This window comes from Phoca vitulina, unplaced genomic scaffold (genome assembly GCF_004348235.1).
Source record: "Phoca vitulina isolate PV1807 unplaced genomic scaffold, GSC_HSeal_1.0 scaffold40, whole genome shotgun sequence".
Classification (NCBI taxonomy): domain Eukaryota; kingdom Metazoa; phylum Chordata; class Mammalia; order Carnivora; family Phocidae; genus Phoca; species Phoca vitulina.
In genome coordinates, this window is record NW_022589743.1 from 19,398,245 (window position 1) to 19,520,371 (window position 122,127).

The 122,127-nt window shown below is 39.1% G+C and overlaps 3 protein-coding genes across 4 annotated transcripts; 2 read left to right on the forward strand and 1 right to left on the reverse strand.

Moving 5' to 3' along the window:
* The first annotated feature begins 4,833 nt into the window (after positions 1–4,833).
* CRLF3 (cytokine receptor like factor 3) lies at positions 4,834–41,231 on the forward strand. Its single transcript, XM_032428758.1, has 8 exons — positions 4,834–5,046; positions 17,578–17,785; positions 21,307–21,394; positions 21,868–22,045; positions 25,077–25,299; positions 25,999–26,131; positions 38,852–38,964; positions 40,048–41,231. The coding sequence occupies exons 1-8, from the start codon at positions 4,930–4,932 to the stop codon at positions 40,302–40,304; spliced, it is 1,317 nt and encodes a 438-aa protein (XP_032284649.1). The 5' UTR covers positions 4,834–4,929; the 3' UTR covers positions 40,305–41,231.
* A 2,602-nt stretch (positions 41,232–43,833) lies between these two features.
* On the forward strand, positions 43,834–44,432 carry LOC116647607 (ubiquitin-conjugating enzyme E2 N-like). Its single transcript, XM_032429111.1, has one exon. The coding sequence runs from the start codon at positions 43,919–43,921 to the stop codon at positions 44,372–44,374; it is 456 nt and encodes a 151-aa protein (XP_032285002.1). The 5' UTR covers positions 43,834–43,918; the 3' UTR covers positions 44,375–44,432.
* A 7,457-nt stretch (positions 44,433–51,889) lies between these two features.
* On the reverse strand, positions 51,890–96,170 carry SUZ12 (SUZ12 polycomb repressive complex 2 subunit). Of its 2 annotated transcripts, XM_032428680.1 has the most exons (16): positions 95,673–96,170; positions 93,368–93,414; positions 93,216–93,280; positions 88,897–88,965; positions 79,648–79,697; positions 76,157–76,242; positions 73,216–73,447; positions 72,189–72,282; positions 67,137–67,242; positions 63,152–63,329; positions 61,136–61,227; positions 60,774–60,917; positions 59,702–59,859; positions 59,109–59,307; positions 58,324–58,403; positions 51,890–55,597 (listed from the first exon to the last, which is right to left on the reverse strand). In XM_032428680.1, exons 1-16 carry the CDS (start codon positions 95,944–95,946, stop codon positions 55,252–55,254), a joined length of 2,220 nt encoding a protein of 739 aa, XP_032284571.1. In that variant the 5' UTR covers positions 95,947–96,170; the 3' UTR covers positions 51,890–55,251. The 2 variants fall into 2 exon arrangements, with proteins under 2 accessions (XP_032284571.1, XP_032284570.1); XM_032428679.1 differs by lacking the exon at positions 88,897–88,965.
* Positions 96,171–122,127: the final 25,957 nt, after the last annotated feature.

A 122,127-nucleotide genomic window follows, 5' to 3' on the forward strand; every position in this document is an offset into this window, starting at 1 on the left:
AAGACTGAGCCACCCAGGCGCCCCTAAATTCCTGTTTTTGATGGTACATTGTGTGTTCATAGAAGAATGTACTAAAGGAATCTGGCAACTTACTGTCAAATGGTTTATTGAGGGAAAAAAATTTTTGCATTTTATTTGCGATTTTTCTGTTGTCTGAGATTTCTGTAAATTTGAGTTCTCAAAATTAAAAATATACGGCATTAATTAAAATGTTACAAGTTACAGTCAAGATTAGAATTATCTCTTAGTTGGGGTGCCTGGGTGGCTCAGTCGTTAAGTGTCTGCCTTCAGCTCAGGTCATCCCAGCATCCTGGGATCGAGCCCCGCATCAGGCTCCCTGCTTGGTAGGAAGCCTGCTTCTCCCTCTCCCACTCCCCCTGCTTGTGTTCCCTCTCTTGCTGTGTCTCTCTCTGTCAAATAAATAAATAAAATCTTTAAAAAAAAAAAAAAAGAAAAAGAATTATCTCTTAATTGGGGTGCCTGGGTTGCTAAGTCGGTTAAGCATCTGCCTTTGGCTCAGGTCATGATTCCAGGGTCTTGGGATGGAGTCCTGCACTGGGCTCCCTGCTCAGTGGGGAGCCTGCTTCTCCCTCTGCCTGCCCTTCCCCCTGTTTGTGCTCGCTGTCTCTGAAAAATAAAATCTTTTAAAAATGTATATTAGAATTATCTCTTAATTATTTTTGATTGGGCAGTAGTATTTCTTTGTATGAGTCCCTATTCCAAAATGAGGTACTAAGACTTAGTTATAGCCAGTTGATTCTAAAGAATGTGTTAATAGCTTTAAGTGTACAAACAGGGGAGTGAAGAAACTAAAGAAAAAAAATTGTCAGTATGTGCCCAATATAGTTAGGAGCTTTCTGAGAAGAGGCTGGAGAGAGGGGAGAGGAAGCCTTGGCTGACCAGATAACCAAAGTATTCTGGACTGAATCCATGTTTGCCAAACAACTCTCTGGTTATGACCTGATTTTCCAGCTGTTGTAATCTTCGGAGCAATTATATCCTTATTGTAAATAAATAACTTAGCAAGTTGCTTTATTTGTTTCTTGTCTTATTAGCACGAGGAGCCTGACCCTGAATCTGCTCATCTCTGGGTAAACTTGAAAAGTCAATTCTAGACCAGTGTGATGCGAAGGAGATAAAAATGTGTAAAACTCTGCCTGCTGGCTTCTATCATTGCCACCTCTAGATCAATCCTCCGGTTACTGACCAGAGTATTTACTTTGCTCTAAAGTTGAAAATAAAACATTCCCAAATTTTAAGCCTGGGAGGGGCGGTTTCACAAGATCTTCTTCAGTTTTCTTTGTATTATTTTTCTGTATAATGTGGCTATATTAAATACATTATTTCCTGCCTCCCATCAGGTCAAGGAAATAAAGTTGAATGAGACCAAAATTAGTGTCTTGGTCTTATGGATGTTTTCCTTTTAATTTTTGTTTTTTCTAAGTTTATTTATTTGTTTATTATTATTTTTTAAAGATTTTATTTATTTATTTGACAGAGAGAGACACAGTGAGAGAGGGAACACAAGCTGGGGGAGTGGGAGAGGGAAAGGTAGGCTTCCCCCAGAGCAGGGAGCCCGATGCGGGGCTCGATCCCAGGACCCTGGGATCATGACCTGAGCCGAAGGCAGACGCTTAATGACTGAACCACCCAGGCGCCCCTAAAGTATATTTATTTTTAAAAAGATTTATTTATTTTTAGAGAGAGTGCAAGCCTGAGTGGGGAGGGGCAGTTGGGAGAGGAAGGGACAAAGGAAGAGAATCCTCAAGATTACCCACTGAGCAAGGAGCCTGATGTGGGGCTCAATCCCAGGACCCTGAGATCATGACCTGAGACAAAATCAGGAGCGGGAGGCTTAACCAACTGAGCCACTCAGGCACCTCAGTTTGTTTGTTTGTTTGTTTAAGTAATCTCTACACCCAACATGGGGCTCCAACTCATGACCCTGAGATCAAGTATCACGGGCTCCTCTGACTGAGCCAGCCAGGCGCCCCCAATTTTTCTTTCTCTCTTTTTTTTGAAGTTTCACATAGTAAAGTCTTCCGGGGTGGGATCCAATTCTATTCAATTAGCTTTAGAAAGCAAGAGAACATACTGTGTTCAAGAACATTTAGTAAATCCATGGGCGCCTGGGTGGCTCGGTTGGTTAAGCGACTGCCTTTGGCTCAGGTCATGATCCCGGCGTCCTGGGATCGAGTCCCACATCGGGCTCCCCCTGCTCTGTGGGGAGCCTGCTTCTCCCTCTGCCTCTGCTTGTCACTCCCCCTGCTTGTGCTCTCTCTGTCAAATAAATAAATAAAATCTTAAAAAAAAAAAAAAGAACATTTAGTAAATCCAGCGGCGCTTGGGTGGCTCAGTTGGTTAAAGGACTGCCTTCGACTCAGGTCATGATTCTGGAGCCCCAGGATCAAGTTCCACGTCCGGGCTCCCTGCTCAGCGCGGGGAGTCTGCTTCTCCCTCTGACCCTCTCCCCTCTCATGTGCTCTCTCTCTCTCATTCTCTCTCAAATAAATAAATAAATAAAATCTTAAAAAAAAAAAAAGAACATTTAGTAAATCATTTTTTTACTGACTCAATCTGTGCCTAAACCCTCCTATTTCCTTGGACCATTTGACTATCTTTTCCTCTGCTTTACTGTCAAAACCTCTGTAAAGGTCAACATCCTAATTCAAGCCTCTATCATATCATAGCTGGACTAATGCCCATGGTCGTTCCCTATTTACCACTCCATCCAGCTATCCTATGTATTTTCATTATCTCAATAAATATTGAGAACTTACTATTGCCAACCCCTACTTTATTTTTAAGATTTTATTTATTTATTTGAGAGAGAGAGTGTGTGTGTGGGTAGGGGGAGCAGCAGAGGGGGAGGGACAAGCAGACTCCGTGCTGGGCATGGAGCCCATGTGGGGCTTGATCTCAAGACCTGAGATCATGACCTGAGTGGAAACCAAGAGTCGGATGCTTAACCGACTGAGCCACCCAGGCACCCGTTTCCCTACTTTATCTTTAGACACACCAAAGTGTCATGCCTATCATTTATCTTCCTAAAACATTGCTTTGCAAATGTCACTGCACTTGCAAAAACCTTTAGTGTCTACTCATTAAAGTCAAAACTTCTTAACCTGAACTCCATGGCCCTTATTCTTTCTCAACTTCATCTCTCAGAATATTATTCAGTTCCACCTCTCCGAGTGGTTCTTTCTTAAAGAACCACTTACATTCCTACTTCCAAGACCTATCCCTTTCCTTAGTTTTGTCCTACCTAGGGTGCATTTCCACAGCCCTTTTGTTTAGCTAATACCTAGATTTATTCTAGAGGTATTTGTTGAGTATTTACTAAGTGCCCAGCTACCTTACCTTCAAGATAAAGCTAATTTCCCATTTTCTCCAGTAGGGCTTCCCTTTTCTAAATTTCTCCAGGTCCAAGTGTCATTTACTTAGCACAAAACAGGGTGGTCAAGATAGCTTTATTCCGGCCCAGGAAAACTGCAATCTAGCTTTTATTACAGACTGGTTGTGTAACCTTTAGCAAAACATGTTCCCTCTGTTTCCTGGCGGAGGCTACTTTCAGCTCTAATATCCTTGGCCAGGGGTCAGGAAACTACCACCCAAGCCAAATCTGACCCACCACCTATTTTTTTTTTTTTTTTTTTTAAGATTTTATTTATTAGAGAGAGAGCAAGAGGGACAGCACAAGTGGGGGGAGGGACAGAGGAAGTGAGAGAGGGAATCTCAAACGGAATCCCACTGAGCGCCCCTTGCAGGGCTCCATCTAATGATCATTACCTGAGCTGAAATCAAGAATCTGGCGCTTGCTTAGCCGACTAAGCCACCCAGGAGCCCCAGACTCACCACCTATTTCTGAATGGCCCTTCAGGGAAGAACGATTTTTATTTTCATTTTATTTCTTTTAGAGAGGGAGAGAGAGAGAGAGAGCGCGCAGAGGAGGGAAGGGGTAGAGGAAGAGGGAGAGAGAAAATCTTAAGCAGGCTCCACGCTCAGCCCAAGGCGGACACCGGCCTGGATCTCACCACCTTGAGATCTTGACCTGAGCAAAATCAAGAGTCAGCCGCTTAACTGACTGGGCCACCCAGGCACCCAGATTTTTTATTTTTAAATAGCTTTAAAAGGATGCAAAGAATATTTTGTAACAGGTGAAAATTATGTGAAGTTCAAATCTGTAAACATAAGGTTTTATTTGCACACGGTCACGCCCATTTACCTCCGACGTTGCAACTGAGACTTGATGGCCCACCAAGCTCCCAAGTTTTACTGCTTGCCCCTTACCCAGAAAGCTTGCTAACACCCATCTTGGACTTCTGCCTAGATTGCTGTACCTACCGCAGGTCATCGTCCTGGCTCCCTCATTAGACTGCGAGCTTCCGAGTGGTGTGCTCTCGTCTGACCCTCTGAGCGTGGTGCCTGCTTCACAGTAACCGTTTGAAACGCCTGCCGCAGCGGGGACTCTCCTTTGCTAGGGAGGTGGGACAGTGACGATTTAAGAGCCATCTGGGTTGAAATACCGACGGCTTGAGAAAGTTGATTCCCCTCTCTGCCCGTTTCCTCCTCCGTGAAATGGAGCCGCAAGGGAGGCTGGTAGTGAGGCCCGAATGAGCAAGATGGGGGAAGCACTCCGCAAGGTGTAGTTACTAATCTTTCCCCGACCCCACGCGTCTCTGGAAGAAGCACTAAGATCCGGCGCTGCGCGGAAACCGGGGCACGGCCGCGTGGACGTGGGGGCGGGCAGCGCTGGGATCCGGAGGCGGGTCGTACCGGGAGCTGGTGCGGCTGTCAATCAAGGCGGCGTGGGGCGGGGCGGGGCGGTGCTTCCGCCTGCGCGTGGTCGAGCCGGGCCGCTCACCGGCGCCCGGGACTGTGGGGAAACCGCGCCCGCAGCCGCCGGCCGTACGGCCGGACGAGGGGGCGATGGAGCTGGAGCCCGAGCTGCTGCTGCAGGAGGCCCGGGAGAACGTGGAGGCGGCGCAGAGCTACCGGCGGGAGCTGGGCCAGAGGCTGCAGGGGCTGCGGGAGGCGCGGAGGCAGGTCGGAGGGCCGCGCCCGCAGGGGCGCTGAGGGCCCCAGGGAGGGCGCGGGGTGCCCGGCGGGTGGGTGGAGGGCTCCGAGGGCTGCGAGAGGCGGAAGAAGGGAGGAGGCTCTGAAGGTGCAGGGAGACCCAGCAGGGTCTGGGAACTAAGGAGGTGGGTGCTGGCTGGAGGGAGTGGGGGTGGAGGGGTCTTAAGGCGAAGAGACAAGTTTGGGGGATCGAGGGAGAGTGTGAGGGGGCGTTCCCTAAACTGTGTGGGGCGGTGATGGGGATTGGGGTGGAGGTTGGGGAGAGCGAGCGAGCGAGCAGAGCAAAAACCGAGGGCGTCGTCACAGAGGGCACTGAGGACTGGGGAGAGTTGGGGGAGGTGGAGATTCTTTGGGAAAACCTGCCTTGGGGATGGAGACTGATTTTAGAGAGCCTGAATGGGATATTGGAAGGGGAGGACTAAAGAGACAGAGACAGGGTAATTGAGAAGCAATAGAGTTAACACTAAATAAATGGGATTAATGCCTGAGAGTAGTATTTAATATCTCATATAATCTTGAATGCATTAAAAAAAACCATTTAACATAACCCTATTCTAGATGGTTTAGAATTTTTAAGGTGGAGTTGTGTTGGAAGGGCAAAAGAAGGAAATTGAAATACTTGAGGGATAGGATACAAAAGTGTGAGGAAATGGAAAAAGATTTAAAGAAAGGAGTGCTGAAAGGAAAAGCTAACTATACTTTCAAATGACAGCATTATCTGTTCTATGGGGACATGGTTATCAAAGATATAGGAACACCCTGGAACATATACAGAAAAAAGATATAACCCACTGCCAGTGTGTAATGGGACAGATAATCCTCAAGCAGTTATTAACACAGGATCTTCATAAATGCTTTTTGAGTGAGTTTGGTTTCATCTGAGTGGAATCATTTGAGTGAGTGGGATTTTTCTATATCACACTTAATCTTTTTTTTTTTTTTTTAATTTTATTTTTATGTAATCTCTATACCCAGTGTAGGGTTGGAACTCATGACACCGAGATCAAGAGTTGCATGTTCTTCCAACTGAGCCAGCCAAGCACGCACACTTGATAGTAATCTATATTGTCATTCTAGTAACTCCCATGCAGCACAGAATCTGAAAATGTACAACTGGTAGAATAGTGCTGTGAAAACAGTACCTTTGGATATTTTCATCATTAAGAATACTTGGCGGGCGCCTGGGTGGCTCAGTTGGTTAAGCGACTGCCTTCGGCTCAGGTCATGATCCCGGAGTCCTGGGATTGAGTCCCACATGGGGCTCCCAGCTCAGCGGGGAGCCTGCTTCTCCCTCTGACCCTCTCCCCTCTCATGCTGTTTCTCTCTCTCTCTCTGTCTTTAATAAATAAATAAATAACATCTTTAAAAAAAAAAAAAAGAATACTTGGCATGCTCTGGGTTTTCTATATTTTGAAAACCTTGTAGAGCTCCTGTAGGCCAGGCATTATTCTGTAGTCTAGTAGCAAAACTGGGAGCAAAATCTAGATATGGTTATCCAGTTTGATGAATGCTTTTCATGGCCTTCCAGTGCATTCATCTTGATTTCCATTTGAAAACCTCTGCATTATTCCTTCTGCTGTTTTGAAATAGAGGTTCTAAATCTAGGACATTGTTTCGAAAGAGATTAAACTATCTCTTATTATATGATTAATGTTTCAGCCAGTTAAGATATCTTCCATATGAGCATGTTTATTTAACTGCATCTGCAACTAAGAAACAATAAAGTTGACACTAAATGAATGAGTTTAGCACCTGAGAGTAGTACTTACTAATTTCTTGTGTTAATTTTGAATTCACTTAACAAATTTAGTATGATTGCATTCTGAATGGCTTAGAATTCAGTTTCTAGACCTGTATTTTAAATTTTATATCCAATAATGTAAATACAGGACATACTTTCCTATAAGTTAGTGTAGTTCAGTATGGGTTTTTGTTTTGCTTTTGAGGCCCATTGTCTCAGGCTTGAGACAGAAAACGCCAAGAGAACATCCATCACAGTTAGGTCCCTGATGACATTGCCTTCTGATTAGACTAATAGTGTAGTTCTCTTTTGTGAACTGGATTGTGTTTTGTGCCAGTTACAAGGCGTCTCTCCTCAAAGCTAATTCTAGTGGATTTTATACATTTGGGTTTGTAGAATAAGTCCTCTGTCAGCTTGGATTCTAAGGAAGGTCCATGTTACAAGAATGTTATCAAAATAAGCAGCTGCTTTTGTTTGGTGGTTAGGATATTTTTAGGGTTCCAGTCATTTTCAGAATAACTACTATTTGGCTTTTTAGTCAAAGATTTTGCATGGGGGAAGGATGAGCGGAGAGGAGAGATGCTCCCCTTTGTGTATATTTTTTACTCGCTGAATTTATTTCCTTTTGGCATATGATTTTTTTATTGATATATAATTTACATACCATAAAATTCATGCCTTAAAATGTGCAATTCAGCATTTTTTAGTATATTCTTTTTTTCTTTTTTAAGATTTTATTTATTTATTTGACAGAGAGAGACACAGTGAGAGAGGGGACACAGAAGTGGGAGGGGGAGAGGGAGAAGCAGGCTTCCCACTGAGCAGGGAGCCCGATGCGGGGCTCGATCCCAGAACCCTGGGATCATCACCTGAGCCGAAGGCAGACGCTTAACGACTGAGCCACCCAGGTGCCCCATTTTTCAGTATATTCACAAAGTTGTGCAACCATCACTACTACCTAATTCCAGAACATTTTCATCACCCCAAAAAGAAATCCCATACCGACAACCACTAAACTACTTTCTCTATTTGGATTTGCCTATTCTGGACATTTTGTATAAATAGAATCATACAATATGTGGTCCCTTGTGACTGGCTTCTTTGACTTAGCATGTTTTCAAGGTTCATCCATGTGGTAGCATGTATCAGTACTTCAGTTCTTTTTATGGCTGAGTAATATTTGTTGCATGGATATACCACATTTAATTTATACATTCATCAATTGATAGACACTTGGATTACTTTCATTTTTTGGCTCTTATAAATAATGTTGCTGTGAACATTCATTTACAAGTTTTTATGTGGATATGTTGTCAGTTCTTTTAGGATATACTTAGGAATTGCTGGGTTGTATGGAAACTGTTTAACTCTTTCAAGCACTTGGCATCCTTTTGGTCTTTGCTTTTGTTTCTTACGCTTTAAAAGTCTCTCACGAAATTTGTCTCATGTTAAGAAACCATGCCTATGAAAATCTAGAAGGGAGAAGAGTAAAAATACTTTGTTATTCTGTCAAAAACAACTGCCATCATGTGGCAGTTTCTCTTCTTGTGGTTAAGTTTAAGCCCTACCCTCTGTCTTTACAGAAAAGGAAGTGCTGTGCAGGAATGCACGGGTAATCTCTAACTCTTACTGTTTAAATAAGTTAAAGGCTAGAGAGATATGTTCATTGTCTTCAGGAAATCAGATCATGTTTACAGCCAGCCTGGCCTAAATGTTGTTGAAATAATTAAGAATAACTCTCTCTAGTTCCCTGGAATCCTTGGTACTAAGATGTAAATACCAAAGAAATTAACACCCACTCTCCTTAAATACTCATTTATTCATTCACCCAGTAAATATTTATTGGGTGGGTCAGAGATGCTTCTAGGTCTTAGAAATACCATGGTGAGGGAAATAGACTAGTGCTCTCATGGATTTACTCTTCCCTTGTTGGTGGGTCATTGGAGTATTGCTCTTAAAAACAAAACAAATAGGAAAAACCTAAATTCTTGTGTCCTCATTTTTAGATTTCACTTCCATTGTGTTTTCATTACTTGTTTATTTGTACAGGGTTGGCTTTCCTGCTCATTGTAAGTAGAGATAGCTGATCGAGATGTCACATGGTGATGTCAGCTGGCCAGTCAGGTGCGCCTCACAGAGTGATACTGCCTGGATGATATTGCCATTGTCTGGGGCCTAATCCTTAAGCTTTGCAGGTCCAGAAACCCCATCTTTGTACATTATCAAAGGGGGATTAGTTTGAGGCACTGGAGGTGCCTACAATGAGAAATACCCATATTCTAGTCTGTATACAGTTATAATTCATGCTTGAAAATGAATGTGTTGGCCTTCATGTGCCTTTTAGTGTGATTCGGTGTGTCTCAGGGCATTGATGAGAGCAAGCAAGTCTCTGCTCTTTCAGAGTAAAGGGACAGATCCTGTTACCTAATTAAGATACTATTTGGTGAGGAGCCTGCCTAGCTCTGGCCAGTGGTGTCCCTTTGATCCTTGCTACCACAAATGTGATCCATCACCTGAGAGCTTGCGAAGAATGCAAGAATCAGGCCAGACCTACTAAATCATAATCTGCACTTGAATAGGATTGTCAGGTGTGATATGTATGCACATTAAAAATTGAGGCACACTGTCTTAGAGTATACCGTTACCAATTTGTCAGTTCTCTACTGATTTCTGTAGTTTAATCTAACCATAAGTGTGTTGTTATAAATTGCCGTTGTTTATCCTCAAGATTAAAACCTGGCTGGCTCAGTTGGTAGAGCTTGCAATCTTAATGTTGGGGTCATGAGTTTAAGCCCTGCGTTGGGCATAGAGCCTCCTTTATTTATTTATTTTTTTAGAGCCTCCTTTAAACAAAACAAAATGTCATTTGAAATATCATAGGTTTGTTAGATAATTATACAGTGATATACAAGTGAATAATTGACATAAGCTAGCACTTGTTCTAGCATGTCTTAACATCTGTAATATGACCCTTTGTCTTCATAGTATTTTTTCAATTTTTAATAGTTGATTTCAGACAATTTTTTGAAGATTCAACTAGCAGTCTTGATATTCTTAATATACAATACCATGTCTTCTATAGATCATTATTCCCACGGGGTTTGAAAACACATAGCGTACTAGTTAAAGACTGGGACAGATCTAGAAGTCAGCAGGGGAAAAAAAATTATTTCAGAAAACCAAGGCAGGAAGTCTTAGTAGCTCAGCAAAGAAAAGAACGCTATTATTGCTTCTTTTATCTCCCACTTCCCCTTCTGTTACCCATTTTCAAAACAGTCCAAAAATCTGTCTGAAAATGATGTTACTGTAATAGTACTTATCATAGTGTCCTAAGGAAAGGTTAAATCTAGAGCTGGGAAAAACCAAGAACAGATGAAATAATTTTAAAATAACCTATAATTCTACTACTTACTGACAACTACTGTTAACATTTTGGTGTATCCTTCTAGACATATTATTTTGCAAAATTAAGGGACTGCTATATGCGCAACTTCATATCCATTTTTTTTTTCTTTTGGTTAGTATTATATGGAGCATTTAGTAACTTATGGAGCATTTGTTGGTGGTAGGCTGAGATGTATTGACTTAGGTATTCCGAAATACTAGAAGCAACGCTCTAGAAGCAAAACTAAGTAATCAACAGCCACGGGTGGGGAGAAAAAGCTGAACACATATTTGTGTGCAGAAGACCAATGTTTACATTGGGTTTTCAGTCATCTTTTCTCAAATAAGTCTTTTCACAAACATCTTTAAACATGGCACTCTGAAAGCTGCTTATTGAGTCCAACACTCACTTGAAATAGAGAAGGATATAGATGAGAATTAAAACATGTATTCTGAATCAATAATGTTAAAATCTGTGATGTTAGTTAAAAAGTGTGTGAATGTGGGGCGCCTGGGTGGCTCAGTTGGTTAAGCGACTGCCTTCGGCTCAGGTCATGATCCTGGAGTCCCGGGATCGAGTCCCGCATCAGGCTCCCTGCTCGACAGGGAGTCTGCTTCTCCCTCTGATCCTCCCCCATCTCATGCTCTCTCTCTGTCTCATTCTCTCTCTCAAATAAATAAATAAAATCTTTAAAAAAAAAAAAAAAGTGTGTGAATGTCACAGAGGTGCCCAGGTTTTCTCTGTGTAGATATTTTTTTCAATGTAATTGTAGTATAGGTATGATTTTGATAGAGAAAGGGGCGCCTGGGTGGCTCAGTCGGTTAAGCCTCCAACTCTTGGTTTCGGCTCAGGTCATGATCTCAGGACTGTGAGATCCAGCCCCGTGTAGGGCTCTGTGCTCAGCACGGAGTCTGATAGAGATTCTATCCCTCTCCTTCCCCCTTGCTCCTCCTCTCTCTCTCCTCTCTCTCTCCCTCTCTCTCTCTCTTGCTCTCTCTAATAAAAATAAATAAAATCTTAAAAAAATTTTGGTGGAGAAAAACTATTATCACTATACATCTGATAAATACTGTGGCTAATTTATGATCTAAAAAGCCAAACGGACCACTTATGTTTTCAGTTATTTTACTTTGTTAGCATTTGCTCCTATTAGCCATGAGATCTTGAGAAACTTATCTTTTTTTGATCCTCACTTGCCTTATCTGTACAGTGAGGATAAGGATAGTACCTGCTTTGCTTGGCCAATGTGGGAATTAAGATGAGGAATATATTTAAAATGCTTAACACCATGCCTGGGACATACAAAGTGCTGAATAAATAGTACCCATAATAGTAATACCAATAAATATTGTTATTCAAGGTGACATCCCCTCCCCTACTTCTCCAAATGGTAACTTATTCTTTAAATGTCTTTCCCAGCAGAATGCCCTTTTTGAGCTCAGATGGCAGTTTGTGGCTCTCCCACTTAATGTAAGAACTTAATACATTTTATTGTAGTTACGTGTGCATGCAACTAGCTCCTTTACCAGAATGACAGTTTTTTTGAGGTCAGGCCCATGCTTTATTCATCTTTATATCCCCAGCTCCTGGCACATACTAGATCTCAATAAATATATTGAATAAGTGCCATTATGAATGTTGTGGGGTAATTTTGCAGACATTCTTTTTAGATTGTCCATGGTCTTGATTATATGTACCCTATTCATTAATGCAGATAATTAGGAATTAAACTTTTGTTTTATCATATGGTTTGGTTATTTGTTGCTACATAATAAACTGTACCAAAGCGTAACGGCTTAAAAAGCAATCTTATTTGCTTACTTTGCTGGGGATTGATTGGGGCTTGGTTGGGCAGTTCTTCTGATTTTGCTGGCAGCACTCATATAATTGCAGTCAGATGGCAGCCAAGGCTGGAATGTTCAAGAAAGAACATTCACTTATCTGTTTGGAGACTTAGTGGCTGCAGGACTCCATTGGAATGCTGGCATGGCTGGACCTGGATGCCAGTCTTCTTCCCTTCCTCCCACCCTTCCCACTCGTCTACTCCTTCCACTCTCCAGAAAGGTAGCCAGACGTCTTACATGGTGGATCAGGACCCTCAAAAGTGCAAGAGTGGCGGTTGCCAGGCTGCTAGACCTGGAGCTGGCACAGCCTCCATTCCACTCTGAGCGATGCACATAGGCCTGCAAGTGCTCATCATAGCCCCGCTGTTTTCTCGGGGAGAGGACTGCACAATAATAGAGTATTAGGATGTGTGCTTCGTGGTTCACTGGGGGCCACTAACGTAACAGACTGCCAAATCATATAATAAGGATTTTCTTTCTGAATGTTTTCAAATAGGCATTAAAAAAAAAAAAAAGGCAAGATGGAAATGTGGCAGCACTTATGAGTCCATAAGGGTGTCATACAATTCAAATTCTCTGTCACTTTACTAGCTTCTGATGTGGGCTTGTTTATCTCTCTGACTCCAGTATGTTACTCATCTACAGATGCTTTCTTCATAGGGTTGTGGTAGCATTTAAATGAGACCATGGGTGTAAGTAGCTGGCACACAGTAGGTGTTCAGTAGATGATAGCTGTTGCTGTGTTATTATTGCCATCGTCATCATTATCTATTATTTTTAGTGACTAATGTCTTGGTGTCAGTGTGAAGACAAGTAGCTAATGTAGTATATGTCACATGAACTGAGAAGAAACATTTTGGTTAGCTTTTTCAATTTCAGTTGACTATTTTATATGTTTACTTTGACTTTTATTTTTGATTATTATATTCTTGTTAGCTAAGTGTTTAAAGGCAGTGTCTAATTTTAAAATAGTTTTGGGGTGCCTGGCTGGCTCAGTGGGTGGAACATATGACTGTTGATCTCAGGATTGTGAGTTTGAGCCCCAAATGTTGGGTGTTGGGTGTAGAGATTACTTAAAAATAAAATCGTAAAAATAAAATGAAATTGTTTTAGTTTCCTATTACCAAGTGGGAAAATAAATTCTTAAACTTGAAGGATAAAAATTATTTTCTTCTATAAAGTCATAAAAATGCATGTTTTAGAGGAGATTCTGGTTACTTAATTTTCTAAAATACACTGTTATATTTATTGTATTATATTGATATAGCAACTGTATATTGCCACTGAAGACCACAGATGTTTTAAGTCAAATTCTGCATAGGTTTTATGACTTTGTTAGTAGCTAAACTCTGGAGGAAAATATGTCAGTCACTGTTGTCTTGGAGGGCTATGAAGTATATATTTACTAGGCTTTTGCAAGCCTTAATATTGATGTGTAAACTTGATGACTTTTTGGCATTTTGTGAACTCATCCTCATGTTAAAACTTCAAAATACAGTTGCTTAGGGATTAGATTAAACTGCAGTAAAGGTAACTTGTTTTTTTAAAAGATTTATTTATTAGAGTGTGCGTGCGTGCGAGCGAGTGTGCGTGCATGCATGCGCTCAGGGGGAGGGGCCAAGGGAGAGGGAGAGAGAGTCCCAAACAGACTGCACAAAGTGCGGAGCCTGATGCAGGACTTGATCCCATGACCCTGAGATCATGACCTGAGCCTAAATAAGAGTCAGACACTCAACCGACTGTGCCACTTGGGTGCCCCAGTAAGTAAGTTTTAATGGTCCATTACAGTAGAGGCTTTAGTGGAAAATTGGTTTGATTATTATTAATCAGCATGAACAGTGTATATGACAGTTTCCTCTTTAAGACCTTGAGTTGTGTATCATTTGTATTCTACTTAAATCTACTTTGTTACTATCTGTAGCAGTTGTTTTGCCCTAGAATGGCTAGATAGCATTTGGGGCTGTGTGGTTGTCTACCACATGATTCTTGATGCAAGGATAAGAAACATAAGTTACAGCAGGAAGTGTTTGCAGTCAGTACATAATTTCTAGGTTTTCCTGGGAACTCCTGAAAATTGGAAAAGTGGAAAGGCCATGATCCTTGGAGTCAGACTGTTTCTGGCACTGTGAAGCCTTGGGAAAGTAATTTGACTTCTTCAAGCTTCACCCTCTTCAATGTAGACAGTAGAGACCACCTCTCAGAGTCATTGTGAAGTTAATGAGCTGACAGGGCACACATGGACCGTGGTACCACATCAAATAAGAAGAAACCACTCAGCAGTGAAGTCCGAGGTTTAGTTTCATCAAGCAAAGCAAATGAAACAGCAATGGTTGGTATTCTATGAACGAAAGGGACTATGTTTATAATGGAAGTGTTGGAGGTACATTTGGAAATGGAGTCTCCCCTGCCCAGTCCTCTCACTGCTTTATGTGCACATACTTCCTCTTTTTCTTTCCTCTGAGGTTCTGAAACAAAAACAAAACATAGTTGAGCTCTGAAACTGTTGGAGCTTTTGAATTCTTTCTAAAGAGGAAATTGACTTTACCTAACCAATGCGCTTCCTGTGTGTGCCGTATCCGTTAAAGAGTGAGACAGGACTTCATTGGTATACTTCTCAACTGCAGAATTTCCTCTTGGTGGTGGGGGTGTGAACTGTATTACGGTGCTTCAACATGTCTTCATTTATTTTGGTATCTGTAAGGTCTATCGTGATTCACCTGGGGATCTTGTTTAAAATGTAGATTCTGATTCAGTAGTTCTGGGTGCGGCCTAACAGTCTGCATTTCTAACAATATCCCAGGTGATGTATCAAAATCATAAAGCATGTAGGGGCGCCTGGGTGGCTCAGTCGTTAAGTGTCTGCCTTCAGCTCAGGTAATGGTCCCAGGGTCCTGGGATAGAGCCCCGCATCGGGCTCCCTGCTCTGCGGGAAGCCTGCTTCTCCCTCTCCCACTCCCTCTGCTTGTGTTCCCTCTCTCACTGTGTCTGTCTCTGTCAAATAAATAAATAAAATCTTTAAAAAAAAATCATAAGGCATGCTCTCCCTGGTTCTTTAAAAAGGTCTTAAACATGTACATGGTTAACTTCATTTTTATTCAACATTTATTTGCCAGGTGCTATGTATGTTAGGGCCTGAGTCTTAAGGACCCCACAGGTAAGTAATGAACCTGAAAGTTTTGAGTAGGGCCCCCTCCCTTTTCTTTTTTAAATTTTGGTTTGGGTTTATTTCATAGAAGCTCCATAGTACAGAGACTAGTTAACAATTAAACTTATATTAGGGTCTCTCTGTTTCTTTCTTTCTTTTTTTTAAAGATTTTATTTATTTATTTGACAGAGAGAGACACAGCGAGAGAAGGAACACAAGCAGGGGGAGTGGGAGAGGGAGAAGCAGGCTTCCCGTGGAGCACCGAGCCCAATGCGGGGCTCGATCCTAGTACCCCAGGATCAGGACCTGAGCCAAAGGCAGATGCCCAACGACTGAGCCACCCAGACGCCCTGGGTCTCTCTGTTTCTTTATGATTTAAGGAATTCCTCCATTTACTGCACACACACTATTGTAAGTTACATTACTGTCAAAAGAAAAAATTATTTCCATGATCCATTTCAGCCAATCAAACTGTTCCTTTTTTTTTCCCCCTGTATTTTTTTGTACTCCTTGAGCATTGACATCTTTTGTTTTTACATGGTTGTGAACATCTCTGGATTCTGCTTTTTAAATTTAGTATTAGAGAATACATGGAAAACTTTCTAAATTTCTCTATTAACTGTGGAAATCCTGTGCTTTGTGGATTTTCTTGGACTTCAAACACTCTTGGAAAGATAAAGTTAGCAAAAGGGTTAGAGTAGTAAATGTAATAATGTAATAATGTCATTATGAAACTAATATGATAATATCTGCAAAGTAAAGTATGTGTTTGCTTTGATTCAGCTATTTGGCTTTTAGAATTTTCCTGTTAAGTGAGAGTGAATTGTGTGTTGTCTGTATCTTTAAAAAAAGTGTTGTATCTGTGTAGACAACTGGTTTGTTTTCAAAATAAGTGTGAGCTGTAAAGATTTCCCTGTCCTATCTCCCAGAACAGCAGCTCTTAATCTGAGCTCTGTGGACCTGACGGCAGCGTTTCTCAAAGTGTGGGCTGCAGAATCACAGGTGTGCTTGTGAAACTCGAGAACTCCATCCATACACTCCAGCCCTCCTTGAAGGTTCTGGATCAGTATGTCTAGGATGGAGCCCTGCAATCTAAATTATATCAGGCAGCCTACATGATTCTTCTGCAAACCAAGTTTCAGAATTACTGCTGCAGGCAAGCCATGGTTGAGATTTGAGGGAATTTGTAAGTTCTGAAATTGCATTAATTTCTTTAGGGTATGGATTATTCATTTTATTGGGAAGAGAGGGTCTGTAAACCTTTCATTGAGATTTGCAAAGAGGAACATGACTCAAAAAAGATTAAAGTATTGTCCCAGAGATGTGTTTTCATGAACACTTCTCTGCCTTCTATGAGCCTCTTTGAATTTTAAATAAATTCTTAGCTTTCTCTTAGTATAATGAGGGCATCTTATCCATTAGGTGATTTTTTTTTTTTTTTTAGTATCATGGCTTTCTTTTATTTATTATTTATTTATTTATTTTAGAGGGAAGCGTGGAGGAGTGGAGGGAGGAGGGGCAGGGGGAGAGGGAGAAGGAGAGACTCCACACTTAGCGTGTGACATGGGGATCAATCTCACAACCCTGAGATCATGACCCGATCTGAAACCAAGAGTCAGACGCTCAACTGACTGAGCCACCCAGTCGCCCCTATACTATGGCTTTCTTTCTTTTTTTTTTTTTTAAGATTTTATTTATTTATTTGACAGAGAGACACACAGCGAGAGAGGGAACACAAGCAGGGAGAGTGGGAGAGGGAGAAGCAGGCTCCCCGCTGAGCAGGGAGACCGATGCGGGACTCGATCCCAGGACCCTGGGATCATGACCTGAGCCAAAGGCAGACGCTGAACAACTGAGCCACCCAGGCGCCCCTATACTATGGCTTTCTGATTTACCATTTATTTACTACTTTTCAGTAAAATGAATTTTAATCCCCTCCTAATTTAAATTTTTTTGTACTGAAACATACTGTTGCCAAGAATAACTTTGTGCGGATAATGATACTTTCTAATATTTTTTTATTGGGAACTACAATGTGCCAGTTATTTTACCAAGTATAATACAGATTATTTAATCCTATTAACAGCAACTCCATGAAGTAAGCATTATGTTCATTTGACAAATAAGGAAATTGAGGTGTGGAGTGCTTAATTAACATGACCAAATTGACGTAGTTTGTGAATGGTGGAACCACGGTTTGAGCCCATTCTGTCTTCCCTGAAGGCCAGTACTATGCATTTCTGCAGGTTTGTGCAAATGAATCACATTCGATTTGTCAACAAATGGAAGATGACCATTGTGTAGTGCCTTGGGATTAGGAGTCATGCCTGTGGATTAGCCTTTTCTAGAGATTCTGATTCTGTGTTTTTATGTTCTTCCTTTTCAGATCAAAGAGAGTGCATCACAGACAAGAGATGTCCTCAAACAGCATTTTAATGATTTAAAGGGAACCCTTGGGAAGCTCCTGGATGAGCGATTGGTGACCCTTTTGCAAGAGGTGGACACGATTGAACAGGAAACCATTAAACCTCTAGATGACTGCCAGAAGCTCATAGAGCATGGAGTTAATACTGCAGAGGACTTAGTCCAAGAAGGTGGGAGTCCAGGGGGCCTGTGAAGTGGGGCACATTCAGATTGGCCCTTTGCTGATTTCTCAGGGTGCCAGCAGGCTTCTTACCATCTGTGGGGCACTTAGAATGTTCCTACTTCAGGATAGTTTGTAATATAGGATGACAGATACACAGTGAGGTATCCCAGGGTGAGTGCAGTTGAAGTGTTAATTATAATCATTTACAAAACGAGGCGTAAATGGTTTTTCTTAAATGGTTTTATGATAGTATCTTATTTACTGTTAACACTGTGACTTTAAAGTCCTTTTGAGTCTGTTCAGATATTTTTCAGAGTGTTCATAGAATTTAATTCCATTGTTAGTTTTAGAAGGTTAAAAATTATGATTGGTGTTTACTCCTGAAATCATAGTGATTATATACCTATGTGCAGCCAATTACTGTGCTTAAAGCATTTCCAGATCTTGCCTTGCTATCTTCCTGTCTTCACGTCCACCTTCCTCCTTTCACATAGATCTTTGTTAAGTACATTAAATCAAAAGGTAACGGTTCTGCCCTTTGGGGTTCACAGCGCAGAGAGGTGTATGTGCCGAGAGAGATCTAAGACTTACAGAGAAGGGAAAGCGCTTAGCTGTGGGAGAGTGTAGGATAGCTTTCTGTGGGAGGAGTTCCACAGAGGCTCGAAAGAATTCATTAAGCGGACAAAGGAAGAAAAGAGGTAACAGCACGATTGGAAGCAGAAGTAACATCATGAGTGAAGTGAATGGCATATCAGGGGTCTATTGAAGTATTTTAGGCAGTGGAGTTACACAATCGGATTTGCATTTTTAAAAAAATGATGCTGGGGCGCCTGGGTGGCTCAGTCATTAAGCATCTGCCTTCGGCTCAGGTCATGATCCCAGGATCCTGGGATCAAGCCCCATATCGGGCTCCCTGCTCAGCGGCAAGCCTGCTTCTCCCTCTCCCACTCCCCCTGCTTGTGTTCCTTCTCTCGCTGTGTCTGTCTCTGTCAAATAAATAAATAAAATCTTTAAAAAAAATAAAAATTAAAAATTAAAAAAATGATGCTGCCCACAGTTTGGAGACTGTAGTAGAGGTCCTAATACTGGAGGTCAGAGAGGCCAATTGGGAAGATGTAGCACTAATCCAGACAGGAAATGATGAAGGCAGTGAGCTTCATCGTGGTGGAGATGAAGTGGAGCTGATTTTCAGACTTTTCAGAGAGGGGCGCCTGGGTGGCTCAGTCGTTGGGCGTCTACCTTCAGCTCAGGTCATGATCCCAGGGTCCTGGGATCGAGCCCCGCGTTGGGCTCCCCGCTCAGCAGGAAGCCTGCTTCTCCCTGTCCCACTCCCCCTGCTTGTGTTCCTTCTCTCGCTGTGTCTCTCTTTGTCAAATAAATAAATAAAATCTTTTAAAAAAATAAAAATTAAAAAAATGATGCTGCCCACAGTTTGGAGACTGTAGTAGAGGTCCTAGTACTGGAAGTCAGAGAGGCCAATTGGGAAGATGTAGCACTAATCCAGACAGGAAATGATGAAGGCAGTGAGCTTCATCGTGGTGGAGATGAAGTGGAGCTGATTTTAAGACTTTTCAGAGAGGGGCGCCTGGGTGGCTCAGTCGTTAAGCGTCTGCCTTTGGCTAGGTCATGATCTCAGGGTCCTGGGATCGAGCCCCGCATCGGGCTCCCTGCTCTGGGGGAAGCCTGCTTCTCCCACTCCCACTCCCCTTGCTTGTGTTCCCTCTCTCGCTGTCTCTCTCTCTGTCAAATAAATAAATAAATAAATCTTTAAAAAAAAAAAAAGACTTTTCAGAGAGAAAATTATTGACGATTTTACCTATCAGTGAGTGTTGATTATTGGTGATTGCCTGGAGATAGGTTGGAGAATAAAGGGAAGGATTTAGGATGACCAAAACCAGCCAGATTTTGGATGACCAGGTTGAATTGTGCTGTTTACAGACATAGGAAATAAACGAGAAGGGTGGGCTTCAGTGGGTAATAAGGCATTCAGTTTGGGGCTTTTGAGTTTGAGGTGCTGCAGATGCCCAGAAGGTAGTTGGGCATGTGGCATGTGGCTTAGGAGAGAGATCAGTATGGCAAGATGGCAATTGATGGTGTGTACATCAAGTCTGGACCCATGGGAGTAAGTAAATCTTCCAAAGCTGGTGTATAATATGAGAAGAGAGAGTGGCAGAGGCTGCCAGCATTGAAAGGACGACTGAGGAAAAAGGAGCCAGAGACTGAATACCGCCCATCCCGCACTGAGTGCTGATGGTGGCATGGGGTGAAGAGGGTGCATGGCTCACAAGGCTGTCACTCTGACTGGAAATTCATCCCCTTTTAGTCCCATTTAGAATGTGGCACTGCTGTTAATCTTTACATGCTAATGACATTTTGTCTCATCTTTAGTGAGAACTGCTTATTTGCCACTAACCATAACAGTGCCTTCGAGAGAATTCTTTTTAGTGGGGCCACAGAGTGTCTTTCCCGGGAGACTTTGCATTTGGAAACAAACCCAGAAGCAGTTCACAGGGCAGAAGTGTACACCCATCACCCTGAGGACCGAGAAATGTTTTTATTTTAGAAAATAAATCCTTTGAGGCACAAACTTGTTTGTTACAGCATCTGATGCTTAAATGTTTTTATACTTCAGAAATATTTTGAATTTCAGTCTCTTTCCTCCCTCCCAAGGGATAAAAACTTATTTATGGAATTTTGAGGACTTTGAGGCAGTGTTCAATATGCCCTGTTTTCCTTTTGGTGATGGAGAATGTCATGTCATGTGGTCCCAAAAAACTTAAGTCACTCCATGGCACATTCAGATGGAAAAGAGTTCTGGTAGTGTTTCTTTGGGGCTGTGGAAGGACATAGAAGTTGGTCATTTTTTTTAATGTCTTTAGATAGCTTTTCCTTTTTATTTTTCTGTGGAATAATTTCTAATATGTGATATTCTTTTAGGAAAACAGCTGTATCATTTGACTTTATAAGACCCCTTGCCCATGGGGCGCCTGGGTGGCTCAGTCAGTTAAGTGTCTGCCTTAGGCTCAGGTCATGATCCCCGGGTCCTGGGATCGAGCCCTGCATCGGGCTCCCTGCTCAGCGGGGAGTCTGCCTCTCCCTCTCCCCCTCCCTCCTATTTTCTGTCTCTCTCAAAGAAATTAAAAAAAAAAAAAAGACCCCGTGCCCTATTTTTCTATCAGGGTAACTCCTGTTGGAGTTCTGTAAATGAAGATTCTGTAGGAGCGATGGAAAAAAGGACCTGGACCTTCTCTTTTGTATAAAACTGGTCGACAAACCAGATTTCTTTGTGTAGAGCAGAATCTTCCATCTCTGGTAAAATGTTACCATTATGTACCCCTTTTCTTTGTGAGCTTCACCTTAGAGTCACTTCTAAAATGGTTTCTACTTTTACTTTTTGGGAACTTGACTGTGGAATCACTTAAGAATTATTTGCAAGAAAACCAGAGACCCACCTAGACATGGGCTATAGTGATTACTTTATAATGTGACCATTTTTTGCTGTATTTATTCTCTCATTCTTGATTGTAGGGGAGATTGCCATTCTTGGTGGTGTAGGAGAACAGAATGAAAAACTGTGGAACTTTACCAAAAAGGCCTCACACATTCAGTTGGACAGGTAAAGGAGTTGGTGCCATTCAGGCTTAGTTTTATGCATTTAAACTGCCTGCTTTTTTTCCCCCCCTTATTAAAGATTCTGAGTAAATGAGATAGAGAATATATATTTCAAGGTTCACTGCCCAATACCAGTATTAGTGGTATGAAACAGTAGTGATTGTAATTTTTGGCATAGTATTACTGTAGATTTTCTTCAATTCTAATGTGTAAGAGAATTACTAAATTTTAGAAATTCTGAGCATACTGAAACTGATTTTTTGGTATAAACTTGACAGTGGTGATCCTACCAATTTTCTCTTTTCTTGCTTATATTTATTTGGGAAGAGAATCTGTCTTCCAAAGCCCCTACTGCCATTAGCATTATTTCCTGAGGGCTTCAGCATCTTTATGTCGTATGTGACTGATCTAAACTATGATTCATATTTTTAATCCTCAGTTAAGAGCCTCATAAACACATAAGCTTTGTTTCCTCAGCTTACCAGAAGTGCCTTTACTGGTTGATGTGCCTTGTTTGTCTGCTCAGTTGGATGATTCAGTTCTGAACATAGTGAAAGACCACATTTTCAAGCATGGAACGGTAGCATCTCGCCCACCAGTACAGATCGAAGAGCTAATAGAGAAACCGGGAGGCATCATTGTTCGGTGGTGTAAGGTGTGTAATTAAGACTTGTAGATGTGGCTTCAACGTTATGGATTTGAGGTCTGAGGGTCTTTTAGGTTTTTTTATTAACTACCTTTGAACGTTTTCTTCTCTTCACAAACAAAAGTCCCTTTTGCTTTACAATTAAAGTCACAGGGAACTTGAAAGCAGGTAGCTCTTCCAGTTTGAGGTAAATAGTTGTGAAGGTACCTTTAAGAATCTCTGTATCACAGCAGTGTTTTCCATCACAGATTTCCCAAACTTAACCCTTAGTAAGTTGAAGATCTCTCCCATTTCTGTTGATTACAAAAGCCAAAAGATGATAGCGAATATTGGGTGCCTGATATTTTCTGTTCCACACTGAACTAATGGCTTCTGAAGTAAAATCCTAGGGACGCGTGGATGGCTCAGTCAGTTGAGCGTCTGTCTTCGGCTCAGGTCATGATCCCAGGGTCCTGGGATGGAGCCCTGCATGGGGCTCCCTGCTCAGTGGGGAGCCTGCTTCTCCCTCTCCCTCTGCTCCTCCACCTGTTTGTGCTCTCTCTCTCTCACTCTCTCACTTTCTCTCTCAAATAAATAAATAAAATCTTTAAAAAAAAAAAATCCTAAAATGTGGTTTCGTCACATTCTCAGCATTGCTGGGAATTTTCTGTATTAAATCATATTATGTATATGAGTTACCATATTGTAGATAGAAACCATGTCCAAATGAATCATAAGTGTCTTGGCTGTTGACAAATACATCATTCAGAATGGGTGCTCAGCTTCTGGAAATGATTGATTTTTCTTAAATGGATTTTTTTTTAAAGATTGTATTTATTTATTTGAGAGAGAGCATGAGCAGGGAGAGGGGCAGAGGGAGAAGGACAAGCACTCCCCACTGAGCAGAGAGCCCGACACAGGACTCAATCCCAGGACCCTGAGATCATGACCTGAGCCTAAGGCGGACATTTAACCAACTGAGCCACCCAGCTGCCCCTAAATGGATTTCTTTTTAAAGATTTATTTATTTCCTTGAGAGAGAGAAAAGGGGAGAGGAGCAGAAGGAGAGGGAGAGAGAAACTCAAGCAGACTCCCTGCCAAGCCTGGAGCCCAACATGGGGCTGGATCTCACCACCTTGAGATCAGACGTGAGCCGAAACCGAGAGTCGGAAGCTTAACCAACTGAGCCACCCAGGCACCCCTTAAATGGATTTTTTTGCTGAGGCCTTGTTATAGAAAAAAAAAATAGAGATTTTTTTGTTGGTTTAAAACAAAGACTCTCATTCCATTTTTATTCTTTTCCCTGTCAATGGATCTAGAGTTTCCATTTTTTTTTGCTATAAACATTAGTATTCATGTTCCCTTGTGTACATGTGTAAGAATTTTTCCTCAAGTATATATCCAGTAAAATTATGAGGACCTAGAGAACTGGATCTATACTCTACTAGAAATACCAAATTTTGGGGGCGCCTGGGTGGCTCAGTCATTAAGCATCTGCCTTTGGCTCAGGTCATGATCCCAGAGTCCTGGGATCGAGCCCCGCATCAGGTTCCCTGCTCAGCGGAAAGCCTGCTTCTCCCTCTCCCACTCTCCCTGCTTGTGTTCCCTCTCTTGCTGTGTCTCTCTCTGTCAAATAAATAAATAAAATCTTAAAAAAAAAAAAATTCTCCACTCTAAAAAAAAAAAAGGAAAGAAATACCAAATTATTTTCTTTTTTTTTTTTTTTTAAGATTTTATTTATTTATTTTTTAGAGAGTGAGTGAGAGAGAAACAGCATGAGAGGGGAGAGGGTCAGAGGGAGAAGCAGGCTCCCCGCTGAGCCGGGAGCCCGATGTGGGACTCGATCCCAGGACCCTGGGATCATGACCTGAGCTGAAGGCAGACGCTTAACCATCTGAGCCACCCAGGCGCCCACCAAATTATTTTCAATGTGATTGTACGAGTGTTTCCTTCTACCAGCAGTGCTCCCGGCACTCTGCATCCTGACCAAAACTTGGTATTGTCACACTTTACATTTTTGCCAGTATGGTATCTCATTCTGGTTTCAGATTGCATTGTCCATATTACAAATTTGGTTAAATACTTTTATGTATTTTTGGTTACGTATATTTCTAATTCCATGCTTATTTGTGCCTTTTGTTCATTCTCTTATTGGGTGGTTTCTCCCCTATTAAGTTTTAAAGGAGTCCTATATATATTCTGGATATTAATTATCTTGGTTTTGTGAATGATATAGTTGTGGGATTCTTTTTTTTGTTTTTTAAAGATTTTATTTATTTATTTGACAGAGAGACAGCGAGAGAGGGAACACAAGCAGGGGAGCGGGAGAGGGAGAAGCAGGCTTTCTGCTGAGCAGGGAGCCCGATGCGGGGCTCGATCCTAGGACCCTGGCATCATGACCTGAGCTGAAGGCAGACGCTTAACAACTGAGCCACCCAGGCACCCCAGTTGTGGGATTCTTATCTTTGAGTGTCCAATATTTTATCTTCGGCATTATGGTATAGAAAACATGCCATTTCGGAGTGCTAGGGTGGCTCAGTCGGTTAAGTGGCCAGCTCTTGATTTTGGCTTAGGTTGTGATCTCAGGGTCCTGGGGTCGAGCCCTGCATCAGGCTCCACACTCAGTGGGGACTCTTTTTGGGGATTTTCTCTCTGTCCCTCGCCCTCCGCCCCTCCCTGCTTGTGCTCGCTCCTCTCTTTTAGAATGAATAAATAAATCTTTAAAAAAAAAGAAAGAAAGAAAAAGAGAACATGCCATTTCTTCAAAGGAAGCCAAGTTCTGCAAATCAGACTGGGAGGTATATAACACATGGTTCAATAAAGAAAAGGGCAGTAATGTTGACATATTTCCTATGACCTTCCTGAGAGTAGTCCAAATTCAGCACGTGGGCTTCTGTGCTCGGCCCCAGAATTCTTAAACCATGATGTTGAGAGAAACTGTTCCCTGATTTTTTTTTTAAAGATTTTATTTTTTGATAGAGAGAGAGAGACAGCAAGAGAGGGAACACAAGCAGGGGAGTTGTTCCCTGATTTTTATCTAACACAAAGCCTTTTTCCTTAGGTGGATGATGACTTTACAGCCCAGGATTACAGGCTCCAGTTCCGCAAATGCACTTCAAATCATTTTGAGGACGTATACGTAGGCTCTGAAACTGAGTTCATAGTGTTGCACATAGACCCCAACGTTGATTATCAGTTCAGAGTGTGCGCCCGAGGAGATGGCCGACAGGAGTGGAGTCCTTGGAGCGTCCCCCAAATGGGTCACTCCACGTTGGTGCCTCATGGTATGCTGTTGCTTTCTCACTCCGAAGCCTAACGATGTCTTGGGACGCTGGTGCCTGCGCTCAAGGTCGCACACTGACAGCCGGGTTTTCTCTCGGTAAAACCTGCGTCGGTGAGAACAACATGAAACATGTTCTGTTCAAATTACTTCACGTGAATCTTGAGACATTTTCATCGGTTCTTATCTCGAGTCCAAAAATAGTGCCAGGCAGGATTGTTAGCATCCTCTAAATCCAAAGATTTTAAGTGTTGCAACAGGATACTGATTTAAAAAAAAAAAAAAAATGGGTACTGATTTTCCAAACCTTCAATTACTTTCTGGATGGAGGTCTTATGATTTGAATTTGGTCTGTCCTGTATTACTATTTTAAAATATTCAGACTCATTTGTTAATTAGTTGTTAATCAGGTTGGAATAAGCTCAAACAATTATGCTTTACCCTGATTTCATTAGACAGGAGGTAATACTCATTGATCTTCCATCTTCTGATCTGCCAGAATTATGCAGGAATAGACTAACACATTTTTTGTGATTTTTAGGATTAACCAGGATACCCTGTCACTGAATCTCTTCTTTTATGGGACTTGTCCGTGACCCCTAAGAGTAGCCTCTTCTGCTTCCAAGTTTTATTTAATGTATCTGTGTTGAAGATATACCTCAAAAGGTTTTAATAATTTTCGATATCTTTGCTTCCTAAAAAGAGTGGACAGCTGGCTTTGAGGGGTACAGCCTGAGTAGTCGAAGAAATATAGCCCTCCGGAATGATTCTGAGTCCTCGGGTGTGCTCTACTCCAGCGCTCCAACTTACTTCTGTGGGCAGACATTGACATTCAGGCAAGTAGATCTTACAGTATGTTTGTCATGGCTTAGGCAGTAAAGTGACATGCATAGAACACATATGAGCTTTGGATTCAAAGTAGACCTGAGTTTATTTCATCATTTATAGGCAGTGTTACTTTGGGGAGTTCCTCATTTCTCTTTGCTTTGGTTTTCTCAGATGTGTTCATAGAGCTATTATGAAAATGAACTGAGATAAAGTATATAAGATGTCTTGCTTATGCCTGATACATAGCACGTACTTATTATGTTTATGTCTCTTTTCTTCTTGGGAGATAGAGGTAAGTAGACTACCTCTCAGAAGTCAGTCATAAAAAATCAGAGGCCAAGAATTTTTTTCCTTTGTGAATCAATATGAGCAGGTGTCTGTGAGAGACAACCTGTCAGTGTAAACGTACTGAGAATTACATACATAATGTATATAATTCTCTATAAAATATTACATACATATATATATGTATGTAATTCTCTGTAAAATAAAACTGAAAGCAAGCGCTCCTACCACCAATCAGTTTTCTATTTCTTTATCCATTTCTTCTTGTATTAGAATAATTTCCTTGTTTTCATGTTCTGAGATGGTCCTATTTCTGAATAGCTCTTCCTAGAAAGCAAAGCCCAGTTTTGTTTTTTCTGTTTTGTGTTGTTTTAAAGATTTTATTTATTTGAGAGAGAGAGGAAGAGCACAGAGGGAGAATGAGAGGGAGAAACAGACTCCCCACTGAGCAGGGAGCCTGATGTGGGACTCGATCCCAGGACCCCGAGATCATGACCTGAGCTGAAGGCAGATGCTTACCCTACTGAGTACTCAGGCACCCACAAAGCCCAGTTTTGATGTGGAAAATCAGGGAAGCAAACTGTCCTCTAATTTTTAGGTCTTGAGATCATGAGGTTTTATGGTGAATGCTTGCTCCAAGTTCCTGTTGTTGTTCTCATCTCAGTCCCTTGTCATATGAAACATGGAGAGTAACTGAAAGCTTTATGTAAGCTAATGTGGCCGTGTTCTCCACCAGCCAAGTCATTTGAACTGTCAACAGTTCTCAGAATGCACTAGTTTACACTTTGTCTCATTTTTGACATCTCCTCTCACCCCTTATGTTATGAAGAATGACTCAATGACCAGAAAAACACCAACAAAGAGAGGGAGAAATAGAGAGTCTAGTACCTGAAGTCCACTTAGTTATTCCCCAAAGGGGAATTCTTGAGTTTTGTATGCTGACAAACGCTTTTTCTGCTTATGTCCTTTGTTTATATACTGCCATTAGTGAGTCTCCTGAGAACAGTGTGCTCCCGTGTGATGGTAGGGCTTCCTGAGTTGATACATTCAGGTCAGATGTCTCAGACAATAAGAATAGTAATCATAGTAATAATAATTGCAGTTAATAATTAAATAGCATTTACCACGCATGAGGTACTGTTTTAAGCACTTTACTTATATCAACTCATTTGATTCTTACAGTAGCCCAATGAAATAACCCATTTTAGGGATGAGGATACTGAGGCGCACAGAAGTTAAGTCACTTACCCAAAGTCACATAACTGGTAAATGGCAAAGCTAGTCTATATCTTTTCATTTTGTCTTCTTCATGGGAGAGTAAATGTGATTCTGGTTGGTGTTGGAATCTACAGTTTCTCTACGTCAGTATCCTTAGCTCTTTTCCTTTTCCCTCCTCTATGACCTTCCCCCCCCGCTGGTGATGGCCTGATGCTCTCCTGCTTTTAAATCCTTCCTCTGTGAACATGGGAAGGTCTGATGGATGGCATACTTAGGTTTGTTTTTTTCTGTTATTCAATAAATATTTAAGACATTGGAAATTACCCAAATTGATGTAAATCCACTTACTATCCGTGGACCGTGGCGTGACATTTAGTAGGCCTCGGTAAACCTTTAGTTCTTCCTCTTTTCCCAGAGATGTCTGGCTGGGCCCCACTTGGCGGGGTGATTAACAGAAACTTCGTTCGACTCACTGTTATTGTAGCCAGACCTTTGCATTTTTGTCATTTTTCTTCTGAACGTGGAATGAAAACGTCTTCTGTCCCTGTTGGAAGGAATTGCAGGCGTCAGCAATGAGTTCAGAAGATTGGGGGGCGGGGGGCGGCCTGTATGGGGGAGGGAGCAGATGGGGCTACTTGAGTACATGTAAACTTCATTCAGTTTTTTGGGGTGTCTGAAGGCCTCACAGTTAGAAAGAAGATTATGCTTCTGAAGGCAGTGAGTCTATTCCTGCTGAAGTTGCTGGAATGGGTAGAGCTGTAGAAACCAAGTAACCTGTTACTGGCAGGCTCTGTCAGTCTCTAGAGCCCACTCTCATTTGGTAGCCAGGTCTGCTAAGCAACCCCCTCCTGCTAGGCCTCTCCTTGATTTTCTGTCTGAACATTCCTACTTTCCCTTTCCTTGCTTCCAAGATTTGCTGATCTTACCATTTTTTTTTTAAACCATACTTTTACTTTCTCTTCTCTACCACCTCCTTTCTTTAAAACAGCATCCTTTCAAACAGCCTGCTTTAATCCTCATAGCCTAGGAGGTTATTGTCTTCCTTTTACATGGGAAGAAAAAGAAGCATAGGGACCATGGGACTTGCCAGTATTCGAATCCTGCCAGTCTAGCCCTGAAAGTCTGTGCTCTTAACCCTGTGCTGCCTGCCTCCCACAGGTCACCTGAGGTGGTAAATCAAAGGCCAATAGGCTATTTTTTATTAATAAACTTTTTCTTTAAAAGAACATAAAAAATTAATGTTATAGTTAAACAGTTTGTTTTTTTTTTTAAGATTTTATTTATTTATTTGACAGAGACACAGCGAGAGAGGGAACACAAGGAGGGGGGAGTGGGAGAGGGAGAAGCAGGCTCCCTGCCGAGCAGGGCGCCCGATGCGGGGCTCGATCCCAGGACCCCGGGATCATGACCTGAGCCGAAGGCAGATGCTTAACGACTGAGCCACCCAGGCGCCACACAGTTAAACAGTTATTGATTGCTGTGTAACAAACCACCCCAAAACTTAGATGCTTAAAACAATAGTCATTTATTTTGCTCAAGAAACTGCAATTTGGGGCGCCTGGGTGGCTCAGTCGTTAAGCGTCTGCCTTCGGCTCAGGTCATGATCCCAGGGTCCTGGGATCGAGCCCCGCATCAGGCTCCCTGCTCCGTGGGAAGCCTGCTTCTCCCTCTCCCACTCCCCCTGCTTGTGTTCCCACTCTCCCTGTCTCTCTCTGTCAAATAAATAAATAAAATCTTTAAGAAAAAAAAAAAGGAAACTGTAGTTTGCAGAGCTTGGCAAGGACAGCTCATCTCTTATTCTGTGTTAGTAGCTGGAGTGGATCTACTTTCAAGATGGCCCACTCACATGGCTGGCAAATGGATTCTGGTTCTGGGTGTCTCTCGGTGTAGGCATCTCTGGGCTGCTTGGGCTTCCTCACAGCATGGTGGCTGGGTTCCAAGATTGAGCATCCGAAGAGATAGGAAGTGGAAGCTGCAGAAGCCGCTAGTTTTTTAAGGCCTGGGCCTAGAAAATGACATAATATCACTTCTACCACATTTTACCCTTCATTCAGAGCCTAGATCCCAGAGAAGGGACATAGACCCCACTTTTTGATGGCAGAAGTGTCAAAGAATTGGGGGGCTTTATTTTAGAAATGCTATGATTGATAGCTGTTAGAAAGGGGTCACTTGGTTTAATGCTCACCTTTGGTTAAGTGTTAGCATGACCTTTTCTGAATACGTTTAAGCTTGAGGAGATCTTTCTTTTTCTGTATAAGACTGGTCTCTGTCATTACCAGGTATATCTTCAATTCTGTTAGCTCCTCATATTAAAAAAAAAAAATCTTACTAATTAATCATTCCTGGGAAGATTAGGAATAGGGCATAGTCCCTACTAGGATTAAGAAGTTAATTTGTTTTGGGGTACCTGTCTGGCTCAGTCAAAGGAGCATGCAACTCTTGATCCCAGGATCATGAGTTCGAGCCCCACATTGGGTATAGAGATTACATCAATAAATAAACTTAAAAAAAAAAAGTTAACTTAGGGTCTTTGAAATCTTGTTGGTTTCTCCTTATATTAAGACAGAATGCATTGTCCTGGGGAGAATCCAGCTTTGCTGGGTTTTACTTTTTGCCAAAGTGGTCCCCTCTAGAAATAGGATATTAGTCCTTTAGGTTAGAGTTTGGCTCTTGTGACAGACATGGGAATGCCAGACAGCAGAGTTTTCCCCACAGACTCTTGATTATATAGACTTGGGTGAGGTAAGACAGCTGGTTTCCTAAGTAGATCTCCTTTCAGATTCTATACCCTAGCTTTTAGTTTGTCTGTGGATGGGGGGTTCCATGGTATCATGAAGGTGTATCTGCTTTGAAGTGGTCACATATAACAGTTCTTCCAAATAATCTAAGGAATGTTTCTTAGGCCTTTTTCCCATCCATACTCTATCTGTCTTAAACTACTTATTTTTAAATGTAAGGACAGATCTGATCAACTCCAGTCTCATTACGCTAATCATTTCATTCAACCTTTACTCCGTTCAGATGGTATCTATAGTATTTGGTATTGCCAGGAATGTGAAGTTTAAGAAAAAGAAAAAAAAAAACAAAAACAGAATCTTTGACTCAATATAGAGTAGGACATTTATAAATTAGTATAAGAAAGATCCAGGGGCAGTGCCTGGGTGGCTCAGTGGATTGACTGCTGATTTCAGCTCAGGTCATGATCTCAGGGTCATGAGATTGAGCCCCGAGTCAGGCTCGGAGCTCAGCGTAGAATCTGCTTGTCCCTCTCCCTCTGTTCCTTCCCCTACTCACATGTTCTCTCTCTCTCTCTCTCTCACAAATAAGTGAATAAATGAAATCTTAAAAAAAAAAGAAACATCCAGATGCTCTGCAATACGGAGGAAGGAAAAGTTACTTCTATTTTTTTTTAAAGATTTTATTTGAGAGAGAGAGAGCATGAGAGGGGGGTAGAGGGAGAAGTAGACTCCCTGCTGAGCAGGGAGCCCAGTGCGGGGCTTGATCCCAGGACTCTGGGATCATGACCTGAGCCGAAGGCAGATGCTTAACCAACTGAGCCATCCAGGCGTCCCTGAATCTGGATATATTTTAAAGGAAGGACTGACAGGATTTACTGGTGGATTGTCTGTGGTAAGTGAGTCAAGTGTGACTGCAGGGTTTTTGGTGTAAGTAACAGTTGGGACAGAATTGTCATTTACTGAGGTCTATAAGACTGTAGGAGGAGCATATTTCTGGGTGAATAATCAGTTTGTTCATTCACAAATTAAATTTGAGTCCCTTGTTAGACCTACAAATGAAGATGTGGAGTAGACAGTTGGATACACAAATCTGGAGTTCAGTGGAGAGAGCCAGGCTGGAGATATTAATTTGAGAGTTTTTAGATGAAAACATTTAGATTAAATGAATATCTAGGATTGTGATTTCTGGGTCATACTGTGTTTGTTTATCTAAGGAACTGTCAAACTGTGTTCCAGAGTGACTGTGCCATTTTACATTCCCCCCAGCATGTATGAGATTTTCAGTTGTTCTTCATCCCTGCTCACATCTAGTATTGTCAGTTGTTTAGTTTTCACTTTTTTAAAAATATATTTTATTTTATTTTTATAAGTAGTCTTTGCACCCAACGCAGGGCTTGAACTCATGAGCCAGCCAGGCCCCCTTGTTTTTGCTTTTTTTTTAAAAAGATTTTATTTATTTATTTGACAGAGAGAGACACAGTGAGAGAGGGAACACAAGCAGGGGGAGTGGGAGAGGGAGAAGCAGGCTTCCCGCTGAGCAGGGAGCCCGATGTGGGGCTCGATCCCAGGGCCCTGGGATCATGACCTGAGCCGAAGGCAGACGCTTAACGACTGAGCCACCCAGGCGCCCCTTGTTTTTGCTTTTAATTTCAGCTATTCTATATACATGTAATTGTACCTTATCGTGGTTTTAATTTTCTTTTTAATAGCCAAAGATAGTATCTTTTCCTGTGCTCACTTATGGGCCATTTGTATGTCTTCGTTGGTGAAGTGTCTTTTCAAATCTATTGCCTATTTAAAGCAATTTTTTATTATTGAAATTTGATTAATATAAGTCTGTTGTTAAGTATGTGTTTTGAAAGTGTTTTGTTTTGTTTTGTTTTTTTACCAGTCTGAGGCTTGTCTTTTCATTTTCTTAGCAATGTTTTTTGTAGAGTAGAGTTGTTAATTTTGACGAAATACAATTTATCCATTCATCCAGTGCTTTTGGTGTTGTATCTGAGAAATCTTTGCCCTAATGCAGGGTCACGAGATTTTTTCCTATGTTTTCTTCTAGATGCTTTATGTTTTTAAATTTTACATTCAGATCTATAAGCCGTTTTGAGTTACTTTTATTTTATTTATTTATTTTTTTAAAGATTTTATTTATTTATTTAACTGACAGAGGGAGACAGACAGCTAGAGAAAGAACATAAGCAGGGGGAGTGGGAGAGGGAGAAGCAGGCTTCCCGCCAAGCAGAGAGCCCGATGTGGGGCTCGATCCCAGGACCCTGGGATCATGACCTGAGCTGAAGGCAGCCGCTTAACCAACTGAGGCACCCAGGTGCCCCTTGACTTACTTTTAGTATAACGTGAAATATGGGTTGAATAGGGTTTCGGTTAGGATCTGGTCCAATAGGCCTGCACTATTTGTTGAAAAGACTGTCTTCTCTCCATTGAATTGCCTTTTCACCTTTGTCAAAAATCAATTGACCATATCTGTGGGGATCTGTTTCTGGACTCTGTTTCATTGATCTATGTGTTTCTCCTTTCCCAGAACTATAATCTTGATTGTAGCTTTATAGTAAATCTTGATATCAAGTAGTAGGATTCTTCCAACTTATTCTCTTTTTGTTTTAGTTATCCTAGTTCCTCTTTCTTTCTATTTAACTTGAGATTCAGCTTGTCCATTTCTTTTTTTTTTTTTTTTTTAAAGATTTTATTTATTTATTTGAGAGAGAGAGAATGAGAGAGAGCACATGAGAGTGGGGAGGGTCAGAGGGAGAAGCAGACTCCCTGCCGAGCAGGGAGCCTGATGCGGGACTCGATCCAGGGACTCCAGGATCATGACCTGAGCCGAAGGCAGTCGCTTAACCAACTGAGCCACCCAGGCGCCCTCAGCTTGTCCATTTCTAAGAAAAGTTTTTTTACTGGGATTTTGATTGAGATTGACTTGAAGCTATAGATCAATTTGGGAATAATTGGTATTTTAATATTTTGATTGTTCCAATCTGTGGATATGGTATATTTCTTAATTTAGTTTTTAAAAAAATGTCTCTCATCATTGTTTTGTCATTTCTCTTTTTCTTGTCTCATTACACTGGCTAAAGAAGTATGATTCTGAATAACAGTGTTGAAAGCTGACATGCTTATTCCACATTTTAGCAGGAAAGCATTCAGTCTTTCACATTAAGTATGATGCTAGCTGTAGGGTTTTTTTGTTCTATTTTCTTAAGGGTTTTACTTTTAAGTAATCTCTGCACCCAGTGTGGGGCTCGAACTTATAACCCTGAGATCAGACATCACATTCTCTACTGACTGAGCCAACCAGGTGCCCTAGCTGTAGGTTTTTTGTAGATACCTTCTATCAGGTTAAGAAAGTGCCCTTCTAGGGGCGCTTGGGTGGCTCAGTGGTTGGGCGTCTGCCTTCGGCTCAGGTCATGATCCTGGAGTCCCTGGATCAAGTCCCACATCAGGCTCCCTGCTCAATGGGGAGTCTGTTTCTCCCTCTCCCTCTGCTCCTCCCCTGACTGTGCACTCTCTCACTCACTCTCTCTCTCAAATAAATAAAATTTAAAAAGAAAGAAAGGAAGTTCCCTTCTAATTGTGCTTTGCTGAGAGTTTTATCCATAAGTGAATGTTTAATTTTGTCTCATTATTTTTATACATCTGTTAACATAATCAAACTATTTTTCTTCTGTTAATATGGTGAATTACAATGATAGATTTTTGAACATTGAACCAGCTTTGCATTCCCGAGAGAACCTCCACTTTGTCATATATTATCTTTATATATATTGCTAAATTTGGTTTTTAATATTTTGTTGGGGATTTTTATATCTCTTCATGAGAGAGATTTATCTTTTTTCTTATGATGTTTTCGGTTTTGGTTTTGACCAGCCTTACAAAGTGAGGCAGGAAATGTTTCTTCCTCTTTTGTTTCCAGAACTGTTGGTGTAAATTTAGTATTATTTCTTCCTTAAACATTTGGTAGAATTCACCAATCAATTTGCCATCCTAGAATTTTCTTTGTTGGAAGATTTCCAATTTCTGTAGTAGATCGAGGACTATTCAAGTTATCAGGTTTGTTTTGAGAGAGGGTAACAGCTGTTTTGGGATTTGTATAGTAAGCAATATATTTCTGTTTCAGATATATTTCAGAAATCCTCCTTTCCAATGACTTGACAAGGCAGCCCTTCTTTTTCTTATTCCTGACATGTCAAGATGTCCCATGACCTCTTTGTTGATATATGGCTCATTCTCTATTCTTTGGGCTAGTGTTCCTATTAGTGACACACAGACTAACTGGCTGTGTTCCTGGAAGCACTTTGCAATCTTTCCAGCAGTGTGAGGGTACTGATGTCACTGCATCCTTGTCAGTATTAAGTATTGCTGTTTTTAATCAATCTGTGGCTGCTAGGCTAAAATAAAAATTTCATTTTATTTCTTATATTTATCATAAAGTTGGATATTTTTCATATATTTATTAGCTAAGCAACTGAATTTTTGAATTTTGCTCCAAGCATTCACTGCGAAGAAAAACATTACAGATTGTGTAAGAAAGAGGATGTGTCACTTAAATATAATCAAAGTTAGCCAAAGTGCAGAGTAATAGGGATAACAGATTAGCCCTCTTGTTGTCATCGAAATTGCTCCTGTTTTGGGCCATGTTCTCTCTCATAACAGTTCACCTTTGAGAAAAATTATTACCCAGGACGTTCTACTCCTTTACTCTGTGCAGTGTATGTATTTCTAGTAACTTGTCCATAAATTAATTTTTTATTAATTGTATTTCAGTTGTACATGGATTAGAGGAAGTCACTGTACCCTACCATAAATTATCTTGTATAGCATTTTTCTTTTTTATATAGTTTCTTAAAAACTGGTTTTATGTGAGAGAACAACTACAGTAGTGTCTGAGTATATACTGTCCTGACTACTTGTCTTACAACTTAAAAATTCAGTGATTTTAAACCTCCATTCTAGGGCGCCTGGGTGGCTCAGTTGGTTAAGCGACTGCCTTCGGCTCAGGTCATGATCCCAGGGTCCTGGGATCGAGTCCCACATCGGGCTCCCGGCTCAGCGGGGAGCCTGCTTCTCCCTCTGACCCTCTCCTCTCTCATGCTGTTTCTCTCTCGCTCGCTCTCCAATAAATAAATAAATAAAATCTTTAAAAAAAAAAAAAAACCTCCATTCTATTTCTTAGTGAACTATGAAAATAATTCTATGTCTCATTTATTAGCGCTTTAGTTTCCTGGTTCATTCCATGTTCAGAGCAACTTTTGTAAACTTTTTATGTCGTGCTTATCTTTATTACATGCTGTTTTGGTGAAAGATGCTTTTAGGAATTACTTTGTAATTTATTCAGATTAGGAGTTTTTTTCTTTTTTCTCACTGCATTGAGGGCCTTTTCTATTTTACTGCTATTTATTTATTTATTTGAGAGATAGCAGGGGGAGGGACAGAGGGGAAGGGAGAGGGACAAGCAGACTCCCCACTGAGTGCAGAGCAGAGCCCAACACGGGGCTTGATCTTACGACCCTGAGATCATGAGCTGAGCTGAAATCAATCAAAAGTCTGACACTTAACCGACTGAACCACCCAGATGCCCCCACTGATAGTCTTATGTGAACTTCCTTGTACATGATGAGTCACTTTTCTAGTGCTGCTTTAAAAAGTCTCGGTCTTTGAGTTTGGACAATTTGATTATAATATGTTTCAGTGTGATTTCTTGGGTTTATCCTAGTTGGTGTCCATTAGGCTTCTTGAATCTAGATGTCCATTCCCTGCTCCATATTTGGGAAGTTTTCAGCCATTATTTGCTTAAATGAACATTCTGCCCCTTTCTCTCTTCTCCATAAGTCTCTTAGACTTTCTTCATTCTTTTTTCTTTTGTCCCTGCTGTTGGATAATTTCAAATGACCTCTCTTCTAATTTGATGTTTCTTTCTTCTGCTTGATTGTGTGATGTTGCACTTCTCTTGTGAATTTTTCAGTTATTATTGTATTCTTCAGCTCCAAAATACTGTCTAGGTTGTTTTTTTTTTTTTTTTTTCGTCTCTTTGTTGGTGTTCTTTTTACTCATGTCTTATATTTTTGACCTTGTAGAGCATCTTTATGATGCTTGTTTTGAATTGTTTGTCAGATAATTCATGTCTCCATTTCATTAGGATAATTTTTAAAAAGATTTAATTATTTATTTGAGAGAGAGAGCGCACGTGAGCTTGAGTTGGGAAAGGGAGAGGGAAGAATCGCCAGTAGACTCTGTGGTGAGTGTAGAGCCCAACGTGGGGCTTGATCTCACGACCCCGAGATCATGACCTGAACTGAAATCAAGAGTTGGACGCTCAACCAGCTGAGCCACCCAGGTGCCCCCATTAGGGTAATTTTTTGAGATCTATTTTAGTTTTTTGTTTGTCCCATGTTTTCCTGTTTCTCCAAATGTGTTATAATTTTGTGTTGGGATCTATACATATGAGAAAACAGCCACCTCTCCCAGTTTTTATGACCTGGTTTTGTGCAGGAAAAGACCCTCATAAATGAACTCAGCTAGAGATGCTGGGAGCCTCTGAAACCTTTTTTGGGAGGATGAGACTTCCCTGGGCTTGTGTGTACAATTTCTCAACTAGAGAGCTTTGTGGGTCTTTCAGGAGGTCCTAATCTCTTGCTCCCTCTGGTGCCTGTTTGTGGCACTGCCTGTTTTCTGATGTTAACAGCAGCAAATAGCCCTGTTCTCTCTTGTACTCAGTGGCCACCAGGCATCCAGAGTTTGCCAGCTCCCCATCAGTGCCCACATCAAGTGAGACAGGTACCGTTCCCTTGAGCAGCCCTGTAAAAAGCTGGTGCAGAAGCACATTCCGTTCTTCTCTCTTCCTCTGAGAGAGAGAAGCCTCAAGTTATGCACCTGCTCCCAGTCACACCCAGTTGTACTGGCTCTTGGATGCCACCCCTCCCATTTCTTTGGTCTTAGCAGCATTCAGGCAACCATACTATGGTTGTTCTGTCAGTGCTGTAAAGGAGGCACAACAGATACCAGTCCTTCAGGCAACCTTCCAAAGAGTTGGAATGTTGGATGCACGCTCCACTCCTCTCTTTCCCCGTCCCAAGGGAAGAGTCCGAAGCCGGGGTGTTCTTACCAGGCACTGATCTGTGGAGCTTGGGAGAGGCCCTGACTTGGGGAAGTGAAATTTCTCTTCTCACCCATTTCAGTGCAGCTGTTTTCAGCTTGTACTCCCTGGAGGTACTGCAGCTTCTTAACTGGATTCTGGAAACCTCATAAAGGTATTTTGGTCTGTATATCATTGTTAAAGTAGTGTTTCTGTGGTAGAAGCAGGACTGGGGCTTATGAATCTGCCATCTTGCTGACATCACTCTCCTCTTCCCCTTACTTCTTAAGACCACTGGTTTAGGGGCGCCTGGATGGCTCAGCCGGTTAAGCGTCTGTCTCACTTTGGCTCAGGTCATGATCCCGGGGTCCTGGGATCGAGTCCCGCATCAGGCTCCCTGCTCCTCCGGGAGCCTGCTTCTCCCTCTGCCGCTCCCCCTGCTTGTGCTCTCTCTCTCTCTGATCAATAAATAAAAAATCTTAAAAAAAAAAAATACTGCTGGTTTAGAAGTGAAAGGACTTCAGAAACCCGCCCACATATTTATTTTGATCCTGCCTGTTTGGCACTTTGTAACAAAAGACATTTTGAGGCCATACCAAGTATAAATACATCTTCACTTGGTACAGCTACATTCTGTTGCTTACTAATTTTTCTTTTTCTGTCCTTCGAAGTCTGGCTTTCTGGAACGGAGGGAAAGATGCATCTGGTGGTAGAAATATAGGTTGACTTTATATGTAAGTTTCCTATTTCTAGAGTGCATGATGATGTATTTTGAGACTAAAACACAAAAAGACCTTCCACATATGAAGTTCTCCAAGCAAAATATGTTAATAACTATATTATCTATTTTTTTAAAGATTATAATGTCTATTTTTAAAGGCTTTAAATACTTGATAAACAGTAAGCAAACCATTGCATAGACTCTCACGTTGAAGCTTTAGGTGATGGCAGGAACAGTCACATTTCTTATAATGGCAAGTATGACAAGTTTCCTCTGTGTCTAGAACCAGAACATAAAATGGGAATGCATTGTCATAGCTGTAAATAGTTCATATAGAGCCTACAGTCAGAATGCCTGAATTCCTATCATGGGTCCAGCACTCAGCCAGGCGATCAGGGTCAGGTTATTTAGCCTCTTTTTAATCTTGTTTTTTCTCATGTATAAAATGGGTACAGTAATCATAGCACCTACCTTATGGGTTGTTAGGTGAATTCAATGAGATGATTGATATAGATAGATATAAAATTTTTAGATCAGTGCCTGGAATTTAGGAAGTGCGGAATCATTTTTAGCTATTATTAAGAGCAGCTATGATGAGATTGCTCTTTTTAACCTTAGTAACTGTTAGATATCATGTTAAAAAAAAAAAAAAAGATTAATGACCTTTCTACCTCATTTACAGAGTTGAAACTGTGGGACAGCCAGACAGAAGAGACAGTATAGGAGTGTGTGCAGAAAAACAGAATGGATACGACTCTCTGCAGCGCGATCAAGCAGTGTGCATCAGTACAAACGGTAAGAGATACATAACTGCTATTTCTTTGAAATATGTGAATTAGTGTAGTAAGATACAAATCTGCCCCAACATCACACATGTGTAGCAGGAGATGAGAAAGTTTAAGTCTTTATGACATATCTGTATGGCTACTATGTACCAGGCATTATTCTATTCCCTTTACAAATAATAAATCATTTAATCCTTTTAACAGCTTGTTGAGGTGGGAAGTAGTATTACACCCATTTTATAGATGATGAAAACCGAGCCACAGGGAGGTTGAGTGACTGGCTTAAACTCCCATAGCTTAGAGGTGATTGAGTTGGGATTGGCACCAGGCAGTCTATCCCTGGATTCCGTGTGCGTAGGTCATCTAAATTCAACATCGGTTGGTGAACCGAGGAGAGAGTTTACTTAATTTTTTATATCTCCCTAGTGTTCTTTGGCCCCTTACTCTGCAGTAATCACACTTTTATATATATTTTTAAATTTTATTTTTAATTTTATTTTTTTAAAGATTTTATTTATTTATTTGAGAGAGAGAGAACGAGAAGGGAGGGGGGAGAGGCAGAGGAAGAGGGAGAAGCAGACTCCTTTCTGAGTAGGATCCCAGCATGGGGCTTGATCCCAGGACCCAGAGATCATGACCTGAGCCGAAGGCAGACGCTTAACCAACAGAGCCACCCAGGCGCCCCTATAGTAATCACACTTTTAAAATCCCCTCTCAAGATGTGTTAATATGTTGTGGTATGGGTCAAGCAGTAGATAGAACAACATTCTTGTTTATTTCATGTGCAACAATGTTGCTGTTCCACAGGATGTAATCTTGTAATGGAGTCAAGTTTCTTTTGATGCCATCCCTGTGGGAAACTCAGTCTCCATTCTAAAAGAGTAGAACCCTGGACCAGAACTCTAAAATGTGATTAAAGCTTTAACTCTTTCTCCTGCCTTAATATTGGAATGCATTCTCTTTGACTAGTTGGCATAACATAATGTTTTCTTGATGTGAGTTGGGAAATTACCTGTGTTACCAGTAATCTAGAATCCGTTTCAGTTCTTCATTGTTGCTCACATGTAAATGACTCTTTACCTTAACATTTTAGGTGCGGTTTTTGTAAATGGAAAAGAAATGACTAATCAGTTGCCAGCAGTTACTTCTGGGTCCACTGTCACATTTGACGTTGAAGCTGTGACTCTAGGATCCACCAATAATAACGAAGGAGGAAACTTCAAGCTTCGAGTAACTATTAGCTCAAATAACAGAGAAGTGGTTTTTGATTGGTTACTTGAGCAGTCTTGTGGTTCTCTTTATTTTGGTTGCTCATTTTTCTATCCTGGATGGAAAGTGTTGGTATTCTAGATCTTTGGATGATTGGCTTTGGTTTTGCGGGGTTTTAAACGTAGCTGTCCTCAGCTCAGTTTAGTTGTAATTGGTTAAAAAAAATTGTTAGATTCATCTCTCAGTTAAGCCATTGGAAATGGAAATTGTTTACTGGATTTATTTTGGAATATTTTAGCAATAAGAGATTTGACTGTTGTGGACAAAACTGTAGTGCAGTCAGTCTTACTTGTAGCGTAGTGTTAATTGAAATATCAGCATCACGATAAAAATGAAATTGGCTTTTAACGTATGAGGAGATACAGAAAGCCCTATACCCTTCCACTGTGTACTTCTTGAAAAGTTGATTATTAGAACAGAAAAACTTAATGTAACATTATCTTATTAAATTTCTATCTTTTAAGGATCCCAGGCCATGTAAAACTTTAGGATCAAACAGTAGGAATAGACCAGCTAGAAGACGGAGTTCTGTAACATACATTCAGTTGTGTGCTCTCCGCATGAGTGGTGAATATGCTCTCCATATTCAGGTATTTGTAAGCAGTATTGAATTTTATCTCATGTTCAGTAATCTTTAATGTCCCAAAAACGTGATAATATTTGCGTTGTTAAAAATTACTGAGCAAATGTCTACACTAGGCAGAGTATTTTCTTTTTTTTTTTCTGTGCAGTTCGATTCATGATAGACTAGAGGATTTTTACAGGGTAAAACTACTCATGAAAGTAGTATGTACGGCAGTAGCTGTTCACATATATGTAATATGCACACGTGCATAGCCAGCCTCAGCAGTGTGTATGTTAACTGCTCATAGGGTATGAGCTATGGTCCAGTTTAATGTCAGTTTTATAAACGGTCTTTTAGTGGACCAAACAAATATAAGGTAAATACTTGACCTATTTTTTGAAAAACTTAAATTTGTTTAAGATATTTATTTGAAGGACTTACTTAGTGTGTAAAAATGATTATCTTAACTTGCTATACCAGCCTACAGATTTTTTTTTAATGTGAATTTTTTTCCTTCATTTTTAACAGTAGAAATGTGGAAAAGCAAGTTTGATATTTTTGTAAGATAATTTATTTGGGGATTCAAATTCCCTGTTAGACAATCATGACCTTTTCCCCTTGCGTTTTTATATATAAGTAAGCCGTCTTTCATTTGTTTAGTGATTGTTAAGATGTGCTAGAATGTAGATGCCTCGTCCAGCTGTCTGAAACAAAATAAAAAACTAAAAGTTAAATGTGTGTATTTTTTCTTCTGTGAGATTTGATGAATCCAATTTTAATTTTTTAAGTAGAGGGAAAAAAGGATTTCTTGTGTCTTTGGTTTGTTTTTGTTTTTTTTCTTTAAAGATTTTATTCTTTGGGGCGCCTGGGTGGCTCAGTTGGTTAAGCGACTGCCTTCGGCTCAGGTCATGATCCTGGAGTCCCGGGATCGAGTCCCGCATCGGGCTCCCTGCTCGGCAGGGAGTCTGCTTCTCCCTCTGACCCTCCTCCCTCTCATGCTCTCTGTCTCTCATTCTCTCTCTCGCAAATAAATAAAATCTTAAAAAAAAAAAAAAAAAATTTATAAAGATTTTATTCTTTTATTTGAGAGAGAACACAAACTGGGGGAGGGGCAGAGGGAGAGGGAGAAGCAGACTCCCCGCTGAGCGCAGGACCTGACATGGGGCTCGATCCCAGGACCCTGAGATCATGACCTTAAGTCAGACGCTTAACCAACTGAGCCACCCAGGCGCCCTTTTGTGTCCGGTCATTTTAATACAAATAACGTTGTAACTTGTGACAAGTTACTTACACTTTCTTATATTCTGTGCATCTGACACTGAGCATAGTGCCTGACACATAACATGTGTACAGTAAATGTTGGGTTGAATGAATGTGGATGGGTTATTTTCTCTAGAACATCTTCATCTTGTTCCCTTCATTTGTCAAATATTTATTGAACATCTTTTTTTCTTATCCTCCATAGGAGAGTCACATCTTAAATTTATACCTATAGAATCTGCCTTTTCACAGAAATGACTAAAACCTAACCTAATTCTAGATCGGCATGGATTGTAATATTTTGACCTCTGAAGCTAATTTAAATATTGCTTTCTTTTCTTTTTTCTTCTTTTCTTTTTAAAGATTTTATTTTTAAGCAATCTCTACACCCAACGTGGGGCTCGAACCCACAACCCCCGAGATCAAGAGTCTCATGCTCCACTGACTGAGCCAGCCAGCACCCCTGCTTTTTTTCCCCTTAAACTGTGAATTTAACATTTTATTCAAACCCAACTCATTCTGTTTAAACAGATGAAGGAGCCCAGTGGGGCACCTGGGTGGCTCATTCGTTAAGCGTCTGCCTTCGGCTCAGGACATGATCCCAGGGCTCGATTCCAGGACCCTGGGACCACGACCTGAGTCGAAGGCAGATGCTTAACGACTGAGCCACCCAGGCACCCCTTTTATCTGCATTTTGTAGTCTCCAGCATACAAGTTCTACAAGTTTTGTTACAGTAACACCTAAGTGTTTTGTCTTAGTGATTGTAAATGGTCTTGTATTTTTAATTTTGGTTTCCACATGCTCATTCATAATCTATAGAATGTCTTTGTATGTTTGTCTTGTATCCTGCAGAATTGATGAACTCTTGTCTTTTCCCCCCTCAAGATTTCCCATTCAACTCATGGATTTCCTAGAAATGTGTTATTTAGTTTCTGAGTGTTGGGAGATTTTCCTGTTATCTTTCTGTTACTGACTTCTGGTTTGATTATATTGTGTTTGGAGAACAGTCTGTATGATTTCCATTCTTTTACATTTGTTGATTTATATCCCAGGATATGGTCAATTTTGGTATATGTTCTATGGACACTTAAAAAGACGCGTTTTCTACTGTTAATGGGTAGAATGTTTTGATCTTGTAGAGTTCTGTATCTTTGCTGATTTTCTGTCTAGTTGCTCTATCAGTTCTTGAGAGGGGAGTATCAAAGTCACCAATTGTAATTGTAGATTTGTCTGTTTCTCCTTTTCTATCATTTTTTGACTTACATCCTTTGTAGCTCTTTTGTCTTATGAATACACACTTAGGATTGCTGTATCTTTTTGGTGGATTGACCATTTTATCATAATGTCCCTCTCTGCCTCTGGTAATTTTCTTTCCTCCAAAGTCCACTTCATCTGATATAAATCTAGCCTCTCCTTTCCTCTGATTAATGTTTGCATGATATGTATTTTCCCTCCTGTGCTTTCAACTTTTCTATATTAATATATTTGGAGTTAGTTTCTTGTAGATAGCATACAGCTGAATCATGTTTTTTTGGTTTGTTTTTAATTTACTCTGTCAATCTCTGAGTTTTATTTGGTCTATTTAGACCATTTCCATTTACTTTTATTATTGATATGTTAGGGCTTAAGTTTGCCATTTTTCTTTCTTTTTTTTTTTTGTTTTCTCTGGTTTTCTTTTTTCTGCATTCTTGTGGGTTGCCTCAACATATTTTAGAATTCCATTTTGATTTATTTATAGTGTTTTTGAGTGTCTCTTTGTGTAGCTTCTTTAGTAATTGTTCTAGGTATTAAAAATATAGGACTTCCACTTGTGTGTGAGGTAAGCGGAGCCGGAGTCGAGACCAGAGGCCGAACTCGGGATCTGACAATATGGCTGGGCTGCCCCGCAGGATTATCAAGGAAACCCAGCGTTTGCTGGCAGAACCAGTTCCTGGCATTAAAGCAGAACCAGATGAGAGCAATGCCCATTATTTTCATGTGGTCATTGCTGGCCCCCAGGATTCCCCCTTTGAGGGAGGGACTTTTAAGCTTGAACTATTCCTACCAGAAGAATACCCGATGGCAGCCCCTAAAGTACGTTTCATGACCAAAATTTATCATCCTAATGTAGACAAGTTGGGAAGAATATGTTTAGATATTTTGAAAGATAAGTGGTCCCCAGCACTGCAGATCCACACAGTTCTGCTGTCGATCCAGGCTTTGTTAAGTGCTCCCAATCCAGATGATCCATTAGCAAATGATGTAGCGGAGCAGTGGAAGACCAATGAAGCCCAAGCCATAGAAACAGCTAGAGCATGGACTAGGCTATATGCCATGAATATTTAAAATCAATCTGATCATCAAGTGTGCATCACTTCTCCTGTTCTGCCAAGACTTCTTCCTTTTTTGTTTGCATTTAATAGACACAGTCTTAGAAACATTACAGAAGGGGCGCCTGGGTGGCTCAGTTGGTTAAGCGACTGCCTTCGGCTCGGGTCATGATCCTGGAGTCCCTGGATCGAGTCCCGCATCGGGCTCCCTGCTCGGCGGGGAGTCTGCTTCTCCCTCTGATCCTCCCCCTCTCATGTGCTCTCTCTCTCTCTCAAATAAATAAATAAAATCTTAAAAAAAAAAAAAAACATTACAGAATAAAAGCCCAGACATCTTCAGTCCTTTGGTGATTAAATGCACATTAGCAAATCTATGTCTTGTCCTGATTCACTGTTGTAAAGCATGAGCAGAGGCTAGAAGTACCATCTGGATTGTTGTGAAACGTTTAAAAGCAGTGGCCCTTCTCGGCTTTTATTCATTTCCCCCTCGTGGTTTGAGTATAAAGCACTGTGCATGAAGGTAGTTGTCAGGTTAGCTGCAGGGCTGTGCGTGTTTTTCTTTATTACTTTTTTTGAGGGGGAGAGGTAGTTTTATTTTAATTTTATGGGCTCCTTTCCCCCTTTTTATGGTGATCTAATTGCATTAGTTAAAAGCAGCTAACCAGTTCTTTAAAATATGCTCTCTAGCCAAGTCTAACTTTATTTATATGCTATAGATGGACAAGCTTGATTGTTTGAACCAAAATGGGAACATTAAACAAACATCACAGCCCTCACTAATAACATTGTGACTTTGCTGTCAAGTGTAGAATCCTTCCTTCAAGAAAAAGCTTGTGACCATTTTGTATGGCTTGTCTGGAAACTTCTGTAAATCTTACCATTTAGTAAAATATTTTTTGTTATTCTAAAAAAAATACATATATATGTATATAACACACATATATACATAAAATACACGTATGTATATTCATTAGTGTATGTACACACATGTAAGTGTATTATGTCTATTACATGTATATGTTGTGTATGTGTGTGGGTACAGATCCATATGTAGGTATACCTACATCTACATTAGTATGGTAATGGCTTTTTAATAATTGTGAAAGTCCTCTGGATTTCTTGGGTACTACAGGTACTAATGTAGGTCTTTCATAAAGTGAAGTGGTGTAATGTGAACTTTCAGAAAGCAGGGGATGTTGTTCACTTTATGCCACTTCAGCTTATGAAAAGTTTCATAGGAACACTCCACTTCCAGATAGCGGGGGAGATAATAAATCTTATCAGTTAATTGGTGTCATCTTTTTTTTTTTAAAGATTTATTTATTTGACAGAGAGAGACACAGTGAGAAAGGGAACACAAGCAGGGGGAGTGGGAGAGGGAGAAGCAGGCTTCCCGTGGAGCAGGGAGCAGGGAGCCCGATGCGGGGCTCGATCCCAGGACCCTGGGATCAGGACCTGAGCCGAAGGCAGACGCTTAACGACTGAGCCACCCAGGTGCCCCTGGTGTCATCATTTTATCAGTTCAAGTGAAATAATCCTTGTATCTCTTTATCCTTCCCCATTTACAGCATAATTTTGTTTCTTAAATATTTTCTCTATATACATTTAGAACTATCAGTGTTGCCTTAACCATAAAAAAATATTTCAGAAAACTCGAGAAGAAATGCCTACTGTATTTATCTGTATTTCTGTGTTATGTTCCCTGTACATTTGTGTTCTTTTTTCCTTCATGATGTTCCAAGTTTCCTTCTGTTACCATTTCCTTTCGGTTTCAAGAACTTCCTTTAGCCATTCTTTTATGATAAGTCTGCTGGTGAAAAATTTTCTTTGATTTCTTCTGTATAAGAATATTTTGATTTGGGGCGCCTGGGTGGCTCAGTCGTTGGGCTTCTGCCTTCGGCTCGGGTCATGATCCCAGGGTCCTGGGATCGAGCCCCGCATTGGACTCCCTGCTCCACGGGAAGCCTGCTTCTCCCTCTCCCACTCCCCCTGCTTGTGTTCCCTCTCTTGCTGTCTCTCTATCAAATAAATAAATAAAATCTTTAAAAAAAAAAAAGAATGTTTTGATTTTCCCTTTATTCCTGGAGGATATTTCACTGAGTATAGGATTCAAAATTCTTTGCGGTGGGGGGCGGCGGGGCTTGAACTCATGACCCTGAGATCCCGACCTGAGCTGATAGCAAGAGTCGGATGCTTAACTGATGGAGCCACCCAGCTGCCCCAACAATTCTTTTCTTTCAATACTTGAAAAATATTATGCCACCCCGCATGGCCTCTGATGAAAAATCTGCTGTCATTTCATTGTTTTTCCTTGTAGATAAAGTGTCACTTTTCTGTAGTTGCTTTCAATATATATATTTTTGTCTTTAGTTTTTAGAAGTTTAATTATGATGTGTCCTTGCATGGGTTTCTTTGGGGTTATCCTGTTTGGGTTCCTCAGCTTCTTGAATTGTTAGGTTTATGTAACATGCCACCTTTGGAAAGTTTTCAGCCATTATTTGAAGTACTTTTTTCAGCCTTGTCCTCTTTCTCCTTTCCTTCTAGGACTCCAGTGACACATATTTTACATCTTTTATGTATTCCCACTGATTCCTGAGGTTTTGTTTGTTTGAAGTTGGTTTTCTCTCTGTTGTTCAGATTAGCTAATTCCTGTCATTCCACTTCCAGTCTACCAAGTCTGGCCTCTGTCACGTCCCTTCTACTGTTGGGCCCATCCACTGAGCTTTTCATTATTTATCTTGGTTATTGTATTTTTCAGTTCTAAAATGTCCATTTGGATCATCTTCATACCTTCTGTTTCTGGGCCAGACTCTCTATATTCTTTGCTGAGGCCGTTCATTTTTCATCTGTTTCAAGTGTGTTCGTAAGTGCTTGTTGAAACATTTTATTTATTTATTTATTTATTTATTCATTCATTCATTCATTCATTCGTTTTTAAGATTTTATTTATTTATTTGATAGAGACATAATGAGAGCAGGAACACAAGCATGGGGAGTGGGGGAGGGAGAAGCAGGCTTCCCACTGAGCAGGGAGCCTGATGCAGGGCTTGATCCCAGGACCCTGGGACCATGACCTGAGCCAAGGGCAGACACTTAACGACTGAGCCACCCAGGAGCCCCTTATTGAAACATTTTAATCATGGCTTTGGTGATGGGGAATCTTTTGTGTCCGTTCCACTGGGCCAAGGGATGTTCAGATAGCTCATTAAAACATTATTCTGGTTGTTCGGTGAGGATGTTTCTGGAAAAGATTAGCATCTGAATTGATGGACTGAGGAGAGCAGGTGGCTCTTCCCAATGTGTTGGGCCTCATCCAATCTGTTGATGGCTTAAATAGAACAAAAAGGCGGAAGAAGGTTGAATTTGCTCTCTGTCTATTGAGCTAGGACATGGATCACCTGCCCTCAGTGCTCCTGGTTCTGGGGCCTTCATATCTGGACTGGAATCTACACCTTTGGCTCTCAGACCTTTGAACTATATCACCTGCTCTCCTGGGTCCCCAGCGTGCAGACAGCAGATCTTGGGACTTCTCGGCTTCTATAATCATCTACTGGTTCTGTTTTTCTGGAGAATTCTAATACAGTGCTTTTAAATCTTTGTCAGATAATTCAGATATCTTGATCAGCCTGGTGTCAGCATCTGTTGTCTTTCTTTATTCAGTTTGAGATCTTTCTGGTTCTTGGGATGACAAGTGATTTTCTACTGAAACATGGGCATTTTGTGTTATGTTCTGAGACTTGGGATCTTATTTAAACCTTCTCTTTCAGCTGGCTTTTTGATGCCGGTCCAACAGGAAAAGATTGAGGGGCATTGCCTCATTACCCCCACTTGGAGATGGAAGGGTAGCTTCCCCTTGACCTGCATTGACAGCCAAGTGGAGAGCCCTTGTTATTGGTTGCGTGGGCATGGGAGTTCCAGTTCCTTGTGTGATCTCCATGGACGCTGCGGTGGGGGTGGCCTCGTTACTCTAGGCAGCGGTAGAAGTCTGGAGTCTCCACTGGTTTCCTCTGAGCCTTCATATCATAGAGAGGGAGAGCGATCCTGTTACTGCTGGTGGGGGTGGAGGTCCAGGCTCCTCTCTCACCATGGAGGTGGGTGGCTTCATCGCTGCCCCGTGGGTGACACCATTTCGCAGTGCTGTTGGGGTGTCTCGTTACAGCCTGATGAGTGTGGAAGTCTGGGCTCCCCACCTGGCCTTTGCCGGCATGGGCCAGGGGCAGGACACAGTCTTTTCTGTAGTTGTAGTTTCCTAGGGCTTCCATCACAAATTTCCACACTCTGGGTGGCTTAAAGAGACAAATTGATTCTCACAGTTCTGGAGACCAGAGGTCTGAAATCCCGGTGTTGGCAAGACCGGGCTCCCTCCCAGGGGTCTAGGGAGAAGACTTCCCTGCCTCTGCTGGCTTCTGGAGGCTTCAGGGCCTCCTTCACTTGCCGCCACCTAACTGCAGTCTCTGCCTCTGACTTCTCATGGCCCCCTCTGCTTCTTACAAGGAAACCTGTCTGTATTTAGGACCCGCCCAGGTAATCCACAATGATCTTATCTCAAGATCCTTAGCTTATTTATATCTGCAAAGATTCTTTTTCCAAATGAGGCCACATCACAGGTTCCAAGATGTGGACATGTCCTTTTGTGGGCTACCATTCAACCCTGTACAGTGGTGTTTGGTTTGAAGAGAGCCGTGGTGGGTGACAAGTTTTCTGTTTTACAAGCTGCCCCTTTTGTGGTCCTTTGGCAAGAGAGACCAGGCGTGGAGCCCAATGTGGGGCTCGAACCCAGGACCCCGAGATCATGACCTGAGCTGAAACCAAGAGTCAGATGCTCAACCGACTGAGCCACCCAGGCTCTCCATTTTCTCAGAGAAGCTATACATTTTAATATCAAAACATAAAAATGGAATAGTAAGTAGAGACAAACAGTAAAGACAGCCTTTATGAGGGATTTCCCTGTAGAGAGGTAAAAAGTAAGCATCTGAGGGCCTCTGTTATATATGAAGGATTAGGGCAAGAACAAGAAGTGAAACATAGGGGCGCCTGGGAGGCTCAGTAGTTAAGCGACTGCTTTCAGTTCGGGTCATGATCCCAGAGTCCTGGGATCGAGCCCCGCATCCGACTCCCTGCTCAGTGGGAAGCCTTCTTCTCCCTCTGCCTCTGTCTCTCCGCCCTGCTCGTGCTCTCTCCATTTCCTGGAGAGCTTTTATTTTTTTTATTTATTTATTTTTATCAAAGATTTTTATTTATTTGACAGAGAGAGACACAGCAAGAGAGGGAACACAAGCAGGGGGAGTGGGAGAGGGAGAAGCAGGCTCCCCGCTGAGTAAGGAGCCCGATGCGGGGCTCGATCCCAGGACCCAGCCTGGGACCATGACCTGAGCCGAAGGCAGACGCTTAACGACTGAGCCACCCAGGCGCCCTGGTGACTCATAAATTTTAGTGTCAAAATATAAAAAGTTTTTCTTCTGATACCTTTATAACTTCACCCTTTCTCTGCAGTTACAAGCAATGAATCTACTAAAGAAATAGATGCTTATTCAGGGACAGAAGGAAGAAGAAAAGTGACTCTGGTTTTGACCCATGAGGCCCGGGAGAATCCTTGAAACAGGTTCTGAGTCTCATTCAACATTTCATTCCCTGCTTGGGACAAGCGTTGGCATACATTTAATAGATGAATGAAAGAATGGCTGCTAGTGGCCGCATGCTAGAAAGGCAGGTAGAAGCTCTTTGGGTTCTGAAAAAGGATGGAGTAGCTTGGACACAAATATGATGGTGCACCTGCACGTGGCCCCTGGTTGAAGCTTTGCCATGTGGATAGCTATGATAGTAGTCAAAAACAGGAAAATAGATAAAATACAGTAGTCCAGGAGGTATCAACCCTGCTGTCTGGAACCAGCTTTATAGAGTGATCCCATGTGACGTTAAAGTAACAATCTTACCATTTGTCTCAGAATGTACTTGAGTGAATTTTTATTCCTATGTAAAAATGGACCATACCCTCATAGGAACTAGTACATAGGAACAGAAGATGGTCCAGGAATTGGATCACAGACTACATACTGAGAACACCAGAGTGCATGTATGTACTTAAATTCTGCTGTGCCCTGGGACTCCACTTGGTTGGAGGGGGGACTGCATACCTGAGATAAGACTGGAGAGATAAATGCAGTCAGGTCAGAAAGAGTATGATTTTTATTGACAACAACCCAGGAACCATTAATGGTAAGATCTCTGCTTTAATATGGTACTTGGCATAATTAACAGAACCTCACGTATTTCCACTTTTCTAGGAGGGGCATACTATTTATGTTACTTTAACAAAATATAAATTGAATTTTTAGAAACTATTTTTGACAATGAACTTCCTGTTTTACTTACTAGAAGTTCTAAGCTGTGTACTAGACACTTACCCTTCTGCCTTTTTCCCAATGAGAACATCATCCTTCTTGAACTCCGTTTTCTATTTTCTGGATTAAAATTTTTTTAGAGGGGGGCGCCTGGGTGGCTCAGTTGGTTGGGCGACTGCCTTCGGCTCGGGTCGTGATCCCGGAGTCCTGGGATCGAGTCCCGCATCGGGCTCCTGGCTCGGCGGGGAGCCTGCTTCTCCCTCTGACCCTATCCGCTCTCATGCTGTTTCTCTCTCTCTGTCGAATAAATAAAAATAAGCAAAATCTTTAAAAAAACAAAATTAAAAAAAAAATTTTTTTAGAGGGGCGCCTGGGTGGCTCAGTTGGTTAAGCGGCTGCCTTCAGCTCTGGTCATGTTCCCAGGGTCCTGGGATCGAGCCCCGCATTGGGCTCCTTGCTCAGCAGGGAGTCTGCTTCTCCCTCTCCCTTTGCCCCTGCTTGTATGGTACGCTCACTCTCTCTCTCAAATAAATAAAATCTTTAAAAAAATTTTTAAAATTTTAAACTATAAAATTTTTAAAAAATGGGTAGTAAATTGAGATGTCTCAAAAATGGCAGAGTGAAAAGCCTGCCTCTCATCTGTTCTTTTCTCCAGATTATCTTCCCTAAAAGCAGCTGTTTCTATGTATCCTTTAGACATGCTATAACCCAAACAAAATGGGCACATTATTAACTTTTCAATTAAAAAATTTGGAGCACACTAGAAACTGTTCTGTACCTTTTATCTTGGCAGTTGTTTCACACACAAAAAACCCAGACCCTTCTTAACCCTTTTATTACTGCATAGTATTTCACTTACGTGGCTTGTATAATGTAGCCAGTTCCCTACTGATGACTTGTGTCTAATCGGTTTTCAACAGTGGTAACAATTTGTAATTTTACATGTGTTCTAGTTTACCTGTAGGGTAACTACCTAAAGATGGAATTGTTAGAGCAAAGGATGAATGCATTGTGATTTTTAGAAGATTTTTGAGAGTGAAAGTGAGAGATCACAGAGGGAGAGGGAAAAGCAGGCTCCCAGTGAGCAGGGAGCCTGATGTGGGGCTCAATCCCAGGACCCTGAGATCATGACCTGAGCCGAAGGCAGACGCTTAACCCTGCGCCACCCAGGCGTCCTGCATTGTGATTTTAATAAAGTACCAGATTGCTTGCTCTCTCTCGACATCGTACCTATTTTGCCACCAGAATGGTCTTGAGTGCTTGTTAATATGCCAGTAGTGAAACCACTTTCTATTGACAGCAAGCTGAATCCATCTGTGTTCTTGCTCTCATTCCTTCCTTTTTCTGATAACTTCTGTCTTTGGCTTCTGTATGAGTCTGCAATCCTGCTCAACCCTCCCATCCACTCTCCCCAGAATTCTTAATTTTGCGTCTGTATGGTATGGCCCCATTTTCACATACTCTTCATGTGTGAAGCCTCTCCATCTCATTTCCCATGTACTAGACACTTTAAACCTGTTTCCTATCATGTCACTACCCTGAAGTTGCCATCTTACTCATTTTCTGTGCTGCAGGACTGCTGCTTCCTCTGAAACCTTCCTGGCTTCATCGTCCCTCTGCCCTGCAACAGCACTGACCGAGGACTTCTCAGGCATTTACTTCAGGACAGGTAGTGTTCTAGTAGTTGAGTATTTCACCTGGGCTACTACTAAATAGCATCCTAGTGGTGGATTCTTCCTGTGCAGATCTTCTCCCTTCTCCAATTCTTAGAGCCACGGCTCACCAAAAACACAGGTTGATTTGTGTTGTGCTGTAAATCTCCAAATACTTCCTACTGCCCAAAATCCAAACTCAGCACAGCTTGTAAAACCCTCAGTTCAGGTCACCAAATAAGTATCTGAGCACCAACGAAAACCATTAGGCAGTACTAAGGTAAGTGAGGTGCACCTTGCAATGTAATGAGAAAACGAGTGTTTAGAAGAAACACCTAAAGCGAGCGTTGGAAGCACAGAGGGGCACTCAGCTCAAACACACAGCAGGTGTACAGGTGACATGCTATTACTAGTAAATAAAGTAAGAGCTCAAACTGTCAGCTCCTCTGTAAAGTTTCCCCTAACTCTTCCAGAGTTAGCTTCAACAACTAACCTCACAGAATGTTGTATATGACTTTATTATACAATATATTTTACTTTATAATTCTCATTTGTATCCCACTCTATGAACTTTCTGAAGGCCAAGATAAATTTTTTCATTAAAAAGAAAATCTACAACCAAAGATGGATAGCTGTTAGGTTAGCTAACATTGACATTACTCTGAACTTATTATAAAAAATTTTTTAAGTATTACCATAAATAACATGCCAGTTGCAACTGATGTTACTAGAACTGAACGTAGGATTTTGCACTGATTTTTTTTTTCTTAATTTCTTATTAACTGACCAATGGGTGTTACTTTTTCTGGATCCTTACTATCCTAGCCAAACGAAAATCTTAGTACACACATTAACAATGCATAATAATAAAAACCAAAACCAAAACAGAATACAGCTTTTATATTATTGAACTTTATGTACAAAATCATTTGATTTCAAATAAACATTTAATGTAAAAACAAACGTTCTTTTAAACTGAATTTTTTTTTTTACATCTACTGTACCATTCAAATGCTTTATCATCTTACATGATTTCTTCAAAATCTCTTATCAAGGGTACATATAGAAAAGCATTTTTTTTTATAAATAGAAACAAAGGGATTTTTTCAGCTTTTATTATAAGATGACATAAAAAGTTTACTCAACAGAAGTAATTTCATTACTATTTGGGGGAGGGAATCACCAACTTTTTGTGCAAACAATGCTAGCCTTCTTTTAAGCATTAAGAGCATAACTGCTTAAGAAATGACATAAGCAATAATTCTACACCTACATCTCCCCTAAAATAATCTATTTTTTTTACATATGTGCACAGCTTTAGCAAATTAAAGCCCGAGAGAAATGCTCGAGATTCACTATCCAGAGGCATGACCAGAGTTTACTGTAACTCATTTAGAGAGCTTACCAATCAAGGAGTCTGTAATGAAAGCTGCAGTTTCCCTCTTTCCTATTTTTCTTAACACAAAAATCAATGACTAAGAACTTAATACTGGATGACAAATCACATCCACACTATTAGTTAAATAGCCTCACAGTTAAACACATCTTAAAAGACCAATCAAATCAGTATTTACATTTTATAAATTTCTGAAGACACCATTAGAAAGCTTATATATCCCTTCATTAAACAAAATAGGGAACTGCATCTGATGGTGGTGGAATGAAATTAAAAAATTAAAAATACCTGTATTTACAGCAGCATTGATCCTTTATAAATAAAGAATATGAAAATGCAATTATCTTTAAGGATAATAAAAAATTGAGGTGATGTTACTCAACCACAGTGCTTGGAGTTGGAATAAAAATCTATTGGTGCTTGTTAATGTGCCAGTAGTGAAACCACTTTCTGTTGGAGAAAATCCAACTGCAAATATGTGCATAAAAACACATATATCACAGGGCAAAATTGCTCACAATGATTCAAGTCAGCTTATCTGTATTGGATATTCTAATCATGAAATACATTACAAAGACATCCTTGCAAAGAAAAAAACAAGTTATAACATTTTCTGGTTCATTTTTATAGAACATTTACTTCCTTGAAAGTGGCATCTTAAAAATCCCAAACTCATTCTTCCCTTGGTTTATAATGAAAAGATGTGGACAGCTGAATTTTCAATGTGATTACCATACTGGAAAAAAAAAACAAAAAAAACAACCCACAAATCCAAAACAGCAAATGTTCAAGTTTAAAAAAATATACTGGGTGAGCAATGCAGTAAAAGTATCCACATGAAAACAAAATGGTCAGTAACCTTGTAAGCCAACACGACATTTCACGGTCAACAATGTGAAAAATTGACATTTTCTCAAACAGGCATAAGATGAAGAAGTGCTATTTTAAAATTGTAAAATGAACTTCTGTAAAGAATCTTACGTTGTAATTTCTCATTCCCAATTGATAAATGATCTCAAAATCAAGGATCAAGGTTTGATTACAAATAATAATGCAACATAATTTCCAAAAATCTTCAATTTCTAAAAAGGAATCACACTCCAATTTTCCCTCCCCAAAAAAGGTTTCACAATTACAAAGTAGAAAAATGGCCAGTCACAAATGCAAAAAACATTGTAATTTAAATATATGAAATAATTTCTAGATATCAATTCATTTCATAAGACAATTGCTGAAGTTAAAAATACTTTCTTTGAACTATTGCTTTTCATGCTCAAACCAGATTGTTGTAATGACATCAATGAAAGGGACATACATGTAATGCTACATGACGAAGTGAAGTTGAGCCCTGACACAAATACCCTTGTTGAAATCATTTACTTCATCTAACAGTGCCTGTTTGAAACCTATGATTACAAACGAAAACAAAACTCTTCCTAGAGGCTGAATTCCCTAGAATGCAATTTCAGTGTTTGTCCATAACATGGGGTTAGGTTTCTTCTTTTCAGAGTTTTTGTTTTTTGCTCTGTTTTGAAACCCCTGAGACACCATCTGCTTCCAAAGCTTTCTCTTTTGAGTTAATTTCACTAAATCCATTTGCTGTCCCATTTTGTTCTTCAGTGATTTCTTCATTTGCAGGGGAAGCAGATTCTCCTTTTTCTAATTTTTGCTGCATTTCACGGAGCTTGGTAACAGCTTTATCTATTGACATTATGCTAATAAGATTAAAGTCATGCATGCTGACTAGATGAAGCATGAAGTTTCGACATAAATTCTTCTTAATTATTTTCTGTCCATAGTTTTCTACAAACAGCATACAGGCATGATTCATTTGATTGTCAGCAATAAACCTATTTAATAAAAATAACACAAACATCAATAGTGATATAAAGCATTTTTGTCAAATGCAACATGGTAACTACGATAGACCAGTAAGTGATTTAACAATCAGTAAAACTACAGTGAATCTGAGATTCAATGACCTGAATGGACTTACCATTTTAGAAATTTAAAGAGATTTAATTTAACCAGAACTTCAACAGATGTCATTTCTGTTTGTCCTAATGAAATGGCATACAGCAGTATTAAAAGTAGAGAGCATTTTCTCTTGCCAACACCACTTTCATTAACTCTCTACATACACACTAACTGTCCCCTTTAGTCTCTTTCTTGACTTTGACGTACTTTCCTAGTTCAGAAGCAGTGTTTCTCTGCATTTTCACTTCATGGAAAACCTTTAAAGAAACGAAGATGCCACATTTGTGACAATACGGATGTACCTTGAAAGCATCACGCTAAGCCAGACAGAAAGACAAACACCGTATGCTCTCACTTATATGTGGAATCTGGAAAAACAGAGGTGCCTGGCTGGCTCAGTTGGTGGAGCACGCGACTCTTGATGTCTGGGTCGTGAGTTTGAGCCCCATGATGGGTGTAGAGATTACTTAAAAAAATAAATTTGAAAACAATAACAAAACTCATAGAAAAAGAGATCAAACTTGTGGGTACCAGAGGCAGAAAGTGGGAGGAGGGCAGATTGGAGGAAGGTGTTCAAAAGGTACAAACTTCCAGTTACCAAATAAATAAAGTACTAGGATAAATAAATAAATAAAGTACTAGGAATATAACGTACAACATGATGACAACAGCTAACACTGTTGTATGATATACAGGAAAATCGTTAAAAGAGTAAACTAAGAGTTCTCAACACAAGGAGAAAAGAATTTTTTTCTTTATTCTTCTTTCTTTTCTTTTTATTGTATCTATATGAGAAGATGTTAGCTGAATCTATTGTTATCATTTCACAATAAATGTAAATCAAACCATCATACAGTATGTCTTCAACTTACAGTGATGTATGCCAATTATTTTTCGATATAACAGGGGAAAAAAGCCACATTAAAAAAAAATTTGAAGGTGTCACAACCAATGTGGTTACAGTGTGGCTGTATTGACAGAAAGGAAGTAGGGTGCCCCCACAATGAATAAAATTTGAAAAAATCAAATTAAACCAAACAGGAGAATGGCTGCTCAGTTACCCACCGAAACTGAGTGTCCAACAAAGTCTGTAAGGCCTGCCTGCAGGGGCACCTGGGTGGCTCAGCTGGTTAAGCGGCTGCCTTCAGCTCAGGTCATGTTCCCAGGGGTCCTGAGATCAAACCCACATCGGGCTCCCTGCTCAGTGGGGAGGCTGCTTCTCCCTCTCCTCCCTCTCCCTCTGCTACTCCCCTCCTTGTGCTCTCTCTCTCAAATAAATAAATAAAATCTTCAAAAAAAAAAAAAAAAGCCTGCCTGCAGATATTTTAAAATCTAAAGTTTACCCAACTACTTGCCACTTTATAATGCTAGTATAGCATGAACCCCAATAGCTGTAATACTAACAGAGTTAGATCAAGGAATGAAAATGGAACCCAATAAAGTAATAGTAGGACTAAAATTCCATCTTGAAACTGACATATCAGGACAAAAGAAAAAAGAGACTTAACCTAAGTTTCGAAATACAGAAATTATTCATAACTGAGTTTTAATGACTACACCAAGGACCAGACAAACATTTTCTGTAAAAGGCTAGATGAGTAAACATTTTAAGCTTTGTAAGCCATATGCGATCTGTTGCCTTTTTTTTTTTTCAACCCACTAAAAATGTGAAGACTATTCTTAGCTTAAGGCAGTGTACAAAAAAAGGCTACGGCCCATGCACCCCAGACATCTGGGCTCGAACTATGTACCAATTCCTTTTTACTCCCTAAGAGTAAAGAAACAAAAGTGCCCCTTACCATTTATTTCATTATAAATGAAAAAACTTTGGCTGCTTATGCTATAGAAGCCTTAAATGAGGATCTAATAATAATAAAAGGTACAGAAAAAAATATGTGTATTGACAGGCAAATAGTTCACACACAGGGAAGGAGGGAGATCTGCAGGAAAAGCAACGCTCTGGAAGATAACTTTTAGCCACAGTGGCACAAGAAATAAGTACTGTTCTACCCTGACCATTATGCAATGGTAGTAAGAAATCAGAAAAGCTACTTATATTTTATTCTCCAGAATTAAGCAATTTTAAAAAACTGTAGTAATAGTGTGATAAGCAATTTTCAGATTTCTAGGTATGTAGCAAGGGACATACTATTTTTTAAATCCTTGGCAATAAAATAAATGAAAATTGGGTCATTTAAAAAAAGGGACATAATAAAAATGAAAACTGCTGTTAGATGGAGCTAACACCCTTCTTACATAAAACCATTTTTCTTTCTGCAGTTATAATACTTTGGATTAGGGTAAGATTTAGGGCACACTGTATCTAATTTTACTAATATTTTTTAGAGGAGGAGAGGGGAAACGGAGAATCTTAAGCAGGCTTCGCACTGAGTGCAGAGCCCAATACGAGGTTTGATCACACGATCCTGAGATCATGACCTGAGCCAAAATCAATAGTTGGAAGCTTAACCAACTGAGCCACCCAGGCGCCCCTAAGCCAACTGAATTTTAAGTAAGATTCAAACATAAAATTTACAGAATGTGAAGCAGCAAGAAGAGCATAAAGGAAATGGAATATTTAAATTTAGAAATACCATACCCATGTTTCATGACATGGAGATTCCACAGTTTCATCACTTCTTTCTCTCCTTCATTAACATCAGAAAATTCCTCGATTTGCTAAAAAAAAAAAAAAAGAAAGAAAGAAAGAATACCTATTAAATACAGAAAAAACAAAATTGGTATTTCTAAGAAAAAATTATGAGACTATCATAAACAATTTTTTTAACAATATCACAACTCATTTATACAGCAAAGTGGCAACATTTGTTAACAGAACTTTTATTTAAGTAATTTTAAAAGGGAAACCCTAAGTTATAAAGTAGTTACCTACTTCAAAAAGACCAAAAACATGATACAAAATCACAAGAAGAAAATCTTTGTATGTCCTTCAGTTGGTAACTGTTTAAATGACACAATTACAAAAATTGTGGATTCAAAAAAAAAAAAAATTGTGGATTCCTGAATTCCTTTTAGAAAGGGGTCCTTTACACTAAGTTAAGAGTTTAATCCATATTAAACAACTATTAGTTTTTTGTTTTTGTTTTTTTTTTAAAGATTTTATTTATTTATTTGACAGAGAGAGACACAGCGAGAGAGGGAGCACAAGCAGGGGGAGTGGGAGAGGGAGAAGCAGGCTTCCCGCGGAGCAGGGAGCCCGATGTGGGGCTCGATCCCAGTACCCTGGGATCATGACCTGAGCCGAAGGCAGACGCTTAACGACTGAGCCACCCAGGCGCCCCAACAACTATTAGTTTTTAAACATGAATCACTTCATCGTAAGATTCTAAAATCACGGTCAATGGTGATAACAGTAATACTCACTGTAATGGTTTTTTCTCTTAGCCATTCAGGATCTTTTTCATCTTCACTATCTACTTCCATTTCTTGTGGACGGAGAGGTAAACAAGTATCACTATGGAAATATAGACGATTGTGTCCACTACTATACGTTCGCTGCTGTTCCACTTCTCCATCTTCAGATTCAAGAAATTCAGACATGCTTGCTTTTGTTCGTTTTGGTCTGATGAAAAGAAATGTTGATGTTAACATTAAATGACAGGGATAGGATTCTTTCTATTTTACACCTCTCAAATAGAGTACATTCCTCTGGTACAGGTTCCTTTCTAGGTATGCACACAGTAACTTCCACTGGGAAAATTCTTTAATCCCTCTAATCACTGTAGCAGTAGTGACATTAACATTTAAGACATAGGAAAAAGTTCTAAAGAGGAAGTGAGAAAATCACTACAGGAGCTGGGGAGGGTTATAAAGCAGTATACCACCTCAGACACTTAGCTAATAATCTGAAATAATGATTCCCACCCTAAACAGTAGCTCTGTCTAGCTCTCCTTTGTGCCTCCACCATCACCAATAAGTCAGAGAATGAGTTTTGTTCTATGACCTTTTTACCTACCTGCACACAAGAATATGTGTGATAGGTGTTCTCTTTACTGGCCCATTGCGACTAAAAGCAAATCCAGGTTGGCGATGAATATCCTGAGGATTTCCTGCATAGGAGCCATCATAACACTCGTTGATAGAAACATCTATTCTAGCACCCTTTGGATGATACTGTAACAAGAATGGCAAGATGCTCAGAATAAGGAAATACTAATTACCTCTACCCTACATACCTATGACTTTAATTGAATTAATTAAAAAGTACTTGTGGCTCTTAATGTTTTGAACACTAAAATGAGCCACACATACAAAAATGGTGAAAGGGAAGTCAGAAGACCTGGAGTAAAGAAGATCTGTTAAAATCCTGGCTGTGACATTTATTGGCTTGGTAACTTTGTACAAATTATTTCTTGTTTGAGTAAGAATAAAAAAATCACCACTTAATTCAAAGAGCCAATGTGAGGATTATAGAAGTCAACATAGGTGCATTATGCAAATATATGTAAACTGAATCACTGTAATTCATGCATATGGCAATCCATCAAATGCAAAGATTTTGGCATTTTGTGCAGAACAATTTATTATTTTTACTTTTTTAAAAGATTTTATTGGGCGCCTGGGTGGCTCAGTCATTAAGCGTCTGCCTTCGGCTCAGGTCATGATCCCAGAGTCCTGGGGATCAAGCCCCACATCGGGCTCCCTGCTCAGCAGGAAGCCTGCTTCCCCCTCTCCCACTCCCCCTGCCTGTGTTCCCTCTCTCGCTGTGTCTCTCTCTGTCAAATAAATAAAATCTTTAAAAAAATAAATAAAAGATTTTATTTATTTGAGAGAGAGAAGGGGAGAGAGAGAGAGATTGAGAGAAAAAAACATGAGCGGGGGGTGGGGCAGAGGGAGAGGGAGAAGCAGGCTTCCCTGCTCAGCAGGGAGCCTGATGCGGGGCTAGATCCCAGGACCCTGGGACCATGACCTGAGCGGAAGGCAGACGCTTAACTAACTGAGCCACCCAGGTGCCCCAAGAAGCACAGGTTTTCAAAGTCAGATTGTCTTATGTATTATTGGAAAGAAAAACAAGAAAAGTCACTTACAACATAATTGAAGATAAATCTGCTATGGCAGAGTTTAAGATGCTTGAGTAAACTATAAAGTTTGCGACAGTTCAGAGTACACCACGGGCAATGTAGGTCATCTCTTGCTTCAGTTTGTTGTCTTGTATTGTTGTTATAAAGAAACTTTAAAATAACAAAAAACAAAAAACAGCAAATCTTCAACTTAAACATCTCAAGGTATTTTGTTTCAACATCACCTTTAAAAATACTTAAAACAATTTACAAAGAAAACCAAATTAGAGACATTCTTTTCATTTAAATATGCCAAAATATTTCAGATGTAACATGCAAAACAAACGCATTTCATGATTACTTAAAAAAGAAGGGTGAGCTATGTTTACCTGATAAAATATTCTTAATTTTTGTCGGTTTTCATTTGAAGTATCTTTTTCTTTTCTTGTTTGTAGGTCTGTATTCAATGATTCTTTAACAGCTGAAAATATATACTTTTATATTTAATACAAATACGTGCTTATAAAAAGTGAAATAATATATCTTGTAAAACTAAACATTAAAGTTTTCAAAGAATTCTACCTACAGTACTTAACAAAATTTTTTTAAATTTTATTTTTTTAAGATTTCTTTATTTGAGGGGCGCCTGGGTGGCTCAGGTCATGATCCCAGGGTCCTGGGATTGAGCCCCGCATCAGGCTCCCTGCTCGGCGGGAAGCCTGCTTCTCCCTCTCCCACTCCCCCTGCTTGTGTTCCCTCTCTGGCTGTCTTTCTCTCTGTCAAATAAATAAAACCTTAAAAAAAAAAAAAAAGATTTCTTTATTTGAGAGAGAGTGCACACACAAACAGGAGAGGGAGAGAGTATCTGAAGCAGACTCCACGCTGAGTGAGGAGCCCTATGCGGGGCTCGATCTCACAACCTTGAGATCATGACCCGAGCCGAAACCAAGAGTGGGACGCTTAACCAACTGAGCCACCCAGGTGCCCCACTTAACACAAGTTTTGTTCTCATCCTCAAGTTATTAAGGTCTTTACTGGCAGGACCCATTTTTTCCCTTTAAAAGTCCATCTCTCTCCCTCTCCACCCCCCGCAAAATAATAAAAAAAACCCACCTCTTATATTCTAAACCATTATGAAAGTAACCCCAAGTAATTATATGTAGTCGCTATAATATTTTAAAAGCACTCTGAGATCAGAGGTGGTTTTGACTGGTCTTTGTATTCTCAGTGCACCAACAGTGAGCAGATATCCACCAAGTGTTGATTTAACAAAAATTAAAAATGATTGTATCAGTATCACCCTAAATCCAAAAGATAATGGATTAATAATTTTGGTATATTTCTTTACAGACTTAAAATGTTTTTCTTTTCCCTGGCATAACTAACCATTTCATATGTACAATTTTGTATAAAACTTTCTCAGTTTCTTTGAAACACTTACCTATTAGACTAGCCACAGAGTACTTTAAGAAGTGCCCAGACCACAATTTACTTGGGAAATCTTTGCTCTGACACAGGCCATTTCTTACATCTCTTTGACTCATTAACAGTAACTTACAATGAGTGGACATGAGTGGTCAATGTCAAAGACAGCTGTCTTAAGCCTTCTGTCTTCTTTAAATAGAGTTAGATAAAAACATATAGATGCTCTCAATTGAGGGCAGTGTTCCTATCAGGCAGATACAAGATGACAGAATACTACACTGCACCTGAGCCTTAACTCAGCAGAGTTAACTCCATTTGTAAGTCTTTTTCCTCTAAAAATTTCCTGCAAAATTTAACCTGGTAAAATTCAAGTTATGATGATCCTCTTCCAGCCCTAAAACTGTAAAAACACTCTGAAATACTGAATTCAGTTCTACAACATATACAAATCTTTACATGAATTATAAAAAGCATACAGTTCCAAAACCCTTTATATAGCTGCAGTTCCAAAATCTAAAAAGGTATGAAAACCAACTGTTTTTCTCATGAGCTTCAGAGAAATTTATTTGGTGGAAAAACTTGTCCTAAATTGACATGAGGCTATCTATAGATGGTGTTATATAACATATGACATATATATATATATATATGTATATATACATATACTATATATGCACTATATATTTCATCATGCTTTTAAAGTTTTTTAAAAAAAATTCCCAGATACATCTGTCACAAAACATAAAGAACTGCTCATATTTCCCAAAGAATAATTATTAGAGCAAATGGCAAACAAATTAATCTGAAGCCAAGTGCTAACTCTACAAAACATTACTATTATTTTAAGTTTATTTATTTTTTTTGGTAACCTCTACACCCCATGTGGGGCTCAAACTCACAATCCCAAGATCAAGAGTTATTCCAACTGAGCCAGCCAGGCACCCTTGCAAAGTACTATTTTGACAGCAATGTTTTCTTACCTATAGTCTGAGTAGTTTTAACTGAACCAGGCTTGTTTTCTTGATGAACACTCTCTGAATTTCTAGTGGCAAGAGGCTTGGCAATAGGAGCTGTAGATTTGTCATTGGTTTCTCCTGTCCAACGAAGAGTGAACTGCAACGTAGGTCCCTGAGAAAATGTTTCAAATGGAGGCAGCCTCTAAAAAAGAAAACATATGAAAAGAGTGAAGGTTCCACATAATGAATTGAAAGAAATCATAGGAACAAAAAAAACCTCCTGATACCTATTATGATAAATTAATGTGGATTTTAAAACCTAAAACGCCTAAAGAGATGGCCAGGCAAGTAAAGCACATATATGGCGCAGTACAGACTGAAGTACCAGAGGGCTCAGGTTGCCTGAAGAGGCAGCCACTTAACAGCAATGGATGAATTGTTGCCATGTGCAAACAGAGCCCCAGCACAGCCAGATTTTCAGATTTTTTCAAAAGAAGTCAGAAATCCAAGTTCTCATGGGAAATCTTCCTATTCTTACATGTTGGTAGTCAATGAAAAATGGTTTTAAAAACAGAAAAACTGTGGTAACCAAAGCCTGCCGGTTTGCCACCTGTTAGATGACCAACTACTTTCTCTTTGTAAATTGAACGCTTACAGAGATTAGTAATTTTCCCTGACTTCTTCAGCTTCAACGACAGCTGCCCTTGTTTCTCCTGTTTGGGTTTTGGGACTCTGAACTCTCTTGGCTTTCCTCCTCAACCTCTAATCACTTATAAGATGACTCTTCTCCTGGTCTCCTTAATTCCTAGCTAATATTTAGCCATTTGCCCTAATCTCTCACCTGTCCTTAAGGATTTACTTAAGGCTGATGATCCCAAATTGATTCTCCATTCTTTATACTGGAGGTCCAAAACTGTATATCTCAACTGCCTCTTGGACATTGCCATTTGGATGACATCAATGTCACCTTGAACTAAAAATATATTTAGACATGATTCTATTTTCTTTCCTTCCCAGGTATAATTAGTTTTGTTCCTAGCATTATCATTCTACCAGGGACCCTAACCTAAAAACTTCAGAATTACATTTGACTCCTATTTTTCTTTTGTTTGTCTTATATAATCACCAAGTATAGATCCTTACTACCTTATTACTACAGTATCTCCGCTGCTCTCCTCCTTCTAATTTTTACTTCTCAATTCATAGATAGAAGACCAAATAATCTTCTGAAAGACTGCTTTCATGCTCTTCCATAGAAACCTGTTTAATGGGACACCTGGGTGGCTCAATCAGTTAAGCAGCTGCCTTTGGCTCAGGTCATGATCCCAGGGTCCTGGAACGGAGCCCTACATCGGGCTCCCTGTTCAGCGGGGAGTCTGCTTCTCCCTCTCCCTCTGCCCATTCCCTCTCTCAAATAAATAAATAAAATCTTAAAAAAAAAAAAGAAAGAAAAGAAACCTGTTTCTTTTACTCCCATACAAGCCTAAACTCCTACATCTTTATTACAAATAATCCTCTTAAAACTATTACTTTTGGACAGGAATGAAGTAAAAGTGTGCTTTCATAAACCAGTTTTGAAAAAGTAAGTCTCGGGCGCCTGGGTGGCTCAGATGGTTAAGCGTCTGCCTTCGGCTCAGGTCATGATCCCAGGGTCCTGGGATCGAGTCCCGCATCGGGCTCCCTGCTAGGCGGGGAGCCTGCTTCTCCCTCTGCCTCTGCCTCTCTCTCTCTCTCTCTCTCACTCAAAAAAAAAAAAAAAAAAAAAAAAAAAAAAAAAAAAAAAAAAAAAAAAAGAAAAAGTAAGTCTCCCCATATCTAGGTATTTATCTCATAAAAATATTTGCAATGCATAAAGATATATGTACTAGTATATTCACATTTGTGAAAAGGTAAAAAAAAATTAATATAATTGAATTATCCATTAAAATAGCATTGGTTTAGTAAATTATAAGACATTTATTTAAAAGAATACCACAAAGCTTTTAAAAAGAACCAAATCTAAATGCTCTGACTTTAAAGGGATGCCCTATTGCTTCAATTTCTTGGGAAAAACCAACAACTCATGTAATTCTTATTTTCTTGTGAATAAAAATTTAAACTTTAAAAGAAATTTAAAACATAATGAACAACTGCATGAAATTCAAACACTATAGATAAGCATAAAAAATAAAAATTTAAAATCCCATCACCTAGAGGTAACCACCATTAATTTTAGAAAAAGTAGGAATATGTATATTATTAAGTAAAAACTAAATACCATGGAAATCTTCTTGTCAAAGTATTGTTCTTTTTAAACTATCTTTTTAGATTTAAGGTATTTCCAATTTCTCACTACTTAAAAATTTTTGACAGCATCTGTCAAAATAAAATAACTAATGAAAGTGAATCATTTCTCCACTGTAAAAATCTAAATCTTTTCAGTTAACCAGTTACTATACCTTGTGACAAAATTGAGGAACTGGGCTTAATTGTTAATGCCTATAAACACAATTTAAAATGTCATCCATATTGCCAGTCTGCCCTCCAGTAAGGCTGTCCCCAGTTAGTCTCACATTGAAGCATTATGTGAGAATACATGTCCTCACATCTCAAACTAGACACGGTCAATCTTTTTTCAAATTAGTGAAGTATTATCTCTGATTTTGTTTACACGTCTTTGAATACTAAGAGGGTTGAATCTTTTTAAAAGCTTGCTAGCTAGTCATCTATACTTGTTGCCGTAAGAATTGCCTGATTGTCCTTTAACCATTTTTCTAATTAGATTGCTTATTTTTCTTATTGATTTATAAAATTACACATTCATATTAGCTTTTTGTATGTTACTTTTTCCCTGACCTATCACTTGTTTTTAACTTTAGATTTTTACAGTGGAGAAATGATTCACTTTCATTAGTTATTTTATGCTTTCTAACTTTTGCATACTTGTAAGAGCTTTCTTCATATTAAGATTATATTAATATTCATCTCCATTTTTTTCTGAAGTTATGTAATGTTAATTTTTACATTTCAATTATGAGTCTTCTGGAATTTATGAGGTCTAAGTTTATTTTCAGATGGCTAGAGACCAGTTCTGTCACAATGAATGAATGATCTTTTCCACACAGATCTAATACCAATTTTATCACAGACTGAAGTCCAAATGCACATGGAACTATTTTAAAACAATGCTTCAGTGATCCACTCATCTATTCCTATGTTTATTATACCATACAATTTAAGGTTTTTTGGTTTTTTTTTTTTTACCTTTATAGTATGTTCTACTATCCGTTAAGTAAATGTCCTTAGAAAACTTCCACAATATTCCTTACTATTATTACATACTGTCCTAGGTTAACTTGAGACTAATTTTAAGGCTTAAAAAAATCCTAGGATTTTGTTTGTGATGGCACACTGACATAACATATTTGGAAATAAATGACTAATTTATTCCGTTGCGTCTGCCTCCCCAAGAAATATATTTATTCTTTTAAGTCTCAGAAAAGTTACTTTAAGTATGATTTATCTAAGTTCTGCAGATTTCTTGACAAATGCATTATTGGTCATCATATGTTGCCTGCTGTTACTATGAGCAGGATTTACAACAGTTTGTTGTTGCTGTTGTTTTTAATTCAAGTTAGCTAACACATAGTGTAGTACTGGTTGCAGGTATAATAGTAGTTAACATTTATTGAGCACTTATTTTATGCCAGGCACGATGCTAAGCATATTTATTTCATTTAATCCATCAATTCTATGCCTCGTTTTCTAGATGAGAAAACTGACACACAAAAGCTTAAATAACTCACCAGAATGCCACACAGCTAGGTGTGGAGATTTGAACCTAGTACTCTGGCTCCAAGGACAGTGCTTTCCATTGAATACTTTGACTAGGTAATCTTTACTTGTATATTTCAAAGTATAAACACAAAGGACCCTACTTCCAACATGAATTTGCATCTGGGAAAGAAAACATCAATCAAAAATGGGAGTTCATGACTATAATGTGCTCCACCTTCTAAGCAGTCCATACCTTCCCATCAAGAATAGTCTCCCATGTTGCTCTTTTCTTGCTTATTGGACATTCTTCCATTTCCTGCATGGCTACTTCATATTCCCCATCTAAAAGCTGTAAGCGCCTGTTAGACAAACACATACACTTTAAAGTAACCTGTGTATTATTGTAAGTACACAAACTCTACATCTTCAGATTTATACTAAAGAGCATTTATTAAATTTATAAACTAGCTTACATACCCAACGAAATTTTGAAATCAACCTACTCTCCATTCCTGACAAAAGCAATTTTGATTTGCACTAATAACTATTACTACTAGAGAATTATTTCATTACTGTGGCTAGTCAGATACAACTTATTATACTAACATATAATATATGCCTAAATTCTCAAAACTTGGTAAATTTTAAACATTAAGTATAAAGCACAAGTGTAGGCTTTATACTTTAAGAAAACGGGATAACAACAGTGTTACAATACTTGCCTTAGGTAACCACTAAGAATTATGCCTCTGTCATTTCTGACTATTGAAAAAATTTGAACTAGAATTCTTGACTTTCATTCATGACCAGTAAACTTGATGATTATGACTCTGGTAACTATAAGATCCTGGGGGCACCTGGCACATATAGGTGCTCAATAAACATTTCATGGATGAATAAATGAATGAAATACCAGTTGAATCAAAGAATTATGCCCATACTCACATTATAGTTTTAACGTATGTGTACATATATGTGTGTGTACATACAGTTTGTATTATTTTTTTCATACCTTTTAACACTGGTAACACTACTACCCTAAACACCATTCTTCAACCATGCTTAATGATAAATTGTATGTCACAAGAATCTGGTTTCTCTTCATCAGTCTTGGAATAGTTCTGTTAGGACAGCTAACATTTATTGAGTGCTTACTATGTGCCAGGCATTATTTGGAAGACTTTACATGTTTCACTTAATTTTCCCAACTCTATGAAGTAGATTACTCCACTCTTCAGAAGAAGAAACTGACGCAAAAAGATTAAGTAGCTTGACTTAAGGTGACAAAGTAGGCAGCACTAACAACTGAATGTGGGTAGCCTATCTCTAAGTCTGATCTTAATACCAAATGATTTTGAGACTTAAGAATTTTTGTCTTTATGCTGTGCGCCTTGGATTTATTCTACTTCAACAGTGTAGCAGTAAAGCTATTCAACTTAACATTTTAAAAAGCTATTTTTATGTATTTGTATAGGTAATAATACATTCATATACTTCTAAACTGAAACGAAGCTTCCCTCATGCATTTACATGGCTACATAATATTCTATTTTATAGTTGTACATTTGATAGCTACAATCCAATTTACTCTCCTACCTGTAATGCATGAGGAGGCCCTTTTTTCCCCACAGCCTCATCAACAGTGCTTTATCAGTTTTTTGATCTCTGCCAAACTGGTAAGTGAAAAAATGACATCTCAGTGTACTTTTATATTCAGATGTCTTATCTTTTAAATGTTTAAGAACCACATATATTTTCCTTTTTTGTAAACATTTTTATTTTATCTCTAGCTCATTCTTCTACTGGGCTGTGGTATTTTAATGAGTATGATCTTATTACATTAAAGAAATGAGACATCAATCTATAGTAGGAGTTGAAATTAATTCTCCCTTGTCATCCTTGTCATTTTATTTTTGACTTAGTTTAAGAGGACTTCTTTGTTTTCAGAATAAGTTTTTAATTTTGCTTAATATTTCATACTTTTTCTATAGGTTTTTGAATTGTGGTCATTCTTTAAGGAGACCTTAACTTCTCTGAGATTATAAGAACTTTTTACATATCTAACTCCTCAGATCTTGGCTTGCAAATACTTTTCCTCCATTAAAAGGAATCAAGACTAGGAGTGCCTGACTGGCTCAGTCAGAAGAACATGCAACTCTTGATCCTGGGGTTGTGAGTTCAAGCCCCATCCTGGGTGTAGAGATTACTTTAAAAAATAAAAAATATTTTTTTGGGCTCCACAGTGTGGAGCCCACTTAAAAAAAAAAAAAAAGGCAAGGGGGTGGGGGACACCTGGGTAGCTCAGTCAGTTAAGCATCTGACTCTTGGTTTTGGCTCAGGTCATGATCTCAGGGTCATGAGATCAAGCCCAACCCCCATGTTGGGCTCTGCACTAAGCAGACCCTGCTTGAGATCCTCTCCCTCCCCCTCTGACACTCCCCTCGTTCACACTAGCGCATGGCTTGCTCTCTCTCAAATAAATAAAATCTTTAAAAGGAAAAAAAAGGGAATCAAGACTGAAGAAATGACCAATTCCAGAGCAGAAGCAGGAGAGGGAGAATGTAAGCCTGGGCTATCTTACTATTCAGAAAATAAGGAAAAACAACAAAAAATTAAGTAAAAAAGACATATAGGACCCTGTTTAGAGGGGCTCCTCCTGACTAAATTTGGGACAACCTGAGCATTAAAATGAGTAACAACATGAGTAGATTAAAGCAGAATGAATAAAAATGGAATTTGTTACTGATTAAGAAGAAATACTGATTAAAAAATTGATAAAAATAAGTTGAGAGGAATGCTCTTCTATTTTATAAGAAAAAATGCCTATAAACATGGAAGAAATGACAGAATGTTAACATTTTGGCAGCTGCCATAGGAATAATTTTTTCAAGCAAGAATCACTGATGGATGCTAAACTTTTGGGTGGAAGGTTTTTGGGCAGAAAATGCACATTTACCCAGTTGAAACTGAGATTACCATAGAAATTATGTATTAATTAATTAAAGGGAAAAGATACCGTTACAATGGAGAAATACTGTGACCACCACCATAACCAAGTGATCAAACCTAATTTTACCTGCATCTGTGATGTACACAAAGAACACATTACTGTTCAGTGTATCCTGCCCAAAATGTTTAACCTGAATCTAATCATAAACTGAGAGACATTTTGCAGAACTACAGGCCTGTACTTTATTACATGCCCTCTTTAATACCCATCACCAGGCACCCATCCCCCCACCCCCCCAGGCCTGTACTTTAAAAGAGTGTCACAAATAACAACGAAAAGAGAAAGACAGACTCATAAATACAGAAAACAAACTAGTGGTTGCCAGAGGGGAGGAGTGTGGGGGAAAAGCAAAATAGGTGAAGGGGATTAGGAGGTAAAAACTTCCAGTTATAAAATAAATAAGTCACAGGGATGAGAAGTATGAGATACGGAATAGTAAATCATACTGTAATAACTTTCTATGGTGACTACACTTATTGTGGTGAGCACCACAAAATGTATGCAATTGTTGGAATCACTATGTTGTACACCTGAAAGGAATATCATGTAAAAAAAAGGTAATATACGAATTATAATTAACAACAATAAAAAGTTTCACAAAAGGCAAAAAGAAAAGAGAAAACAAAGGGTTGGAGAACTATCCCAAATGGAAGGAGACTGAATAGATATGGCAACTTGCTACAGATCACAACCCTTGGGGTGGGGGTGGAGATGGGACCAGCTACGAGGGGCATTATTGTGGTCAACTGGGGATAGTATTTGTTGTGTTATGTTAAAAGTTCCTGAGTATGACAGTTGTATTGGTTACACCAGTGGTTATGAAGGAAACTGTCCTTGTTTTTAGGAGATACATACTGAAATGTTCAGGAGTGAGGAATGAAGTAGTATGTCACATTCTAACTTTAAAATGGTTAAGCACAAGATTAAATACACACTCACAAATAAAGCAAATGTGGTAAAATGTTAATGACTGATGAATCTAGGTGAAGGGTATGTGGGTATTAATGATCTATCTATATTGTTCAACTTTTTTATAGTTTAGAAATTTTCAAAATTATCGGGGGAAAATTCTCCCATGGTTTCTACTTGGTACTTTTAGTCATTAAATAGAAAGCAGCATTTCATACATACAAGGAATATGTTAATACATGTGTAAGGCAGAAAGAATTTTAAAAAGCACACAATACCCACCCCCATGCTGCCTAAAACAGAATACTGACCAACATCAATGAAGCCCACTGTGTCACATCCCAGTTGCTTCTCCCATAAACTTTAACTACGATCTCCTAAAACATGTTTCTATTGTTTCCCATTTAAATCTCTAACCTACAAATTTCTGACTTTAAGAAGACACTATAATGGTTTAATATAAAGTGATATATTCTAATAGTAATATTAAGTGATTTATTCTAACACAATACAGCAATACAGTAGCCAGCATTTATGGCATTATCCTAACCATCTTTGCTTTCCTATTAAAAGACTTGTAACTTCCCTCACCTGGTGGCTAATAAGCGACAGTACTTTTTAAAGAGGAGGAATGTACTAATTGCTTTACTTGCCTCTTTCCCCTATGCCTAACTAACAGTGAACTGTGTTAACTACCAGCAAGCAGACAAAAACAAGAACTCATGGCACATTACAGGTTCCATTCCCCAATCCTGTCAAAAAAGAATTCTTTTACTGGCACTAAGATGCTTCACTCCCCAGTGAAAAAACTGGAGATGGTGACAAATCCAGGTGTTCTTTGCTACCCTGTGCCAAATACACAGAGCCACACGATGACAACACAGAGATTTCTTCCTTAATTTGATAAGACATAACCTCAAGATTTGCACATGGCCCATTTCATTCAGGTCTCTTTCAAATATTACCTTCTCCTAGACCTTTCTCTATAAAACAACCATTTATTCTCTCGATTTTTCTTCACAGCACTCACCAATAGTGAGTTACTGTAATTTTTGGGTGGTGGTGTCTGTTTCTTCCACTAGAAGTTAAGTCCCATGAAGGCAGGGATTTTGTTGCCTTTTCACTGCCTAGAACAGTGTCTGACAAAGAGTAGACACTAAGAAGTGACATGCCTAATAAACAATCTTAACTGAGCCATTCAAATAGCAACTCATCTGTTTATTGCTTTCTATGTGACAAAGAGAAAAATTCAGTATTTACAAACTTCTTTTATCATTTATAAGAATAAAGAGAAACAAAGGCAAAGAAATATCACCACTATATTATTCTTCAGAATAAAAACATTTCTAGAACATTAAGGGAACCTCACTTGTCCATCAACATTACCTGTTTTTATCAAATACGGTCATTTGTGCAACAAATGTCTTTTCCCCATCTTCACGATTTCGTTTTCTTCTAGCTGGAAGTTCTTCATTGACATCTGAATTTCACAAACATTTCTTATAAGTCAAATATTCAAACACAAAGGTCTTTTTTTTATATGATCCCTTATCCCAAATTAGGTACAAATTACAATTAATTTGTGATATAATGTCCAGACTTACACTTTTCAATTTTATGTTTTACCGTATGTGTATGTCCTTACTAGGCAAGGAGAAAAAAATCCTCTTATGGTTACTTTTCAACTCCAAAGGCTACTTCAAGACTCAAAGATTATTTCCCCAATGGTGCCTCTCCACTGAACTTCACATATACCTCTATTATACCATTCAACATCATTTTGCTACAATTATTTATATCTATCTCTGCACTCTAGGTCAGCTTTTGTGAGCTTCTGGAGGATAGGACTGAATGTTTTAATGATATTGGTATTTCCAGCACTTATATGTTGGTTGAATGATTACCTCAAATGTGGATTCAGAACTGTTGGGAAGACAGAAGGATAGATATGTAATAAGCAAATATAATAAAATCTTAATTATAGAATCTAAGTGGTGGGTAGACAATGTTCACTATATAAAACTCTTTGGACAGTCACATATGTATGAAATTTTTCACAATAAAATGTGTGTGGGGGGGAGGGATGAATTCATTGTTTTGTTTGCCGAGAGACTAATTTGAAATACCAGTCTTCTCCATCCAGTGTTCAATGTACTTTTTTTACTACATGAAATATGTTTCATCATGTAAAAATGAGAACTTTACAGATTAAATACCTAGTACAGCACAACAGCCAACCGTTTAAGCTCCAGGGTAATCTACCATAAAATTAATTATCTCATCAGACTGTAAAATATCTGCAAATAGAGGTCATTTCATGCCTTTAGAATGCATGCAATTTACTTCTAGTTCTGCACCATTTTCTTCCTTGGAAAAGCAAAGTTTAAAATAAAACTATTAAAATAAAAATTACCAATATTTTCATTGGTTTCTCCATTAATCATTCCATTAAACTCTCTTCTTCCTGGACGAGTCACTCTAAATAGCAATGAGTAAGACTTCACCATATGGCTGTTACTAGGTTCAAATTCATTACTGGAAACTGCAAGGGACGGGAAATTTCCAGGTTTTGTTTGATTGAGATCAGGATTCAAAGGCACCTGCTTTTTACCTGTAGGAACTTGCCTTATTGGACAACTTACATCCTGCAAAGGCAAAATTATGAAATTATACTTATTTATGCATGCGCAATTATTGTAAGAATTATAATAAAACTTATAATCACAGATATAGGAAACATCATTACCAAATGGCATGCTAAAATTCTAACTATACTTCTGAAAATTGTGATGAAGCAAAAAGAAAATTTGGAACAGCTATATCCCAAATATTAACTATTGAGGATTTCTTCAATATAATGAAAATGATACAGTATATCCAATATTTAGCTGATGGTCATCTGAAATAGTTTTAAATTAGAAATATGGATAAAAAATAAAAAATAAATTGGAAATATGGAATTAAAACCAAGCTTAAAATGTTAAGCTCGGGCGCCTGGGTGGCTCAGTTGGTTAAGCGACTGCCTTCGGCTCAGGTCATGATCCTGGAGTCCCTAGATCGAGTCCCGCATCGGGCTCCCTGCTCGGCAGGGAGTCTGCTTCTCCCTCTGACCCTAACCCCTCTCATGTGCTCTCTCTCATTCTCTCTCTCAAATAAATAAATAAAATCTTTAAAAAAAAATAAAAAAATAAAAAAATAAAAAAAATGTTAAGCTCATATAAATTAGTAATCTTTTCCCTTAAATTTTCTATTTTATTTTTTTATAGATTTTTTTTTTTAAAGATTTTATTTATTTATTCATGAGAGAGAGAGAGAGAGAGAGAGGCGCAGAGGCAGAAGCAGGCTCCCAAGGAGCAGGGAGCCTGATGCGGGACTCGATCCCAGGACCCTGGGATCATGACCTGAGCCGAAGGCAGACGCTTAACCATCTGAGCCACCCAGGCACCCCTATTTTATTTTTTTAAAGATTTTATTTATTTGTTTGACAGAGAGAGAGAGAAAGTAAGAGAGGGAACACAAGCAGGGGGAGTGGGAGAGGGAGAAGCAGGCTTCCTGCTGAGCAGGGAGCCTGATGCAGGGCTCGATCCCAGGACGGATCATGACCTGAGCTGAAGGCAGACGCTTAACGGACTGAGCCACTCAGGCGCCCCTTAAATTTTCTATTTTAACAAAATAATTGATAGGACCATTAGAAATGAAAAAAGATTATAAAAACACCACTGTCAACGTTATGAAATAGTAAATCCATGTATTTAAATGTTGCTTAATAGAAGCAATACTGTTCATCTTATGAATAATATTTTGTAATTATGTAACTGGAATTATGCTTAGTTGAAAAACTGGAAGATGTGGAAGACCTTTATAACAAGATAGTAGCTTCTTTTTGAAAACAATACATTCTTAATATATTAAAAAAAAATTCCACTCTACAAAAAAGTATAAAATGAGAAATACATAAGTTTCCCCCACCTCCCCCAGGTCCTAGAACTCCAGAGATGACTAGTATTAGCAGTTGGTTATGTATATCCTTCTTTTTTTTTTTTAAAGATTTTATTTATTTGACAGAGAGAGACACAGTAAGAGAGGGAACACAAGCAGGGGGAGTGGGAGAGGGAGAAGCAGGCTTTCTGTTGAGTGGGGAGCCTGATGCAGGGCTCAATCCGAGGACCCTGGGATCATGACCTGAGCTGAAGGCAGATGCTTAATGACTGAGCCACCCAGGCGCCCCTATGTATATCCTTCTAAGCAAATGTTTACACCTATTATTTTTTTGAAACACAAAAAGGACACTAGAATTATATTCACAATTTTTTTGCCTGAATTTTGAAGAATGTTCACATCATTGCTTATCATGCATATGGAGATTGCATGGGAGTGGGGAATGATATTTCTTAAGTTAAAGTTTTGAATATATACTTACACTGTTGTCTCCTATCACCTTAGTCCACTCCATACGAGTGCTTTAGTAGTGCTCAAGCCCTGTGTCACCATACTATGATTTTGGAAGAACATCAACAATAGGAACCTCTATATAGGTCATTCCTAATCTTAAAATACCCAAGATCTTAAAGCTACTAAACGTGTATCTGTTGGCTTTAGTGGGTTGCTGAGAAAATTTAACTATCATAACATGTTTCTGTGGTGAAAAGATTTGACCTTATAAATAAAAACTTGAGGCAATGTATTAATAGGTCAATGGCTAATAACACTGGCAACAGAATTTCTTTGCCCGAGAGTAGTGTTACAAGAGGTAATCCTTTTGGGAAAAACTCTTGCAGCCCTTATTTAAATTTCAATTGGTACAAATTGCTAAAAAGCTGAGAGATCGAAGTGGTAGGGAAGCATCTGAAATTATGTCCTAAGGTGCTAAAAGATAGCTTCTTCCCTTCAACGTAAAACTCCTATAGCAGAAAGTTTTATGCAGATACCTCAGCCAGCCCAGAAAAAAACATGAAGATCTGGACAGTTGGCAAAAAAGGTTATCAGTTTTTTAATTCAGCCATCAACATATTTAAAAGCTTTCAAGGTTTGGGGTACCTCAGTGGCACAGTCGGTTGGGTGTCCGACTTGGTTTCAGCTCGGATTGTGATCTCGGGGCTGTGGGATTGAGCCCCTCCTTGGGCTCCGTGCTCTGTGCTTGCTGCAGAGTCGGCTTGGGACTCTCTTGCACCCTCTCCCTCTGCCCCTCCCCCCCACATGCTCTCTCTCTCTCTCTCTCTCTCTCTCTCTCTCTCTCTCTCAAAAAAAAAAAAAGAAAGAAAAAGCTTTTAAGGTTTAAAAGCACAATATATATGCATGAACATACTCAATTAAAAAATTATTCCTCAATCTACCAATATTGTGTTATATGTTACCTTTCTTTTTTTGTGGCAAACCTTCACAAGCAGGACTTCCAAGGTAACAGAATTTTGTTCATTTTCTGAGTTTTGTGATGGCTTATCTAAATAGAAAATCAAAACTTTAAAAATGTTTTTGTTTAAAAATATAAATATTGAACTCATTTTCCTAAGAAGTCTGGGAATTTCCAAAAAAAAGACTTCCTATAATAAAGACTTCTCAGAAGTTTACTCATTTTTTCCCCCAAAACCAGTTCCAATTTGCAACAAACTCTTTAAAAGCCTTTATATATAGTCATTTAAATAAACCTTTCACAATACAATTATAATTACCTTCCTACAATACTGTGATTTCCTTTTGATTCAAATAAGATGTTCAATTATTTTAATTAATACTAAAAACATTTACTGATTATATGGCTATAAAGATTTAACATTTATGATAATAAGAATATAATAAACTACTAGTCGAAAAGTGTTTTTGACAAATACAGTTAAAGCTTCTTGGCAGAAAACACAAATGAGACAGTCAAGACAGACAACCACACACAAAATAAACATTTTAAATTTTTTTCCTTCTCCCAAAATCTATTATTAGAAAAATTACTTAGTTTAAGATACACTTAAATTGAACTAGTTACTATTATATATTTTTTATTTTGAATGCACAGCAATATCAAACCAAAAAGTTCTTTGATTTGACTAGGACTTGTGATCAAAGGAATTAAAATAATGGATTTCATATGTAAAAGTTATATAAACAACTATATTATCATTTCAAAAGAAAGATAGTTTACCTTTTCCCTAGAATTTCTCTAAAGCCTGAACAGGATAGCTAAATTTAGGATATTATTTACTACCTAGGGGAATCTCTCTTGGTTTACAAAGTTTAGGGATTTTAATTTTAAATAATATTACGTCTATATTCTCTGTTATCAATTAACTGACAAAGGCTTTTGCAAATTAAGGTTCTAAAGTACTTCTCTATAACTTGTCTTTAATCCCAGAGGCATTATTAATAGTTCAAACTATTTAATCAATCATCACTAGGTTTAACTACTATAACAGCTGAATCTATAAACATAAACAAAAATAATTTTCCTTCTGAGATTTTGGACAACACTTTTTTCTACTTAAAAACATTCTTCTTATATAGGGTGTGTGCATAAAATACAATCAGTCTCTTTGAAAGTTGTATTCAGGCAGGAAAAAAAAAATTCAGTGTTTAAAATGCAGTAACAAAAATGCTCTCCAAACCATACTCACCATGAAAATAGTACCCTAATAATCTTTGTGTATTCATTCTAAGCAGTTTCAAATAGTAATATATAAACAAAAGTCTTCATTTAAAAACAAAAGGAAAAATAATCAGATTTTAGGGATCTTGATGTTGGTTTTCTATCTTGATTTCTTAAAAATATTATTTCTTAAAAAAAAAACTACAAATATACCTTGATTAGACAAGAGAGGCAATATAGCTGCTTCTTCCCAACTTCCACTAATTTTCAAAGTTATAATGGGAAATTATTTTCTGGAAACAGAAGTACCAACAGAGTTTACTTTCTCATTTACCTCTAACATCAGAAAAAATAAAAACTTCAAGTGAATTTGAGCAATTTTGAACTCTATGTATTTTGTCATGTAGACAGGAAAAAAGTTTAATCAGACTACTCACCAATTAATTTCAACTAATTCAAGTAAAATTAATTCAACTTAAATATTAATCAAGTAACAATATTAATTAGTAAATATTCAATTAACATCCATCATCAATTTCAGTTATGGATAACTTACATATGTTTTACGTACGTCCCTGGGAACAAAGGGCTAATGAACCTATAAAATTCAAACCATAAACTTTAAAGTATTAGAGTCCATGTACTTTAAAAGTACGACAGAAAACCAAGTATAAAGAATGATTAGAAATAAGGACTCTATAAGATGATTATAAGTAATTTAGGAAAAAACATAAAAATGCTACTCAGTTTACTTCTATATAAAAATGGACCAGATCTAAGGCAAAACCAGAAGTAAAGTTAAATTAGCTAATAGAGATATGACCAGATTTCAAATTCTTACATAAAAAACCTGACTAGTTATCAAACTGTTCTAATATAACCATATTATTATTAAACTTTATTTCTTACTAAACAATACCAAGGATGATCACCTTGACATGTTTCTTAAAAAGATTTCATTCCATTACACGATAATAAAGATGGATTAAGTCAAGCAGCATTTTATCCATTTTGAAACCAACTGAAACTTTACCTAGCATGCTTTTACCTCTTTTAATGAAGTAACAATTAAGACTATATACTTTTCTTTGTAAAATATCTAACATATTGATATATCCCACTGGTAGCAGTGGTTGTTTCTATTTTATCATTACTGTATTAAAAAAGAAAATATGATGCAATACCATCAACTAAAAATGCTCATGCAGAAAGGATTCTACTCAGGGGACTCTTCACCTATTTCAGGTTCTAAGACCATTTAAAGTCCAAAAAATATTAGAAATAAAAAATGGCAAAATCTAAGAAATTTAATTGTATTGAAAAGATTTTCCCATTATTTTCTAATAACCTCTGGAAAGATGATGACTCTGAGTAGGGTAAGATAATGTTATATAGCTTTTTTTTTATATCAACAGTTAGTGTCCTAAAAAGTATGGTTTATTAGAGATAAGAGTTGGAATTTCATACAGCAAACATTTACCTTCAAGAATGATCACACACAAGAAGAACTATGAGAGACAATGGACTCTGAAAAACAAACTGAGGGTTCTAGAGGGGAGGGGGTTGGGAGGATGGGTTAGCCTGGTGATGGGTATTGAGGAGGGCACGTTCTGCATGGAGCACTGGGTGTTATGCACAAACAATGAATCATGGAACACTATATCTAAAACTAATGATGTAATGTATAGGGATTAACATAACAATAAAAAAATTAAAAAAAAAAAGAATGATCACACACAACACTGAATAATTTTAACAATTTCAAAATCTTAAAACTTAAATGGCTAGCAGGAAAGCAATAAGGAAACCAGGCTATGAACAAGATTTTATATATATGGTCCACCTACAAAAGCTTTTAAGCCAGTTTCTTAAAATTTGTTCCTCAAACAACCTATTTCTGAATTATCTTGGTGCTTTATTAAAACGCAGACTCCTAAGCTGTATCAAAACCCTACTAGATCCGAGTCTTTGTCCAGGTATACATATTTTAAACAAACTGCCAAAATATTTCTATTCACACAAAATTTAAGAACCTCTACTTTTAAAGTTTAAACAGGTACAAATTACATCTCCCATATCCCATCATCAACCAGAGAAAGTAGTAACTGAAATTGTTGGAGAAGTCAACTAAAGAGAAACTGAATTATCAGAATCGACATTTTTTCCACCAAGTATAATTTTATAAATTTACACACATACACAAAATAATTTCTTTTTTTACATTTACAAAGGCGTTTTGTTGTTAGAATGCCAATATATTTAAGTACATACCATTTTTGTGGAAGAAACCAGTAAATGTAAGCTGCAGATGGGCTGACAAGCTAAAAAAAAAAACAAAACACAAAAAACTTATCACTTTAATGCTCTATAATAAAAATAGCCCTAAACTTTAAAAAAATAACACTGAAATCAAAGTTACTTCAACTAATTTATAAATGTTTGATTTTCTTATTCTTAACTTTGTGCAAGCCCATGACTCTACATGTATACACTCTCTATATACATAAAAACAAAACAACCCAATACACAAACACACCAAAGGAGTAAGTCAGAAAAAAACAAGATTACCAAATGAGGGGCAAGATTATTTACTGTGTTTTAGTACTCTACCTATAAAAGTGTGGACACATTTCCCCTCCCACCCCTCAAAAGAAAATTTTGATAAGGAAAGCAGAGTTCATGCGAAAGTGTATATTTTATTTTAAATAAAATAAATTTTAATATTTTAAAGCTATGGAAATTCAATCTCCTAACAAATGATACAGAACCATCACTTTCTTCTTCCATTAGGGGTGCAATATACAATTACAGATCTGCTATAGATTTGTAATTTATTGTCTCAACATGTCATTTTCATTTAGTTTTAGAAGCAATGGAAAAGGAAAAATAAATTAAACGGATCCTTTTGAAAATTATCCAATAACAAGAGAAAAACTATTAAGATGAGAGAGAATAAACAGAAACATTCATAGGCTTTTGTAGTTCCTTTAAACTGCAAAAGAGAGCAATCAGTTAATTAGAAGCCATTCATAACTTTCTAGAACAGTTTTTGTCGTGTGATACAGACAGACACCAGATTATAAAGGACTAGACAGAACAGATGTTGGGGGAACGGAAGCAATACTGATTCCTTACTCAAAAAATGTACTAGTGTAAAAGGCAATAAGGTGACAATCTAGTCATTCTTATAATCAGGGAGAAAGAGTTATATAAAGACATTGAGGCAAGAGAGTTTTAAGGAGCAAGTAATGATTGAAAATAAGAACATATTATAAAGAAGTTAGCTTTGTAACTCTGCCCAGGATTCCTCTTGTTCTTAAAGAGGACAGTGATCCTTCAGAAGATGTGAGGATACCTCTATCTTCTTACCGAGGTAAGCCATGAAACTGTATGCTAATAAACTACAGGGTGGGGGGTCTCAAAGGCCATTTCCAGAACACTACTAAGAAAAGTATGCTAGGATAGCAGTAGAGGACAAAATGACTACGGAAGAGTAGAAATGGAAGGGTCCAAGCAGAGTTTTGAAAGCATAAATATGAGAGAAAATGAAGAATAACAACTATAACTTAAGTATCAACAAAATAAAAATGGTACACAATGGGATTCTTGAAAACAGGTAATTCATGTGTATTACTTTCTGACATGAATCAGATAATATTTTTAAAACACATAAGGAGTGGGAAGAGGAGGGCTGACCATAAAAGGGGCATGAGGAAATTTTTAGGAATCTTTATCTTGATAGTGGTGGTTGTTACCTATGTACAGCTGTCCAAATTCAGAACTATACACCAAAGAGACTGAATCTAACTGCATGTAATCACACCTCAAAAAAAGTACATTAAGGGGAGATACTGTAGAGGCCCAAAGGAATTTTTCAAGATGATGGAAACATTCTATATCTTGATTGTGGATATGTATTCTTAACTTGTATACATTTGTCAAAACTAACTATATACTTAAGGTGGGTGTATTTTACTGAATGTTAGTTATACCCAAAGCGGATTTTAAAAAGTATTATCTGCCATCTACAAGATCTATATGCCATTTTACTAAAAGATAACTAGCGTTCTCCTATAAAAATAGTTCCATAAATGTCACCTTACAAAGCAGAATTAGCAAAACTCCAAAACATAACTGAAGATAAAGGGGGATATTCTATAATTTCCACATGTTAGAAGACAATCCATTAGCCACAACCAAATCTATCCTATTCTTAATTGCTTGAGTTAAACCTACACACCAAGGCCAGGTTAATTTTCTTAAAAACCCATTCTGAATATATCATTCCTCTCTCCAAATTTTCCAATGAATCCCCAAATGCCAAATCTTTTGTCTAATTGCTGTCTGTAATATGGCACCCTTTTCTTTTTATCTCCACTAAAGCCCTATGTAGAAATAAACAGGTCAGAATGGTAAAACAAACAGAAAAATCCAAGTTTAAATTCTAGCTCCAGTTATTAGCTGTGACCTGATATCTATAAAACGAGGAAATGACCTAAGATTGTGAGGCTTACATAAAGTATCCATCAAAGTACTCGCTCCCTCTTCTACAATGGCCCCATTCCCAACCATCCCAGAGCTTAATGATCACAGCTTAATCTCAAGTACTTGTATTTACCACTTTTTTGTCACTTTTTTCACACACATACTACCTTTTGAGACAATCTTTTTATTACATCAGTGTCCCTCGCACCTAGCAGTGTCTTACAGAAAGGCACTCAACATACTTTTCAGAAGAATAGCAATGTCCTCCTAGAGTAAGATTTTTTTGTTTTTAAATTAAACTCTATGTCCAACATGGGGCTCAAACTCACGACCCAGAGATCAAGAGTCCCATGCTCTACCGATTGAGCCAGCCAGGTGCCTCTAGAGTAAGAGATTTTTAAGGCCAGGGATCATGACCCATTACATTGTAGTGCTTACAGTATTATTTACATTGTTTTTATAGAATATGTGGTTCTAAGTTCCAACTCTGAAATACCAGAAACATCTTGCATTGATCTACCCCAGAAAATATTTTAAATTAGTGCTACTCAACATATGGTCTGCAAACTGAGGTCACTAGGAAAACCTGTTACCATTCCACAAGGTTAAGAAACTGAGAGTAAGACATGAACACTTTTATAGAAATTTAACATTGCCATAACATCCTTCAAGTTTGTGATCAGTAAGTATATTTACAAAAACATCCATCTACGCAAGACTGAAAATTAAACACAAGTAGGTCTTTCACCACAGGTGGTTTGAGGTACAGTTTTAAATGGTACGTTTTAAGTTAAATAAGATAGGAAGCACATTCAACTATCATTCTAACATTGTTTCTTTAGGAAAAGGAACTCCAAATTTCAATTAACCAACTTAAAAAATAACTTTGTGAATGTGATTTGCTATGTACAATTTCCCCTCTAACTCCCCCTCCTGAAAGTAAACACTCTAATATACACCTAGAATAAAATATAACAATGAGGCCTAGTTTCTCTCTTCCGTAGATGCTTCATAAAAGAAAAAAGGGCAATTTTCTTTCCCTTCCTGATTTACCGTACCTCTTCCCTCTCTTGTGGCCGTATCCACATCTTAACTGTTAAACTAAATCAGAATGCAAGGCAAAGACACATGTAGGAATGGTCAGGCCTATTTGGTTTTAGGCTGCATGTGATCTAACTTAATCAGGATTAGATACCAGGATAAGGATTTGGTTCATCTTTGTGATATGTTCCCTATCCATATCTTCTGAGGAAGCAAGCAAAGGGACAACAGGAAACCAGGTGAGGAATTTGAAATTCTGAGGTAAGATTTCAAGCATAAACATCTAACAATTCTAAAGCTGTCTGCAGAATGAAATTAAATAAATTTAAATTCATAAGGAACTAACATTCTGAGATGACATTCATGTAGAAAACTCAAATTTTAAGAATAGCCAGATCTCACTGAAGGACCAAGATTTTATGCTGGAAAGAGACCAAAATTAGTGCCTCTAATTTGTACACATTAATCTAGTAGTGGCAGATGTAAGGCTTCATTTCTAGAGTTACTACCTCATAACAGGATGATAAGCTATTTGGCATCTACACTGTTAGAAGTTAGTTAACCAACTTCTCTTATACATGTATAAAACTGAGAAACTGGTGACTACATCAAGCCCATTATTCTGGGAATCCAGGGTCTCTTCTGAGGTTCAGACACAAGGATGGGAACACTTTGTAATGAGAAGATAAAGTTGAATGAGGGGAGGGAGTCCTTTACAAATAAATAAATCCCCTTCTAGAAGTACAGTAGACAAAACATAAAGGAATTATTGTTAACTCAAAGATTATACGAGGAGAAACATCTTAAAAATTTGTTCTTAAACACTTAGATTTTAAGAATCAGATATGCACTGAGCAACTGATAAGGCACTTTCAGGTTAAGTATGTAAAAAAAATCTATGGCCCAGGTTCTGAAAGAGGAACAACTAAAACTCAAACATGAAAAGATTCTGATTTAAAAATAACTTCAAAACTTGTAGCCAAGGGGCGCCTGGGTGGCTCAGTCGTTAAGCATCTGCCTTCAGCTCAGGTCATGATCCCAGCATCCTGGGATCGAGCCACCCGTCCCTGCTCAGCGGGAAGCCTGCTTCTCCCTCTCCTACTCCCCCTGCTTGTGTTCCCTCTCTCGCTGTGTCTGTCAAATAAATAAATAAAATCTTTAAAAAAAAAAAGAGAGAGAAAAGGGGGAAACACATCAGATCTTAATGGTGGAAAAGACATACAATTGAGCTAAGAAGCAGACTTAAGTTTTAAAAATGCAGCTAAATCTACAAAACAGAAGGGTAGGGAAATGCCATTAATTCAATATATCTATTTAAAGTATTTTATGGCTTTCTTGGGATAAAGACCAACATCCTTCAATAGCCTCCAAGGCTCTGCATTATCTGGCCATGGTCATCTGCTCTAGCCTTAGACACTCTCCTTACTCTTTCTAGTCAACTACTCTGGCCTCAAATGACATATCTGTAATATTCCCTTTATTTAGAATCACCTATCTGTTCACCCTTTCAGTCCCCATTTTACTCTTATATCCATCTTTCATATCTCAGCTCATTTTTTTAAGGAAGCCCTCCCTGACCATCAATCACTATTCCCAAATCCAACATCTCAAACAAGAGCTGGAACACCTGCTTCAAACATTCAGTTTCCCTGTATTTTTCTTTCCTAGCAATTATTTTACAGTTGTACATATTATACAATTATATCTTTTTCCTCCATAAAGGCAAGGTCTTCACCTGTTTTGCTTACCATTATATCCCCTAGGACTAGTATAGAGTTTTGGACCTGGTACACTAAGAAAACTAGAATCTCAAAAAAAAAAAAAAAAAATAGATCTAGACTCCTTTATACAAAAGATGCTTAGAAAAGAAAGATTACGAATTCAAAAGCTTAGGTGGTAACAAATAAGAAGTGATGAAATGCAATTTATGTTATCTACTAAAACACTGGCTTGAAATGTTCCTAGTGAAAGTTCTAGTTCCGGTATCTTTGGAGGGGATTTCTCTAGCTGCTAACAGAGGACCAGGAATGGATGATGATTAAGGGGAAGAGAGAGGAGACATTTTGCTTTTCATTTGACCCAAATACTTTTGCAAGCAACTCCAATTTGGAAATCCCTTCATGATACCTTTCAGCCAGTGGACATGCACTTAAGAAGTCAAAGGAGTTAGGACTACAGAATTCCAAAACTGGTAGTACTAATAGCACAAAAGACTCCTGGGATCCTGTAGGATAGAAAACTAAAGACTAGAGATTTATTCCAGTAAGCCATAGTACTTGGTCAAAACCCAAAATAAATTCAAAACCCACAATAAACTGGAGTGCCAGAAATAAGAACTGAAGAAGACAGACTATAAGGAATTATGTCAGACATTCTAAAAAGAAAATACACATATTTTAAATATACTCCATTACACCAAAAAAGCAAGGAGAAACAGCAGAAAAAACTTACAAGACTAAAGGTATAACCACTATGAATTTCTGAAATCTGCTAATTAGTATGGAGTTTTCAGAAGCCATTCTTCAAGAAAAGAAACAATTTTTTTTAAAAGATTTTATTTGTCAGAGAGAAAGGGAGAGCGAGGAAGAATAAGCAGGGGGTACGGCAGGCAGAGGGAGAAGCAGGCTCCCTGCTGAGCAAGGAGCCCGATGCAGGACTCAATCCCAGCACCCTGGGATCATGACCTGAGCCAAAGGCAGACACTTAACTGACTGAGCCACCCAGGCATCCCAAGAAAAGAAACAATCTTCAAGGATGGTAGGGTTTATTACTGAGGTAGGGTTACAAATGTCAAATATGGCCTATTGCCATGAGTTGACTGACATCTTCAAGAAGTAAAAACCATGAAATGTCCTTTTTTTTCTCCCTATCAACCACTTCCCCTAATATATTCTGCCAATATCTGTGACTAGTAAGCACAACCGTCTAGAATATAAAATAATAAAAGATCCTCAAACACCAACTTCATTTTGCACAGATAATGCTGGGAATTTGCTTTGGTTTATAACTTACTACAAATGACATATATAAGTCAGGCAGTTGATTGTTCTAACTTTGAGGTTGTAGTACTACAATATATGTGTATCTTGATATTCCCCCGAACTCTAGAGAATGAAATACATGGGGATTTGGGAGTAGAAATATTATAACTTTGGAAGTGCTAAAAGAACATGAGTTCCAATGGAAGACTCCCAGACTACCACTGTTGAACAAATCCAGGATCCAACTAAACTGATTAAGATCTGTCTGAGATGGTACAGAATAAAAAATATAAAGGGAAGACAGATACGTTTTTGTATATGATTTAATTTCTACTAATTAATGTCAGGGAAAAACAAAGATTAATTTTGTTCTCTTGTAAGAGAATTTGACCACAGATTTTACAAAGTTTTATAGTGCTGGCATGACATATCGGTGTCTAGGGAATTTCTTACAATGCTATGTGATATGTTTAATGGAACAACAGGATCATGCCTAATTTGAGATGAGAAATACATTGAAGTAATTTAATAATACCGAGCCTTGAGGGTAAACTTAAAACAAAGCAATATCCCAATTTAGTTTAGTGTCTCTGGGAGTGACACTGAAACATTCATAAAGATCTTGGGGGCGGGGGGGGGGGGATGCTGAATCACTTAGCACAGTAACTCAACACCTCTGGGGCCTAAAGTGCCTTGTTGGGTATTAAGGTCCAACATAGTTAGGTCTGTCATTTATTTATTTTTTAAGATTTATTCATTTATTTGACAGAGACAGAGAAAGCAAGCGCACAAGGAGGGGGAGCAGCAGAGGGAAAAGCAGGCTCCCCGCTGAGCAGGGACCCCCCCGAGCGGGACTCAATCCCAGGACTCTGGGATCATGACCTAAGCCGAAGGCAGCCGCCCAACCAACTGAGCCATTCAGGTGCTCCCTAGGTCTGTTATTTAAAAAATAAATAAATAAAAATAAGGGAGAGAGCAAGAGAGAGGGAGACGGAGATCGATCAGTCTTGGGGGGTTGAAATAGCCAATTCACTAGTCCCACCTGGATCCTAAAGATTGAAAAAGTTGTTTTTCAAAATTACAGGAAGGAATTCTTGCAACCCTCTGATGCTTCTGTGAGTGAGTTAAAAACACCTCTGTTACAGTACTGGCCTAGCTGTTGAACCCACTGGGTCAAAAGGAACAAAATTATTGGGTGAGTGATTATTCAGAAACAACTGACTAGTATTACCTATCTCCCTCACAACACACATTCTAAGGGAAGCTCTGTAGTATTTGTCAAAGCCAATGTCACAATGAGATAGTAGTAGGTTTAGCAGTGATAAAGATAGAACCTTGATGAGAAAGATAAAGAAAAGGGTCAAGTTTTCTTCTTGGTTCATTCTTCCTTCCCATACAAACCCTGAAAGACCTGGAGGGCAAACTATTAAAATGTTCAGGAAAGAACCAGGAAAGCTCAAAGACGAGGTTCTGACTACAGCTTATACTTTTAAGTGAAAAAGGCCCTGAGGATCCCAAGAGCTCTGTCTAGGGTAGGTGACCAGACAAGGATCTGGAATAGAAATTCAAGCAACAGAGTTTATATGTACTGAGAATATTCTCAGTCCTATTTTATGAGGTACTCCTTGGGCAGTAATAGACAGATTAGGTAAAGATTTGGGATCTCAGCTTCTAGAATGGACTATCACAGTTTATTCACAAGTCAAGATTGCCTAGATTTGGAAATATAAATTATAGTTCAGTCCTACAAAAGTGTAAGACATATAATTAAAAACGTGATTTTACAATTCAAGTAACAAAATAACCTAATTCAAAAGCCAAACTTAAAATATAAGCAACTGGAAAAATGACATCCTATACCAGTTACTAAAATGAGAAATCATAAATGAAGTATCGGGCGCCTGGGTGGCTCAGTCGTTAAGCGTCTGCCTTCAGCTCAGGTCATGATCCCAGGGTCCTGGGATCAAGCCCCACATCGGGCTCCCTGCTCAGCAGGAGCCTGCTTCTCCCTCTCCCACTCCCCCTGCTTGTGTTCCCTCTCTCGCTGTGTCTCTCTCTGTCAAATAAATAAAATTAAAAAAAAAAAAAAGAGCCACTATTTAAAAAATAATAATAATAATAAATGAAGTATCATTAAGTCAGTGTATCTTATCTAAATCGATAAGGTACGATTTAAAATTTCAAGAAACAATCTATTGTGGCAATTTTACCAGCTTCATTTTTAAAAAATCTAACATTTTTAGTTTTGTATTCTCCCTGAAAGTAGTCAATGAATAAACAACTACCACCCAAGTTCCTGTGTCTCTTTAGAATGATACTCAACTTTCTTTAGTTTACATATCAAAGAAAAAAATGGAAGCACACTGTCTAGCTTAGGCAAATATTAGGCTAGTCAGAATTTTTAGGGATTAGTTCTAGGTATTACATTTGAAAACATACAATAAATAGATTCTGTCCAAAGGGTTAAGTTTCTGAAACTCTTATGTGATAAACATATTTCAAATATAAAGTTAGGAATACTTTGATTGAAAGGTGTAAATATGGGGAAGGACAAGATGGAAAGAGAGCCTCTTTCAGATTTGAAGACGATAATTTAGGAGAAATGTGATGTTCTGAAGCACCTAGCATACCATCCAGTATAGAGTAAGTATACCATAAATATGAATCTCCATCCCTCCTTATGTGAGGTAGTAGGATTAATATCAACTGCAGAAGTTACAGAAACTTTGAGTCAAAACCCAAGAAACTGGTAAATTAACAATAGTGAACAAAACTGCCTTAGAAAACAGCGAGTCCCCAGACTGGAGGTATTCAAGATGAGGCTTAAAAGTTCTCTGCCACGAATGCTACAGAATTAGCCATTCCTGATTTACATACAAGTTTGGACCAACTGACCTCTAAGGTTTCTTCTAACTCCTTACAATATTGGGGTGATCACTAGAGAAATGATCACTATAATTTCTTCTTCTTTCCTCAAGTATGTCACTTAATGTAAACTGATAGGTTATCTTACCTATGAGATTCTTGCTCTCCTTTCATTTTCTCTACTTTTGATAACATATCATCAACTTTAAATGTTTTCCTGAAAGAAACAGATAAACAAAATAATCACTTCTAAACTGGAAAAAAAAAAAAAAAAACAGATTACACTTTATTGTCACTATAATAGGCAAGTTGGAAATCTGATTTTGATTATTTTTAATAAGATAAATTGTGGATGGTTAGCCATAACAATGAATACTATATTGAAACAGTGTATGTTATATACAACAGACAACCCTTCAAGTCCCATCTCAAATGCTACCTTTTCCATGAAACCTTTTGTAATTATTCCCAAACCAGAGTGATTTCCCCTTACCTATGACACTTGGCTTATATTTATTTTGACATTTAGTCTCATAAATGTGAACTTGCATAAATATTTTATCTTTTCTCCTAGACTATAAGCTCCTGAAGGGCAGAGATTGTTTTTCTTCAAGGAAAGCTACATCATGGTACCTTACATTTGAAAGGTATTCAAGCATCTGTTGGACTGAACCAAACAAATGCAAATCATGTATTTTGAAACATTCATCTACTTCTATTAAGTAACCTGACAAATATGTGGTTGTACTATTACATAAAAATAAATACTTTATAAAAAATACCTGAAGTTAAGAAAACATCCTCAAAGATTATTAGCGATGGCTAAAGTTAAATGATATGTCATATTAAGGAGATGGTTATCAACCACCATGGAAAAATTTTGGAAGTTTAGGGGACATGCCCATCAAATCATAATAAAATTATTAGCTTTTAACTTTAGAAGTTTAAGAGAAAAAAAGTACTTTTTCCACAAAATAGAAACTTAAGAATAACCCCCACACACTCCCAAGCAATTTAAGAATGAATGGACTCTAAAACAAGCCTTATCTTAGTTCTTAAGGTGGTCTATTATTTTTGTCCTATAGACAGAAGCTAAAAATCTAGACCCACATATGTTAACTGGAAATGAATATTTCTTTTTATACTCATATATTTTCTTAAAACTTAAGACATGAAAAACTTAATGTATTCCACATAAATTACTTTGTAAAGCTTGAATTCATACACTAGAAATTACTAATACGCTCATTCCTCAAAAACAGCTATTGTACTCAACTACTATAAAAACTATCAGTAGAGAAATGTTAATGTAAATATATTACAGTAAAATACTAATAAGGAAGAACAGAACTGATGCAATCTATAGTTCAGGTGAAAAAACAGCCTCCATTAACAAAAGATCTTTTAAAAAAAAACTTCTCTCTTTACCTTTAGAGTTACTGAAAACTTCAATATTAATGTTTCATCCAATAGAGCATAAAAGGAAGTACTTTAGGAAGGATGGCAATACATTTTCAATCTCCACAGATAAGAGAGAAGAAAGAAGAAAAATGTAGGATTATTTTAGGCTAGTTACAAAGAACTTTCCAGTATAAATACCGAAATGTACTACTAAGGAAGGTTGTAAAGTTACTGGAAGCTTTTAAGAATAGTAAGTTTATCTTTATGCAATGATTAAGAAGAAATCCTGTCTGTAGAAAGAAAAGTTAAGACTGTAAGTCACAAGGTTCATTTCTTCCAACATTATGGAGGTGTGCATAGGAGAAGTGCATAGGAAAGTTGAATATTAACAACCATGTGAAATAGGTAAGATCATAAAGGCAATCCAGCCTTCCTTAGGAAAAAAACAAAACAAACCACATAAGCAACTATATGAAAGCAGCCTCACTCCCAGCACCAAGTATGTCTGTTCTTTAGAAAGGTACTGCTACAGTAGCTCAGATTTAACAAGGGAAATAGTTATCAAAAGATCACCAAAAAGGAGAATATTTTTAAAATTCAAGAAATTCTAGGAAACTTTCTTAGGAGGATCCAGAAACAACTTACATGAAATCTAGTAAAATGGATTTAATAAAAGAAGCCCTTCTCCTCACAAATATTTCTACTGAATGAGTGTTGTGTTAGTCTATAGAATTTGAATATCTCTATGAAGTGAAACTAAAGTACAAGGTGAGTTTAACAAACACCAGAATTAATATCACAACTGAGTGTATGATTTCAAAGGGAATGATATATTTATTCCAACAATGGATATTATGCTGTTATAATAGTAAAAAAAAGAGTTCCAAAAACATTGAGCAAAAGGATAGTGTTAAAAGCAATTTTATAAAAGGAGTCCCACAAACATGTTTAACAAAGACCACAATCACTAGGCTAAATTCACCACCTTCTAAAGTCACCAACTACTTTGAAAAGAACAGCACTCATTTGAGGATATAAGCTGTATTAATTTGTTAAAAATTAGTTTTAATGTCTTTTATAAACTAGGCATATAACAAAAGCATTAAGTGATTCCTAATGCATTTCTGCATGGAAATAAACTATGGGATTTATATGTTTCTTGCCTGGTAAACTGCTGCAAAACTCCCCCAAAAGACAATTTTTTGCCTGAAGAGCAATAAATTAGAAGTAACTTCTTCTACCAAGCTTTTAAAAGTATCTCCACCTATTAGCAGACAACAGAAACGTATCCCACAATGAGACAAACAGTCCAATAAACAAACATGACAAGAAAATAATGAACTTAAGATTTTAAACATATTTTTTTATCTATTTATGGATTAACTCATTATTTTGAAAAAAACTTAATCACTTTAATCACTTAAAAAAAAATGGTTAAGTAACCTCTACACCCACATGGCCCTCAATCTTATAACCCCGAGATCAAGAGTCTCGTGCTCTACCGACAGCCAGCCAGGCACCCCCAAAAAACTTAATCACTTTTAAATTAAAATCAGGCAGCATTCTAAATGACAACTCAAATGATCTTCCATATTAAAAATACTAGAGAAAAAAGTTAACTACTACTTAATAAAAATCTCCTAGTTTTATAGAATAAATCAGCACACTACAGACCATAGGCCAAATCCCGCCTACTGCCTGTACCCAGACCACAAGCTAAGAATGATTTTTATGGATAAATATTTGCGACTGATTTGATATAGAACACTAACTCTAAACCCCAATTAAGGTAAATGTCATCTCTTCCCACCCCACAAAAATAAAAGTCTCACACTTCTCACTAGTAGGCATATTCTACAAAACACTATACTCAATTATTATATTTTAAATTTCATCAATAAAAAATTTGTGGACATTTGTTTTCTCTCTTTTTGTGTAAGTATCTACCTACAATCTCACTAGTAATCTTAATTCTGCCTCCTGGACCACAAAGCCTAAAATATTTACTATCTGGTCCTTCACAGAAAAAGTCTGTTGAACCCTGGCATAGATCAAATAATGGCACAGACAGGCAAAGAACTGACAAATTTAATTCTGTTGCCTAATCCAACACCTTCTTCCTAGTTATTTAGGCTCTTGGCAAGCTTCACCTATTAAATGTAATGCACACAAGCACACAATCGCTCACATACTCTCTCTGTTCAGAAAGATTACTAGAAGACAAACAGTTTTAACATTTCAATCCTTCAAAGTACACCTACGTATATCTACAAAGCTAAACCAAGTCTTGCTATAAAGAAACATGATGCTTACTTAGTAATCAGTAGGAGCCTCCAAAGGAGTTTGGTTTCAAAGTCTATTGGATGGCTTAATGGTTTTAGTGAGTCAATACTAACAATACCAAATGCTTAATACGAGTTCTCTCCTTTAAACTTAAAATTGTTCATTTGATATACTCAATAATCTTGCATGTAGGATAAGAAACTAGCATTCCATAATTACATATGGTTAAATATTACATGTTTTAAACAAAAATAAGCTCTGACTGACAAGTCCAAACTCCACTTGAAGACTAGATAATTAAGACTTCTTGTTTTTTAAGGACATTCAATCTACGGACTTCAAAAATATTTCCTCTTCTAGAAAGACCACCACTAAAGATATAAAACAACACTTTCTGAACCTATCATTATGGAAGCAAATTCTTTATTGTTAGAACATATAAGAAATATTTAAAAATTAACCTAAATTTATGTATTGAAGACAGTTCCCCGAGCCCTTTAATATTTAAATCCTCAGCTTCTACCAAACTTGAAAATACTCATAGCACAAAGTAAAAATATTATTCAGTAAAATTACTTCACTCCACTACTACATCATTTCTACTAGGAAAAAAAATTGGTAATAAACTGGGATTTATAAAAATGATACTATTAAAACACCTGGCAACCAATTCAACCAGTCACTTTTTCACCTCAGTTTTCATATTTAATCTTTAATTAGAAATAGTACTTTAAAACTTTAACATTGTTTGATCAACTCAAAATTAAGATTCATAAGATGTACCTTTTGATGTTTGTTCTGGAGTTTCGATGAGACATGTAAGTAAGAGTCCTGTGCAAAAATATTGGCTATAAAAAAAGTTTTAAAAATATTAAAATTAAATAGGTAATATTCTAAGAAAAAAATAATATTCACTAATTTTATCGACTACTTACAGCTATAAGATTTCGAGTTCGAAGAAATCTATAGATCTGCGTTGGTTCTAGGTAACAGGAAACAAAAGGATTACTTAAGTTCTCAAGAAAATAACCAGTCCAGCCAGTATTATAACCAACGTAAACCAATCACCTATATGAAAATCATGTACCGAATATTGACATCAAGAAAATTAGCATGCACAGTAACATCAAAAGACATTCAGTCTATGGCATATATTCACAAAACTCATCTACATTTATTTTAAATTTAAGGTTCTCTACAATCTTGTGCTTAAGTTTTGCATTTCTAAGGTAGCTACTTTTTAAACTAGTCTGTATGCAGAACTGAAGAATAATTACACTGATTTAATTTCGCTAATTTAAACTATAACCCATCTCCTCCCCAAAAAGTAGCTGAAATGAGGTAGCTGCATTCAGCAAAAGAACTTATTGATGCTAAATAACAAAATAAAATTTTCACTTTTTAACTGGTCTTTTAAAAAATTTGTAGTAAGCCAAAACAGAGTAAAACGGTTTCTTAGATGTCCTAATGCAGATATGAAAGTCAGTCAATACTTAAAGAAATGAAACACAAACTATAGCTAAAATTTCCAATGAATACTTAGTTTTAATTGAAGCTTTTATCTATTTTGTTCAATGTAAATATTATCCCAATATGTAATACTACTTCAACACATATTTTTAAATTAATCAACAGATTTCTAGGCTTTTTAATGCTCTTTAGTTAAAATTCATTTGCCTTTATAGATAAAAAATATATTTTATATACAAACAATACCAGTTCCCTTAATGATTTAGTATCACATTTCTTTAAAGGAGTATCAAAATGAACTAAAGAAAACTGACTATATCAATAAAAATATCAAAGCATTTTAACTTCTCAGAAATTAAAATCAATATTAGAGAAGAATCAAGTTGTTTTGTGATAAAATCTAGCACTTAATGACAGTTTACTCCTACAAGGTATACTCATCAGAAAGCAAAATAGCTTCAAAATAGCTTAAACTTTCTTGGCAGATTTGTCTTCTCATAACATTTAGAAAGAAATGTTTAAATTTCCACTTAATCTTCAGTTAGTTTAGTTTTAATGTCAAATAAACGAAAAGGAGAGGAGATAATTTAGAAGGGGTACAAACATGTATGTTTATTGTCATCACTGCCCTTCAGTTCTCCACCATTTTTCCAATTTAAAGCACTCCAGATTTTTCAAAGTAGATTAACCAAAAGTAAGACTGTGAATCTCTCTCAAGCAGGTTCAATATTCGTTTCAATAAAAACTGAAATTCCAATTAGAATTTCATGAAGCACTAATCAGAGAATGAAAGAAGGGTATTAAACAATGTAATACGTCTTTTCAAGCACAGCTGATACCATGCCTTTAACATATGCCACGGTAAAATTGTAAATAAAGACATGAGGCGGTAAAGCCGAGTTCATTCAAGTTTCTGTTATTTAGCCATTAGTGATCATCCAAATTATAAAATGTACACAAAAGCAAAAATGAAAACAATCACGATATAATACTCTTTAAAGGACAGTTGAGATTATTTACAGTCATGATATTTTTAATAAATTCTATTGTTTGTTTCCAGACACCTTGCCTTCCTCTCCAAATCAAGTCATAGTTTTGCCCCTTAAGACCTTAAAAGCCGAAGCTGACATAAGAAAATGTTCTGGAATTAAGACGGGCAAAATTCCGAGGTCATCTCAAGATAAGATACTTAAGCACTATCTGACTCAGTTTACGTACCCATGGAATGGGTGGATAGATCTGAAAGGTTTAAAGCATTAAAAGGTGCCATGTTAACATGCAGCACCAAGTTAGTGCGAAAGCATTTCAGGCAAATGACAATTTGGTCGATTTTACTGCACTCATCTCTTCACAGGCTTAATTTTGCTCCTCAAAACCTACAACCGAAACCCTTGTACTTCTAGAGTAAGAAAAGACATCAAAGCAAGCAAAAACTAGTCTTGGGATCTGACTGCATCCTCAGTCCAACTGTAACCTCCTCATCTAAAAGCCTGCTCTTAACGTGGGGCCCCACTGCCCAGCCTCTCGTGTAAATCTTCAGGGAGTCAAGAACCTCACCTGCACCCCCAGTTCCACCTCCCCAAAGGCCCTACCTAGACTTCGGGCCCCCTGGACCGTAATCCCTAAAGTGGGAACAGCCCCCTCAATTTCTCCCTCCACTCCCAAATCAAGTCGAGTCCCGGCGAGGAAGAGGGGCCCAGCACGAGTGTCCCGGCCCCCTAATGCTGCAAGAGGGGGTATTCCTGCTCTCAAAGCCTCAAACACACTCACTCTCAAAGGCCTGGAGGAAAAGCTCGTGGTCAGCCTGGACGTGCTCCATTTTCGGCTTCTTCACCGGTAACACCGCGGCCCCCGCCGCTGCCACCGCGGAGGAGGAGGAGGAGGCCGAGTAACTGCCGCCGCCTCCACAGCCCCCGCCGCCGGATTTGCCGCCCGACGCCGTCGCCGCCGCAACCGCCGCCGAACCCCCGAAGCCGCCTCCCCCGGACCCCGCGCTGGGCCCCGAGCCGCCCCCTCCCCCACCGCCGTGCTTCTGAGGCGCCATCGCGGTTCCTGCCTCCTCCCCCCGCCAGCTACCCGCCGGGCGGCCCCGGAGAGTAAGCGCCTGCAATACCAACCGCTCGCCCCAGCAGGCTCCGGCGGACCGAGGGGGGAAGGAGGAGAGAGGGGAGGAGAGGGGAAGGGAAGGGAGGAGGAGAGGAGGGAAGGAGGGAGGAAAAAAAAAGTGTCTCCTCCTGAGAGCCCCGCTCCGCTCCGGAGGCCGCTCACCCTAGCCTGGCCTCGCTCCGCCCACTTCCCCCGCCCGGCGTCCTGATTGGCCGGCGGGAGCGCGCGCCGCCCGGCAGCCCAGCCCGTTGGCCCGCGGATTCTCCCGTCAGTCACGCGGAGGCGCTTCTCTCGGAGGCGCGGCTTGGTTGGCCCGTGCGCGCCGCCGATCGCGAGCCCGGCCGCCTCTTTGAACTGAATTCGCGGGAAAATTAGGGGTCGGAGCGGCCTTCCTGCTGGCCCCGGTGCATTGTGGGGAGAGAGGGACCCGGCGAGCGGCTTAGGGAGCCGTTTCTCGCCTTCTGAGCGTTGTCAGTCACCGCCCCCAGGGGGGTACAAGACCCCTGAAGAGAGGCGGGCCTCTGAGGAACTGGGGGTGCGGGGCCTGTTAAATGAACTGAGATCCATTACGGATCTTCGAGTCTCTAACTTAGCAGGAAGGGGCCTGACTGGGAGTTGGGTGGGTCGTTTCTCGGTAGAGGAACTCCCGAGGCGGGGATCGCGTCCCCTGTCCCCTCGCCACCACGTGCCCCAGCCACCCCTGGCCGAATCCCACCCCGCAAAGCCCTTGAGAGGATGGGGGCTTTCCGGGGGCTGCGGCTGCCGCTGTCGGACGCGACCGGGCTCCACCAAAGGGAGCGGTTTATATGTAACAGGAATCACCTATAAAATGAGGAAAACTATTTTTGGTGGGTGATGTGAAGCTTCAGGATCGTTAACTGAGAAAGTCGTGTCTTCTCAACATGCTGGAAGCAAAACCTACATACTTGATCCCCCCTCAGCCCGCCAGGCACCATAGGAGTGGTCAGAGGGGTAAACTGAACGATTTCTTAGAAGTACGTACAACCTTGAGAACCTATTCATTTTGCGCTCAAAAACTTGAGAGGGAATCCGTTGTTTTGCCTGTCCTGCTTTAGAAGATAGATGCATAGGCCCAATTTAGTGTCCTCGTACAGACAGGTTTGGAGTTGAGCTAATACTCTTATTAAAGATTTGAATTTCAATTTGGACAAGGTGATCTCTAAGATGTTCTAGCCAATTCAAATACTGTGATCTTATATTACGTTAAAATGAAACATTATCTTCCAAAATCCCAATCTATAAACCCAGAACCATTTCATATTTTCAATAACATTTTTCAAATGTCTGCTTTGGGACCTTTATAAAAGTTAACTGCAAACACTGTTTACAAAACAAGTATCTTCGGAATGGTTATTCAAGCGGTTTCCAAAACTAGTGTCTTTGGAACAGTTATTCAGACATCTGAAGTACTGCTTTTAATCAAAGCATTTGCTACTTAAGAAAATGAGCTCTACAAATGACGTGTTTAATATAAAATTTGGCATTTCAGGAACACATCTGAAATGAGGTATACCTGTTGCTGATTTTAAGTAGAGCCTATATTTTCAGTCAGATAAAAAGTTCAGAATGCTCTCATTTGTTCTACTATTCTGTACTCTCTACTTCAAAAAAAAAGAGGGTTTTTTCTTTTTTAGATTTCTGAAATAAGCCTTTTCTGATTAATGCCACCGCACAGACGTTTGTGGGGTTTTAGATCTTGGCAAACTGCTCACCTTTAGCTTTGCAGGGTTAGAAAATAAGGTTTCATCATTTGGTCGGGGTCTGGAGAATTAAATCACACTAGACAAATCACAAAATATCAAGTTATAAACGAGAATGCTAATTTATTAACAGTAAATATGAATGACCAGCAAATGATCCATCATTTATACAGGATTTTCCCTTTGTGGGGGAATGGGGGGGACAGGTACAATCCAAGAAAAAGCAAGTCACAGATTATCACCAGTCTTTGAAGAACAGAGAAATGGAGGTAAGGGAGTTGGGATGTTCTTAAAGGGTATTTCCCATAAGAACTCCATGTTAGCAATCTTGGCTTCGGCATGGGCATGGTTTTGATGTACAGTAGTTAACCAGTACTGGCCATGAGAATCCAAGCCAACCATGCTGTGGGAGAGGCATAGTATCAAATTCTCACTTTCTGTATTCTTTGTCTTGAATGTATGTAGAACACTGAGAATTCCATATTACCTGGGACAAGGTAGAGTTAATTGATGAGTTATGTTTTTGTCCCATAGGTAAAACATTTAGAGGTCATCCCATGGTTGGTTGTTTCTGTGGCCAGCTAATTTATTTTGTGTTGTTATTTCTTAAGTTTGGGGTGGCAACTGTTTTTTAAACTTGTGCCAATTCACCATCAATGACATATATATGTTTAGTCTCCTTCATATGGAGTTTGAATTGCTTTCCAGGGTTTTGTTTGTTTTGGCCTTCATGCCATATCTGGAATTGAACTGTAAACTCCTAAAACAGCAAAGGCCATTGTCCTTTATATATATATATATGATAGATTATATATATACATATATATATATATATATATATATATATATATATATATATTTCCTAGCACAGGATTAGATATGTGAACAAGGAAAGAATAGCAACTGTTTTAACCTTTATAGTTATCAATATACTTTTATATGTATTATCTCACTTTTTCATAATGATCCTATGAAGCTGGCATTATTTTCATTTTACAGATGAGAAAATAGGCTCAGAGAAATTAAATGTTCATTTAGTGGCAAGGCTGTGACTTGAACACAGGTTTCTAAACTCCAATTCCTATGCACCTTCGCAATCAGAAAAAAGTTATTCTTAGTACCTCAAAAGTTGACTGTTTTTTTTTTGAAGTTTGTTTTTAAAATGAGGCCCACCTAGCTTCTCTTACAAAACAGAATTGTTTTATACTCCTCCCTATTGTGCACTCTTTCATTAGTGCCCCCACTCTTCCTTACACAGACTTCTTCTGTGCTGGGATTTTTAACCTTTCTTATGCCATGGACCCCTTTGGCAGTCTGATGAAGCCTATGGACCCCTTCTTTTAAAAATGTACAAATATGGGGTGCCTGGGTGGCTCAGTCGATTAAGCATCTGACTGTGGCTCAGGTCATAATCCTGGGGTCCTGGGTTCAGAGCCCCAAGTGGGGGCGGGTGTCCCTCCTCAGCAGGGAGTCTGCTTCTCCCTCTGCCCCTCCCCCACCACTGGCAAGAGCATGGGCACTCGCGCTCTCTCTCTCATATTTAAATAAAATCTTAAAAAAATAAAAATGCATAAATAACCTATCAGATTATAAAGAAAATCAATTACAAACCAACCAAAATAGTAAAACATCAAGTTGTGATGTAGGTGCTTCTTTTTTTTCTTTTAAATAAGCATTATGGCCAATGTGGGGCTCCAACCCACAGTGCCGAGATCAAGAATTGCATGCTCTCCTGACTGAGCCAGCCAGGTACCCCAGTAGGTGCTTCTTTTTGAAGGCACTAAATAAAATCTAGAACCAGATCCAATCTAATAACTATCATTATTCAAAGTAATGATGAGGGCAAATAATATTTTGAGATACCTGCAAGAACTGTAATTTGATATGGAAATATATGTAATTTCTCCTGGAAACAAAGCCACAGGCACTGCTAACACTACTGTGATTTATCACTGATACTAGTAGTTGAAGAAAATACTAATTTCAGGGGCGCCTGGGTGGCTCAGTTGTTAAGCGTCTGCCTTCGGCTCAGGTCATGATCCCAGGGTCCTGGGATCGAGCCCCGTGTCGGGCTCCCTGCTCTGTGGGAAACCTGCTTCTTCCTCTCCCACTCCCCCTGCTTGTGTTCCCTCTCTCGCTGTGTCTCTCGCTGTCAAATAAATAAAATCTTCAAAAAAAAAAAAAAGAAAATACTAATTTCAGTTAGAGACTCCTTGAATCTGATTCAAGTTAACCCCTGTGTTTTTTGTTTTTTTTTTGAAGATTTTATTTATTTATTTGAGAAAGAACAAGTGAGAGAAAGAAAGCACGAGCTGGGGGTGGGGTGGGGAGAGGCGGTGGGAAAGGGAGAAGCAGACTCTCCACTGAGCAGGGAGCCTGATTTGGGGCTCGATTCCAGGACCCTGGGATCATGACCTGAGCCGAAGGCAGCCGCTTAACCGACTGAGCCACCCAGGAGCCCCAAACCCTGTGTTTTAGCACCAAATCTTTTCCTTTCTACTTTGCTCTAAGCTCTTGGGTGCAGGGATGATGGGCGATTTCTCTTAATAACTGAGGTGTCTACCATTGTGCCTGGCATTGAATAGGGGCTCATCCAATGAGTTTTGATGAATAAGGACAGACAAATATAGACAGTGCGCAAATATAAATAACAATAATAATGATTGAGTGCTTACCATGTGCCACGCAGTATTGTACGTTTTTTTTTTTTAAAGATTTTATTTTTAAGTTATCTCTATAACCAACATAGGGCTTGAACTCACAACCCCGAGATCAAGAGTCTCATGCTCTTCCAACTGAATCAGCCAGGCATCCCGGTTGTTTTTTTTTTAAAGATTTTATTTATTTATTTGAGAGAGAAAGAATGAGAGACAGAGAGCATGAGAGGGAAGAGGATCAGAGGGAGAAGCAGACTCCCCACTGAGCAGGGAGCCTGATGTGGGACTCGATCCTGGGACTCCAGGATCATGACCTGAGCTGAAGGCAGTTCCTTAACCAACTGAGCCACCCAGGGGCCCCCAGGCACCCCAGTTTTTAACATTTTTAACACATCAATCCTCACACCAACTCTCTGAGGTAGGCAATTGTTATTATCTCCATTTCACAGATGAGGAAATAATGGCAAGATTTCTGAAATAACTTGCCAAAGATAAGTAATGGAGCTAGTATTCTAACCTAGACAGCCTGTCTCCAGAGCCTTCACTCTTGACCATCATGCTACGAAACTAGAGTTTTAGAGATATAAGATACCACACATGTCATTTCTAGGTCAAGAAAAATCAGTAAATATTACCTCTGATCTGCTGAGATAAATAATCATCAGTATTAAATGCATTTGCTGAAAAATAACCTAGATATCATTTTTCCTTTTTAAATTGTACAGTGTCTTTCTATCCTCAATCCATGCCCATCAATTTAAGATTGGGTGCTGAAACTATTAAAATAAGCCAATAAATGCTATGTCAGAAAAAAATATGTATAAATCTTGCCTTAAGGAAACTAAAAAGTTATATTTGCTAATAAGTCCTTAGAGAAAGGAGTGCCTGGGTGGCTCAGTTGGTTAAGCGTCTGCCTTTGCCTCAGGGTGTGATCCCAGGGTCCTGGGATCAAGCCCTGAGTTGGCTCCCTGCTCAGCATGGAGCCTGCTTCTCCATCTGCCACTCCCCCTGCTCCTCCTTGCTCTCTCTCTCTCTCTCTCTCTCTCTCTCTCTCGTCTCTCACTCAGATAAATAAATAAAATCTTTTTAAAAAGTTCTTAGAGAAATATAACAAATATGACTTTAATAAAGGAATGGCCTCCCCAGTAAAAATAGCAATAGCCTTCCTTTTTTTTTTTAACTCTTTGAGAATAATTTTATTTATTTATTTATTTTTAAAGATTTAATTTATTCATTTGAGAGAGAGCAAGAGCAGGAGGGGGAAGAGGCAGATGGAGAGGGAGAAGCAGACTCCCCACTGATCAGGGAGCCCCCACGCAACGCTGGGCTCCATCCCAGGACCCTGAGATCAGGACCTGAGCCGAAGGCGGATGCTTAACTGTCTGAGCCTCCCAGGTGCCCCTATTTTTTTAATTAAAATTCAAGTTAGTTAACATATAGTGTAGTATTGGGGTGCATGGGTAACTCAGTCGTTAAGCGTCTGTCTTTGGCTCAGGTCATGATCCCAGGGTCCTGGGATCGAGCCCCGCATCGGGCTCCCTGCTCGGCGGGAAGCCTGCTTCTCCCTCTCACACCCCCCCGCTTGTGTTCCCTCTCTCGCTGTGTTTCTCTCTGTCAAATAAATAAATGAAATCTTTAAAAAGAAAAAAATATATAGTGTAGTATTGGTTTCAGGAGTAGAATTTAGTGATTCATCACTTACATAGAACACCCAGTGCTCATCCTAACAAGTGCCCTCAATCCCCATCACCCATTTAGCCCATCCCCCCACTGATCTCCCCTCCAGCAACCTTCAGTTTGTTCTCTATATTTTTAAGAGTCTCTTATGGTTTGTCTCCTTCTCCATTTTTATCTTATTTTATTTTTCCTTCCTTTCCCCTATGTTCATCTGTTTTGTTTCTTAAATTCCACATATGAGTGAAATCATATATTTGTCTTTCTCTGACTGACTTATTTTGCTTAGCATAGCACACTCTAGTTCCATTCATGTTGTTGCAAATGGATTAATAGCCTTCCTAATAAAAGTTAGTGTAAAGGGATAATTTTAACAGTTCTATTTGAAATTTAAAGTCAAAAGTTAATTTTTTTTTGTTTCTTTTATCTAGAAAAGAAAAACATGAGAACCATGGAATGTTCACTGTATACTATGGAGTTTTTGTAACAAACTGCTGATTTGTATGAGTGTGTTAATCTGAAGTTAACTAGATATAATAAGGATGGTAGTAGGCCATCGTTAGAACCCCTGGGACAAGAAGAAACTTGACACTAATAACCTGAGGGAGGAAAATCCACCTGAGACAAATTGGAAATATCTAAATCTGAATTTTGGGAGACCTACATCTGGAGACAGCTATTATGCCCATTCTTTTTTAAAGTGTGGGATAAGTTGTTTTATGTTTAATTTCAAACAAAAGCAGAAGCAAACTGATATTTATTGAGCATCCTATCCATACAACAATGATAAGCAGTAATGTTAGCTGCTATCTTTGACCTCACATATGTGTAACTGAATCTCAAAGAGATTAACTCATCATCCCATAGCTTGTAAGGGGGTCAGCTGAGATTTAAACACAGTTACAGGGGACTCAAAACCTCATGTGTTTTCCAGTACAACAAAGGTATCCGGGAACCCCAGAGTTTCAAGAAGCTACCCCAGGGAAAAGGCAAAGCTGCAATATGGTGGGCTCACCCCCAGTCAGCTACTCAGCTTTTATCTGTTTTAAAATTTGTTTGAAGATAATGGTTATAGTTGCTAAATTTTTTTTTTTTTTTAAACACCACATTGCATTATGCTGCCTTTCCAAGTCTGGTAATGAGAAAGAATGAGTTAAAGTGGCACTAATAATGTATTCTGGGCTATACTCACCTCAAAAATTAATAGCATTAAAACAAACCTATGATGGGGTGCCTGGGTGGCTCAGTCATTAAGCTCCTGCCTTCCGCTCAGGTCATGATCCCAGGGTCCTGGGATCAAGCCCTGCATCCGGCTCCCTGCTCAGCGGGAAGCCTGCTTCTCCCTCCCCCACTCCCCCTGCTTGTGTTCCCTCTCTCGCTGTGTCTCTCTCTGTCAAATAAATAAATAAAATCTTTAAAACAAACAAACAAAAAAACCCCAAACCTATGATAAGAATAATGACGATCATTTCATAGTAATGAAATATAGGTGAAAAAAAATCAGTCTGTGTACATCTTATGCATGCTCTGCCCAGAAAAAAAAAAAATTAGTCTTGCTGTTGTTACCTCTAATCTGCGTGTAAGCTTATTGTTTCCAAAATAAATGTTTTCTTTTTATTTTCTGAGGAATAAAGAGCATTACTATGTAGGTGTCCTCCATAAATCATGTCAGTATAACTAGGTATTATAACCACTTCCATAATACTACTGTAGTCTGCATTTCCATTTAAAGTACACATTCATCTCCATTTCACTATTACTAATTACTATTGTTAATCAGAACAACTTCAGAGATGAGAGGGACCTTTATTTTTTAGCTAGTTATTATTACAAATACCATTCTTGGGGGCACCTGGGTGGCTCAGTCAGTTGGGCGTCTGCCTTCAGCTCAGGTCATGATCCCAGGGTCCTGGGATCGAGTCCCACGTCATGCTCCCTGCTCAGCTGGGAGTCTGCTTCTCCCTCCCCCTTCACCTCTCTCCCCAGCTTGTGCTCTCTCTCTCAAATAAATAAATAAAATCTTAAAAAAAAAATACCGTTCTTATTTCCATGATGTGATTTTTGCTTGAAGGATATATTTAGCAATTACTGTTTAGAAATTAATTTGATATATGGAGACACATTTATAGCTAGAGGAAACTTAGATAGAATCTAGTTTAAGCCTCTTCATACACTTGAAGAAATGGAATCCCAGAATTTAAAGTAATTTGCCAAGAACACACAAAGGTTACGTACATGTTGAGAGAGTGTTTGTGGAAGGGTTGTGTCCTAGCTTAGAAATTCAGTGTTCTTTGAGATGTTTCACGTACCTCATACAAAAAAATACCTTAACCCATCTTACTCTACTCAGGATTTTATTTCTGCTTACACACTATTCAGTGGAACTAGTTCCTGGGGAAATGTTGCTGTTATTCCTGCTCAAACTACTATTTTTTTCTTCATACTCATGGATTCCTATCTCTTAATTTTAATCTGTAGGAAGATCTTTCCCTGGACCCTATAGCAATTTGAAATTTGCTGTGAATCCATTGAAAAGCATTGTCATTCCATATTGCCTGCACTTATTAGCATTCGAACTTAATTTTTAGCATGGAAGATTCTAACAACTTATTCATGTGACTAGTTTTAGAAAGTTGCCATCTTCATGACTGAGCTGAATAAGGGGTATACTGAAGAGACCACAGAATGATTTAGCAGCTGTTTTTGATAGAAGGACAAGGGCTTATATGTTGTCACTAGGATAGCTTGTACTCTATGTGCCTGGAAGAAATTCCTTGAGATTACAAAAGCATTCAACAATAGAACTCAGAATTCTGTAACCATTTTCTATCACAGAGGCACTGTAAAGAGAACGATTGGAGGAGTAGGACTTTACATCAAGATAAATTAAGTTTCTAAAGTAACTTTCAGTGGATCAGGATCAAATTAACACACAGAGGCCAAGGAATTTTTTTTTGGTCGGGCTTTCTTCAGAGAGAAAGAGAGTTCTCTTTGAAGAGAGTTCTCTTAATAAGAGAGAAATGCTTCTGGCTCTATTTCTATTTTTAAAATCTATTTTTTCCTCAAGTTCTACTTTGCCGCATACTTAGGAGAAAGAATGTTATATTGTACTGTAAATCAAGAGTTGATTTAATCACTAATTCACAGTGAATTTGAGAAAGTTATTTAACTTCTCTGGTCTCAGTTTTCTCAAATATAAAATGAAGGTTTGATTTATTTAGATCAGTGATTTTTGACCATACCAGAATCCCTGGAAGTTGAGGATGGGTCATGGGTAATTTAGAAAATCATATTCAACATTATAATTTTCTTTTGGGCAAGCAAAAACTAAGTCATCTATTGTTTTTACACTATGACCACTGAAAACAGAATTCTTCATTAGTGGATGTTTGGATAGATAGTGTTCTTAAGATACATCCTTCTAGAGACTTAGACATGAATTTCAGGGGTAGGGGAATAAGAATTTTTAAAAAATCAAATTAGGGGCTCCTGGGTGGCTCAGCTGGTTGAGCATCCGACTCTTGATTTCAGCTCAGGTCTTGATCTCAGGGTTGAGAGTTCAAGCCCCGCATTCCCAGTGTGGAGCCCACTCAAAATAAATAAATACAAACATACAGAAAGACAGACATAATCAAATTAGACATTGAGAAAAAAAACAAGAAACAATGATTTGGCTTATTGTTAAAGTTATCACAGTTCTTTAATTCTAAGGAAGTCATAGAAATTTCATTGTGCTATACCAAAGTTAAATTTATATTAATGTTCCTTTTCTATAAAATTATATAGCTTGGGTTCCATTTTTGGTTCCTGAATTATGAATAAGCAAAGGGCAAATAGTATTATCTCTTCTCCAATGTAACAAAAAGTCAGCTCAAAAAGTGTCAAATGATGTCGAAGAGTGCCCAGTGAGAAGGTGAACTGCACAATATTTAGAATGGGAAATAAAAAGGAAAGTTTATATTGCACCTATTATGCAAGAATCTAAAAATCCTCTTTCACAAATCAAGACAAAAATATCTGAAAAATACTGAGAGTACAAAAAAAAGATACGAGCAATCTGAGTTACCCACAGATAGATGCATTAAAAAATAGAGTTGTTAGGTCTTTTCTTCTTTTTTTTATGTTCCATAATTTCTTCAACCAATCTCTTATCAATCCTGTGTTGCACAGTAGTAAGGAAAAAAAGGCCTGTATAATTTCTGTTTTTGAGAATTTGTTGAATTTTTTTTTCAGGGCCTGAAGTGGTCAATTACTTTAAATATTTCATGGATGTTTAAATAGTATGTAGATTTTCTGTTGGATAAAAGTTTATTGTTTATGTCTACCTATGTCTCTATCATCCAGGATACCACATGACTATAGTCTTCATGTCTCCTTGGTCTCCTCTTGTCTGTGACCTGTGACAGTTTCTCAAACTTGCCTTGTTTTTGATTACCTTGACAGCTTTAAAGAGTCCTGGTCAGGTATCTTGTAGAATGTTCCTCAATTTGGGTTTGTCTGATGTTTTTCTAATAGTTAGAGTGGGGTTATAGATTTTGGGGAGGAAGATCACAGATGTGAAGTACCATTCTCCTCACATCATATCCAGGGCACATCCTATCCACATGATTGCCATTAATGATGTTAACCTTATTATTAGACCAACTTAGTATTTGACAGTTTCCTCCACTGTAAAGTTACTTTTTCTCCCCTTATTGTACTGTATTCTGGAAGCAAGTCCCCAGGTGTAGCCCACACTTAAGTGTGGTGATAGTGATTGTGGTGGAGAATTAAACTCCACCTTCTTAATCGGGAAGTATCTAATGTAATTTATTTTCAATTCTTTCATACAGGAGATTTTTCTCTTTTCCCTCATTTCTGTATTTAGTCAATCATTTATTTTTATCAGTATGAATTCTTGGATATTTATTTGATACTTTGGGCTATATCTAATACTACATTATTTATTTTGTTGTTCAAATTGTTCCTTCTTTGGCCATTAGGAGATCTTTTAGTTGGTTCCTCTGTCCCTTTGACATGGCCCCATCATTGTGGTTTTTTTTTCTTTTAGCAATTCCTTACTCTCTTGTACTATGAGAAGTACCAGTCTCATCTTGTATATTCCCTACCCAAGCTCTAGATCAGCCATTTCTCCAAGGAGCCCTGGTTCCTTTTATTGTGATAATATGATACAGAAACCAAGATGTGGGTGCTAAGTGTGCTCATTGCCTCTGGGGTGTCATTGTTTTTAGGCCCTCTCAGTGGACAGAGCTAGGAAATATGTGTATGTACATTAACACATATATGCATACACATCTATAATTATTTCTGTATCTATCCATATCTATCTGTCTTAAGCTAAACATGAGTTCATACTGGTGTCTCTGACTCTAATCCTTTTTTGTTTCTTTGTTTTTAATGAGTCCTATTGTTTTCACTCTCTTTCCTGAGCACTTATTCCAAGGAGCCCCAGTTGGTGTTGTTAATACAATTACGTATATGTTTAACAAGCATCACCATATTTTAGTGAGAAAAAACTGATGTCATTTCCCCAGGAAACTTGAAATGTTAGAGAGGAGATGTATGACAACGAAATTCTTGATTTAAAGCATACACAGCACTAAAAAACAAACAAACAAACAAACAAAAAAAAACAAAAACATACACAGCACTGCTCCTAGCCCTTCCCAGCAATCGCTGGTGAGGGAGAGAAAATGGGGGTAAAAAATGAGTTAAAGGTCTACTTAAAAGTGATGCCTCCTCCTCACTGGCAGAGCTCACTCTTTAGATTGGGAACTTCCTTTTTACTTAAACAAGAGTCCCCACCATAAGGGACATGTTTCAGGTTTCTCACTTTAAGGGGCCTGGAAAATTGTATTATCAACTACATTTTTATGATTGTAATTATGTTGCTTATATATTCGATTAAAGCAGAGTTCCTTTTTTTCTCGTTAGAAGCTACTTTTCATTGCTTAGAAATCTTAAAATTTTACTGAAGTGTCTGAGCAGAAGAAGGAATAACAGAATACAACATGAACAAAGAGAATGAGTTCACCATAAAACTCCCAAACAGAGTTGGGGAACTTGTTTTATTCTGGGCTAAATGTTTCCTGACACTGAATTCAGAAGTATTTCAGAAGGAGGTATAGTATATAACAAGTAGTTTAGAAAGCCATGAGTCTTGAAGACTTTTCTTTTTTTTAAAGATTTTATTTATTTATTTGACAGAGGTGGGGGGGAGGGAGAGAACACAAGCCACGGGGAGAGGCAGAGGGAGAAGCAGGCTCCTCGCTGAGCTGAGCAGGGAGCCCGATACGGGACTCGATCCCAGGACCCTGGGATCATGACCTGAGCCGAAGGCAGATGCCCAACTGACTGAGCCCCCCAGGCCCCACTTGAAGACTTTTTTGAGTGCCTAAGCTACTGATTCCTGACTCAATATCATGATAGAACCTTTTGCATAGTGAATCAATACCCTTAATTTCTCAGGTAAAGGCCTTGCAAATCAGAGTCCTTCCTACCATCTTATCTCATTTCTCTTTCTTCTTGACCATACTGTCAGACTGGGTTCAGCATTATTCCGTGAACATTTATTTCTACACCTACTTAATATGCTTGGAATGCCTTCCCCCATTTGCTCGCCAGAATTCTACACATTCATCACTGTAACTCAGATGTCATTTCTGGCATGAAAATATCCCCCAATATTCCCTGGTAGAATAAATTACCCACACTGCATATGTGCTTGTCTACCCTATTAGCTAATGTCTAATTCATCTGTGCATCTCTATGGCCTATTGTAGGACAGGCACCCAATAAATGTTTGTTGAACTACTCAACAAAGGAATGAACACATGGACATAAAGTTGTTTCCCTACTGCTTGGTGGACATCAGAGCTTGCCCCTAGGTAAATACTTGAAGTATTTTGAGGAAAAAACACACTGTAGTGTGAGCCAGGACACCTAGGTCCTCTAATCCTAGCTCAGCCAACATCTACGTAGCCTTAGAAAAGTCACTTCAACTTTTTGGGCCTATTTCTCTACATAACTCAAAGATTCTACTAGATCCTTTATTCTCACTGTGGAATGGGTTCACAGCCTAAAATATTTTGGGTCAGAAAAATCTTTGTGATCTTCTGATGATTACAGATCCTATGATATCCTATATACATGATTTCTGGGAAGCTTATGGTTCAGTTATATCTTTCTTTTTTTTTTTTTAAGATTTTATTTATTTGAGAGACAGAGAGAAAGAGAGAGAGCACAAGCAGGGGGAGGGGCAGAGGGAGAGGGAGAAGCAGGCTCCCCGCTGATGAAGGAGCCTAATGTGGGGCTCAATCCCAGGACCCCGGATCATGACCTGAGCCGAAGGCAGATGCTCAACTGACTGAGCTACCCAGGCACCCCTCAGTTACATCCTTCAAGTATGTTTTTCCACTGCCATATACTCTTATACTTCTATTTATTAAGATTTTATTTATTTGTTTGAGAGAAAGAGACAGAGATAACAAGAGAGAGCAAGAGGGGAGAGGAGAGGGAGAAGTAGGTTCCCCACTGAGCAGGGAGCCTGACGCAGGGCTTGATCCTAGGACCCTGGGATCGTAACCTGAGCCGAAGGCAGATGCTCAACTGACAGAACCACCCAGGTGCCGCACTTCTATTTTTCACATGATTTCCATGACACTTCTTCTATTCATATTTGTCAATATTCCAGAAACTTAGCAGTACCTACTTTAATAATCCTACCTTTCCCATACATTGATAGATTAAAAAAATCCTTTGTTAGTTCAGTCTAAAATTCTGAATAAGCAGTTTATTCTGAGTACATCTGTCACTTAAAAAAAAAAAAGGGAGAGATTAGCAGTCTTCAAAATAAAAACTACACTTTCCCTTTCGGGCTTGTGATGAGAAAGTATATAATGCTTAATTAAACAAAAATCCCAACCTACTAGTAGACCTAAAAGACAAGGAAAGACAAGCTGAGTTTTTCCTTGGCATATCCTCCAGGCTGAATTAGTCATTTGTTAGGCATTCCTATAGTACTTGTGCATACTCTTTTTTACGGTACTTATCATGTTCAATAGTATGTATTTTTCTTCTCTTACCCTGGGAGTGAGAGTATCTCAAAGAAAGGAAATATATATTATTCATCTTTATATACTCAGTCTCTTGCTTAAGACCTTGCTTATAGCAGATACCTAATCAATGTTTGTTCAATGTGGGGCGCCTGCGTGGCTCAGCCAAATGTCTGCCTTCTGCTCAGGTCATGATCCCAAGGTCTCCTTCTCCTCTCTGCTTGTGCTCTCTCTCCCAATCTCTGTCTCTCTCTCTCTCAAATAAATAAATAAAATCTTTAAAAAAATATTGGTTCAGGGGCGCCTGGGTGGCTCAGTTGGTTAAGCGACTGCCTTCGGCTCAGGTCATGATCCTGGAGTCCCAGGATCGAGTCCTGCATCGGGCTCCCTGCTAAGTGGGGAGTCTGCTTCTCCCTCTGACCCTCCCCCCTCTCATGTGCTCTCTCTCTCTCTCTCTCAAATAAATAAATAAAATCTTTAAAAATATATTTGTTCGATGGGCAAGTAAGAAAGGTGGAATGTGAATTGAAGCTTGCCTGTTGAGGGTTTCAGTAAGCAGAGAAGCAATAAAAAGTTTCACTCAGGACAGTAACGTGATCAGAACTGTGTTTACTCTGATTTAATTTTATTATGTTAGAGACCGTGATTTTTTATTCTGAAGGAATTGTTTGTAGGAACTGGTTCATACCAGCTTGCAAGAACCAAGTGTTGAATTTTCAGGAATCTTGCAAGCCATTTGTTAAACACAGTCATTATTAAAAGTTAGATTATATAAAACTACAATTAAATATATTAAAAACAAAAGTAACAAATACTCAAAACTCATCACTTCCACATTACTTTCCTACATATATTATTATCTATGTTGTTGAGATTATTTATCTATTGTGTCTATATTGTAGAAACACTAATATAATATACTACTGTATATTATTCCAACTCTGCATTCAGTGATGTCATTTGGTAGCTAGAAATCCGCCATGGTGGAAATATTTACACTATGGAAATGGGCAAACACTACCAATGAAGACTTTTTCCTTCCCCTCAAAGAGTTGGTTGTTAGACATTTACTAGCACACCATTATGTAGAAGGCAAAGTGGAAAATGGAAAATGAAAAGTTTCGAAAATGAAGTTGAGGAAATTTGCAGACAATAAGAAAAAAAGAGAAAGGAGAAATGGAAGAAAAAAGGTGAGAAGATTAGAATTATTTGCAGATTCCAATATACAAAAAATAGGAATTTGAGAAAGTAAGAACAGAGAAGATGGGGCAGAGTATAGGCGTGTAGAGGGGGGAGAACTAATGAGCAATGCAAAAGAAAAATAAAGTGATGCAAGAAATTTTCCAGAACTGGGGCGCCTGGGTGGCTCAGTCGTTAAGCGTCTGCCTTCGGCTCAGGTCATGATCCCGGGGTCCTGGGATGGAGCCCGGCATGGGGCTCCCTGCTCAGCGGGAGGCCTGCTTCTCCCTCTCCCACTCCCCCTGCTTGTGTTCCCTCTCTCACTGTGTCTCTCTCTGTCAAATAAATAAATAAAATCTTAAAAAAATAAAATAAAATAAAAGGGCCCTTGAGTGTCTAGCAGAATGAATGAAAATATGCATATCAAGGCATATCATTGTGCATTTTCAAAACATCAAAGATAGAAGATGATCAAAGCTTCCAAAAATAGTAATAACAATAGGGTAATACACATAGGTATATGGGTCATGTACAAATGTTAAGAATTTCATTAGAATTCTCAGCAGTAAGATTGGAAGGTAGAAAATTCACAGTTATAAGAAAAATGAATTCCAACTTAGAATAATATACCCAAACAAATTATCACATCAGTCAAGTGAGGAGGTCAAATAAAGATATTCAGGGGCACCTGGCTGGCTCCGTCAGAAGAGCATGTGACTCTTGATCTCCGGGTTGTGAGTTCCAGCTTCATGTTGGGTGTAGAGATTACTAAAAAAAAAATTAAAAAAAAAAATAATAACTTTTTTAAAAAAGGTATTTTCAGACTTGCAAGGTCTCAAAATAAAATTACCTCCTTTACACCCTTTCTCAGGAAGCTACTCGTAGATGTGCTGTACCAAAATGACAGAGAAAAACAAAACACAGAATCCAAGGACACAGGGAGTCCCAAAATGAAGGAAGGAAAATTCCCAGGATGATGATGAAGGGAAATCCCAGAACAACAGCTGTGCAGTTGGCCTAGTGAGCAACACTTAAGATTGGAATGGGAGGAATAGTTACAGGGGAAAAATAAATAAATAAATAAAACCAGACGAGATGAACCATGAGAGACGATGGACTCTGAAAAACAAAGTGAGGGTTCTAGAGGGGAGGCGGGTGGGAGGATGGGTTAGCCTGGTGATGGGTATTAAGGAGGGCACGTTCTGCATGGAGCACTGGGTGTTATGCACAAACAGTGAATCATGGAACACTACATCAAAAACTAATGATGTAATGTATGGTGATTAACATAACAATAAAAAACCCCAGACGTATTACCTGATGAGATTGAATGAATGGAAATTTACAGTTTCCGTAGACCATTGGGAAAAAAATTAATGATAGATACATAGAAAACAAAGAATGGAAACAATGATTAACTGCACGCAAAAGAAAAAAAAGCCTGTTGGGAAAGGAGATATAATCGTAGTATATTACCTAGACCCACTGTGAAAAATATTTTCAAATTCATACTAACGTAAATTAAAAATTATTTAACCCACATTCGTGATCACGGTTTGGGGAGGACAGAGGAGGGTAAGTGTGTGTAGGGGAGGGCAGTTGAGGAAAGACCAATAAAAATAGACCACACTTAGTCGAATCAGACATTACCCCCCCACACACATACACCCATAAACAAAGGCAATCTCCCTCCGAAACTGCTCAAGTCTTGGACCCCCTCGGCCTGATAAAGGACTTAAACAGGGGGTCAGAGGGAAAGTTGGAAGGGATTGGTGGAGCGGTTTCCTTGGAGCAAGGCTGCGGTACTGCAGACCCCGCCCCCGACCTTGGAGGCAGGGGCAGGAGGTGCTCCCCGGGGCCCTCAGACCCAGCTGCGGGAGCCGGGAAAGCTGAAGCTGCGGTGCCCGCCCCACGCCGAAGGCCGGAGGCGCCTGCGACCCGGCCCGCCTCCCACAGGGTATGGGTCGCCGGGAGAGGCCCACTGCTGGCTTGGCGCAGAGGCTGTGGCGTTGGGCTGGGGCTGCGGGCGCCGAGTGGCCGCGGGGACGAGGCGGGAGCGGAGGTGGGCGCCCTCTGCCCGCGAGTGCGGCCGCCCTGTCGAGGGACCGCAGCAAACTTCCAAGGGGCCGCGGCGGCCGCGGCTGCGAAGCGCCCCCTGCGCTCCGCTAAACTCGGACGGCCTGACGCCCCCTACCCCCCACCCGCCTCAACCGCCGCCGCGCCCCCGGCGCTCGAGCCCCGAGCCCGGACCGGCACCCGCGCTCCCGCCCGGACCCCACTTCTCCCCTCACGACCCCCGCTCCTCCCGGGGACCCCGCCCCTCGCCCTACGACCCCGACTCCTCGGCCCTCGGCCCACCACCCCGACCCCTGCCTCGGGCCCTGGCCCTCTCCCCTAAATCTGGCCCTCGCCCTCCTGACCCCAGTTCTTGCCCCACGCCCCTCATCCCAGACCCCGCCTCGGCTCTAGCCTCGCTCCGACCCCCACGGGCCCCCAACTCCGACCTTCGTCCCCTCCCTCCCGGTCTTCGCCTCCGATTCTGACCCTTGACCCTCGAACCCGGACCCTGGCCCTCGCCCTCCGACCCAAGCCCTTGCCTGCAACGAGGGCCCTAGCCTCAGACCCTCCCTCACACCCCAACCCCGGCCCTCACTCCCCTACTCTTGTCCCCCAACCCTGGCTGTCAGCCCCCCTGGACTCCGATTCTTGCGTGCGGCACGGCCCTCGCCCCGCGGTGCCAGCCCTCGCCTCTGGACCCTTGCCTCCTGAGCCCGAGTCTCGCCATCGCCCTATCCTCGCTCTCAGACCCTGACGGCCGCCTGGGCCCCGCCCGGCAGCCCGAGAAGGGTCTGGGCCGAGGGCCGGGAACCGAGGCCGGCTGGGCCGGGGGAGGGTGGCTTCTCAGCCCCTGCCAGGCTAGTTACCGCGGGGGTCGTGCTGAAGACTCAAAGTGAGCGAAGACAGGGGACCCGAGCGAGTTTTCAACCTGAGCAGGGAGGGTGACCCGGTGAATGAAGTATAAAGGGACGGGGGGGGGGGGGGGGTTGACGGTGGAGTGGTGTTTTGGTGATATCATGGTTAAGTCTGTGCAACACACGGCTCATCCGTTTAGAAATACAGGGCAGTGGACTAGGAGACATAGCTTAAAACGTTCCATGTGGTTGCATAGGAGAGTTATAATAGGAGGGAGAGGACCAATGGGGTGGGAGAACGCTGTTTTTCTTTACAAGTTTTATAGCATTATTTTTTCTTTTAAAAACTAGTTAACTAGGGGCGCCTGGGTGGCTCAGTCATTAAGCGTCTGCCTTCAGCTCGGGTCATGATCCCAGAGTCCTGGGTTCGAGGCCCGCATGGGGCTCCCTGCTCAGCGGGGAGCCTGCTTCTCCCTCTCCCACTCCCCCTGCTTGAGTTCCCTCTCTCATTGTGTCTCTCTCTGTCAAATAAATAAATAAAATCTAAAAAAAAAACAAACCCAAAAACAGTTAACTAAAAAAAGAAAAAAAGAACCGTTAGTGACCTTTGGTAACCCCAAAGCCTAGATTTCCCAGCAGGTTCCCCCTCGTACTAGCTGTGTGATCTTGGGCAAGTCACTCTACCTTTGGAACTTTGGTTTGCTCATCTGTTAAATGAAACTTCATCCACCCGCAGAGTTGCTGTGAGGATTAGTGACAAGGTAGGCAAAAGTGCTTTGTCAGAGCCTGTGATGGGCACAAACTAGTTGTTCAATGAACCTTATGAATGAAGTTATTTTAGAATGAATAAAGGAGTTTGTAGCCAAAAGCGGCCTCTCACCCACAATACCTGGGTGCTGAAGGGCTGGAGTGGATGTGATCCAATTTGAATGTGGGTTTTTGAGCAGACCAAGGCTGTAAAGGAGAGAGCAATAATAGAGCTGCTTGTGTGAACAACTTGAGGTCTTTTTAAATGTTAATTTGTACCTGGACAGCTCCCAGGTTGTGGAGGCTTGGGGTGAGATGGGGAGAAAAGGGAGCAGGATTTGCAAAAGAGACAGAATATGCCCTATTTATTACCAGTATCTTATTAGCAAACAGAGAAGTTAGGGAGTGAAATCACTCACCTTACAAAATGTGTTCCTCACATGTAAAACATCACAAATCCCTTAAGGCAGAATCTTCTCTGGCATTTAAAAACAATAATATATAAACAAAAGTTGAGATATTTCAAGCAATTGCTGTGAAGTGTCGGTCTGAAATTAAGATAAAGCAAATTTTCATTTTAATATCCCAAGTAACTCTAAAAAGATGATGGAGCTGGGATTTGAACCAGAATTTGATTCTGAAGACTCTTTCATTTTTCTTTTTTGTTAAAACATTTTATTTAAATAGAAATTACAAAAATAATATGCCTTTATTGTATTACTCAATAATATACCAAGGTATAAATTCCCCATACCACTTCTCAAAGGTAACCAATGTGTGAATGGTTTGGTGGGCAATCCTCCAACCTTTTTTTTTGCTCCTAACACGCATACACATACATTTAAAATGGATTATACAATAACTACTGTCCTGCAACTTGCCATTTTAGATTTAACAATGTATAATTCATCTTTTTTCATATACACACTCCTCATTTTCTTTAATAGTTGCATAGTATACCTGTGTATGGATGCACTATAATTTAACCACGTGCCTGATAGACAATTTAGGATTTTTCCAATGTTTTGCTGTTACAAATATTGCTTCAGTTGCCTTCCTTATGCGTATGTTTGTGTGCTTTTGTTAGTATTTCTGTAGGATAGATTTGTAGACGTCGGAAATGCTGAGCCTTAAGACATGTATGTTTAAAACGTTGGTAGAACTTGCCAAAATGTACTCAAAATAAAGCTGATGGTCTTAACCGTTATGCCCCACTGCCCCTCGAGCTAAGTAGCGAGTGCATTTTGAAATAGCTGGCTTTCTCTTTGGTAGTGGCAGCTGTGTGGATCCATAGGGGAGGGCTACTAATGGAGAAGGAAAGAGAAAAATTGTGACCAAGTCTTTGAAGCAGAAAGCCCTTTTCCTTAGGTGCTTTGTGTTTACCCAAGCCAATGGTATTCACTGAAACGTACCAGGGAGCTTTAGGTTTGTGGCTCTCTTTTGGTCCATAAACCCTCACCATTTAAAAGAATCTGGCATTTGAATTTCTAACAGTATATTACTTTTGTAATAAAACTGATAAATAAAAGACTGTTGAAAGCGACCAGGTAATAATCTATTGCTGTAAATCCAGAGTTTCAAATTTGTTTAAAGCAAGGTACATTCACACTCTAAGTGGATTCTAGCTTGCCAATAGAGTATGACTTTAAGGGAAACCAAATGGCTCCAAAGAGAACATTTTTTCCCTGTGCTTCTTAATAAATGCTCAAAGCTTCAAGGGTCAATTGCTAAAGGCTTTGAAGAACATCTCAAATCTATCATTTGGTAGAAAATATGAAAACGCAATCCCCTCACACTTCTACCCTTGACAGTAACTGTATGAACCCAGTATGGGATCTAGTAGGGTTGAGGTTTGTAAAGAACAGTGACAATCCCTTAAGGCACCTCAAGGGATTGGGTTTTATTGTAAGTTGACACAGAGAGCAAGAAGGAGCTTTGAGAGAACTGTAATCAAAACATCTCAAAATGGGACCTCACTTGCATGAATTGGTCCCTCCTGGGTGCTCTTATTAATACAATTCAGTGACTCTCCATTTCCTTTTAGGTACTGTGTTCCTTCTTGTCCCACCCCCTCTTCACTCCGTGTACCTTTTCCATATTCCGAGTTTCTACTTACTCATAGTTTCTGCTTCCTTACAACTTGGTCTTGCCAAGCTCCTCAAGCTTCTATCTCTGACTCATGGATTCTCTTTGTTTTTAACTCCTGTGTTCCCATCACGTAATTCTCTCTCTCTTTTTTTTCCTTCTAATTCAGAGTCCAAAGAGGGAGATTTAAGTTAGCCCAGTTCATCTTTTCATGCCAGGTTTTTGGCCAGTCAATAGATTGGTTGTCCTTGAGTCAGGAGTTTCCTTGTGGTCTGATCAGTTGTGGCAAATTGCCCAAGTTCAGGTGGTAAGAAAAAAGTAGCTGTGGGTAGATCAGTTTCCTTTAAGAAGGGTTTTGGGTATATTAAACACTGTGAGTGACTTTTATAACAGGTGTTATGCATAATGTAAAGTTGTTTCTTTTTAGTGAATGTTTATTGAGTAATGTTTTCCATTGTTAGATTCTAGGGCCTTCAAATATAAACAAAATACTAGTTCTCTCTCCCATGGAAGTCACATATTATGAAGCGTAGGCATATAAAGACATAAGTTACAATACAAACTAAGTAGTGCCACTATACGAATATTCATTCTTTTATTCAACAAATATGTAATGAGCACTTACTACACGCCTAACTCTGGAGATTCAGCAGCAAACAATTTTAGCTCCATGGAGTTTATGTTTCAGTGTATGTGTGAGGAGAGATAAATAATAAGCACTACTATATTTTAGATGGTGATCAGTGACATGGAGGGGAAAAAAGCATGTAGAATAAGAGTTGTTGAGGGTAGGAAGTGCAATTAAAAAAAAATATTTCATTTATTTATTTAGAGAGGATGCGAGTGGCAGGGAGGGGCTCAGCGCAAAGCCCGACGTGGGGCTGGATTCCAGGACCCCGAGATCATGACCCGAGCCAAAATCAAGAGTCCGACGCTCAACTGACTGAGCCACCCAGCTGCCCCAGGAAGTGCAATTTAATATATGAATGGTGTGGGCACCTGGGCTCAGGTCATGATCTCAGGGTCCTGAGATCGAGGCCCACATTTGGCTCCCTGCTTGGCAGGGAGCCTGCTTCTCCCTCTCCCTCTGCCTGCTTGTGCTCTGTCTCTTTTTGTCAAATAAATAAATAAAATCTTTAAAATAAAATAAAATAAAATATGAATGGTGTCCTTGAGAGAGTGACATTTGAGAAAGATCTGAAGGAGGTGAGGGAATGAGCCATGAATTTATCTGGGGAATAAGATTCCAGGCCGAGAGAATTCCAGCCAGTGCAAAGGCCCTTCATTGCCACGTTGAGGGGATACCAAGGAGGCTAATATACCTGGAGTGGAGGAAACTAGAGAGGAGTGGGAAACAAGGTCAGAGAGGAAAGGGCAGGGCAGGGCAGGGCACCAGACCATATGGCACTTTGTAGGCAAGTGCAAGGATTTCAGTTTTTACTCTGAGTCAAGAAGCCCCTGCAGGGCTTTGAGCAGAACAATGACATGGTCTGACATATTTTAACTTTGGCTGCTGTTAAGAATAGATTCCTGTTAAGATAGACTCAAGAGGGCCCGGGAGGAAGCAGGGAGGCCAGGTGGAAGCTGTGGCAATAATCCAGGTGAAAAGTAATGGTGGCTTGCACTAGGATGACAGCGGTAGCAACGGTGGGGAGAAATCATAGAAAATATAGAAATCTGGCTATATTTTCTACAACAGAGAGGATTGCTGACAAATTAAATGTGGAGTCAGGTACATTTGGCCTGAGAATCCAGAATAATGGAATTGCCATTAACCAAGATGGAGAAGATAGTAGTAAGAGCAGGTTTGGGGGGAGAGCATCAGCAGTTTGGTTTTGGACATACTAATTTTGAAATGCCTGTAAGATCTCCAAGTGGAGATGTGTGTTTTTTTTTAAAGATTTTATTTATTTATTCATGAGAGACAGAGAGAGAGGCAGAGGGAGAAGCAGGCTCCCAAGGAGCAGGGAGCCCGATGCGGGACTCGATCCGAGGACCCTGGGATCATGACCTGAGCCGAAGGCAGACTCTTAACCATCTGAGCCACCCAGGCGTTGAGTAGGCAGTTGGATATACTGGCATGAGTCTGGAGTTCAGGGGACAGTTATATTTTATTTATTTATTTAGGATTTTATTCATTTATTTGAGAGAGAGAGAACGCGAGCAAACACGAGGTGGTGTAGGGGCAGAGGGAGAGGGAGAAGCAGACTCCCCGCTGAGCAGGGAGCCAGATGTGGGGCTCCCTTATTTATTTTTAAAAGATTTATGGATTGGTGCTATAAAATTGGCTGTCCAGGGACACCTGGGTGTCTCAGTCGGTTAAGCGTCTGCATGCGGCTCAGGCCATGATCCCAGGGTCCTGGGATCGAGTCCCACTTCAGGGTCCCTGCTCAGTGGGAGCCTGCTTCTCCCTCTCCCTCTGCTGCTCCCCCTGCTTGTGCTCTCTCTCTCTCTCTGACAAATAAATAAAATCTTTGAAAAAAAATTGGTTGTCCAATGTGGCAGTCACTAGCCACATGTGGAAATTTAAATTTGTATAATTAAATGAAATAAAAAATTCAGTTTCTCAGTAGCTCTAGCCACATTTCAAGTACTCAATAACTACACGGGGCTCATTGCTACTGTGTTGGTTAGTGAGGATATAGAATATTTCCATCATTATAGAAATTTCTATTGGACAACACTGAAGATGACATTTAATATTATGGGCCTGGATAAGATCACCTAGAGGATTAGTGAGGGGGGGGGGAAAGATTCAAAGACTGAACCCTTCGTATAAATGTATATAAGTACACAAATTGTGATGATGGTGGGATGGTGGGATGTTAAGGGCAGGCTTCCTTTTTTAAAAAATTTTTTCCCCATGAACTAAATGGATACTAGGACACAAGACATTCTAGGCTTAAGGGAATAACGTGTGTTAATAGAAGTATAAAATAACATGCATGGTATGGTGGGGAACTGTAAGATAGCTGGCATTTCTGGAGCAAGGCCATTTTATTTTAGTATAGTTAAATACACACACACACACACACACACACACACACACACTCTAAACCTCTTCTTTGCTTAAACAGTTTGGGACTGAGCAAGCATGTGGTGCTGAGGCTAATCAGTCCAGGTCTAATTGGAGGGCAAAATGAGAAGGGGAAAATTTTTTTCTCATCAACTTGAAAATTGTGAATAAAAATGGATGTAAGAATTAAATTTAGGGAAACGGCTTTTCACTACATAGCAGATACCTCTTGCTTCTTTCAGTGATAAAAATTAAATGTGATAGTCACTTTCAAATTTTTGAAGCTTTGTTTGATAAAGACCTGAAAGGTACTTCAGCAGGGACTGGGTTTCTATCTGGATGAGGGGCAAACTGAAACAAAGTTGATGTACCTAATCAGCTACCGCTTGGATGAAATGTATTCATACACAATCACCAAGCCCCATCCTGGAAGCCAATCATTTCAGAACATGTTTTTTCAGGATGTCGGTTTGTTTTAATAGTAGGTTGCTATCCCCCAAACTACCATATTCTTGGTTTTCTTTTTGTTTTTCCTTTTTTCAAGTTTGCAAAAAGCAATAACTTAAGCCACAAGAAAAAACCCACAAAAATGCTTTTCACCAATTACATGTGATTTGAACTAGAATAACCTAAAATTTTTAAAAAAGACTTCATTAGAATAAAAAAACTTTTAAAAGTAGAATCCCTTAGAATCTCACGTTGTCATTCTATGCTCCTGCAGTTAAAGACTATGTCATTATTTCCATTATACTTACCTCCTAATTTTCAGGGCTTATTAGCCCGGCTGTAAAAACTTGCTCCAGTTGAAATTTGGCAAGCTGACAAGGCTGCGTGCCAGAAGTAATTTACTATCCAGTGTGGTTTGCAAAGTAAAAGAAGCTATATATAATAGAAAAAGAAACGAAAAGTTCCTGGTTCCAAATATTTTAATGTGTGTAATGTGTGTCACCTCAAACTTTTCAGCTTTTGTTGTTAGCAATGTGAGATAACATGAAAGGTTTGAAAAGTACAGATGCTTTGCATTCACATCAAACTGAGGGCTCCGATGTTCTTAGGCATCAAAGAGCAGTCTGGGTCTATCACTTCTGTTTGACTTTGAAGTCTCCCAGAGCTCTGTGTGGGAGAAGCAGGCAGAAGACTTGGAACAAGGTAGGGGGAGGGGATTCCAGGTGTGTCATCTCTCATTATCACTGAAATTAGGTACTTCTCTTTACCTAATAATGATGATAATAACAATAACAATAATAATAATGGGATAAAAAGGGAGCATTTCTTTGCTGTTTTTAAGCATTGAGCTGTTCATGAACTTAATCTTTAGATGTGACAATGAATATCCTAAGGATATGTTCAAGTTTATTATGAAGTTTACTTGTAAGTACTTTGGGGACAAGAATAGATGTTTTAACTTGATTTGCAAATATCTCACTACTGTTCATCTGTCAGAGTCCTTAAGAGATTGTCTTGGGACCCTAACTGAGACCCCCTCTTTTCTGTTTTCCAAACTGGCTCATAAGCACTGCAATGGCACCAAGTGTTTCTCCAACATGGGGTGAGCAGCATACACCTTTCTGGGATTACTTTTACTTGACAACCTGGAAAAAAGAATCACAAAAATTTATATTAAAATGAATACGAGTGGCTCCTGGCTGGCTCAGTCAGTAGAGCATATAACTCTCGATCTCAGGGTTGTGAGTTCGAGCCCCATGTTGGGTATGGAGATTACTTAAAAAAATAAAATCTTAAAAAAAAGAAACTGTAAACCAAAAAAATTTAAAAAATTAAAATTAAATCTAATATATTGTGGGCTAGAATGTAAAATTTGTATGAACTCTTTTGCAGAGGGAGAAAGCTTTGGTCACTTGTGTTTCAATATTTTGACCCTGCCACATGTAAAAATCGTAGTTGAAGCTCTTGAAGAGAATGATATCCTCAAAGAGAGGGTCTGGTCATTAATGTTTTCTTTTAAAGTGTAACTTTCATAAGGTGTACAAAAAATTTATTTGAGAGAGAGAGAGAGAGAGCACGAGCTGGGGGAGAGGCAGAGGGAGAGGGAGATAAGCAGACTCACTGCTGA

Coding starts and splice junctions, on each gene's coding strand:
- CRLF3 (XM_032428758.1), top strand. CDS start 4,930: ATGGAGCTGGAGCCCGAGCTGCTGCTGCAGGAGGCCCGGGAGAACGTG. Junction 17,786..21,306: donor AGAGGACTTAGTCCAAGAAG/GTGGGAGTCCAG, acceptor TCTTGATTGTAG/GGGAGATTGCCATTCTTGGT. Junction 21,395..21,867: donor TCACACATTCAGTTGGACAG/GTAAAGGAGTTG, acceptor TTGTTTCCTCAG/CTTACCAGAAGTGCCTTTAC.
- SUZ12 (XM_032428680.1), bottom strand. CDS start 95,946: ATGGCGCCTCAGAAGCACGGCGGTGGGGGAGGGGGCGGCTCGGGGCCC. Junction 93,281..93,367: donor GAACTCGAAATCTTATAGCT/GTAAGTAGTCGA, acceptor CTTTTTTTATAG/CCAATATTTTTGCACAGGAC. Junction 59,860..60,773: donor GATTTATCTTCAATTATGTT/GTAAGTGACTTT, acceptor TTCTTGTTACAG/TATCATCCAAAGGGTGCTAG.
- LOC116647607 (XM_032429111.1), top strand. CDS start 43,919: ATGGCTGGGCTGCCCCGCAGGATTATCAAGGAAACCCAGCGTTTGCTG.